The 120,015-nt window shown below is 38.1% G+C and overlaps 4 protein-coding genes across 4 annotated transcripts; 2 read left to right on the top strand and 2 right to left on the bottom strand.

Annotated features, from left to right (window-relative positions):
- The first annotated feature begins 11,589 nt into the window (after window positions 1-11,589).
- On the top strand, window positions 11,590-18,223 carry lysmd2 (LysM, putative peptidoglycan-binding, domain containing 2). Its single transcript, XM_084409612.1, has 3 exons — window positions 11,590-12,067; window positions 13,998-14,332; window positions 17,416-18,223. The coding sequence occupies exons 1-3, from the start codon at window positions 11,813-11,815 to the stop codon at window positions 17,462-17,464; spliced, it is 639 nt and encodes a 212-aa protein (XP_084265738.1). The 5' UTR covers window positions 11,590-11,812; the 3' UTR covers window positions 17,465-18,223.
- A 4,095-nt stretch (window positions 18,224-22,318) lies between these two features.
- Window positions 22,319-47,693, bottom strand: scg3 (secretogranin III). The gene is made up of 13 exons (XM_084410147.1): window positions 47,581-47,693; window positions 46,073-46,596; window positions 44,566-44,618; window positions 44,319-44,349; window positions 44,023-44,241; window positions 40,823-40,965; window positions 40,461-40,607; window positions 39,732-39,987; window positions 38,686-38,802; window positions 33,214-33,297; window positions 32,965-33,075; window positions 32,004-32,093; window positions 22,319-23,140 (listed from the first exon to the last, which is right to left on the bottom strand). The coding sequence occupies exons 2-13, from the start codon at window positions 46,149-46,151 to the stop codon at window positions 23,022-23,024; spliced, it is 1,449 nt and encodes a 482-aa protein (XP_084266273.1). The 5' UTR covers window positions 46,152-46,596; window positions 47,581-47,693; the 3' UTR covers window positions 22,319-23,021.
- An 8,061-nt stretch (window positions 47,694-55,754) lies between these two features.
- On the top strand, window positions 55,755-67,962 carry acadl (acyl-CoA dehydrogenase long chain). The gene is made up of 11 exons (XM_084408740.1): window positions 55,755-55,955; window positions 56,785-56,961; window positions 57,075-57,212; window positions 58,482-58,646; window positions 58,800-58,866; window positions 59,867-60,031; window positions 60,172-60,273; window positions 60,697-60,810; window positions 62,300-62,427; window positions 64,894-64,980; window positions 67,462-67,962. Exons 1-11 carry the CDS (start codon window positions 55,864-55,866, stop codon window positions 67,553-67,555), a joined length of 1,329 nt encoding a protein of 442 aa, XP_084264866.1. The 5' UTR covers window positions 55,755-55,863; the 3' UTR covers window positions 67,556-67,962.
- Window positions 67,963-73,136: 5,174 nt separating this feature from the next.
- On the bottom strand, window positions 73,137-116,126 carry tnfaip8l3 (tumor necrosis factor, alpha-induced protein 8-like 3). The gene is made up of 2 exons (XM_084409777.1): window positions 115,834-116,126; window positions 73,137-74,954 (listed from the first exon to the last, which is right to left on the bottom strand). The coding sequence occupies exons 1-2, from the start codon at window positions 115,877-115,879 to the stop codon at window positions 74,392-74,394; spliced, it is 609 nt and encodes a 202-aa protein (XP_084265903.1). The 5' UTR covers window positions 115,880-116,126; the 3' UTR covers window positions 73,137-74,391.
- Window positions 116,127-120,015: the final 3,889 nt, after the last annotated feature.

Raw genomic sequence — 120,015 nt, 5'->3', positions numbered from 1 at the left:
TCACACAAACCTTGACATTTGTATTCATCATCTGTTTCTCACACAACTCATCCTTATTAATAGTCTTTGCTATAAGCATCACTACCTAATGTAGTGTAGGCCCTAGGTACTGTTTGTCCTATGAACCTGAATTAAAATGTCAAATCATGTTGCTTGTTAAGGAAAGGTGTGCCATTATTATGGTTTTTGTCTTCTGAACAATAAAAAAGAGGGACCCTATGGCAGGAAAGGCACCAGGATGAATTGCCCTAGGGGGCATTCGGAATTTCGAAGGGGGCACCTATAATTTTGAAATAAAATTGTACGACATATTAATAATGATAGACTGTCAAATTAATTTAGTTAAATAGGTATGGAAAAATAATTAGTTAAAATGATTTAACGCATCTGCCCCGCCCCAGACCTTTATAGGTCATTTTAGGCCAACATTTCATAAGGTTGACTGGTGACAAACATGAGGCAACAACTCACTGTGTGATGGAAGGTTACTTTGGAAATGTAACAGGTTACAAGATCACGTTCAGCTGTGCACTCATCAGACAGTCACCATCATTAACACCTGTATATATGTTCAGTTCTGTTTCATTTCAGTGTCTGGTATTGTCTATGTTCAGTGTGTTGCTATTCGTTTGCCTTCATGTTAGATCTTTAGAGAATAAACCTTTTGAATTGAATCGTATACGTCTTCCTCATCTGTCTGCCAGCAACCACCTGTGACAGAATACCGGACCAAACAAGTGAACGCGTTTGTAAGATTTTTTCTTTTCCATTTTTCGTGTTCAGTGTTTTTTTTTTCCGTTTTCACCCCTGCTTGCACCATGGACTTTCCGGCAGTTAAACTCATGTGCCTTGAGCAGGGAGAATGCTCTCTCGAGGAACATTAGAAACATTTCTGGATCTCGCCCATCAGACCACTTTCCCGGATAACTGTCTGTTATGGAGGTTCCACAAGGGAGCTTCGCAACATATGTAGCCGAGAGTCGAGGATGCCGCCAGCCTCACTCCCAATCCAGTGCGCAGCCAGATCCACCCAGACAGCGAGGATTGTCAACCTGAACCCACCGCAGGTAGCGCGACGGAGACCGCTGCGATGAATGAGCCCGTGCCCACAAGAGTGCCCGAGGACCACATTGCCATGGAGCCCAAGCAGCGCGTGCCTGACCAGGTGGGTGAGCCGGCTGTGCCATCCATCACCGAGGGAGTGCTGGTCCGGAGATCCGGAGATCTAGCCCCTGTTTTGTTGCCCGAACCTGTCAATCCTGAACCTGTCAGTCATCTGCCTGTCTTGTTAGCCCCGCCCAGCCTCCCTCTCCCACCATCTCTCCAAACTATCCCCAACACTTTTTTTTTTTGGGTTTCTGCATTGGACTTCAGTCTCTCCCCCAGTCTCCAACGATCTGTGCCACCCAGTCATCTCTGTCACCCTTCAGTCCCTCGGAACCACCTCTGCCTCTCAGTAGCGTGGTACCACCTCGGACCTGTCGGGAGCCATCTTCTCCTGGGCATGAGGAGCCGAGGCTCCACCTGCAGTCTCAGTGTGCTATACTCTGCCTCGACCTGTCACCCTGACTCCCAAACCTGCGCTCCTTCCACCCTTGACCTCAGCGTGGACCATCGGCCATTCGGTCTTGCCGGACTCCATCGGCACGTCGACTCCACCGAGGTCAGACATCGCTTCACCTCTGCTGCGGACTTGCAGACCGTCCACTGATCTCTGGTCCTCCACCCCTTCTGCTACGGCTTGCTCCGCCCTACCTTAGGCTCCACCTCCTTCCCCAGTCGCTCCAACTCGCCCTCAGACCTCTGGATCCCCAGCTCGCTCTTGTGAGGTTGTCGCTGCGGCTCCGTCACGGCCTCCAAGATCTTCACCAGCTCTCCACTACCTCGGCTCATCGGCTGCGCGGTGGGCTCCATCCTCGCCGTCGTCTCCGGTCAGCCCCATGGCTCTTCTCCTCATCAACGCACCACCACTCTGGATGTGGCCTGGATGAACAGCCATCATCCCCTGCTCAAGGCCACCCCTTGGCTCACTCCACCTTCATAACCACCCTGGACTTTGTTGTTCGTCCTCCTCCCGGTCGTCTGACCAACCCCAGAACCATCATCTGCCTGTCTTTGCCATCCCTTTGCCAGCCCCTTTAACCATCCCTTAGCCATCCCCTCATCCCCTCTGCCACCATTCAGCTCTGTTCTTTTAGAGAATATGAGTGCATGTGTGTGTGAATATAAGTATAAGTTCCTTATAAGGTCTGGAATCTGGATTCTCGCATTGACATTAAGTCATATAAATTATTATCATATGATTATTAAATCAGGCTGCACTACCAGAAACAAAAATATATTACAGCAGTAAATGGATCTGGGAAGTTCACATCCGTCCATCCATCCATTCATTCATCTATCTATCGTTAACCAGTAGTACAATTTAAAATGACTGCTTTACATTTTAATATATTTTGAAATGTTTTTTTTTTATGTGACAGCAAAGCTGAGTAGCCATTAATCCAGTATTCAGTGTCACATGACCCCTCAGAAATCTAAAATGCTGATTTGGTGTTCAAGAAACATTCATTATCAGTATTGAAAATGGTTGTGCTGCTTAACATTTTTGTGGAAACTGTGATACATTTTTTAGGATTCTTTGATAAATTGATCAAAATAACATTTATTTGAAATAGAAGTATTTGGTTACAGTGTAAAAGTCTTTACTGTAAATTTTGATCAATTTAATGCATTCTTGCTCAATTATTTATTTATTTTCTTAAAACTTATTGGCTCCAAACTGTGGTGTATGAATTTAACTAAACACACTTTTAATGCTTGTATCATGTTCTGGTAGTTGAGCTACAGGAACTTTTCATCACTTTAAACATCACTTAGATGGTATTATAGATGTAACATTATCAGTTTAACATGAGGTACACAGGTTCCCTTTCGAGAGGTCTCTCATATTGCATAAGTAGCTTACGCTATGGGAAAACTCCTTTTCTCGAGAATATTGAAGCCAAATTTTTAAGATGCAGTGCAGCTGCACAGAAGACAGACACATAGCTGAGCGTCTAGTGCGGTCATTGGCTGTGCTGCGGCAACTGCACGAACCTATGGCGAGGTGGCTCAGGCGCACGAACCAATCAGGCAGCTTCGCGCCCAGGCGAGTCAGAGCCTGCCAGAATGGGAGCGGCTTATAGCTATATAAGCCCCCATTTTCGCCATAGAATCAGATTTAATCTCCTTCAGCAAGTTTCACTTCGCTGACCTCCGGTGAGAAGCCTTCTTCGCCGTTGTCAAAAAGCCTTCAGCGGAACAAGCCACCTGCCAAGCAGCTCTGTGGACGCCGGCTTCCTGGTTTCAACTGGACGCTGTCTTCAGCCCGCTGTTCTGCTGTGCCATCCAGTGCGCTATATCCTTTTAAAGCTAGTGTGTTCGCCACTGCGACTCACTTTTTAAAAGAGCAAATTCTAGGCGTTGTTTCAAATGCCTCGGGTCACCTGCACATGCAGAGGCCCTCTCTTTGACGGAGATTGTCACATCCTTTGCGCTTCCTGTTTGGCCCATGACCACGCGGAAGCTGCACTCTCTAAGGGCGGCTGCCCAGAGTACGATGAGATGGCGCTCTCCACCCAACGGGCTCGAATGGCCAGCTTCGCCAACGATGACCCTGCGCCTCCCGCTCCCCCTTTTCCTTTGCTCAAGCCGCGCAAGAAAAAGTGCTGCACACAGAGGAGGCCAGAGCGGACGAATACGAGCGAGCACATGCCGGCCCAGTCCCCGCGTGTCTCACTCTCTCCCAGAGAAACCCCCTCGCCGGTCCTGTTCACTTTCGGGGGATCAGACGAGGAAGACAAGAAGGATGACAGCCTTTGAATGCAATGGATTCCTCCCTCAGCGGTGACAGAAAGGAAAACAGTGTTTGAGTCCCTCTGCGGCCGGACCAACCTCCAAGAAACCTTGTACACATCTCCCAGTCCCCTCTTTTCAGGCGGCTGGAAATGGCAATTTTGCATTAAACGAGTCTGTTTTAAAACATATAAAGCACTTTTCTGTCTGTTCGCCCTGGCTCCTTGGAAAGCAGCCAGCTGGTACCAAACCGGCGTGAGTATGGCGTGATTTCAAAGAGGAAAGATATCTCGACAGACGCCTCAAACCTAGGTTGGGGGGCCCTATACGAGGGCAGGCCCATCTTCGGCCTATAGTCGAGCCTGGAGAGGCGCCTACACATAAACTGTCTAGAGATGAGAACGGTCACTCTATCACTGAAAGCTTTTCTCCCATACCTAAAAGGACACCACGTCTTGGTCCGGATGGACAACATGTCAGTGGTAATCCTATAAATTGCCAAGGTGGACTTAGGTCGAGCAACCTGCACACCATGGCCAAAAACCTCATTGTATGGGCTCAGCACAACCTGCGCTCGCTGAGAGCAGCGCACATGCCAGGCATTCTGAACCAGGGTGCGGATATGCTATCCAGAGACAAAAGTTCCCCCAGGGGAATGGTCGCTTCACCCTCGAACGGTTCAGCTGATATGGAGCATCTTCGGCGAGGCAGAGGTCGTCCTCTTCGCCTCCGAAGACAACGCTCGTTGGCAAACATTTTTCTCCTAGACAGGGATGCACTAGCCCATGACTGGCCAAGATGCCCGCTGTATGCAATCCCTCCAATCACGATGCTACCTCAGGTCATCGAACGGATCAGGGACAGCAAGTGTGCAGTGCTCTTGATAGCTCCTCTCTGGAAGAACCAGCTATGGTTCTCCGAGTTGACTCAGCTGCTGGAAACAGCCCCATGCTGTGAGCGCTTTTTGCCTTGAATTCGGGCCCAACGACTCCAGAGTCGTCCTTAAGCCAACTTTACTCTTCTATGGGCCTCGGGCGCTCTGCCCTAGGCTATAGTACGGGGCAAAGTTTTAAGCACGCACAGCGTTTTGAAAGGGGTTCCCATAGCGTAAGCTACTTACGCAATACAAGAGACCTCTCGAAAGGGAACGTCTCGGTTACTAACGTAACCTCAGTTCCCTGAGAGAAGGGAACGAGAATTGTGTAACCCGCCGTGCTACTGTGCTTAGATCAGGGGATCGCTTCAGTCGATTTAAACCTGATTCTATGGCGAAAATGGGGGCTTATATAGCTATAAGCCGCGCCCATTCTGGCGGGTTCTGAAGCGCCTGGGTGCGAAGCGGCCTGATTGGTTTGTGCGCCTGAGCCGCCTCGCCATAGGTTCATGCAATTGCCGCAGCACAGCCAATGACCGCGCTAGACGCTCAGCTATGTGTCTGTCTGCTGTGCAGCTGCACTGCATTTTAAAAATTTTGCTTCAGTATTCTCTAGAAAAGGAGTTTTCCCATTGCGTAATCTACTTATGCAATACTCGTTCCCTTCTCTCAGGGAACTGAGGTTACGTAAGGAACCGAGACGTTCTATACTGTCAATCAAACTTTTCATATACATACATTTTTTATTTTATTTAAGAAATATCATGACGGAAAGGGTTATACCACTTGTACTTCTTTTGGAATCACAAAGATTGCACAAAACTGGCCAGTGTATTAGGCCTATTGTCAATTTGTGAGAACTGACTAATACACACAAACATAAACTGAGTTACATTGTGAAAAAAAAAAAAATGTTACAACAGCCCGGATTCCCCTGTCTAAGTTTCAGTTCACAGGAACAATAGAAAATGACTGGGAATCATAAAAACACAGAACTGTGTAAGAGAGCACTGCACTGTAAAATATTTATTGTCAAATTAACTTACTGGCTTACAATTATCCAGTAGTTGCTGGATTTCATAGTAAAATTACCGTAAAAATAACTTCAGAAGTATGAAGCATACTTTAAAATAAAGTACAGCGTAACTTTTTTATTTTACTGTTATATATTCAATAACACAATGTATTGCTTCACATCAACAGCTTTATTCAGGTTTCATCTTTTACATTTCATTGCTGAACTTCAGGAGAATATACAGATTTTCCAGCATATGAACCATATTTCATCAATGAACAAAATAAATTAAACTGTGCCAGTGTAAAATTAATGTTGAAAATACAAAAATAAACGTTTGAAGAGTTTAAGTACTTAATTAGTAGCAGTATACAACAATGACTTAAAACGTTTAAAACCACATGCTACAAAGAAGACCACTCTTCCCACCTGTCTCGCGATGGTCCAGCCGGTCTGCCAGAGCTGCTGCGGTCATTTACTACTGTATTTTGATTTACAGTATAGGCTAATATTTTCCCAGAATGCATTGAAAATCTAGAGTAATGTACACAGCTTATATAGTATGAAACTGTTAAGAAAACAGTAATAATGCTGTGAAAACGACAAAATCTGCAGTAACAGCCTGTACTCAGATTCTACAGTATAGGGAATTGTTGAGAATACAGTAATATTACTGTGAAAACAACAGAAATCATTAAGTGTGTCAAAAGTAATTAAAGATGTAGGCTATGGTCTTGCTCTGCCGGTTGAATCTCCTCTCTAATTGTTTGCTTACAAGTGAACCTGTGCAACCACAATCCAGGGATGAAAGATATAACAGATTCAGGGTGTATAAGAAGAGTTTCTGTCATCATCTGCCTGTCTTTGCCATCCCTTTGCCAGCCCCTTTAACCATCCCTTATCCTCTTCATCTTCTCTTGACGGCGCGAGGTCGCGCCTACCGGGAGGGGGCGTTCTGTCACATTCACGTTAGTTTGGACTCGTTTTTGTCATCACCTGCCTACGTCTCTCATTTGTTGTCACGGACACTAATCACGTTCAGCTGTGCACTCATCAGTCACCATCATTAACACCTGTATGTTCAGTTCGGTTTCAGTTCATTGTCCGGTGTTGTATGTTTAGTGTGTGTTGCTATCCGTTTGCCTTCCTGTTAGATCTTTAGAGAATAAACCTTTTGAATTGAATCGTACACGTCTTCCTCATCTGTCTGCCAGCAACCACCCGGGACAAAGTGTTTATATTCGGACTATTTTACACCGTTTAAACAGAGAGAAGTAGCTCCGGCTACGATGTTCTTCCGCAACATGCAGTTCTGTTTCTAAACCGCCAGAGTGCCAAAAGTAGGCTACAGCTCTAAGATTATAATAATTTAATTTTAAAGCACATGTAGCCACCAAAAAATCCGACTCTTTTACTTCGAGATCGTTCTGAGGTTAAAAACATATTTCTGGATGAAATGATTTTTAAATTTCCAGCTCTGGAACGCATTATCACTCGTGAGTCAACTCTCAGTCAAGTTGTAGCCTAAAGCTTTCAGACAGACGTGATGCTGCAAATTTAAACAAGAGAACCATTCAGAAGTATCAGAATAGCATCACTTTACAAATGGCCTTGAAATGGCAGGCATCATGCACATCAAAAACAGGCAAAGCAACAAATATTATTCAACATATCCTAGTTTTTACAGAAAATATTCAGATGAAACCTTTGTAATCGTTAACATTTTCATAAGTAGGCTAACTGTGATTTAATTACACATTTTTTTCTCAGTAACTGTAACGGATTAGTTACATTTATTTTGTAATTGAATTACGTGGCACTGTTACATGTAGGCAAATTACTCCCCAACACTGGTAATGAAGCAGTTAGTTTGCCCCTAAAATTCAAGATATCAGGACAAAAATGCCCCTGTATAAGATTTTGTCTCATATTTATATCATATGATTGGCCTATAGTTAAGCAATTTCACATCACAAGTGCAGAATATCGCACGAGTGCTGTTTTTGTAGCTGAATAGCACGAGTGCAAATGTGATATCGATTTTATAAAGCAGTTCAGTATTGTTGTATTTTAGACACAATATTGTTTGTTTTTACTCATTTTTTGCCAACGAAAATATGACCTATAAAGCCAGAGCAGAACTGATGTGCAACACACAGCAGCAGTGTTTCGTTACTGAATGAATCCGTGTCTTGAGCGAATCAATCGGGTGACCGTGAACCAATGATTCAATGACCAATTCATAAAGAGAGCCATTTAGCTACTTCATTCCAGAATTAATCAGCTGTTTTAACGAACGAATCGGCTCAAAGACTGTGTCTGAAATCTTAACCCTTAATCGAAGGAGACATATAGGCGTGTTATCCACGCATTAATGGTAGCCTAAGGAAAGCCCCTTATACTTGTGAGCGGCACATGAGGTGTTTCTCCCTCCTTTCTGCTTCAAGCTCTTATTATGGCATTTCTTTGAGGTTTAGAACCCAGTATTCCTTTAATTATTTTGTCTTTTATGAATTTAATGAAGAACTCTCTTGTCTTCTGTCCAAAACATACCACGCCATCTACGTCAGGTGACCTGTAAATGCGCAAAAACGGTTTCCATTACAGTTTTGCGAAATATTCCTTTATCGAATTGCCTGAAAAACCAACTCATGCAAGCGTAAAAACTTTTTTTTACGATAAATGGAAGTTTTTTTTTTTTTAATGTAGGCCTACGTGTTTCCATTGGGCATATTTTCAATTCGCTATTTCAATTTGCGCAATTTGAAGGGTAATGGAAACGCGGTTACTGTAGCATCTGTATAGCAGCATTGCAATATTAATTTGCCATTCAATGCAGAAGTCATTAAGAAGTCTTCCAGCATGATTAGAAGACGTGCTCCTGTAGAACATCTGTCTTTTCACCTGCACCAGGTGCATTGAATATCATGTGACGCACTCAAGTCATCTGTTAAAATATGCATGACCCCGTAACCCCTCTGCCACCATTCAGCTCTGTTCTATTAGAGAATATAAGTGCATGTGTGTATGAAGTTGTATACACTAATGACATTATGCAAACATTATTCAAGTGGTTCTAAATAAACAAAAAATGATGCATTAATTCATTCCTTTCAGTAATGAGCTTTACTTAGGAAGACTGAAGGACTTTTAGAGCTGCAGGTCTATTGTCTACTGAGGGTGTAACACTTACAGCACCTGCTGTTCCTAATAAGGTCCGGAACCTCGGTTCTCGCATTGACATTAAGTCATATAAATTATTATCATATGATTATTAAATCAGGCCGAACCACCAGAAACAAAAGCAAAATATATTACAGCAGTAAATGGATCTGGGAAGTTCACATCTATCTATCTATCTATCTATCTATCTATCTATCTATCTATCTATCTATCTATCTATCTATCTATCTATCTATCCATCCATCCATCCATCCATCCATCCATCCATCCATCCATCCATCCATCCATCCATCCATCCATCCATCCATCCATCCATCCATCCATCCATCCATCCATCCATCCATCCATCCATCCATCCATCCATCCATCCATCCATCCATCCATCCATCCATCCATCCATCCATCCATCCATCCATCCATCCATCCATCCATCCATCCATCTATTGTTAACCACTATTACAATTTAAAATAACTGCTTTACATTTTAATATATTTTAATATTTTTAATGTATTTTTTTTAATGTGACAGCAAAGCTGAGCAGCCATTATTCTAGTATTCAGTGTCACATGACCCCTCAGAAATCTAAAATGCTGATGGTATTATAGATGTAACATTATCAGTTTAACATGAGGTACACAGGTTCTATACTGTCAATTAAACTTTTCATGTAGGCCTACATACTTTTTTTTCTTTCTTTCTTTCTTTTTTTTTTTTTTTTTTTAAATATCATGACGGAAAGGGTTACCACTTGTTCTTCTTTTGGAATCACAAAGATTGCACAAAACTGGTCAGTGTATTAGGCCTATTGTCAAATTTGTGAGAACTGACTAATACACACAAACATACACTGAGTTACATTGTGAAAAAAAAAAAATTGTTACAACAGCCCGGATTCCCCTGTCTAAGTTTCAGTTCACAGGAACAATAGAAAATGACTGGGAATCATAAAAACACAGAACTGTGTAAGAGAGCACTGCACTGTAAAATATTTATTGTCAAATTAACTTACTGGCTTACAATTATCCAGTAGTTGCTGGATTTCATATAGTAAAATAACCGTAAAAATAAGTACAGTAGTATGAAGCATAGCCTACTTTAAAATAAAGTACAGCATTATACTGTTATTTTAATTATTACTTTTTTATTTTACTGTTATATATTCAATAACACAATTTATTGCTTCACATCAACAGCTTTATTCAGGTTTCATCTTTTACATTTCATTGCTGAACTTCAGGAGAATATACAGATTTTCCAGCATATGAACCATATTTCATCAATGAACAAAATACAATTATAGCCATACCAGTAAAATCACAGTAACACACGGTGCCAGTGTAAAATAAATGTTGGAAATACAAAAATAAAAGTTTGAAGAGTTAAAGTACTTAATTAGTAGCAGTATACAACTATAACTTAAAACGTTTAAAACCACATGCTACAAAGAAGACCACTTTTCCTGCCTGTCTCACGATGGTCCAGCCGGTCTGCCAGAGCTGCTGCGGTCATTTACTATATATATTTAGATTTACAGTAGGCTAATATTTTCCCAGAATTTCCCAAAATCTACAGTAATGTACACAGCTTATATAGTATGAAACTGTTAAGAATACAGTAATAATGCCGTGAAAACGACCAAATCTGCAGTAAAAGCCGGTACTCTGATTCTACAGTATTGAGAATACAGTAATATCACTGTGAAAACAACAGAAATCATTCAGTGTCTCAAAAGTAAAAAGATGTAGGCTATGGTCGTGCTCTGACGGTTGAATCTGTTTCCTCTCTAATTGTTTTCTTACAAGTGAACCTGTGCAACCACAATCCAGCAACATGTAGACACCTGTTTCCTCTTTCTCTCTTAAAACCAGGTCATGTGTGGTTTAAAAAAATCAAGAAACATCTCAGGGAAAGATATAACAGATTCAGGGTGCATAAGAAGAGTTTCTGTCATCAAGAGATAATGTTTTTTCTTGCAATAATCACATCCTCTGTATTTAAAAGCACACCAAGATATTGTATTATTAAATACTACAATTATACAAATCCATTAAGGTGTGTAATTTTAGAAGTAGGCTTTTCATTTGGGTTTTATTATGTTAAGTGATAATCTGCACAGACTAGTATCTTAATCGGGTTGGATTATATTTTGTGACCTTGTTGTCCATGTTTAAGATTAGATACATAGCCTAGAAGAAAGAAATTCGTTCACATTTCAGGCAATGCTGTCTGCATGTAGGCTACATCTACTTAAATCACTATCACGATAAGTTTAGTTCATCTTAACAGTGTTGTGTCGTTTGTTTGGTGACATTAGAGTGTCACTTTTCTCCAGTGTGTGCAAATGAAGTTGCGTTTTCTAAGCAAATAACTTACAATTACATTCTAGAAAACAAAGCTTTAAAACGGGGAAAACGTGCTTTGAATGTGTAGCCCTGTTTTGAAGAAAGGCCTGTTGTGCTTGTGATTATTATAGTGAAATGTGTATTAAACAATAACCAAATAAAATATACCCCATTTCCTTTGTAAATGGATGTTTACAATTATACACTCGTCGAATTTAAATTAAAAAAAATATATATTATTATTATTATTATTATTAAGATGCAGAGGTCCTCAGAGAGTCTACACTGAACTCGACGCGACGCTTGAACAAATTGGTTGATTGGTCGACTGGCTGCTGACGTCACATTCTATTTGTAACCTTGAAAAACGCGACGCGCAGGCCTGCAGTATCGACAATGGCGACTGGAAAAATCACACACATCTACTGCTTCCTCTGAATATCACCGCTAAAAATGCGCTGCTCGAGGTGTGACGGTGGAAACATGAGTGATAATATCTTGTGAGTTGGCTAATATTAGTCTTTGCGCGTCACGGCAGCTCTAACAATAAGGGATTGAAGATGGCGGAGTTTTCTCCGGTGCTTCCTCCGTTGCGGGATGATGGAGGAGGCGGACGGTACGGACAGCCGCTGTTCCCCAGATCCCTGTCCGGTTCGGAGTCGGACAGTGAATTGTCGCAGAGTTTGGCCCGCACAAAGACGCGCTCGTACGGCAGCACCGCGAGCGTCACGGCGCCGTTAGGAGAAACATACATAGAGCACCGGGTAACGGACGGGGACACACTGCAGGGTATAGCACTCAAATATGGTGTTACGGTGAGTCTCGCATCAATAAAGTCACACACATTTGCAAGAAACCATTTCCTAGTCATCTCCATAATTTACTTATTCAACGTTGTTGTGCATCCTTTTGGAGCATCATGTACAACATGGAGTGTGTCCCAAAAACTAGTGTGCTGCCTATCTAGACAACATTTTTGGGACAAAAATTTTTGGGCCCATGCCGTTACGAACATATTTCAAAACCTAGTTAGCTCCTTACTTAGGCAACGTTTTTGTACATCATAAAAGCGTTTATTTATTTATTTTGACCATCACAGACGCGATGGGGCACCTGAAAGTTTGAGCTCAACCAGCTAACAATAAAATCCTTGTAAATTAATGTGAGCGTCCACGGTCAAAACGTCCTGGTTTTAAAAATTGTTTAAAAATAAAACACCTTTTCTAGGCTAGGGTTATAATAACATTGCTGCGGGAACATTCCATTATGGGAACGTAACGTTACTTTTGAATGTTCTCTGAACCTTCTGCAACAAGTAGTAACATTTAAACAACTTTAGATAAACGTCCAACTAAACTTTCCATGAACGATGTATAAATGTTTTTGTGCTGGCGTTTTCATAAAAATGTAAAGACCAGATAACTTTAAAACAAATCTTCTACAGTATCCTTTGAAAAGCATTTGTTCATAACTTTGAGAGAGCATGCTGTTTTATAGACTGTGGCTGAATCCGAAATCGCCCCCTAAACCCTCAATCACTAGTCCCTATGTTAGTCCACTAATACAGTTCACTTGAAGGAGTGAATGAAAACGAGTGAGTTTGGACAGCCGCTGAGTGTACATCGGCTGTATACTTATTATTGCGGTCGGTGCAATGTGGGATAGAATGAGTGCACTCACTATGGTTTCGGACACCACTACAAATGCCTGTACCCCCAAATAATGCCCTATTTGAGGGTATAGGGGGCGATTTCGGATTCAGACGTGCCTTAAAACTTAGTAAACTCCCTTAAAGGGATAGTTCACCCAAAAATTTACTTATTTACTCACCCTCAAGTTGTTCCAGGCCTGTATGGATTTCTTTCTTCTGCTGAACACAAAAGAAGATATTTTGAAGAATATGGATAACAAAACATTTGATGTACCCCATTGACTTCCATAGTATGGAAAAAAAAACAATGGGGCCCATCACCTGTTTGGTTACAGATATTCTTCAAAATATATTATTTTGTGTTGTTCAGCAGAAGAAAGAAATTCATACAGGCCTGGAGTAAATGATGACAGAATTTTCATTTTGTCTAACAGTGTTTTTTTTTTTTTTTAAAAAGGATGTTATCTACCGACAGCATTTAGGGCATCATAATTGTGAAGTTTGAGTATCATTAACTATGTCATATATTCAAAAACTGCTGTGTGTTCTAAACTGAGCAGTCTAAGCAGAATTTTAGGGAATTGTTAGTCATTTTAGAATATAATTGGCTTGTTCTGCATGACGAAAATGTCCTATGATGCCATAAAAATGCTGTGAATCAAAATCCAGACGGTATTTTTGAACGGTCTAGATTGGCTCAAAACCTATTAAGTTGTCTAAGTACATAGAACTTTATGTGATGTGCAAAACTCAAAGTTATAATTGCGTACAATGGCCATGCAGACATAATGAAGCTCAAGATAATTGTGAGAAAATTAACTTGATCATAAACCACAAGTCCAGCCATTACGGAGTGTGTTGAGAGAGATTTGGAGATGTGTAAACTGATTGCATGAAAGCGGGAATTGTCAGGAGTCGCCTAAGGAAATCAAGCAAATCTCGAAGCAAATATTTACTCATGTAGTTTGATTAAATACATAAGACACATGCTGGTAATGTGGAAGAAGCAAACATTACATAAGTTTATGTTTAGGACTGTTTCTTGAAAATAGAAGTTAATGTGATACTTTCATGTTTGTTCTTGATTTCCACAGATGGAGCAAATTAAACGAGTCAATAAGCTATTCAGCAATGACTGTATATTCCTGCGAAACACACTCAATATTCCTGTGAAGTCCAAAAAACGCTCCCTCTTTAACGGACTGTCTCTGGAGTCGCCTGACAGCGAGGGAAGCACGCTGCAGGAGTCGCTGTGCTCGAGTCAGGACATGGACGTCCCGTCCCCCCCTCCAGAACCGGCCGTCCCGGAGCCCAACACCCGACCCGTGCAGGCGGAAGAGCTGTCTGCTAAAGACTTCTTGCACCGACTGGACTTGCAGATCAAACAGTCCAAACAAGCCGCCCGCAAACTGAATGAGGATGGTGAGAGGTAAAAGAACCTTTGACCTGCATGAGAGTCTCTCCACCTTAATAAACCTACTGACCTCTTAATTAAGATGAACAGAAGCACTGTAGGAAGTTGCCTTGCTGTCTGTTGCCTATATAGGCAGTGGCCTTATATGGTAGCATCCTAACTTAACACTCTCTATGGCCCTGTTTACTCATGGAATTAAGATGTTTTTGTCGATCGGATCAGAAGTAGGCGAGGGAGACGCATACCCATTGACACCTGGTGTTTTAATCCGCCTCTTTTATCCACTTTCAACCACTTCTGTCCTGATTTCTTTGAGGTGAGAGTCTATGGGCAGGTAAAAATGTTTTTTTAGGTCAGTAGGCGGAGAGTAGTCGGTCTTTTGTGGTTGTTCCAATGCATTTGACCCCATGAGCCTCCGGAAGTGGTTGTAAGTGGACCAGCTCAAAAAGTTTTTGATACCTGTATTTAGCGTCGTCTACTTGTGATCTGATCAAACAAAACGCGTCTTAATACCAGGTTTAAACAGGGCCGTATGCACTTGACAGTCATGGACACACAGGACATGTTCTTCTTGTAAAAGCTAAATAGACTGAATGTAACCGAAAGCAGGGGTCCTGAGACAACTCTTGAATATCACTTTAAACATTGATAATAAGCCATCACAGGAATAAATGACATTTTAAAATATATTAAAATAGAAAAGCTGTTTTAAGTAATAATAATTTACAATATTACTGATTTTTACTGTATTTTTGATCAAATAAATGCAGCATTGATGAGTCTTACCAACCTAAAACTTTCAATGTAGCCATCAGAACTCAGAAGATTTCAATAGTTTGATGTTAGCATGTTGCTAAGCAAAATATACCACAATCTTATAGATGCAACATAGTCAAATTTACATAATGATATAAAGTATTGAATGAATTGTATTTGTAGTCACCGTTACTCTCAACTTTGCCCAGCATCTTATTTTTTTAAATTGCAATTCATTGTGACAATTCATTTACATTATCTGTAAAGGTTACATGCAGAAATTGGCCAAAATGAGGAAGCATAATGTGTACATTTTGAAAGAAGCACACTTTTTTTTTCATGTTGCTGATCATAGCACTCTTTTGCTGCTCACTGGAGCAGAGGACGACTGAGAACATTTGCTGACCTCTTGTAAGAAATTGAAATCTGTCCATCAGTTCCTTCCACGGTGCAGGTTTATTTGAGCTGCATCAGTCAGCCAGACTTGTGTCTGCATCTTTTAGTGGATAAGGCAGCAGTTGTTGTCTTCCCTCCATTTTAACCTGACACATTTCTTAAAGTGGAACTAGTCAAGTCAGTCCTGAAAGGTCATATCACTGACATACCTATAGGCGTGAGCTTGATCATGTTTATTCACTCAAGAAGTGCTGCAGGTTGTAACCTGTTGGAGTGTTAAACTCTGATGATATCATCGTCGCTCAAACTGGAAGGATGAAAATGGTGAACTTCATGCCAAAATAATTCTCATAATTTATTCACCTTCGTGTCATTGCAAATCTGTATGACTGTATACTTCTATAGAACAGAAAAGGAGATGTTTTGATGTGACCTTACAGCTTGATGACTATAGCCTGTCAAGGTCCAAAAATGATACAAAAGCACCATGCAAGTAGTCCATACGAGTCATGAGCTGTATTCCGAGTCTTCTGAACCCATGCAATAGCTTTTCAAGAGGACTGTCTGAAATGTCAGGATTCCTCTTGAGTTTCCTTGGGCAGCTTGAACATTCTGGGCAGTTGAGTCAGTGTTCAGTGCTTCTCGATCTGCCATGAGACACACAGGCAGCAATTGTGTTTGTCGTCACTGATGTCAGAATACACTAGGGGTGGCAAATGATGACCGAATTTTGTTTATTGGGTGAACTATTCCTGTAATTAACTTCCTGTGTAATACATTCTCGGTTAATCATTTGATAACTGATATATATATAAAAAACATTGAATTGGAAAGCGATTCATGTACACGTTCTCTCTGCCGGTGTAAGAGATATGAGTCCAGTGGCAGAAAATTGCTCAATTAATCATGAAGCTCTGGAAAGGAAGTAACGAACCCTCAGTACACATGCGCTCAACCATGTCCTCTACATGTAACGATCAAACAGAAGTGACATTTTGATCGGATCAATGTTGCGACTGAGTCATGGAAATGATCAATGATCATCAGTCGCTTTCTCCACATGCAGGAACTGCCAATCCAAAACCTCTAATCTGGAAATATTTATTGACTGGCAAACATGCTCGTTTCAATTAAAACAAATTTCCGCTGTTTAAACAGTCTGTTCGGGGAATACAGGGCATAAAACAGGGCCAGATCAGAGTCTGATACAGGCGTTTCCACAGACGTCTCATTGAACTAGGAAATGACTGAATCTGTGAGGGGGCCTTAAAGAGATAGTCCACCCTAAATTCATTCACTCACCCTCATGTCGTTCCAAACCTGTATGACCTGCTTTCTTTACTGGAACGTAGACAATATTTTGAAGCATGCTTGTAACTAAACAGTTTTGGTTTTCATTGACTTCAATTGTATGAGGAAAGAAAGACAATGGAAGTTGCTCACACAATTGAAGTTGGGTGTCCATACAATCAGTGTTGGGTAAGTAATTAATTAATAGCTACTATTTACATCGCCAGCGGTGTAATTAGATTACATTACTACTTACTCTAAAAATAATTTAGAAATAACTTTCTAAATCCCATATCAACCTTGACCGTTGGCACAATTAAGGATAGACATGAAACTGCTCTTAATTATTTCAGATGATGTAAAATTATTCTTGAACTGACAAAAACTATTTAAAGGGAGAAAGTTACATTAAAAACACACATTTTAACATTAGACATTACTTCTTTTTTTTTCTATGTATTTAATGCAATTACATCAGAATTAACTAATTAAATTGCAGAAAATTAAGTGTAATCCCTTACTTGACCTTTTCAAAGAAAAAGTGATTAAACTACAGTAATTAATTACTTAGTGACACATTACACCCAGCACTGACTCTATTCTTCTATTAGTGTTACAGCTGATTTTTTAAATATTGTTTGTCTGTTTAATTTCAGAGAGGAAGATGACCCAACCAACTCAACATCATCATATCAGGAGATCTGATGGATTCTTCTTCATCTGTTTACCTGCAGCACTGACAATGACTCATCATCATCATCATCATTCCATCCCTCTTTTGCCTACTTTTTTTAAACTCTTTACCCAAACTGCAACACAGGACCACAGGTCCATCATTGCCTTCTTCAGCAGTATTATAGTGATTTTATTTCTGATTTTTATCATCACGCGTAACAGTAAAGATTCTACAGCCGAGTTTGTCTTCTTTAGGAAGAGCAATAGCCATCCACATGCAGATCACAAACTTATGATAACCGCAGTCTATGCTCATATGAAACTGTATCTGCAGTCTATCCCATATATCGTATAACAGATAGAAGTGTCCGGACTCTCTGTGGCTGCCTGCTGATTTTAATTTATTGTTTTTGTTTTGGTTACCTATAAAAGCTTTATGTGTGGGGTTGAAAGGGATAAATAATGCTGTTTTGGTGTGAATGTTGTGTTTATGTGTGTTGGGGTTTAATAAAAATGTTTTACTGTGCTGTTTGATTTGGGTTATGCTGAATAAATGCTTCTGTAAGCGGATCATAAGAGCTTCCTGTTTCATAGATCTGCAACAAAGTGTTGGGGTTTTTATAGGACGCATCTCACCCTTCATCATCGCCACATAAGCATCTATGAGTTTCCTACGTAGTTTGGAAAGGTATGGAGTTTTATTTGAGTAATTTTCAGGCCTGGACAAGTATGGATAAATATTGCCCTATTCAGTTTTCTAAAATATAAAAATAAATGTATACAAGCAGAGTGTTTTCATGGCAGAAGTTTAGTGATTCTTTGGTGATTGTCGAGCACAATTGACCCAGACAGCAACATAGTGTTGGCCCAGATCCGGCCCACATCTGGTTCACATGGATTCCACACGTACCAGATGTGGGCCGGATCTGGGCCGACACTATGTTGCTGTCTGGGGAATAAATTAAAGTCGCACATTGTCATTACGTAAAGCTCTGTCTTTAGCAAGCCTCTTTTGAACAACGCTAAGCGAATGTAAGTGTGCCACTTAAACAAAGAGCAAATGATTAACTAAATCATACTGTACTTTGCTGTTTGTTAAACATTCAACATCAAATCACGATAACAGTTATTTATGCAGGTTATAAAGATTTTTAGTTGTCATCATCATGTAAGTGCATGTTATCACTTCGAGGAAATACAATAAAAAAACGGAGAAAAAAATATTTACAGTTGACCGTTCTATCAAATGCAATGCTGAAAATAATGCTGTATGAACCATTATGTTAAATATGATCTGAAAAATCTACAGAGAGGTTTGGAGATTTGAGTCTGATGAAAGAATGTTATTTTGAAATGGAAAATGTGTAGGAACCCTGCCTCTAACAAACACACAGGCAGTCGAGATTTTAACAGTCCCCAGAGAAGTCAATTCTTGGCAGTTTTTCTACTGAACGAAAGTTCAGTTAGTTGAAGTTAGTTGCAACATTTGTCTATTCACAGGCCTAATCAGTTTTTGACACAACATTTGATTGCACTTGTAATGCAACATTTTTTATGCTCGGGGGTGCTGATCTCAAGGTGAATACATTAACAATGTCTGATGTATGGGTTTTAAATATCTCGGATGTGTTAATTAATTGTGCTCACTTTGAAGTGTGAGCGATGGCAGTAATGTTTGGTTCATGACAGGGGCCATAATGGGTTCAGAAGTGAAAAAATGACTTTTTGAGGGGAATGTGCTATTATGATGACACTACAATTGAGCAGTGGAATATAAATACACATTTATTATACATGTTCTTAAGTGGAGGGATGAAAAGTCCACTCATGTCAGCCCGCCAGATGCAAAGCTTACACTGTGGCCATGACAGGAATTGTTTGCTGATGTTCTTCATGTCTTTCTCCATGACCTGAAACAAAAACCTAAATTAGCGTTATTTGTTTGAATGCCCTACTTTTAGAGCTAATTTGACTTGGCAACAGGTTTATGATGATATGACTATATCAAACTAAACCAAAAACATCAAAATGGAAAAATCAGGCGACAGTGGCAAGGAACCCAATATTCATTAGAGGACAGAATGAAGAAAAACACCTTGGGAGAAACCAGGTTCAGTCGGGGGGCAGTCCTCCTCTGGTTGTGATTATGATTCACGCTACATCACAAGTCAGAATTCAGAGGTGGACAGTAACAAAGTACATTTACTTGAGTACTGTACTTAAGTACACTTTTTGAGTATCTGTACTTTACTTGAGTATTATATTTTCTGGAAACATTTGACTTTAACTTCACTACATTTGAAAGACAAATATCGTACTTTTTACTCCACTACATTTCTGTCAAGGTCCTTAAGTAGAAAGTTGTAACGTCAGTCAGGGGATGATTTTGGTTGGAAATGAAAGTCGGGTTGACGTCAGAACCCGACATCGGATTGACGTCAGAACCCGACTGATGTTGGTTTCTGACGTCAACCCGATTTTCATTTTCAACCACAATACAACGTCTGTCCAACGTTGGAGATTAACGTCAACCTGATTTTCACTTTCAACGTTGGGGTTGGTCTTCTAAATGTGAATTTTGTCATTTTTTTGGAGCACACTAACTTATAGATAACAGTAAGGCTAACATATTCATACTAAAAGCAAAAAACACTTTAAATAGGGCACTATTTGAGGGAACAGCCATTTCTGAAACCATTGTGCACTTTATTCAATCTCACATTCAATCCCATACTGGAACTGTGTTCTAGAAATAAATTTGATATTGATATGAGGGTAGCCAGGCATAGATTCAGAGGCATAAGGTACTGTAAGTATTACATACAACAATGCAACAATAATAAAACAATGCATTGACGTTTACTTTTTACTTCTGATACTTAAGTACGTTTAAAAACGAGTATTCTGTACTTTTAAAAATGAGTATTTTGCACTTTTACTTAAGTAAAAATCGGTCTTTATAGCTTTTATTTGTAATGGAGTAATATTTGACCAGTAGTATCTGTACTTCCACTCAAGTAAGGAAATTGTGTACTTTAGTACCTTTAGTACCTTGTGATCGGTATAGCATTCAGATATTCATCCAGTTCCTTTTGCTTGAAGATTGGATTCAACATGCCGGTATGGAGATGAAGCTGGCCATATGGTCTTTGTTGAGGATCTGTGCCGATGGCTGTCAGTTAGGAACCTGGGGTGTGCTCTTTCATGCCAATCTTTCATTTGAAGCCACATTTCTAGCATCTGTAAAGCCACATTTTTCCATCCCTCTGGTGCTCTTCGGTCATATTTGATTGGAAAATTTGACTAGAAACTTCATCGGAATGGTACGAAACTTGGTGACTTTTATGACATTTTGAATGTGAAAAAAAACAAAACAAATGAGGGAATGCTTCAAGCTGGTAGTAAAAAAAAAAAAAAAAAAAAAAAATCACACTTGTGCTCTTCGGTCAAAAATGACCGACCATAGGAAATGAATGGGAAATTGACAAAAATAAAAAAAATCTCTTCAAATCGGCCACGATGCACAAAAAAAAAAAGTGCTCAGCAATGAAGGGGTGACACTCTAAAACATCAATAGTGAAAAACAGACCCAACCTCTCTCTCTCTCTCTCTCTCACTCACACACACACACACATCTTTGTGGGAACTCTCCATAGACTTAATGGTTTTTATACTGTACAAACTGTATATTCTATCTCCTTACACTAACCCTACCCCTAAACCTACCAATCACAGAAAACTTTCTGCATTTTTACATTTCCAAAAAAACTCATTCTGTAAGATTTATAAGCTTGTTTACCCATGGGGACCTCAATTTAGGTCCCCATGAGTCTGTGTGCATTCAGGTTTGAAGTCCCCACCGGGATAAGAGGTTGAAATGAGATCAGATCCCGGTGGATTAAGCTGTGATAAAGTTATCCAGGCCATATCCAGATCAGATGGTGGACCAGCACCTATAGACACGACCACAACGCAGTCCTGAATGCCAGCAGATACCGTGTCTACTAACTAGACAGTCCCCTGGATATCTTAAAACTATAGACAATTGCTTATGGCAGATAAGCAAAAAGTGCAAAAAGACGAGAAAGACATCTGATTATTAGCTTAAACTTTAGACCTGCTCTTTTTGAAGCTATTGGTCTCTTTTTGAAGCTATTGATCTCATGATCCTTAATCATGCTCTTTTTTTGCATGATTAAGGATTCTAATTGTGCCACCTTATGACAGGACAGGACTGGTTTTGATGGTTATGGTTATGAATGATGAATAATAATTTATAACTTAATGGGAATGTTAGCAAAGTGTTTTTAGAATACATTTTTGTTTGCTGGGTAAATAAATGTGACTTAATTTGGAGGACAGAATTCACAAACATTATTTAGGGCGTTTGGCATTTGGAACTAGATGTTTGAAACCAACATATTAAACACTGCTGGAAGAATCAATTTATAGACATTTGACTGAGAACTCAGATATAGCCTTTATGTCAGTTAGTCCCAATCTCCAACAACACACACAGCAAGCTATTTATAATGGACTATATAGTATACACAGTGGCAGGGCCGTCCCATGTACGGGGTGGAGCCCAGTGCGAGGTAGTGGAAACGGGGTTGCCACGAGTACGTGGCCTGTAGCGGTCGCACTGGTTGCACCGCCCTAAGGACGGCCCTGCACAGCGGACTATACGACCTGATGTTAACTGCACAGACAATATTATATGAACCATAAAACTAATATGTTGCCCTCTCCAGGATGCTGTGTTGATGCTGTCGATGTATCCTGATCAGTTAAAAGCTAAATCAAAATCTCCCATCAGAACTGTTATCGATTTTTTTGTCATTTGTCCAACAGGATCGAAACCTAAAGAAATGACAACCACATAAGTTACGTATTTAAAGAAAAGCAATGTTTAATAGAGTTTTGGAAAAAATCACAATATGTACATTTAAAAATACTCGATTTTTGTGAATCTATAGCATGTGGAATATACAGAGTCGAATAGTGGAGAAACAAAACCAAGAAAACCAAACTTAAGATAGAGAAGGGAGATATACAGATATAAAGACCGCCCCCTATAGACTGGGAGAGAAAACAACAAAAGAGGAAAAGCAATTCACTGACAGCCAAAGCTGATTTTTTGGTTGATTGAGAAACAATAATACAGGTTGATTTCCTTCATCAAATCAGATCAAAAGAGGAAAGAATGCTATACACCATACATTTATGAATGTTATATGTTTATGATACTGTAAAAGTCTATTGCAAAAGAGGTGCAAAAGCTTCTATGCAAGTCATACAAAAAAGTCCACTAAATGTCATTCTTCTAGGTAGCCAATGCTGTTATTCTGTCCTAATGTGTAAAAACGCTAACAACTCAAATGTGATTTGTGGCTTGTCTAGAACTAGATTGCGTCCTATTGCTGACTTCACTGAGAGAGGATATTGCCTTCAGGAGGAAATACTGTCTGAGCTGCAGACTAAATCTTATTTATTACGAGTTATAGCATTAGGATCTGTGTTAGTATGCCCGGTCGAAGTATTTAGTAGACTCGCTGTTACACTATAACATGTGAAGCTGGGCTGGCTCCTACAGGCTTCCGTAGATTCTCTTGATGACATCACCTTCCTCCTTCTCAAGAATGCCTTTATCGATGTACGTGTCCACCTGCTGGTCCATGAAGTCCCTCAGCTTAGAGAGGTCGTAATCTTAGAAACGCGAACAGAGAGAAGAACACAGAAACGCGTCAGTACAGACAAAATGATTTTCCTGTAAATAAGACAATGATTATTGTAGTACTTTTTATGAGAAAATATTATTTTAGTCTTTGTACTTCAAAATGTAATGTATAAGTAAACTCAATGTGTTACTTGCCGTTTCTTTGTAATTAATTGTGAAATTTACTAGCAATTACAGAGTACAATTTTTTCCATTGATGTTACATAGTATTTAAAAAATGCTACAACTTTACTGCAAAGTAACTTAAATTAATTAAAACAATATATATTAATTAAATATTTTAATAATACTAAATAAATAAATGTGATATTTTGTTCCCTTAAAAATAATGGTTTGATCTTTCAGACATCATATTGACCTGAGAGGCATCATAAAAAAATATGTAACAGTTTTTAACTGGTATTTCATTATATTTAAACGTATATTGGCCTCATTGAGCTCAAACATTCTAATTCTTTGGACTCAAAAAATCCTCGTGATACTTTTTTTGAATGTGAATAATGTGGTGTGGTGCATTAGTTATATATACGCTCCAAAAAAAGTATTCATTTCATGAACTTAAATGAAAAAATAAAAATATGTTTAAATTTATTAAAGGTGCTCTAAGTGATGTCACGCGTTTTTTTGGCCGAAACATTTTTTGTCACATTCAGCAAACATCTCCTCACTGTCCGCTAGCTGCCTGTCCCGTGAACACACTGTAAAAAAACGCGGTCTCTGTAGACACCACAGGCTCCACAAACGGCAAGAAAAACACTGGCCCAGCCTGGACCACGAAACATAACAAACAGTGTTCCAGCCAATAACTGACAAGAATGATTTGGAGGTGGGGGTTGGGGGGTTAGTGCGCGTGCACATGAAGGGGGGTGTGGAAAGTGGAGGAGAGAGAAGCATGAAGAGGGAAGTTAGCTAGAGGAGAGAAACGACAACGACTAACGTTAATTATATTCTCTTAAATTTTGATATGGCCGACACACGACCAAAAAGACGACGTTCCGATGAACAAACAGCAAAGAAGAGGGAAATGGAGAAGGAACGCGCAAAGTCCCGAATTTACATCGGAAAAGCCTGTTTCAGGAAGCACGGAAGGGAGGGGGAGGGGACGGGATGAGGAGTCCGTCTAGCCTCCGTTTTGTTTGACAATACTTTGAACGTCAACAAGAAGTGACGTCACCCAACATCGCTTAGAGCACCTTTAATACAAAGCACATAAACTAAATGGTCAAATCCATTGTTTTGTTAAGATTTATACAAAATGTTTTATTAAGCTATAGTTTTTTTTACTCATTCAAAATTCTTAATTCATAATATGAATAATACGTAAGGATTATTCAATTCAAATTTTTTTTTTTGTAGTAATTTTTTTGTTACAGTAGTTTGTTAGTAATGTTTTAGTCAAGGCTGCATTTTTGCACTGAACTTCAGTTTTGTTAGCATTTTAGATCTATTGAGGGTGGCAACATGTTTCAGAAGAGAATTATTATGGGTTATATCAATTTCTGAGTAGGCTGAAATAACGTAGTGTTCCATGCTGTACTTTGGAAGGCTAAGCCTTGAAAAAGACAAATACTTGAAATGTGTGATTGTATGTTTTCTGTATGTTGTTATAAACTCTGGATGTCAAAGGTCACAGTAATGCCTGAGAGTAAACAAGCATAAATCATATTCTAAATTCACAGTTTTTGGCAGAGCATGTGTGTGCGAGTGTGTTTGAGTACATTGTGTGGGCTGAAAATGCTGGCTACCAGCAGAGCGTGTTTCTGCATGTTTGTGTGGGTGGGCTCTGGCAAAATTTATAGACCAGTGGATTCTTCCTACACTGACCATTACAACTGAATAAGACTGGACAGAGTCCTCACAGAGCAGTGGAGTTTCCTCCAGACCTCACATGCTTCCTGACTATGTCAGGGCCATCTCAGAATTTTACATTTCGCAATTCTTTTTTCTCGACTCATCAATATCCATGAATTGCGATGAAAAACTCGCAATTCTGACTTTTTGTTTAAGAATTGTGTGATATAAACTTGCAATTGCGAGTTATAAAGTCAATATTGCGAGATATTAAGTTGCAATTGTGTTATAAAGTCAGAATTGTGAGATATAAACTAAAAAGTCATTCCTCCAAATTTGACTTCTCGCAATTATGAGTTTATCTCACAATTATGATGTTTTTTCCTAGAAATTCTGACCTTTTTTATCTCACATATCTCCAGTTTATATCTTACGGAGCTCCGCACATGACATGCAAGAAAAAAAAAGTAAATCATGCGAGTTACTAATTAGTTCCCTCGATTTATAAATCGTGCGCGCGATTTAGCCCATTTTTTCTGCATGTCATGTGTGGGACTTAGTAACATATCGCAATTCTGTATGGAATGAAGTATGGATGCTTGTTTCCACAATGGAATTAAAAAAATGAAAAGATAATTGTGACTTTATAAGTGTAAATATTAAAAAAAGTCAGAAATGCGAGGGAAAAGAGTCAGAATTGTGAGATATAAACTAAAAAGTCAAATAAAAAAGTTAGTCTTTTTTCCTCAAAATTTGACTTCTCGCAATTATGAGTTTAATTCACAATTATGACGTTTTTTCCTAGAAATTCTGACCTTTTTTATCTCACATATCTCCAGTTTATATCTTACGGAGCTCCGCACATGACATGCAAGAAAAAAAAAGTAAATCATGCGAGTTACTAGTTAGTTCCCTCGATTTATAAATCGTGCGCGCGATTTAGCCCATTTTTTCTGCATGTCATGTGTGGGACTCAGTAACATATCGCAATTCTGTATGGAATAAAGTATTGTTTCCACAACGGAATTAAAAAAATTAAAAGATAATTGTGACTTTATAAGTGTAAATATAAAAAAAAAGTCAGAAATGCGATGGAAAAGAGTCAGAATTGCGAGATATAAATCTTATAATTTTTTGAAATTAGCGGTGGAAATAAGCTTCCGGTCCGACAAATATGTGAATGGGCCATATTTGTTTTTCAAGCTGAGGACACTTTGTGTCAAATCATCGCCCCCTTTTGTTACTTAATACTTCGTATTCATATTTCGTTCTTCAGTGCTCCGCTGGCGCCGACTCTGGTATGATAGTAGAAATGTTTTAATGTGGCATGAACATGGCTGGGTGATCTGCACTTGATCTATTTATTCATTTATTTTAAAAGAAATTAAAACTTATATTCAGCAAAAATGTATGATATTGATCAAAGGTGACAGTAAATACATTTACATTGTTACAAAAAAATTTGATTTCAAATAAATTCTATTCTTTGAACTTTTCTATTCATCAAAGAATCCTGAAAAAAAGCATCACGGTTTCTAGAAGTTATAAGCGGCACAACTGTTATCAACATTGATAATAAGAAATGTTTTTTGACCAGCAAATTAGCATATTAGAATGATTTCTGAAGGATCATGTGACACTGAAGTAATTACACATTAAACTGAGTAAATTTGCCATCAAAGTGTAATGGTCATGTTCTGTACTGTTTAGCTAAAAAGTGTTCTCTATCACTGTTTGTCTGAGTTCTCGTTCATTATTTGTTGCTATGGTTTCTGATTGAGTTTCGCACCTGTTTCTCGTTTCATTGATTACCTTCCCTCTGTATATAAGCCCTCAGTTTCTCTCAGTTCTATTTGGCGTCATCTGAGTTATTGCTTATGTTTAATGTGGAGTGGCTTTTTGATTTCTCTGTGTTTATTAAAGTTTCTCATATCCCCTTCATTCTGCGTCTCACTCTTTTGTGGATTACACTACACAGTGCAGCGTCACACACAGGATGATACTTTTTAAAATATATTAAAAGAGAAAACAGTTCTTTTAAATTGCAATAATATTACTGTTTTTACTGTATTTTTGATCAAATAAATACAGCCTTTTAGAGCATAAGAGACTTCTTACTGACCCCAAACATTTGGACAGTAGAGCAAAATAATCAGAACAAGCACCAAAACTGTATTTGTTCAAATAAAAACTGAAAACTTTTTATGCACTTTGGCCATTCATGCATCCACTTACACTACAACAGCGTTATGGGCCTGAAAAGCTTTTGAAATTGGGTTTGAAAGTAAAAGTTTATGAAAAAGAGACAACAAAAAACGTGAATTTGTGAAAACGGTGATGTCATGCGCATGCATATTACATGTTCAGTCTATTGGCGCTTAGTGTTTCTTTACAAAGTGACATCGCCAACTACTGGCCTGGCAGCACAATACAGTGTTTTGTCATCTGAACACGAAAAAAATCAGGAAACAAAAGTGAGGAAACAAAGGAAAAACTTTTCAGTTTTTAGTACATTGTTGTCATGTAAACATACCCTAATTAAGGATGATATTTTTATTTTAGTTGTAAAGTTTAATGTAAGATCTGTTTGCGTTCTGGGTTTAAAATGGATTCATTAGAAAACTTTACAACTCAAATAACTGAAAGAAAGTAGCAACCCACATTCTTTACAAGCAAAACATTCTTCCTCTATTTTTTTTCACCTCTGTCTTTGTCACACATGCCTATCTTACAATCATTCTCCAGATTCCCATGCAATGCATGCCACTGTTAATTTAATTTCCCTTCGAATCAATGGACAAAGACTTGCACACACATTAGCAAAGCCTTTCAGACTGTCTGTTTGAGAGAGAGAGAGAGAGAGAGAGAGAGAGAGAGAGAGGAGTGAAGGTGTGCACCTGAGAAATCAGTGTGTATAGTGTTTGTATGAATATTGTCTGTTTAATTTGCATATTTTACAACTTTTGTACATTGCATTTTTTGTGGCTGCTATTTTTCAGTGACCAAACTAAGTCTCATCTCCAACAGAGAAAAAAAAAACAATTATGCAAAAGCTTTTCTCAGAACTAGCTTCACTTTTTCGAGCCTTTCTTTTTGAAAACATATTTTGTAAAATGTTTTTGCTAAATGTGCTTTTTCTATTCTATTTCTAGGTCTAAGTAAATCACACTTGGTTTAATATTTTGTTATTTAGAAAACTGACGTTCACTGTCATACATGTGTGACAAATGTCAAAATACAATATTTTGCGATGCTGCTATAAAAAAAAAACGTATTTATTTATTTTTGTAAAAATCCATTCAAATTATTTTGAAACTGTTTTTCCTGTGTTTGGTCAATAATATCTATTATGCTATCCATATTTCACCCCAAAATCACATGAATGAAATAAAAATGAAATAGTGTGCTGAAAGAAAGTGAAGTCAATTTTAGGATTATTACATGTATTTGCATTGTAACATTAATTTCATAACAATTAAATAGGCCATATTAAGCTCTTTTACAAAGTCTTGATTTTCATTAATGCATTTAAATTAAGGTAAATTGTTTTATGTTCTTTCATTTATTCTGATCTAAATAAAAACATAAAAGAAATACAGCAATGTGAATGAGAGACACAATTTAGCTTTGTTTGCTTTATGCAGAATAATATTCCTCTTTTTGTGTGTGTGTGAATATGACCTGGATTCACCCGCCTATGGTAACAGGCTGCTTCTAATGAATCTATTTGGAAAATGAACAATAGAACAACAGTTCTCATCTCAAAACACACTCTCATTTTCTGAGCAGATGATGCCTGAAGAACACAGATAGTCACTCAGTCTCATGCTGGCAGGTATAAAGAGAGGAATACACAGATCTTTTGTCCAAAACACAGCAGACTTACAACGCCGTAACAGAGCCAAGCTCATCAAACCGACGCATATTCATGAGCGCTCTCACCCACGCTTATTTTAATTGCAAATTAAGGGGAAAAAAGAGTCTTTAATTTGACTGTTCTTCTCCATGTTTCCATGTAACCTTGGGTTAGGGGTCATACAGCTCAATTACAAGAAAATGTAATCATCAAACATAAAATAACATTGCATAATCTTCACGTATGAATTAAATATATATTAATCCTTGGTAAAGCTACAAAAGTTTTTTCTTTCGTTCTTTCTTTAACATTAATGTCACAGAACAGAGGGCTATTTTAGGCTGCTGTCACTTTAAGACCGTTTGCAATATAGGCGTATTGCATCCAACAGGCTATAGATGGGTTTCCGTTTCTCGAATTACCCATTATCCTCTGCGGCGCGCCGCCATGTTGTGTGTCAAAGCTGTCAGTAAGCCACTGGGAGACACGGCTCATTCACTGTGCTGCATTAATAGAAAGCCAGTTAATATAAAGTGTTTTTGACTCTTTTGTGTTGAGATACGATGACAAATTCCTCCAAACCTGGCGACAAGGTGAAGGTTATTTACAGGGACACATTAGACGATGTTTGCAAGGCAAGATATGATGAGAAATTGAGTTATATCGATGGAAAGGATCCTTACACAATGTCGAAAGAGGACTGGTTATGTAGGCTAATCCTGCGGCATACCCCGATATTCAGGAAATGGACATTGCCAAGTATCTCATCCACACCGTTAGTGCGTACACTTTTGACGAATTAAGAGGAAATAAGTCTCTGGAAGCATACAATTATTTTGTTAGAATGTGCGAGTAAAAATTGTATGTGGTCGCATTTGTGCGAGTGCATGGTCATGTACTACTCAGTTAAATTCACGCATGAATTCTCCTGCATTGAACTTGTTTTAGCGCCCGCCAAAGTCTTATTTGATCGGTGAGTAATGTAGATGAACTGGGCGCATGTTTAACTGAAAGAACGAGCAGAGGGAGAGAGAGCCGGTCGCGCGCGCGCGCGCACTCCCTCTCTCTTCGGAGCCAGGCGAAAGTGTAAACAAGACTTCACCGTCTCCAAACTAAGCGCTGTCTTGCTCTCTCTCCCTTGTGGAAAAGTTAGTCTGGAGCCCTGCATTGACGGTTCACATCGCTGTAGCCAGGCGGCTGATATCGGCACAGCCCTTATTATACGGTACATTTAGACTCAGTGTCAAGACAGCAATTTGACAGCCGATGAGAGCTAGCGCATTTAGCTAGCCCATCTTGGAAATGATTAGATAAAGTACGTGTCACATCTCCAGAGCACAAAACCTCTAAATGTTCACAAGAGCTGCACTGAACATTGACTCCAGCCAAACGGAGAATAATTGTATGATTTTCATGTTCAGAATAATGCCGATTCAGGATTTTATCATGCTCCGTAATGCAAACGCTTGACCCACTTGACACACAAGATGGCGCCGTAAGGAGTTGCGGGAGAAATCGTAAATCTATCTATATGAACACACAATGGCTTTCTTTCTTAATTGTTTACATTCAGTTAAGACATAACCGACTGTGTTTACTATTATACTATTTTGCCTTAGTTTTATGTGTATTTGTCTGTTCAAGCACTCTAAAAAATAATAGTAATAGTTTAGTAATAGCTTAGCAAATATCACAGTAATAATTAACTTTATTAACTTAATAAAATCTCTGAATATCATTTACTTGATGGTTTGAGTTGAACATACCAAAATAACTGACTAAAAATCCAACAGTTAATGTTGTCTAAAATCTACAGTTATATTTAAGTTTTTTTTCAATAAAAGCATTTAGTATTTGACTAACCAATTATTTATTTAAAATACACTTAATATATTTGAGAAATTTCTGTCAAAATATTTGAGAATGGAGAATTAAACTGATCTGTTTCAAGAACCACAAATACTGCTTAATTCAAATCAATATTATTAATGTAACACACTCTTAAGTAATTGAGTAAGTTTACTCAATTACAACAATATAAACAGTATAAAATATGCTGTACGCATGAATAAAAACAGTTAATATTACTCATAAATATTGTTTTTTAAATGTTTTCCCCCAATTATTTCAGCTCAATTTTATTTGTTAATGTACCAAATGCAGTTATCTCAGAACTACTTATTTTTTCTACTTACATTTAATCAGTTCACAGTGTATGTAATTGATTTCACTGCTTTAAAATGTAATCAATATTTTTAAGTGTGAAAATGTTTCACCGAAAGAATCATAGTAAAAGTTTTTAGAGTGAGTGCAAGACGTGCCCTCTCCTCTGTCTGTGCGCTGGATGAAGCGCCATGTGCTTCACACCAGACAAGTCGCGTTCTTAAGTTCAAAACAGTGAATCTAATCACCATACAGACAAAAAGTTCACTTCAAGAATGAAAAAAATTGGCTTCGATGTGTTTTGCTGTAAAAACTGTGCACGTGGAAAAGTCTCTTCAAAAGCACAGACTTTACTAAACAGGTACACAGAAATAAAAAATATTGAAAAATGTCTATACACACTCTTCCAGCCTAGGGTGAACGATTAACAATGATTTGAGACAAATTATGCTTATGTCATTTAAAGGAAAACTATGTGAGAGGCGCTCCGTGACACGGCAGGATTTTGAACAGCTCTGCGCTTGTTAGTTGCAAAACGTTTAAGAGTAAAGAGGGTCGCCCTTTATTCTTAATCGTCAGTGTTTCGCAAATAACATTAATATTCTCTTAATATTCAAATGTTAACACATTAACAATGTGCAGCGCTACCGCACCTCAAAATAAATGCTTCTTTCAAGTGGAGGTGAAGCGGAAGTAGCTAATTAAATTTTGGGGTGGCACCAGCGGTGGCCAGATGCCATCAGATGCCACCCTGAACACCCCTGTGGCTCCGCCTCTGCCAAAATCTAGCAACAGTCTGACATCTTCAAATTGCATTGTGCATAGGCTGCTGACCTATATTACACTAATCTGACCACTGTCTAATTAGAATGTAGAAATTGATTTATCTGCATGCAGTATGTGCATTAAAACAATAAAACAAAAGGCATTGGCTGGCTTGAATCATGATTAACTTAAGAGCAAATACAGCACATGCTCCATTTCAGCAGCTGTAAAATATGTCATATTTGATGAACATTTACCTTCTTTGTTGCCTTCCTTGTTGTGTTTTTTCAGCCATTCAATGTTCTTCCTGATTGCATCCAGATAACTCTCAGACTTCCCAGGATGACCTGACAGACAGAAATTATTATTATACCCCTGAATCACCAGAAACACCACCACAAAGAGATGATTCCTATCTTGCTCTGAGCCAGATTACAGCTATTTGTTCAATTATCGGATGATTTTCTCATGTATAACATTATTTTATGACTAATCCTGTTTTCAAGGTTGGAATTTTGTCCAGTGACAGAAGAAAATGAAAACTTTCTTCTTGTTTGTTTAACTCTTCAATATTTTGCAAGAGAATACAGAGATGAATAAATTGTGCTTTTAGAATAAATGTATTTTTACAATCATCAAGTACACATTTGTACACAGATCACTTTGGCGTTATGAGTTTCCATAGCAACAAATAATTTCCGTAAGTGCATAAATTCTGAACCCATCATCTCATAATTGTGGTAATTCTGACATAAAAGCAGCAATAATGTATAATGGGTGTGCTCTAAATGGTTCTTAGGTAATAAACCATTGTGATTATCACAGCCTTTTAAGAATAATGCACAGTACATTTCAAAGAATCAATAAAAGTCTCCCTTAACAGGGTCACATAATTTCATTCATTAGTGTCAGTTCACTCCGAGCATTACGGCGATGCTCTCAATCTGTTGGGCTGCTGCAGAGTCTCCCTATGGGACTGACTCTCTCTCTGTATCTCTATAACACACATACTGCAGTCTGGCTGTATGTTTCCAGTGGAACTGCAGGCTAGTTTCATTTCTAATGCAGGCTTATCAGTGTATCTGCCTCAGTGCTTCTGCTAGCATGCTAAACAGCTCAATTACACCAGCAGAACTTGAGAGGCTTTTAATATGACCCAAAACCATAAACATGCTGGTGAAAATGTGAATATGATACAGGATCCTTGCATATACTCACTGATCTCTGCAGCAGCCTGGACGTCTTTGGTTGAGTCTTTCAAGGACTCATATTCCTTCTGCATCTTGGCAGCTTCTGTTTTGGTGTTGTCATCATCATCTGCTGCTTTTCCTGGAACGAGGTGGGGAAACAGTATAGTGATGCCAAAGTGTTCCTGCAGAATCTGCAGTGAATGACTTGCAGTTTGCAGTGTTGTGACCTGGGCTGGTTTGAGGTGTGGTGGTGGGTCTGATTTGGGCGATGATTTACCTGTAGGTGGCGTGATGCTGAGAGGAACCAGAGATTTGCCCAGCTTGTTCTTGGTCTGCAGGGCAATCATTGCATCCAGATTTTCTGTGGGAAAACCGGAATATTTATAAATACAGTGATGATTATTTAAGCAATTTGGAGACATACACCAGGCGCGACGCAAGTGTTTTTTTCTAGTTTCAGCCTGACACAGTTATCATTTTCACGTCCTGTGCCACGTTGATAAAATAGCAAATGCATTTTTGCGCCCATCTGTTCGGCCATGGACTGCTGGTCTGAAAACGGTGTGTTCAGGTGCATTGTTGGCGCCATTGCTATTTTGAGGCAACTGAAATACACTGCGCCAACTGAAACCTGGTCTTAAGTCAATGGCGCAATATTTTTTTTGTTATTTAAAGAGCGTGTTAGTAATGTGCACCTATAGGTGGGTCCACAACGCACGTACACTTTGTCCTGAAGATGGTCTGCTTGCGCGATTTAACCTTGCGCACGAGCAGATCCATTTCTTTGCTAGAGAAGTGTTCAATTTTTTTCGCTACGCCATGTAAATAGCGAATCTGCCATGGCGCGAGCGCAACTGGCTTTTAAAGGGAATGGGAGATGAGACTCTGATTGGTTTATTGCACATAAAGCCCAAAACACACCCATTACTCATTAAGAGAATAGGGACAACCCTTTTAGACCATGCGCCGGACACGCCGACCATTTTTCCCGTTGTTAAACTAGCTAAAGTGGATTCGGACATGCCCTATGTGTGCTTGCGCTGTGCGCTTTAGATTATTCGCTTAGAACGTTAAAATAGGGCCCTGTATTTTTCCGGTAACACTCTACAATAAGGTCCCATTAGTTAACATTAACTAGTTCATGCATTAACTAACATTAACTAACAATGATCAATACATTTTCAACAGTATTTATTAATATTTATTAATGATAGTTAATAAAAATACAACTTTACATTGTTAGTTGATGTTAGGTCAATTAAATAATATTAACAGATACAACTTGATTTGAGTAATGTATTAGTAAATGTTGAAATTAACATTAACTAAGATTTATAAATGCTTTAAAAGTATTTCTCATGTTTAGTTCATGTTAAGTAATGTAGTTAACAAATGTTAACAAATTAAACCTTTTTGTAAAGAGTAACCAATTTTTAAAACTGTATAATATTAATGGTAACACTTTATTATGATGTTCCACTTTCGACATTCTATTAACTATAAGTTACTTTGCAACTTTTTTCATTAGAGTTTTAGGAGACTATTAGTTCTATTAGGGTTAGTAGAATAATTTGACATGTAGGGGCCATTTACACGACAGTTAACTAAACACGGAAAACTTTTCATGCATTTTGGTCGTTCATTTTGCACGGCAACAGCGTTTTGGGGGCCTGAAAACACAAACTTTTGAAAACGGGATTCAAAGTGCAAGTTTTTGAAAACATACCATTATCGTCTCTGTGTAAACTACAAAAACGTGAATTTGTAAAAGCAGTGACGTCATGCACATGTGTATTACGTGTTCAGTCGATAGGTGCGTAATGTTTCTTTACAAAGTGACATCACCAACTACTGGCCTGGCAAACATATATAAATACAAGTACATATATAAATACAAATACAGAGTTTTTAATCCTTTTCATTGATCTGTGTGAATGGGGAAAAAAGCTAAAGTTAGAGTAATGTTCTTTCTCAGAGGTAAAAGAGCATATGTTTTTTAACTAATCAGAATTATATTTAACAACAGAGAGCTGCTTCCAACAGTCCATATGCAGATGTACCCTGCTCATTATGTGTTGTGTACACACTTTTGTGTCTTGGAGCTGTTTGCCATAGACAAACACACACACAATTAGGGCACAATGATCATCTCATGTTTAAACCACAGCAGATCAATAACCAGCCGTATCCTGGCAACACACCCTGCCATTCCATTTGATCTTTACAGCGTGTGTCATCCTGTGGCGCAGGTTGCCAGAGTAACCCCATTATTACGCAATGGAGAATTCCAAATGGCTATCTGTGTTTTATCAGAACGGCCGCGACCATCTCGTTAGAAAAACACACAGAATTAATTACACGGAATGAAAGACAGAGAGAACAAAAGAGAGAAACAGGAAGCTGTTTGCTTGAACATATAAGGGCATGAGATGTTCTGCACATTGCTTATGTCTCCTCAAAACACTGATCAGTGATGATTAATGACACAAAGTTAATGAAATGCAAATACAAATTCATTAAAATTACATTCTGTAATCCTGAATCCAGTTTAACCAGACACTAATCTGAAGTATTTTTTTTTAACCTTTTGCTGTTGGAGTAAATAGAAAATGCAAAAAAAAAAAATGATGTGGTCTCTCATTTATCTTTATAGAACTTGACCTTGCTATTTTTTTTTTCTGTTCAATTAGGACTTACAAATCTCAGAAAATAATGTTGAAGGTAGCAGTATATTCTGTGATTTTCTGTCTTTAGTCACAGATATGCATACAGACACACACTGACGTCAAACTATTAACATCAGCATGTGAAATTTAATTCATCTGCAGTCATTATTGATGTGCGTGCAACATGACCCACAGGCAACACAACCGAATCAATCCATCCATGCTAGTCAAACAAACGCATATGAGTCATATTAATGACAGGGAACATTTTCCCATACAATTAGTTATTACAAATCTGCCATTAAAAACAGAATGTGCATTTGCTGTAGGTATACTTCAAATCTCGCAGATGATATCATTTTAAATAAATAAAAGGCCAATCAAGTGTACTTAAAGAGAGTTCACTTTTTATGACTACAGGGCTTAACCCCGCGTTCTAAACCCCACGTGGCTCATATTTGCTTTGGACAGTTAATGAAGCACGTTTCAGCATTTGAGGGGACAAATGTTAAATGGTGACAAAATGCGTGACAATTAGGGTAAAGAAGGGGTTTAAGTCTTCAGTATGAACTTGATAGTAGCGTCGGCAATATATAATACGTGGATGCTGTTGTGGCAATTTTCTCATTAAACAATTATCTCTGCGTAAAAGACAGTCTGAAATCAAATGATCTTTAAAAAGTAATTTATTCTTCCCTTGCAAAGGAACAAGGCCCAGTTGACACACACAGAGGTAGACAGTATAGTCTGTGGTTTCAAGTGAGACAGAAGGGAGGGGTGGATCACTCTACTTATACTGTTATTCTCTCAAGGTCTCCGTACCCATAGATGGATAAGAACCTTGCACTACTCTCTCATTTAGGGCCAGGCTTCAGGTTTAGCTCTCCTAGGCCCAACTTGGATCCCCTCTGACCTTAGGGGTCAAGGGTCCCTTCCAAAACCATGTCTCCCCCTCTCTCTTGTCCCACAGCAGTTCACATCAATCATTATATTGTAACATCAACAGGACATTAGCAGCACACTTTAAGAATTAACCCTGTGTATCACGGAAAATCAAAAATTCCCATTACAATGCGCAATGCAAGAGCTTTTATGTAAACAGGTTGCAAACTGCGTTCGTCCAATCAATGACACTGACCCTGCAAATATGCAAATAACAACGTTAACCCGGGGTTTAGGAATGCACAGTGTGAAACTACAGTTAATGAATAATTGTTAACCCCGGGTAAATTATAATTAATGTGAAAAGTGAAGCAAGATAACCCAGGATTCAGTTTACCTGGGGTTTAGAATGACCCTGGGTTAACTATAAAAAGCCCTTATGTTTCTCAACACACTTTGGTACACTTTTAGAAAGCACACGTTGTAATAATATCAACTTAAAAAGTTTTACTTTAAGGTGCATTTTAAATTTTAAGCGCATTATCTTTTAATAATCTTTTGTCATACTTTAAAGTAGTACACTTATTTTGATGTGCTGACTTTCATACTAAAGCATATAAAGTACTCGATTATATTATAAATGTGTTATTCAATATTACATTTTATGGTAATATATTTAAATGTGCTAAATTGCAACTTCATCATTACAATTGTGTAATTACAAATAGAAATAGAAATAATAATGTTTTAGTTTACCATAAATGCTTGTCAGTACATTCGGTAGTCTACTTTAACCATATTTCAAAGACAATAGAAGTATGAAATAACAAATTACTTAAGCGGGTACTAACTAACTGCATTCAGTATAAATTTAAACTATAATACATTTTTATTTAATTCCAATTAACAAGAAATTAAGTGTCCAAAACATTACATTCAGTTCACTCAGTATATTCTTTTAAAATGTATTATTTACAGTACGTCAACAATACACTTTTAGTATGCTAAAGTGTATTTATTTTTCACAAGGGTTGACATCATTTTCGAGTAGGAATCACTTTTATCAGTGCTTAAGATATTTGGTTAGTACCGGTAAGTATTACAATGAAGCGATCTGGTGCTAAACTGTACTTGTATACAGTCAATGTTTGTTGAGTGGTTATTGTGTTTCTCATCATGGAGGAAGCAAAAGTAGCAATATTCACGAGCTAAGCTTTCATCTTTTCATCACGACATAAATGATCCACTTTTCCGATAAAACTGTCCCCACCATTTTTTTAAAGAAAGTGACGTCCAGTCTGTTGTATGATTGTAAACACAGCAAACGCTTAAAGTGCATCTGCAAAAATCTGCTTCAACTATCTATTCTATACTTGATTTGATTGAGGATAAACCTTCCACATTACTGTAGAAGCGAGTCAAAATACAGCTGTTCTCTCTCTGTCTCTCTTTCAGGCTGGACAAAGCTTTATTTCAAGATGCAAATGCAGTCACATTAAGCTTATCTCAGGGATTCCTTACAGCCCACACACACAACATGCCCTAACTAGGCATGACTAACAAGTATTTACTGCTATCCTCACTGAAAGAGAAAATACTGTGTAATATGCCACAATAACAGCCAGTCAGAACATATTTGTTGTTTAACACAGCTTGAGTGAAGCAGATAAAATATTCTATGGTTTCTATTGAAGAGACAGCTTATATGACTTTAGGACATGAGGGTACCTCACTTACAAAAAATGAGAGAGAAATCGCAACTCTCAGTATGGAGGCTTTAAAAAAGCCTTATTCTTGTGCACATGCGCATTAGATCAACATGAAATGTTTTAGTCTGATTTGAACTTGAACTAATAACATGAAGCTTTTTTCAGAGGGACTACCAAGATGGCCGCCAATTGGACTTCTTTATTTACCTTATTTTTCAACGTGAAAGTAAGCTATTTCCTTTGAATGTGCGAGACTTCCGATTCATTAGCTTGGTAAATGACAAGAAGTGCAGTAAATGGTAAAACTATCTGCGCTACAAACCTGTGTGTTTATGATTACGATAATAAATAATAATATGATAACAAATACTAGTTTGCAGTATCAAGCTGTTTTTTTTTTTTTTATACCTATAGCCTTGCACATTGAAATAAAAAATGTAAAATAATTGAAAATACATCATAAATAAGATGGAGAGAGTATTTTGGTCTTACCCAGATAAGACACTCCTTCTTCAGGTGTGATGGTTCCATATTTGACCATCATCTTCACAAAGTCAATCAAGGTCTTCATGATGGTGATCAGGGTTTCTCTCTCCTCTTTATCTTGCTCTGTAAAGTGAGAGGAGAAGGATGTGATAGATTAAGTGATGAAACGACTTTAATCTGGATTAATGTGGTGTTTGGTGAAGAAGGGGACAGCTGAGGCCACAGGGAATGTGTTTGGCCAGATGGTGATGTTTCTATACAGACCCTTATGGCTGTTGATTTACTCAATGAGCTGTGTTGTGTTGTGAGGTGTGTGTTTCATATGCTTTTGTGTGTGCTGTGTTGTGCTATACTCTGGTGTGTTGTATTGATGAAGTTGCAATTTAGCCTACATTTAAAATTGAATAACACACTACAATTAAAATGATAATAAAGTACTTTACATGTTTTAGTATGTTAGTCAACATATCCAAATACGTAGGTGTACGTCTTTAAAGAATGACGAGAGATTATTAAAACATAATGATTTAAAATGTAACTTTAAATTTGGACATTTATTATAATAGTCAATTCAATCATATTATATGATCTGCAACTATATATACATTTTTTTAACTATATATATATATATATAGTAGCTGCCCAGCTCTCCTGCGGGGGCGACTGTGATGTCACCAAGTGCATCATGTTCCTGGATCAACATCTTTGTTGATCCTGGAACAACATTACAATCAATCAATCAGATTTGAGGGACAAGTTTACAGTTTATGTCAAATTCAGGCTTAAAACCAGGCTTAGGTGCTTCTACAACAGTGTTATTCACCATCATTCCCTCTAGGGATAAGTTATGGGTAGAGTTAGGTTCGGGGTTTTGTTGTTCCAGGATCAACAAAATATGTTGATTCAGGAACATGTCTTACTCGGCAAGATCTCAGTGACCCTCTACTGTGGTGTGTTGACCTCTGTTTTATTATTTTATATTGTATGTTGTATTTTGTTGTGGTGTATACCTGTGTTATATTTTGTGTTGTATTGTTTGTTGTGTTGTCTACCTGAGTCAAGGCTCTTTAGGAGTCTGTAGAAGTTGGGGAAGAACTGAAGGTCCTGCAGTCCGTCTTCAGGGTTCAGTTCGTTTCTGTCATTCCCGTCGCTCACGGCGTCCCATGAATCATCTGCCCTCACTGTGTCGTCTCTACTCTCCTCCTCCGGTTCTTCATCACCATTATCATCATCGCCACCATCATTATCACCTTCATCCTCTTCCTCGTATCGCCGGCTGGGCCTGTCTTCCTCGTCCTTAAAATCGCCCTGTGGTGAAAATCAAGTTTTTAATGTTGTTTATATTGGTGGTGTTTTTAAAATGGTTTAAGACAAACCATGTGCAAATTCATAAGTCAACACCCTTGCTGATTATTTTCTCCTTAAAACTGCAGTGAACTAAAGGCTCAAAAACGCATTTCTGATGTCACAAACTACCTTGTAACCAATCACGTCAATGTGCGATCATCAACGAGTGGATCTCTGAGCTGGTGTGAGTGAGTGGAGGCGGGGGTAATTTGCATATTCATAGAACCGCATACTAAATGAGGCAAAGGATGTAGTCACATTCAAAATTTCGCTTAAATATGTCATATTGGTGATCAAAGATGAATTTTAAGGGATAAAATGATTGACTACAGGGGGACTTATAAAAGAATCCAAGCAAACAGCATTTTTTCTATATATATATATACATATATAAATTCTCGATCAACACATAGTTGGTAGAAACACACTTGTACCATATTGTTCTGTGTGTCTTTAGCTGCGTTTACGGGGTAGTCCATACTGAGGTCTCCAATCATGTTCTCTTTGGCGTTTTTAGTGATCAGATCCTGCAGGGCTTCAGCAACTTCATACTCCAGCGTCTCTGCCTGACTGTCTGTGATCTGAAGGGCAAACAAAAGAACACAACATCTGCTAGAACAATCAATTCACAGAGGGATTATTGTATGACAATCTATTTTCCATGCAGTTCAAGCTGGTTAAACTGAAATTTGTTTCCCTAGAGCAATTAATACATAATATATGATGTTTATTGCATGGTTCATCAACATGGTAGTTATCAGAATCACTGCTCATGCCACGATTTCAAATTTCTTACTAGGCCCAGCTTGAGCAGTTTAGACACAATTCTGTCAAACACTCCTCTGTCATCCTCTTCGTAGATTTTGTTGGCGATTTTCTGGACGATGTCCTGAGCTGTTAGCGGAGTCCCGTCCAGCTGCCGAAAGCTTTCAGGATCATCTGAAACCGACCACATGAAAATATTTCACATCTCTCCATTTAAACAAAATGATCAAAACTGAATATGAAAAGCTGTTCACACTAAGGATGAAAACTAAGGACTACTATGACAATAAAGTTTTAATAACAGTTCTAATCGTATGAAATTAGAGACCATAATTATGTCAACACAGAGGAACGATATTGTTGGAATCACTTTCAGAACGATTTTTTCTCCAGTTTATGAAGTTTATGCCTATCAGAATCCACCCGACTTTAAATAACTCAAGCATTTGAAGAATGAGACAACATAACTGCAGCTCATGCTATTATAAACAGGGCCCGGTTCCCCAAAACATTCTTATCGCTAAGTAGGTCTTAACCTTAACCTCTCTCTTAACGTTATGGCACGATTCCCGACACGTTCGTACGCTAAGTGTATCTTCTGTAAGTCACACTTTCGTAAAGGTTGGTCTGGACCACTCTTAGCTTTACCTTATCACTGTTGCAGGTCTATACGAATATAATTCAGAAGTTTTAATACACCCAGACAGTGTTCAATTAGGCTAATTCAAGTGTTTTCATGCAAAGAATAAAATTGTCATTACACTGATTGTTGTTAGATTTTTTATTATATTATTATACAATATTATTAATTTAATTAAAAAGCGCTTTTAAAGGCCAGTGAAAGCATAGGCTACTGTCAGTTAAGTCCTATTCGGACGCTAATATTGTTTCTCATGGGCTTGTATGGTATTTTAAACATTTATAGGGGTGAGTCAGTGATTTTAGTGCCGTCCGAATCCATAATATCAGTGTTTTTCTCACCCAACCCGCGTAAAAATCCCTGGCCAAATTAGTACCTTCTGTTTTTTGTGGTAATTTAATTGCCATCTGAATCCACATCTCTGAGTTTACAAGAAGAGATTCAAAATCCACCGTTTAAACCCTTTTTGATCACTGCCGAGCACCGAGATGTAGGCCTACACTTTTATTACTGAAATGCTGGAAAGTATTTCCAAGAACAATATTTCATCGCAGCTCCACCTCAGCGAACAAAAATGGGAAAGAGAAGAAAGCATGGACAAATTTGAAATGGTTATTATGGCAGCAATATATGACACAATTTAAAAATATGTAGGCTAGGCTATTATAGGCTATTATAGTTTGGATTATTTTTTATAATATCCCATGAGTCCTAATAAATTTCAACTATTTCTGAAGTGCTTCTTTTATAAAGAACAACGCTTTCTCACATAAACAGCCCCTGCACGAGAGAATAATTGATTCTCGAGCCATCGATATCAACCAATTCAGCACCATCGCCACGGACAGCGCCGGGTAACGTCGCACGTAAGAAGGTATATCTTAAGCAGCTTCCTAAGGTATGGTTCGGGGAACACACTTAGGAACATAAACAACTTTGGTAAGATATATCTTTCAAGTCTTCTTAGCGCGCTAAGAGTGAGCGTTATCGGGGAACCGGGCCCAGAATATTATCATTCTTGGTGTAGGAAATACTTCTTAGCAAACTTTGAGTCACAATGATTTCAACTTCATTTACATATAGTACTGATATTTTAACAATAAAACTTGGTTTGAAAATCACACTTTAAAGACCCCATGATAATGTTGGACACACACAACGAAAGGTGCATGGTCCATAGGTTTATTTTTCAGTGCGCTGCATTTGAAACTAAATTTGTTTTCTCAAAAGCCTACAAGCTCAAAGCTCTTAAAAAGCAAGACTAAGTAGGAGGAGAATGTGTGAAACAGAGATCTGAACGTTGGAGCTGGAATCTGCCAGCAATTCTTGTCTGTCTGTTGTAATTCCTGTAACCCACTGAAATCACACAAAAAACACCTCCCACTCTGTTATCTGCCATTATCTACCACAGAGATCGACTTACACTGCCATATTCGCTTCCAGTAAACTCACCATCTGCCTGAAACGTGAAACTGATCAAAAGTCTGATGCTAATTCTAAAAGAGAGTCAGCATAAAAGTCAGCATAAAGCACAGTTTGTCAAATCTTCTGCCGTGTGTAGCACCTACAACTCTGCAGAGTGCAGACCCTTCCGAAGGATACCAATAATGGAAACGAGTTTATTTTTAACGACATCCTCAATCATTTCAGTGTGATCTTAACGGTTTGAACAGTACAATTTAGTTTTGATTTTTTTATGAATAACAAATCACAATGTAACAATCACAGTAAGTCACAATATAATTGCGGCTTTGCAAAGAGATTGTTATTGAAGGATGAGTATAAAGTAAAAATCGATTTTGGTACAAGAAACTTTGAGTAACGTTATAGGGTAGGGGAAAATGTTACAATGTATGACATGACCTCTTTGAGCTGTTACGCTATTACTAGGTTAGAAGGCTTGTAATGTGTGAGTAGGTTTAGTCTGACTGCCCTGCTGTAGGAGACTGTGAGGTTTAATGCTAAAAAACACCCAGTACAGCAGCCTGTGAAAGGATAATCCCCTGCCTCTCTCTCTCTCTCTCTCTCTCTCTATCTCTCTACAAAATACCAACTGATTGACCTATGGTGTCTGCCACCTGTTCCTGTATTTAGGATCACATACAATCACAGGGTTTATTAGGGTTGATTAGCATTTTCAAAGTGGGAGATAATTTGGCTTTTGACAGGTCAAAACAACAACAATTAACCTCTCACATAAAAGTTACGACTAGAAGACAAAAGGGATGATCAAAATGGAATATTAACATAAACACTGCATACTGCCTATTGTTTTTGTTTTTGAAAAATGTTTTCCCACATATGATACTATATGTGGACATAAATGTGGTTACATTTTTTAATAATGTTGAATTATTTTTTGATTAAATAATCAAAATGGGTATAAATACAATTCTGGTGCATTCGTTACACTGGAAAGAGCAAGCACATCGCATTGTGGGATACACTGTTCCACACATAGTGTGCTCTTTGGCAAATATAGTAGGTCATCCGTCTAACCCATGCATGTGTGTGCAATCAGCATATTGTGCACTGTACACATACCGCATAGTATGCTATGCTGAATAAACTTTGTTAATTGTAGTTCTTACCTTGGTATTTGTAGTCATTTTTAGTAGAGTCATAGTCATCAGCTAGTCGTCTGTTCTTAGTAGAGTCGGCCTCATCAGAACCGTACCGCTCATCCTCAGAATCTGAGATGGGAGTCTCGTTGTTTGACTCTTTGGACTTCTCGGCCAGAGACTTGAGGAAAGTGATGTCATCGTCCTCTGAGACTGATTCTGCCTCAGCGGGTGGTGTTGGCTTGGGTTCTGCATGGATGAACAGCAAGAGATTGTGAGCTATTGATCACTATGAAGCACTTTGTCCTCATAAGACAATATCTCACCTGTCTTCCTGATGCTGTCAGCTTCTGCAATCTGTTGAAAAAAATAAAAACAAAATCTCGACTCGTGCTCATTTTTATTTCTTTTTATGTATTTTTTAGTTTGAACTTGCATAAAACGTCTTCTATTGTCATGTTTTCTAGCAAACAGTAGTTTAGCCTGATGCTTAATGTAGGTACAAAGTATATTCATCTGTGTCTTTCAAATAACATGGTAATTAACAATAAGTTAGTATTTCTGAAATCACACCTGCTGTTCTAATGGCTTCTCTTCAGTCAGCTCTCGATTGTACATGCTCTTATCTGGATCAGGAAAGAAACACACGCATTCAAAAAAGGCAAAGATCAACGATCCCAGATCAGTCTTTTCTCACCTTAAAGATATAAAACTGAAAACTGAAAATGCATTTTTGTGTTCCGCAGAAGAAAGAAAGTCATACAGGCTTGGAATGATATGAGAGTGAGTATTACAGATTTTGATAGCACTTTACTTATAGCATTTATATATAATGCATTATAAAAGTATTTTAATCCATTAATTATGCCTTGTAATGCACCTTATAATGCATATGATCTCATCAATAATTGTAACCACAGTTATAATACGTTATACTTATCTGTAAAGGGTCACACCTTTAGAAACACGCCAAACATCCAATTTCAAATGTAACAATCTGCGAATGCTATAATGCATTTTGACTTTGGTTACAATTTATTTATGATAAGATGTAATGCATTATAATGTACATTATGAATACCTTTATAATGCATTATACATAAAGTGTTAGCCTGATTTTTTCTTTTCTTTTTTTTCTTGTTGGTGAACTATCCTTTCTAAACTGACCAGGAGGAACGATGAGAAGAGAAGATCTGCAGTATCGCCACTACAGTATCAATCTCAGATTACTGTTGATTGGTTATTGTCAATGTAAAGATATTGTAACAACATAATTTTAAAGAATCTGTGCACCTCTCCCCTATGTGAATCGAGTATGATTTTGATGGAATCAAGACACTCTACATTAGAGAAGATTGTTTTTACCCTAAAGATATCATTATTACGCTTTTTTTTTTAAACTTTCAATGGTTGTTGAGATCTTTGATGCATTCAGTTGCAGTCCAAACTGTTCGAGAGAAGCTGCCACCAAATAATCGGATTACAGGACAAAAGATTAAAAGCCTTTGAAAACACCAGAGCCCAGAGCTTTATACGATAAATGGTGAAAACATCAAAAACAAAATAAACAATCCAATTCATTCACCATCTTTCCACATTTATATGGAGTTAATAGGCTAGTCAACTAATATGAGTTTTTCACTGGCTAATATCTAGAGTATAATTGTTAATAATAGTGTAATAGAGTATACACTATTTATACTCTATTATAAATGTATAATAGAGTATAAAGCCAATAATTGTTGGCTACCTGTATTTAAAATACAATTTAATACGAAATGTGACTGTTGAAATTGAATGAATTTCTTTTACTCAATATTTACTCAAAATTCCCTTTGAAAACAGAGCATCTGCAAGTCCAGATAACTCTGAACTGGTCACGTGGATACTGTCCTTAATACTATAAAACTGGCAAAATATTGACTGATTAACTGCCCGAGCCTATTCTATATTTGGAGCATTTTATTAGGCTATATATGTTATGTTATGTTTCATTTAATCAGAATAATCGTCTAAATCAAATATTCCCTATTTTATAATATATTGGACTATATGTTTTTTTGGAAATGCAATAACTCACCGTCGGCAGGTGTGGGAAACGCGCTGATCTGCGATATCACAACAAGGACAACCACAAACCCTACGCGTGTTGACGCCATCCTGTAAGCTGGTTTCCGAATTGTCGTATAGTTTTGAAATGTTTTCTTCTGTGTTGTCCTCTGTGAAGATGTACGGCACCGTTGGTTTGGTTTTGTGGCGCGCGCTGGTGTTGGCTGGATGCCGCGCGCTCTCAGCGCCTCTCCTCTATAAGCGTAAAGACTTGAGTTCTGCGGGAGCTGTTGAGTCCCTGCAGTGCTGAAACCAGGTCGCTGGCTATAATTAACAGCGGATAAGCTGATGGGAGCTCTTCGTGTATAACGGGCCCTGATTCCAGCAGCTCATGGATGGAGGAGGAGGAGGAGAACGGCACGGTCACATCCGCCCATGTGCGTCAGTCTGAAGCACCTGCGTCACGCGCATCTCGCAGTCATTCATGCTGCGGGGCAGTAAACGACCGATGAGCGCCATGAAGAGCAGATAAGAGATAACACAGCAGTCTGATGTCTAAATAAAAAAAGGGAAAAAAAGAGAGATTTATGACGATGCAGATTCAAATGCAAATTAAAGATTTGACCTGCTTTATTTAATCCACCATTAAATCTCTGCTTTGAGATGTAGCCTAGCCTACACACTGAAAAAAATGTTTAGTCAGTTCAGCTTAGAAAATGTACTTCGTGTAGTAACATCTACGATAACTGGTTTTGCAGAAATGAAATAAATGATTTAAGATTACTGAGTATAACTGAATTCAACCAACCTGAAAAACAAGGTTTTGCTGAAGTATAACTGTAGATATAACCTGATTTCTCCAGCTAAAATGACTTAATAGGTTTGATATAATCTGTAACACTTTACAATAAGGTTCATTAGTTAACATTATTTAATGTATTAACTAACATGAACTAACAATGATACAATACATTTGTTACTGTATTTGTTAATCTTTGTTAACGTTGGTTAATAAAAATACAGCTGTTCATTGTTTGTTCATGTTAGTTCACAGTGCCTTAACTAATGTTAACATGATTTTAATATTAGTCAATGTTGAAATTAACTTGAACAAAGATTAACAAATGCTTTATAAATCCAGTTTATTAACTAATGTAGTTAACTAATGAATCTTATTGTAAAGTGTTATATGATCTTTTTTGTTTTTTCCATCTTAGGCTACACTCAAAACGAAGTCATTACACTTAAAACTAAATGAAGACATTTACACACAGTTTAATTTAGTTTATTCAAATTAATTTAGGTTAATTGGGTCAACAGTGTTGTTCATCATTATGCACAATGTATATAATGAACCAGTAAGTTAAGACAGGTGTTAGTACTGAGCATTGAACATTGAGTGCCAGCAGCCTGAGCACAAGCTCTACTCTTCAGCACAATGGTAACCACAACATTCAAAAACAGAATCTCCTCGGAATGTCCAACATAACTGAACATTAAACATTAACATAAACTACCAACATCTTTTGCTAAATTTACTTGCATATCCCATGCTGGGAACTAAAGATCCACTGCCCAGGGCTGCGTTTCCCATAATCATTGTGAGCTAAGAGCCTTTGCCACCAATGGTCTCTCCGGTCAACTCCGAAAACACACCCCTGGGCAGTGGATCTGTAGTTCCCAGCATGCTTTGCAAGGGACTGCATTAGGAGAGTAAATTTAGGGATTAAGTGTTATTTTATGTGTTTTACAGTAAAGGGAAAGATGTTTATGTTAATGTTTAATGTTCAGTTATGTTGAACATTTAGGAGTTTCTGTTATTGAATGTTGTGGTTACCATTGTGGTGAAGAGTAAAGTGCTGTCAATTGCGATGTTCACTTTGATGCACTTTGAACTTATTGTGTATAATAAAGCCTATAATCACAATTTCTCATTGAAGCAAAATTCGCCAATCAGCAAGGATGAGGTGCGCATGTGTCTGATGTGTCAATTTATGTTACATAAAACTGATTGAAGTAGCTTACAAAAAGAAAATTAGAATTTGTAGGTAGAATCTGGTAGAAATACCTCCTTAAAGAAGCAACTGCACATGTTCACTTTTTACATTGTAAGCTATAATAATATATAAATGAAACTTTTGTAGGCAGACTTTCTACTTCACTGAATATCTCGTATATTTTGAATGTTGATTTCTGTATGGATGCAAGCTTTAAAGTTACAGTTCAGAAAGAAAGATACACTTCATTGAACACACTGACCTTTCATGACACTAAATGCCAAATGGTCTAAGATGTCACCATGGGAACCGGCTAAAAATAGCCTATGTTAGGCTTTTCAGCAAACATTAAACAATTAAGAAACACAAAATAATTCATGAAATACCAAGATTGTACAAAAATATTAAACTTAATAAGTTTAATAAGTTTGGAGTTTTAGAAAGAATTTGTAATTATACATTTTTATAAAATAACAGTATATAAATACATTATAGTATTTAATAATAATAATAATAATAAAAAAACTTAACAGTATCCCCTAACCTCACATTTATGGAGGGCATAATTCACTTAAATGATTCTAAATTAAGATGGTAAACATATTATACCAATGCTAAACAAATCAAGCATTTGTTTGATTAGATCTTTGATTGAAAACCTTATTGAAATATAGACCTTGTGACAATTTCCCATTACAATGATATTGTTATAGGATTGAAATCATGCAAAGAGAAAAGATTAAACAAGCAATTTCATTTTCCATTTCACTTCAACTCATATTTCTTTTATTAAACAGATGACACGTATTATGCTTACAAACATTGGGTCTATATAATCATATATCAAACATATGATGCTCTGTTAAGCATTCTATACGATAATCTTTGTTACAGAAAGTGTTATTTGACATCAGTTACGGTAGATTTGAGAGGTTGTGAGATGCTCAAGGCAGCAGGAGTGTGTTAAACAGCTCATGATTCCCTCTGCAGGACACATGTGTGAGCTGCCTGTGTCAACACATACAGACTGTCAGGTGACATGTGACCTCAAACAGCTTCATCAAATGCACACTTAACCCTTTACAGGTTGTATGTGTCATGCTGAGAGCAATGAACTTCCTATAATTAATAAATCATTGTCATTTTGTCAGATTCATGTGAGATTCATTATTGTTCCCAAATTATGTAAAACATCCTTGAACATAAATTGAAATATATTTTTTACTTCATTATTTAATTTTTATTTCTTTGTTTTTTAGTAGATATTGTCACAAACTGTGTGTTTAATTTTAGCCTACTCTCCTGGACTTTTACTTTGTTATAGTTAGTTTCCTGTTTCCTTTGTTCCCCGCCAGTCATCAGTTCTCATTCAGTCAATCAACTCGGTACAACACATGAATATGAGATATCGTGCTCTTGCGCCATCTGCTGAAGACACCTTTATTCAGGCCTGAAAGGCCAATGACACATGATGACGTGGGAGGGGTCACCTGCCCACAGCATATAGCTGCAGTCGTATGCGTCATTCCCTTTGTTCTTCAGCTCTTCACCATGCTGCTAGAACGCCATCATGCCACAGTTTTCGTGAGGAAAGCCCACTGTGGTGATTCCTGTCGAAAGGCACAAGCAGAGAAAAGTTTTAAAAGCACAAGTTTAGCATTGCTAACAAAAAACTAAATATTCTCGGGCAAAATGGCTCAAAACAAGGGTTCTCGCCCCGTCCAATGACATGTGTGTTTGGGGATTGTCCACACCAAGCTGGCTCTCTCCAACCCCGGAGCATACACTGCCGACAGCTTCGTTGCTCGACACTCGAGCAGTGTGTAGCGTTTGTTGAGCGGGAGCTCGATTGTGCAGTGGACAGGCACGGTACGCTTCTGTCTTCAGGTGCTGTTCCGGATGTGGCTCTAGCCATTTTGAGGAAGCCACAGGGATTTGGGGCGATCGTATGGAAGCCGAGGAGGTTGTGGGTGATTTCAACAATGTTCCTCTGATTTTGAGTGTTGGGAGAAAGATTCGCTTGAGGAATTCTCCGACGACAATTTTCAGGCGGGGCAGATCACGGCTTCCCCCTCACCCTCTGAGGCGACGGGTGGAAGTGAGATGATGGAGGACCCCTTCATTGAGCTATATCGGAGAGCGGCAGCAAAGCTGTCGAAGGAGTGGCCTGACCCTTCCCCGATTCAGAAAAGCTTGTGCTTTGGCGGGTTCTATTTGTCTCCTCTATTTGGCCTGCACAGCTAGAGCTTTGAGCAATATGTCCTTGCTGTAGACTTATCAGGCCATTTGTTTGGGCAAGCTGAGCGAGGCCGTGTCAGGGGGAAGATTGTGTGACGAGCTCATGGGGGAAGTACGATCCATGGCTGACTACATACTGTCTGCAACACATTGTGCGTCGGTATCTTTAGGTCATGCAATGACAAGTACAGTGTTGGCTCAGCGCCATCTATGGTTGACTTTGGCAAACTTGCCTGAACGAGATCGGAACCGCACCAATCTCCCCGAATCTCTGAGGGGTTCAGTGCGTAGAAAAGTTTGCATACCAGCACAGTCGGCTGCACAACCAGGGTTTAAGTCGTCTTCTTGACCGCCACCAGCTAAAAGCTGGCTGCAGCAACAGCACCGAGACCCAGCGCTGGGAGGCTGTGCGGGCGCACACACAGCCTATACAGCAGGCAGGGTCGGGAAAGAAGGGCCTTCCCCCGGTGAAGGGAAAATTTTTCTCTGCATGAAAGAAGGGGCGTTCAAATTCCTAGCTCGCAGACTAGGGAGGAACATCTGTCCAGAGCCAGCCGCTTTCTTCGGTGATGCCGGGGATCCTCACTGTCAGCCTCAAGCGATGGCACACATGCGCACCAACACTGTGGGTTCTTCGCACAATTCAGTGCGGCTATCGGCTGCAGTTCCTTTCGTGCCCTGTTTCAGTGGGGTAATTATGACATCAGTATCGGAAGACGTTTCCTCAGCTTTAAGAGAAGAAATTTGTTTTCTTCTCAGCAAAGGGGCAGGTGGTTCCACAAGGGAAGGTGGAGGAAGGGTTTTACAGCCGTTACTTCCTACTCCCAAAGAAGTGGGGGCTTGTGCCCGATTCTGGATTTACGGCAGTTTATCAAGCAACTCAGACGTTAGAAGTTCAAAATGCTGACAGTACGTCATCTGGTTTAGAGATAGATTTCTCTTTAGTGTGCGTTCCAGAGATGGGCACTGAGCACTGGTCTGAATGCCACACGGCATTTATACAGACAAGTGATGATAACGCCAGTGTGTGTTCGAGCTCTGGTTCCCTGGGGATCTCGGGTCTGTTGACAGAGGGAATTTCCCTAGCCAGAGTTACGTCATGTATAGTGGTGACGACAGATGCGTCACTACATGGACTCTGTGCCAGGGTAGATCTGTAAGGAGAGAATGGTGGACAGCACTGAAAGAGCATCATATAATACGTCTGAACGCGATGTGTACAACAAAAATCATGTCAGGGGTATAAAGTGCACTCTCATTCGAGCTGCCCGCTCTGTCAAACCTCATGACTGACTCGCAGGAAGACAGGAGACGCAGACTGTGCGTTCGTCTGACCAACTTTTTGTGTGTTTACCCAACCCAGTTCGCGGGAAAACCGCTGTCTAAACAGCGTCTTTCGCATTGGATCGTGGAGGCGATATCAATTGCATACAAAAGTAGAGAGTTAGTTCTGCCGGCAGGGGTACGGGCGCATTCCACAAGAGGCATGGCAATGTCATTGAATGTCAATGTCATGAAAGTTGTGCTATGCATATAACTACTGTGTCCAGAAGGAGGGAAACGAGGTACAACACCTCTGGGCCCCATGCAGTTGGAGGCTCGGTGAAGAGCTGGACTGAACAAAGGGAATGACACATACGACTGCAGCTATATGCTGTGGGCAGGTGACCCCGCCCATGTCGTCATGCGTCAATTAGTGATGGGAAGTTCAGATCATTTTACTGACTCTCTCGTTCGATCTCGTTCATCAAAATGAATGAATATTTATTTGAGTCATTTTGTTAATTTAAGTGGCTTTAAATGTTATACTTTTAACAGCCAAATTCCCTGAAAACATCCACCTACGCAATCTCGATCATATTTTGAATTAAGAAATCATTATTATGCAGCCAAAGATTATTTACAGGGAACATAAATATTTAATTTACCTTCCGAGTCTTTGGTTCATTAGGAAGTATACAAGGATATACTTCCTTATAAACCCCACTAGGTGGGGCGGAGTTACGCTATGCAAATTCCGCCGACCCAAGGCATTTCATTGCCATTGGCTCGTTTTCTAATTCTCGAAGGTGATAGGCTTTCTAAGCGAAACCCCATTCGTCGTCACGACGTAACTCGTAGTGACCACGAAAGGGAATGTTTGTTACCAGATCTTGGGCCCCATTGACTACCATAGAATTTTCCTACTATTCCTACATCAACTGTTTGGTTACCCCTATTCTTCAAAATATTTTCTTTTGTGTTCAGCAAAAGAAAGAAATTCATACAGGTTTGGAACAAATTGATGGTGTGTAAATGATGACGGAATTCTCATTTTTGGGTGAACTATCCCTTTAAATACCTTTGTTTTGTACCCTTCTGAAACTACATCTTTATCATCCAGACCTTAACGTTACAAATATGCCAGGGTAGGTTTATTTCAGGATATCTAAGCTGTATGCGAAATCGCGTACTGTCTGAGTAGGTACTACATTTTAATTTGAACTTACTTTGTGACCGTTAAAAAAGTGTGTAGTTGTATGAATGTAATCCGGACGTACTACATGTTGTCATTATCATGTGACCTACCAGAGTCAGTTGCGTCCCTTTCACCTCCATTCATAAATTCTCTCCTGTCGCCTCATGGGATGGACGCTTTACTTTCCCATGAGGCCACAGGGATGAGCTTTTGTGACACATTCTCTAAGTCATCACAATGGGAACATGCCATTTACCTATAACCTATAGACAGTGTTTCAGATTTCACAGAATGAAAACATCCTGTAAAAAAAAATCCATATCTTAACCATTTTTTTTCTTCTTTTTTCATTTTTTTTTTCCTCTCATATTTAGGTTAATATAATATTAATTTGACTTTTTACAACATAATTCCAACATAAAACTATATTAGCTATAATGTGAAAGTAGAATGTTCACTTTAGTTTGCTTACTATAAATAAAGAAAACTACAAAAAGACCTTAATGGTTGTAGTGCTATGTCCAGTGTTACTTTTAAAAGTTATGCATTACAATATTGCGTTACTCCCTAAGAAAGTAACTAATTGCGTTACTTAGTTACTTTTATCGAAAGTAATGCGTTAAGTTACTTTTGTGCTACTTTTTTCTCACCTGAGCTGGGCTTGCCTGCTTGTTTTTAAATAACAACAACAAAACAAGTTCTATTTTTGGAAAATGTAAAGGCCAAAAGTGAAATGAATAAGCCTCATGCTGAAGGAAATGCAAATTCTGTACAGTAGAGGGCGCAGCTCAAACAAACATGACAGCTGTGCTGACATTCTGGATTACAGAAGAATAAGACACAGGAGAAGAAAGACTCTTAATTCAGCAGAGAAAGAGACACAAATGTGATGTTTGTCTAAAGTCATTTTAGCTGGTTGAATTGGATCGTCAAAGCTTATCAGCAAATACATTGGTTAATAAAGTGAGATTAATAAACTCACCTGCAGGAGTGCGATGGTGATTGCCAAGTGACTATAATATTTTCAAAATAAAGAATTAGCAGATATTAAGCAGACACTCTACTAATACTCTAATGAGAGTGAGTTGACACAGGTGCAACGTCACATAGTCAACAGAATGTTCAAAGTGGACCATCAAAATAAAGTGTTACCTATTTCATTATTGTAGGTTTGCGTAATATTCTAATAGTCTAGAACTATGATAACTCACGTTAATACGTTACCCTCAACACTGGTTATGTCTTTTTCAAATACAGGAAATGCTATGCATGTATGCATCGTATTTTCTGTTATGAACTAAGACAGCAGGAAAAATGGATTAAAACCCACAATAGTATCTGCAGTCAGTAAAGCTTGCTGACTCTGGTCTCAAGCAAAAATACTACTATTTTACCTAAATGGTTTCTTTTAATTGTTTTTTTTCTGGGAAGGGTTATTTACTGTAAGAAAATTTTTGAAAAAAAACAAAACCATGATTTTTTTATTAGATCAATATAAAAATGCACTTTAAATGAATGGTACAGTCGTTTCAAGTCTGTCAGTGTAGTCTCAATGTCTTTCTACCATATAGGATACTTTTTTATTTCACCTCTGTGAAACAGTGTGTAGGTATTACACCAGGTTTGTGGGTACTGTGTCTAATTCACAAGAGAGGTTCTGTTTTCACCCACCATAATCATGTCAATATCTTATTTTCACACACTAAAGCAGATTTTCAGTTCTCAGAGCAGTAATGTTTTGTTTATGTGTCTTTAAGATGCTTTCAGTTGTCATTGGCACATTTATAATATTTATTTACTGATCAAGGCATGACCTCAGATTGATTTCACTTTGTATGTCTTGATATGGCACTGTGCCTATTTGTGAAAGTGGGACAGAGTTCAGTCGACTCTTCTCTGTGAGTCGGAAAACAACAGGCTCTTTGTTCTGATTCTTCATTAGCGCTGCTCCACATGTTCTGCACTACATCCGTCTCTCAGCCTGTGACACTCAGTATCCGCATCATTAGGAAGATGAGGCTTTTCTTGTTGAAGTAATGCAGGTTCTAATTATTATCATTACATTCAAGCTGAGAACTCGATGCAACGTTGATAAAACAAAACAAAGTCTTTTCTTTCTTCATTCAGTATTTTAGGATAAAAGATGACACACAGATTCACAAAGAGGACTGTGTTCTACACAATTATTTTTTAGAAATAAATATATTATATAAATGATTTACAAGAAAAGACTGGACATAATGATTTACACTGGAAAAGACAGATATATGTGTTTAAATAAAGATTTTTGGTTGTGTTTATTTTTAGTGTCCTGTAGAGGTCACTGATGTCTTCTCTCTAGAAGGGTGGACAGAGATTTGAGAGAAATTGATTATGTTCGTCGTTTTACAAGACACATCATACTGAATTAAAAAGAAATGCTTTCATGTGCAAGTCATTTTTACATCTATCAAACCTGCAAGTGTTGGTGAGCAAGCTTCAAGTTGATGGAAAAAGGGGGAAATTTACCTCAAATGTCAGATTTGTATTAGCAAATATCTTGGTGTCAGTTATTCCAATGACAAAATATTCAAAATACATCTGTAAAAAGGCTGTACTTATACCACGCAACTTGTTATAACTGCCTTAATGAGATCATTGTTTCTGCTATATGAATACATGAAGTTAGCTAACTGCTTTTTTTTTTTTATTATTATTATCTTAGAACTGTACATTTCTGACATACTGACATTAGCCTACTTGGACATAGTCACCTCTCATAACAAATTACTCTAAAATGTAATGTAGACACATGCATTTTCTGTAAAGGCTGCTTTAAAACGATGCATTGTGAAAAGTGCTATACAAATAAATGTGAATTTAATTTAATTTAATTTTACTTTTTAGAACATTTTAATTTAACACGTGTTTTTCCATTATCCATCATGAAATACAGTCATGCCATTAGTGCAGCTTCAAATGTAATGTTACCAGCACAATTAATGTAATGAGACTCTTATTTTGACATGTTGTCTTTATGTATTCTTTTAGACGGAAGTGTTTTTCAGTAACTAGAGTAAAGTTCACGGACAGTATTCGACCTGTCAAAAATTTATCTACAGCGTTTTAGTCGATCACCTGCACTTCAGTATGTTTGCACTTAAGACATTACGGAGTTTTTCTCCTGCGACTAAAAATGTTTATCTGCAAGGTAAACAGGCTTTTGCCGTGACTATGTCTAGGTGAGTAATTTTCTTTATGGTTTTCACCAACAGTTTTTTTTTTTTTTTTACTTCTAAACAAAACCGTAATAATTCATTATTATTAAAATAGGTGTTGTAACTATAACTTTATTGTAAAAATAAATAAAAATAAGCTTAAATCAGTAAAGTACCTCTAAACCAATAAATCTATTGTCTTGTAAAATATAGTATAATCTTTATTTTATATGGTAAGTCAACATAGTTGACCAAGTAACAGGTTTTAACTCTAGCAATTTTATATTTTTTTCTCCCCTGTTAAAATTACTAATCTTCTACAGTTCAGAAAATAATCTTTACCGATCCATTTTCCCCTAAATTATGTATTTGCAGTAGCAGATACTTTTCAATATTACTTGGGGCACCATTTACATCAGACATGTTGAGTTTATGTTATCATAACGAAATATAAAGTGGATAGCTTTCAATAAAATGATGGAAAGGTGTCAAAAGTAAACACCTCATGGTGGTTTGGTTGTAACGTCACATCCTGAGTTGTTAGAAATAGCTTTTTGTCAAACAAAACGGGTTAATCAGAGTGTTAATATGTGCATTTTCAAATGGCACTGGTGTTTGCTATGCGTTTTTCACAGTGAAATTAGAATGCAAATTAATAGAACGTTTTGAGGAATATTACACTCACAAAAAAGTACCAAAAGTAGTAGCCTATTATCATGCTTTTCTGTATATGGACCGTTGTTTTTGTTAAAATACCTTGGAGTGCCACATAAATGCAGTGGTATGCGAATATATTTCTAATATTAAAAGAACTATAGCCAAGTCTATTTTAAGGTGTTAATTCGATTCCCAGAATGCAGCATGCGGAGCTCCAGCATGGGGAAACAGCAGCACCTTTTCGACCTGAAACATCCATGGCCAAGACCCTGATGGACATCGGCACCAGACGGATCTTCTCTGAGGAACACGACCTGTTCCGTCAGAATGTGCGGCGCTTCTTTCAAGAGGAAGTTGTTCCATATCACGCTCAGTAAGTCACCAGTTTGTCTTTCTCGAACCATCTCATCCTGATTGTGAGATGTAATAGATACAGGATGAAAATGTGGTACAGTCTTAAATGTATGTGCATGTGCTTGCTTATAGGTGGGAGAAGGCTGGTGAGGTCAGCAGAGAGGTTTGGGAAAAGGCTGGAGAACACGGATTGCTGGGAATATATACACCTGAGGAGCATGGAGGAATCGGAGGAGACCTCCTGTCGGCTAATATCGTGTGGGAGGAGCAGTGAGTAACCCTGCCCTCACCTGTCTGTCACAGTAACTCCTCCCCTACCTCTCTGACCCTATTGAGGAAATTTCTTAATTTTAAAATGTGTAAACAGTCGTTATATGGACCCTAATAATCTGTTTATAATCAGACTAGTAGCCCAGTCCGAATAAAACAAGTCACATTTAACCACGTCAGTCGGAATGAACTGGCCAAATCCGATTTGAATTTCATTAGGGTTGTAAGGTGTTTAAACCTTTTCAATAGGACATGTAAACACTTGATTGGATTGAAAACCAAAACTGGAAAGTTCTGCACGTGTGCAATGACATAGAAATGATATAATGATGTATGAAACACAGAACGAGCTCGCATGCTGGAGCTCCGCATGCTGCATTCTGGGAATCGAATGAACACCTTAAAATAGACTTGGCTATAGTTCTTTAAATTTTTGAATATAGTGTCATAAATGTCTTTCTAAAATGATCATCTGTGAAGTGGTGCAGGACAACGTTCTCTCATCCACAGATGCCTTGTTTTGGGCGCGGGAAGGGGCATTTTTACTGCTTGATAATAAATATAAGATTCATGTCTCTTTGTCTTCAAATTAGCACACAAAATAAATATTAAGTCTGTTTTTTGTTTTGTTTTTAACAAAGAAAAGTCCAAATAATTACCACAGTCATCAATACAAATTTTAATTTTGCCACCACAAAACAAAACAAACGCCACAAAATGTTCTACATATTATATTCCGGAAACTTAAAATAGTAATGCAAGGAAATGTAATAGTTATAGGAATATGGACATATGGGAATAGGAATATTGAATAATAGATAGATGCTGACATAAATTAAAGTTAATTTATTAAATATCATTCTTTTAAATCTATATTAAAATATTTGTACAGGTGACATTTCCAAGCATTGATTATTGATATGAATATCATCTAATGTTTCTTGAAATGCACGTATTTAAAAATAGGCCTACACTTAAAGAAATTAGATGATTTATGCTTACAGCAGTCATATGTTATGTTTTTTTTATGATTCCATTGTAATTCTACTTCCTTTAAAGTAAAACTTGAATTGCAATTCTGTGTCCTTCATGCTGCCTCAATTCAAATTCAGGACTGGAATTTTTAAAAATTAAAAAAAATATATATTTTTAATTCGCTTCTGAATGGTGCACCACCCTGATTGTATTGAGTTCAGTTTTCCCCTTGGCTTTGTGTGTGTCTGTGTGTGTTGTAATGTAGCAGGTGTTCTGGCTCTGTTTGTGTTGTAGAATGTACTGTAACTGCAGTGGTCCTGGGTTCTCTCTCCACTCTGAGATTGTAATGCCTTATATCAGTCACTATGGCACTAAGGCTCAGATCGAGCGCTATATTCCACAGATGACTGCTGGGAAATGCATCGGGGCCATCGCTATGACAGAACCTGGAGCCGGCAGGTGGGATTCAGTGCAGGCATGACATTAAAGAATAAATGGCACTTTAGTTCCTCGGATGGGTGAACAAATGAACTTGACTTTTAAAGATACAAAGTCATATTGTGATATATTCTTTAGTCGTCCCGGTTCACGTCTTCTATTTTCTCTATGAAGTGACCTTCAAGGAGTGAAGACGTTTGCAAAAAAAGATGGAACCGACTGGATTCTTAACGGAAGCAAGGTATGAACAATCGCAAGTGATGCAAAGATTTTATCAATCAATCAATCAATCTTAATTTATATAGCACCTTTCAAACTAATCCAATGCAAGTGATTGACAAAAAAAAAAAAAAAGCAATTAAAATAATACAACAATAGTTTATAATAAAACATTTAAATGTTAGAATAGAATTTAAAAAATAATGATCAACAATCAAATGTTTATAAAGCAAACAAGAATAGAAATACATTACCTGTCAAAAGTTTGGAAACATTCATTTTTTTAAGTTTTAAAAACTTATGCTCGCCAATGCTGCATTTATTTGAACAAAAATAAAGTAAAAACAGTAATATTAGATAGATGTTGAGAACTGTTGTGCTGCTTAAAGGAGAACTCCGGTCAATTTTAACATTGAGCTCATGTTTTTGTAAATTTGGAGTGCTGTCAGCACAGCGAACAACGACAAAAATCGGTGTTGCCTACACCGTGTTATCCTCTTTTTAAAATTTGCACCCTGTTGACTTCAATGGGGCAAGTTTTAAACCTGCTTTTAGGCTCTTAACATCCTTGATGTGTCATTACAAGTGCCCAGCCATGTGAGTGATTCCTTCAGAGTGAACACGGTGAATCTGACTGCAGTAGATGTGAAAGATATGAATAAAAGTGATGTTAATTGAGCCAGCGCACATACCTGTATTTACTTCCTGTTTTCGGTCGAAGTCCACAGTAGTTGACAGGCTTCTGCCGGTGTTTTCATCTCTGTTACATAAGAAAGAAGAGGAATTACAAAACAAGTTGTTTTGGCAGTTTGATTTCAATAAAAACTGTTCATAGACTTCGCAAAAGTTTTGAGTTCTATTTACATTTTTAGGTGAACTACTGCTTTTTTATATTTTATTAAATATTATATTAAGTTGAGAGGGTGCAGAGTGACTATTTTACAGTTTAGTTGGTAGGCTGTTATGAATATTCTTGAATTTTCCATCAGGTTTGGTCTTCTATTTCTGTCACTTTTTTTCAGGTGTTCATCACAAATGGCTGGATGAGTGATGTGGTGATTGTAGTTGCCGTGACTAACCGTGAAGCGAAGACAGCAGCTCATGGAATCAGTCTGTTCCTGGTTGATGGTGGCACTAAGGGCTTCCAAAAGGGCCGCAAGCTGGAGAAGCTCGGGCTCAAAGCTCAGGTGCCTCCTGAATCCTTTTTATATAAATAACAACTGTTTAAAATGCATATGATTTGCTATCTTGTTTAAGAGTGAATAGAATTTATTGAAACATTATAGAGGTCTGGTTATAAATATATTGGGTCTTTGTTTCTGTGCAGGATACAGCCGAGCTGTTTTTTGAGGATGTGCGTTTGCCCGCTGAAGCTTTGTTGGGTCAGGTCAATAAAGGATTTTACTATCTGATGAATGAGCTGCCACAGGTATAACAGTGAGAGCACAAATCTTCTACTGTCTATCTCTGAAGGAAACTGACTGCCTTCAGAAGTTTAAATGATATTTTTGTTTCTTCTGACCTCTGTATAATGCATAATACTGTAAGTAGTGTTTATAAGCTCTGTGTGCTTTTGTATAAGAATATAAATAGTATTGAGTATTATTTGCATTATTAGAGTTGATCTCCTCCCTTCTTTTAACTTCAACACCCAGCCAATTCCCCCTCACATATTGCATCCATCTGTGATGATCTTTTGTACATGGATTGCATTGTCAGTAGAATATATCAAAATATGAAGGGAATAAGATACTGCAAATTTGAACAGTTCTACAAATAGGCTGACACACCATTATGTAATAGGAATAGGGGGAGATTTCAGGCATTTTTTCCTTCGCTGTCATTTTTGCAGGAACGCCTTCTTATAGCAGCCATGGGCCTTGCCAGCTGTGAATTCATGTTTGAAGAGACAAGGAACTACGTAATGCAGCGGAAGGCATTTGGCAAGACCATCGCTGACCTGCAGGTAAATATTAAAAGTGTCTTTTTTTTTTTTTTTTTTTAAGGGGTCATACAATTGTTTAAATTCGTGTATTTAATTTTTTTCAATTACTGTATTCGAGGGAAGGGGAACAGACAAGAAATGTCCATGTTATTAGTATTTAAACAATCATTATAATACTGTTTTATCTATTAGAAACAAAGAGGCTTTTCTGTTAGTTGAGCATGAAGAGTATTTGTTTGGAAGTCTTTCTATTACACAGTTTGCCCAATTTTGTGTTAGCCTTTCATCAAATACTGAAAATCTTTCTGTCAGCTATAAATAAGTAATATAAATAATAGATTTTATTTATATATATATATATATATATAGCATGAAATATGAGCAGAAACCAAATCTGATGCTCTCTGTATGTTTTTACGTCGTCTCAGGCACTTAATGTAAATGGCGTGAAAGATCGAAAGATCTGGAAAAAAAAAACATCAATTTACCTGCCCATAGACCCTTCCCTTTGAAGAAATCAGGACAGAAGTGTTTAAAAGTGGACAAAAGAGATGGATTAAAACACCAGATGTAAACGTGAATGTGTCTCCCTCGTCTGCTTGTAATCCGATCAACCAAAACGCATCTTAATACCAGGTGTAAACAGGGCCCATTTACCTACTCCACATGTGAACTGAGATACAGCACTCTCGAGTCTAATATAGTTTTGACCTGTTCCATTCTTTTATATTAGCCTCATTGACAGATTCAAAAACAATCTGCTATGAAATATGCTGCATAAGCTATTAAGATTACACTGAAATGACCAGGGAAGAAACTTCAGATGGATCTGCAGAGTTGCAGGTGCTACACTTCACCAGCAAGAGCAAAGATCTGGTGAACTTTAACCTACATTACTCTTATCATTAGTTCTTCTGGTGATTAGTGTCTGCCCCACTTCCAATTTATTATCTCATCGTCTTTGGGCAGACCAAGATTAAAAACACTAAAACACTTTATAGGCCTTATTGAAATGTAAATGTGTATGGTTATAGGGTTTGATGACAGAAATCCAGCCATTTCAGTATGAGAGAATTTTTATTTTAGTTAGTTTCAATTAATGATTTGTTAGACTCTAGGCAATGTTTGGATAGTACGATTGGGCTATTTTCATAGTATTATCAGCTCTCTTATCTCAAAGGAAAATTTGATTCTTCATGGTATGACCCCTTTAAAAAAACCTCTCAGTTGTATTGAGTTTCTGTGCCAGATCCTCGTAATTAGTTTCCTCATTTGTTTACTCTGCTTTTAACCTCACGTAAGGTCACAAGCCACACTCTCACTTTGTAACTGTATCCCTCCATCCTGCCGGCAGTTTTAGACAGATGGTCAGAGAAATTAAATAAGCTCCATTATGTTGTTCATTTGTGCATATGGATGAGTAGAATCAGTGAGGTCTAAATCAGGTTTGCACTAATAACAGCTCATCATCATCTTCAAAACTATATGTGATTGTCTATCTGTCTTTCAGGTGGTGCAGCACAAACTGGCTGAGTTGAAGACGGACATCTGTGTTGGTCGAGCTTTCGTTGACAGCTGCCTTCAGCTCCACAGTGAGAAGAAGCTGGACTCTGGCACAGCATCCATGGCCAAATACTGGTGAGTCTTTTATTGAGTAAACCTACTGAACACTTTTGTTTGGCACTTTTGAAACACTGCTTAACGAAGCTTCGAAAACTTTTGTACTCCCCAAGTAACGTTATTGCAGCAAATGAGGCTTCGTCACGTCATACTGTTTCATAATGTTTCAAATGTTTTGCATTAGGGCGAAAGGGCAAAATTTCACAACGGCTTCAAGTTACTGATGCAAAATCGCAGCATTGACCTTTAGAAAGCTGCCTGATTTGAAAGTGACTTCTGTGTCACAAAATAAACACAACAGTGAGAAAACAGCAGTTAAGAAAGCATCTGATCTTAGCCATGTTGATATGTTTGCACCAGCTCTGCAATTTAACACACAGTGTCTCTTTCAATTAGAATTACAACTTTAATTTCTACTATTAAGCAGCTCTCCAGTGTGTTTCATATTTTCATTCGCATCTGACCGCGACGGCCTGAACACAAGTAAGCTAAGAAGGCACTCAACCACACCCATTTATCACGGAAATGGTACTTTCATGAAAACATTTGCAATAGTTTTTTGAACGGTGCCAGTATGCATATGGTGTTTCAAGCAGTTTGAAACGGTGAATCATTTTGTAAAGAAATTGGGAGTTTCTTCTCCCATCACTACTGAACACTATAGTACTGTCAAAAGCTGATGTCTTATGATGGGCTGCACGATATTGGGGGAAAAAATTACATTGCAATAGTTTGTTTGTCTGCAATATATATTGCGATTATGAAAACAATTTCAACAGATGACTTGAATAGCTCTATTTGGAAAGAATTAATAATTCTTGATTGTGATTACGAGGATACTTGCTGAGATGGCCATTTTGACAATTTTGCGTGTGTGTCCTTTCAAGCACAAAACCACAGGAAAAAGAACTAAATTTGGTGTGTGCGCACAGTAAACAGTGTGTGAGTTCTCTTTCGTGTGTTCTTACACTAAACTCGCTTGAATGTTTAAACTAACTGGACTTAAAAATGTGAAAATGATAAACTTCCACTCTCGCTTTTTCTTAAAGGGGTCCTATTATGCTTTTTCACGTTTTCAACTTGTTAGTCTGTAATGTTGCTGTTTGAGCATAAAACAGATCTGCAAGGTTACAAAGCTCAAAGTCCACTCCAAAGGGAGATATTTTTATATTTTAAAAAGAGTCCACTTTTTAAGAACTACAACAAAACGGCTCGTTTGGACTACAATGCATTCTTTCCAGATTTTATGAAGTCATAATGTTACTCATTTAAATAATCCCCGCCCAAGGAATACCCAGATGAGGCCTGGTTGAGCTGCGCAAGGGAAGATAAAGAGTGTCGTTGCTGTTTTTTAAACCCTGGAAAATGTCTGACGAACTTAGAGTGGTTAATTTATTTTGAACACTGTTCCTAAACATTATAACCCATTGTTCGTCTGTGCGCTGCACATTTTACGGAGAACAGCAGACAGACAGAGTAGAATGCAGGCTACCCTCAAAAGCTCATTCAGAAAGACGTAGCTTGTTCCCATTTTGTCAGGACAATCTGTTGTTTATGGATCACAACTTGTAAGTATGTCTTATTATTTGTAGTTGTGTTTTCTATTAATAGTTCCAGTTATAAGCTTTATGTAACTGCTAGCTATGATGTAAACGAAGGGCAAAGTTTTGCCTCAGCTAACCTCATAACTGACATTACAGTATTGATGTAGTGTTTACTGTAGCTTTTGTAAGCTCTTGCTTTTGTAAGACTGTTCACCGCCCCGTAGGAAAATGATCCATGATTTTGTAATTGATTACGGTTTGTATTACCATTGTTTTCCGACAAATATGATTAAATGGTGGTGGATAGTATCTATAAGAAAATGACAAAAAAACATACCACTCTTGTTCGCTAACATTGTCGGGGTCTGAATCGGGCTCGAATTGGTTTGAAATAGACGCCATCCTTAATATTTACACTAGAGAAGAACTTGCGGTTATGAAAGGGTGGGACATTTCCCAAACACGTGCTAAGTGGTGTCAATCACAACACACTGGGCCAGCTAACCAATCACAATACATTTCGTATTTCGGAAGAAGGGGCTTCATCGAAAACGACGTGTTCGAGACAGACTGGGGAGAGAGGAGCTGTAATAATGTAAAATATGTAAAAAAAATAAAATAAAATTAACAATCAAGCATGAAAACAAATTCTAGTACAGCCCAAAAACAAAATCAGGACTTCATAAAAAGGCATAATAGGACCCCTATTACATTGCAATTAATATGCAAATCGCATGTATTCTGAACCGTGGGACCTGGTCCGTATTGATAACTGATCAACTACAATCCCTACTTACACTGTATTTGACATTGCACATCCATGATAGTCACATTGCAGGATGTGCAATCGCGATACCGATGCTGAAACGATATATTGTATAATGTTAAGATTGACTTCATGTTAAATACTAATTATGAATGTGTCTTTTTCCCTCCTCAGGGCTACAGATTTGCAGAATAGAGTTGCCACTCAATGCCTGCAGCTTCACGGAGGATGGGGCTACATGTGGGAGTATCCAATAGCCAAGTGAGTAACAGTCACTGAGTAACATCAACAGCGTCTACTTTGCCCTTGTAACCAGAATGCAATGTTTGTTCGATGAGAGTGATTGCAAACAGTGGTTGAAAGGATAGTTTACCCACAAATGAAAATTCTGTCACCATGCATCCTCTTGTCGTTCCTATTAAACACAAAAGAAAAAAAATTAGAATGGCCAAGCAGCAGGGACGCGAGTTTTACTTATTTATACAGATTTTAGTATTTTCCAACCTGAAGGATGAATAATGTAAATTGCATTAATCCGAGGCCGAAAAAATGCTGCATTTTCAAATACATTACATGTGAGCAGATCATGATAAAAACAAGAGAAGTTATTGTAATTTAACTGTTCTGCAGTACAATAATATTATTGTAATTGTAATTTTAATTTTATAATTGAAATCATAAAATACAATTATTTTGAGTACTACAACCATTAGTACTACTACTACTACTAATAAAAATAAAAATTGTAGTTGTAGTCATATTAAATGGTGAAAAATAGGTTTTCCTTTCATTCCTTTTTTTGTCATTAGCTGATCATATGCCTAAAACTGCTCTTGTCCATTCATGGGGACTGGTGCTGTCAGTGACAAAAAAAGAATAATAAAAGTGGTTTATTCTTGTATATAACATGCGCACTATATTCTTACTCTTCAGCGGTCATATGATAGCTTTGTGTAAAAAAAGGTTTCAAATTTAAGTAGTTATTCACTGAAAATAATAAAATAAAATTAGCAGCTTGATTACAGAGCCCCCAAAGGGGACATGGTGATGGGAAAAATACGAGATGGGAGAATCAAAAGTTTGCATTACCCCCGAGATTCTGTGGGGAACGCAAACATTGTGCGAACGAACGCAAAGTTTCTTGGGGAACGCAAAACATTTGCGAGAGAACACAAAAGCATCGACTTCTTATTTTTCCTACCATCCTATATTTGTCCCATCACCATGTCTTTTCAGGGGCTCCGTAGCTTGACAGCCCAAGTAGGGCTCACTGCATTCTGCGGTCCCCGCCCCAACCCCGCCCACATACAGGTGTGATGTCAGAAGCCACGCCCATGTCCAAATACACCACCGTGTGACTCACCATCCCGTTCCACCCCATTTGTTGTATGTAGGTTTCCAATTGAAAGGGTTTTTAGGCGTAAGGGTAGGTTTGCGGTCTGTCATAAAAAAGAGAAATATAAGTAAATGAAAAAGAACTAGGTGTGAGGGTTACATCTTCTCGATGATTCTTCCTGTTTCAAAGTTAATGAGGAAGCGTGATTTTTATTTAATTTTTTATCCCCCAAACCAGAAATCCCGCCCTGCTGCTGATTTCATTGGTTAAGGTTACAGTGACGGGTAGGTTTAGGGATCAGTGTTTGGTGTAGGCAATCAGTAATGTGATTTGGGGGGGGGAATCAAGCTAATGAGAAGGTGATTTATTTGGATACGGGCGTGGCTTCTGATGTCACACTTGGATGTGGCCCGAGACGCTTCTCTGACAGCTTGAAATAGCATGTTCAGTTGTTTTTCTAATATCCAGCAGAGGGCGTGTTTCTCTCAGCTCTGCACCGTCACACCATCTCACACTCTTTAAACGGGTTCATTTGAACTGTCAAAAAATACTTTTGTGCATTGTGGAAACACTTTTAAATAGCCTTTCCATGGAAGCTACAGTTTGACTATGTAGTTATCAAGAGTGACTAATCAGAAATCAGACTAGTGGATATTTGTATATTTTGCTGGCAGCAGTTGTAGTTGTGAAATGCCCTTTCAGAACCTCCCGGGATATTCATATATATATTTAAAAACCTGCTAGTGTTTAATAAAGGCTCAATTTTGAATATTCAATATAAATAGTTTTTAGATATTTAAATTACATATCTCTCCCTAAGATGAAATGAAAAAATTGGATCATTAAGAGTTTTTGCTTTTACTTTCATGACAATTAGGCATATTTTCTTATTTTTGTTAGTGTAAATTTCTATTGTTTGTTAGTTTAATGTAAGATAAATTATATATTATTTATATTGTGAAGTATTTGTAGTAATGTGCAGTATTCCTTATGTTGATTTACATTTTAGAAAGCATTGTATTATAGTTTTTTTATTGTAATGCATGTGTATTCAGGGTTATTGGGACACTTTTTGCTATTGAGAAAAAGTGTCCCAATCAACCTGTATTCACCATACATGAGAATCATAATTAATAATTGCAATAAATTGAATTTCCCCATTATAATAATGAAAGTTTGAGGGGGAAATGTGCTTGCCATGAAAATGTCACAATGTGAAATATCTTGGTCTTAAAAATCTTAAAAATAAGCTTCAATTAAAATAGTGAATTAATTTTTTCCTTTGTTCTTGAGGTGAAATATGACCTGGAAATTCTTGAGATTCACCCAGCCAGACTTTGTCTCTTGACCCATACATAAAAGGCAGCAGAAAAGTTTTAATGACTGTCTCATGTTCTCTCTTTCAGGGCTTTTGCAGACTCCAGAGTTCAACCCATCTATGGAGGAACCAACGAGATCATGAAAGAACTCATCTCACGCAACATTGTTAGCAAAAAATAAATATAGGAAAAATGAACAAGGTGAGAGTTTGATTTGGTGCCTCTAATGTCTCCTATGTCTGAAGCAGGAGCTTCATAGATTGTTGATTATATATAAAAAAAAAAAAAAGATATCATATGAGTGATTTAACACAGTGTTATGTAAATGTTAATGTCATGTGACAGACTGTTGATATCATATGGTGTCCCCAGAGAGAATGTCTCTTCTGTTTGTGACTCTATGCTGTATGTAAAGATCATTTTAAGATACATTTGCCTTCCAGGTGAACAATTTGCACCACTTGCAGAACAGTAAAACTGTTTTTTTAGTTGTAAAGTTCAGATATTTTGAAGAGATTTGATTGTTCGATATGTGAATACCATCTCTTTTGTACTACTTAATCTTTATAAAGACATTTCTAAAGATGACTCTTCTGTTCTTTTATCCCACAATGTGATACTCTTTTTTTTTTTTTTTTTTTTTTTTTTTTTTTTAAGGACACCTTCAGGAAACTAAAAACAGTACATTTTAATCATGCACTGTTATGATTCGTGTAAACAAAGAGAGTCTGTGTAAGTGTGTGTGTTTTATGAGTCTCTGGCTGGCTGGCGTGTTCATAGTGAGTCATGGAGCAGAGGTGGGTGGTCTGTGAGAGTTAGTTGGTGGGTGTTATAAAGAGATTTAAAACCGGAGTGTTCAACTCTTTCTCCATCCCGCCCTCTTTCTGTCATGGGTATAATTATAGATCAGTTTTCCTTTTATTCAAAGATATTCAAATATAGAGACATGCTATGGAAGTTCAGAGCAACTATAGATTAGACAGAGGAGAGAAAATCGACTTTCAAAAGCAAGTTTGACTGCCGGTCAGAATACCAAAGTCATGATTCTCTAACAAATCGTTCTATTGAAGCGATCATTTTTAATGATTCGATTGAACTCCTTGGTAAAGCATTTGAAAATCTCAGGATTATCTATCTACCCTATTTTCTGTGAATGTGCGAGACTTCCGATTCATTAGCTGCTATCGGTAAATGACTAAGAATAACAAAATGCTGTAAACAGTAAAACTATTTGCTCTACAAACTAGTGTGATTATGATTTTACGATAATAAATTAAAATAATATGATATCAAATAGGCCTTCCAGTTTGCAATATCAAGCAGCATTGACAAAATCAAGTCCCGCCTTAGGCTATATTTCTTCTTGTTCTAAAAGCCTCGGCTATATATGGAAGCTTGTTGTCCGCCACGGAATGAACAATACAAAAGGTAATTGTGTCTTTTAATCTCACAATTCTGACTTTTTTCACAATTACGAGTTTACATCCCGCAATTCTGAGAATTGCAAGTAAAAAAAACAAAAAAAACAATTGCAAGATATAAACTCGCAATTGCGAGAGAAAAGTCAGAATTGCAGACTCAAAATTCAGACTTTTATTAGAGAAAGAAGTCACCTCACAATTTTCTCGCAATTGTGAGTTTGTATCTCGCAGTTCAGACTTTATTACGTGCAACTGCGAGTTTATATCTTGGAAGTTTACATTTCGCAATTTGAATCTTTATAACTCGTAATTGCAACTTTATATGTCACAATTACCTACCAGTTACTTAAAAATTACTTTTAATTTTTTTATTCAGTGGCAGAAACAAGCTTCTATAGCCATACTGTAGGCCTACGTCATTATGTAGGGAAGAAAAAAACTATTGCAACTTACGTTTCATGACGAGTTGGATAAGGGAGATCTATCTTATTCGAAAAAAAAGTTAAAAGGTTGGTACTCAAACTATAACCAAAGCAACATTTAAGACAATATTTTGTTCAAGCATGCTGTAAAATCTTCTTAGCAAAATTAAAGTGACAGACTAACACAAACTAACACATTTGTGCAAGAAAATATAAAATCATTAAGCAATTATTTATTTCACAAATGTACAGATTTAAGACACTTAAAGGGATAGTTCGTATCCCTCATTACCCTGAGGGTAATCCGTGCGGTTTTGTCGTAAAAATATACATATTTAAAACTTTATAAACGAAAATAACTGGCTTCCGGTAGCGGTCGACGCGCGTTCACAGACGTAGCGTAGGAAGCGTCGTGACGTAGAACAAACGTGACAGCGGCAAAACAAAACTCTACGTTCGTTCTACGTCACGACGCTTCCTACACTACGTCCTACGTCATATGCCAGCATCCATCTCCGTGAACGCGCGTCGACCGCTACCGGAAGCCAGTTATTTTCGTTTATAAAGTTTTAAATATGTATATTTTTACGACAAAACCGCACGGATTACCTTCAGAAGGCCTTCGTTTATCCCCCTGGAGCCGGATGGATTACTTTTGTGAAGGATGCGTGCACATTTTGGGACTTGAAGGAGGTGGACCCCATAGCTTCACATAATAACCACTGAAAGATCTAAGACATTTTCTAAAATAACTGAAAATGTGTTCGTCTGAAAAAAGATTGACATATGGATCTCGAACGGCTTGAGGGTGAGTAAATCATGGGTTAAATATCATTTTTGGCCGAACTATCCCTTTAATCTTGCAGCGAAAACATCTTTGAGTGACGAATCAAACCATCAGTTTGTTGTATTACAGATTTATTAAATGTTTAATTTAGGTTCCACTACAATAGTATATAAACTGAGAAAGTTTAGTAGACTGATTGTAGCATTTGAGGTATAAATGATGATTATTGAGTTTCCAGCAAGAGATTCCTGCCAGACCTGTTTTTTCTATTGTAAGTTAAATGAGTCAGACTCCCCAGTCGTTGAATAGTTAGGCTGATTGGATTAGCCTCTATGCGTTTGAATAGTTATGCTGATTGGATTAGTATTGGTAACACTCTGGAGTCTAGGGCGGGTTCCTAAACCTGTATACTTCATTTACATGCTTTGTTCAGCCTCAATGTAAATGCCTCCCCCTAAATGTATATAAATTGCAAGGCAACGTTCCTTAGTCAGACTAGTTGAATGACTACAGCAACGCACAGCGAAGTCCTCAATAAAGAATAACTTCGGCTTGAAAGATATCCCAACGTCTCCTGGTCTCTGCTTTGACGAAGGAAAAGTTTCCAACAAGTTTAATCGATTTGAACTGTTCGAGTGCTATTTAAAAAAAACACTTCGCCTCCCCTGAAGGCAGCAAAACCCCTGCTTTGATCAGCGCTCTGTCATTCATCTTACTTAGGTTCCCCAGTTAGTGCACACTGTGTGTTTTTTTTTTTTTTTTGAGTGTGTGTTTTGATTTGCAGCCTGTTGTTGCCTAACAGCCTGTCATGTCTTTATTTTCTTTAATAACCCAATTATTTAATCTCTGAGCAACCCGACTCATGCTGTCTGCTGCTGCTGCAGCTAAATTTGGACTCTCAGTCGCACATTCTCGATCTGTGAAGCCACTGGAAGATCATGAGCTGTTCAAAAAATGAGTGTCATTCCTCATTAGCAAGCCCAGACAGAATCTGCTTATGTATCTCACTTTTTCTGTGATGTTTAGGGGCAAAATATGCCCCTGAAAAAAATGCCCCTACAATAAAAGTCAATGGGGTTCAAAACAACACTGTACCCCACTGACTTTCATTATATGAACATAAAACAGCATTTTTTGTTTGTGTGTGTTTCACAGAAGAAAGAAAGTCAGACAGGTATGGAAGGACATGTGAGTGAAATGATGGACAGAATTTTCATTTTTGGGTGAACTATCCCTTTAAGCAATTAGTTTAAGAATCCTCAAGAAACTAGCTACTGGCAAAACATCTGCTTTTATACAGAGTGCAGAGTTTCTGAAGTAAAAACATAAATGTTTCTATGAGGACATTTTTAACCGATAACTAATAAACCTATAAAGATGGATCTACTGTTCCAGGGTTGCTAATCGATGGTATCCATTTGCATTATTTCAACTTATTTTTACAGTTGAATTTGTGGTGAAAAAACCTTATTGGTTCTTGCACGTCAAGCGAACATGCTTGAGCTTCTGTTCATAATATCTGACGTGTCCATTAATGAATGTTAATATGTGAATAAATGCCTAAATTCAGTCTGTTCATCATATAAAGCAATCTTGTCTCTTCAGAAAATTTTGGACTAAGCCGCTCAATTCATATGGATTAGTTTTACGATCTCTTTGTGAACTTTTTGAAGCGCCAAAGTGTCAGTTGCTTAGCTGTCAATAGAGAGACAGAAATTCCTCAGATTTCACTAAAAAGATCTTCATTTGTGTTCGAAGATGAACGAAAGTTTTAAGGGTTTGTTTGGAATGGCTGAGTAATTAAAGTCTGAGTAAAGTCTCCTTTTAAATGGCTGTTAATGGAGAAATAACCTTTTTGTCCCACATAATTGTGTAGTTACAAAATGGGAATGAAATGGACCATGCCGACCCCTTGGCTCACAGAGCTATGAGAGGGAATCTGAGTGCTAGTCACTTTTAAAAGTGAATGAATCAAGTAATACAGAACATTTTCGCCAGGTGTTTGTCGTTAAAGCTTCTTTGTCTTGCATTAATTTCTGTCTTAATGCTTTTCAAACCCGGTCTTTCAAATATGTAGAAATGCCAGTCTGTTCTCTTTATGTGTTCTGAAAAGAGGAATTACAACTTTATGTTAACAGAAAAGGAAGTTTTAAACCTCGGACATACATGGTGTCTTCTCTAATTTTAAAGGATCTGCTCCATATTTTCAAGAACTTCTTTGTGTTGTATGAAATATGTCTTTAGTTGTGGTAGAATAGAGTTATTTTAACTGTACTCCCATTAGACATTATCCAATGCTGCATTCAAGTCCTGTCAGAATGATGATTTTTACAAGGTGAGTGCACATGAAGTCATAATTATCAGTGGGAAACAGGGCTTGTCAATTAGAGAATTATGGTGGAAGCATATTGTTATTGTTGTCCTTACTGTATGAATGTTGATGATACAATTTCGTTTGTACACGTTTTGTAAAAAGGTCAAAATGTATTTAGAAGTATTTATATATATTGTCTGTGGAAGGCATAGGGCCATAAAATGTTCGTCCAATTATTGGATTCATTATACGTTTTACTCAGAACGGTTCGTGACTCGAATTCTCTTTAAGTTGTTCATTATTATTGTAATGTTTTGTGCTTTGAGACATGAGGTAGTTTAATGCCATCTCTCATCTCGTGACGCTTTTGAAATCTTTGTGTGCGTTCATGTGTTTTGAAGGAGGTGTGGCTTTGGAGACGCTCTGAAGGGAGGGTGAGATCTCATGCTTTCAAAGCTATTACCTGAGATCCCACAGTGTTACATGATTTACAGCGGAGATAATGTTTATACAGACTGACAAGCAACAGTCATAAAATATTACTATTATAAATCGTGTGCACTTGGCTTAACTGAACAAATTTCTTGGGTAGAATAATGCTGAGCTCCATTCAACTCGTCCGTCCAAATTCCTACTTGGAGAATTACAATAAACCAGTTTCTAAATGGCACCAGAATGGTTGGGGGAAAGATATTGAAGTAGAAATATCCCATATCTGACTTTGTATGGAATGCAGCAGACATTCTAACTGGCTAAATAGTATGAACTAATTAAACACAGAGCAATCACAGTAGTTGAAAAGACAAAAGGACACTACAGGAAGTTCATATGGATCGTTTAATGACAGCTAATAGTGCTACACTCTGGGGTTATTGAACAGGCTTATGGAATAGTCACATTTCTCTCCCGCATGTTTACACATATTAACATGCTCTGAAACATCAGGATCTGGAAAAACCAAGCACAGGATCATGGGAGCTGCTGTGAGTCATTACAAAGGCAAAAGAGAAAAGACCATAACCCCAAAGTTTATTTACAATCTTTCTGCTGCACTTCAGTTATATATTCTCTGTTCAACAAAGGTCTGCACCATATTTTTTTATTAAACTCTCAATGCTTTTGCTATCTTAAAGGGATAGTTCATCCAAAAATATATAAATTCCATCATCATTTTCTTGCCCTATCTTGTTTCAAGCCTGTATTACTTAGAGGTGATGTTTTCCGTACAAGAAAGTGAATGGCGTTGGACTTCAAAATGAAGTAATGATATATTTAAGTCATTCATATCCACATTCAAATACGCTGTGAGAACAAACCGGGTCAGGTTTGCCATCAATAATACCAAATGACATTATTTTGTGCATCTTTCATAACTGATTGTTTCACCCAATTTTGGTATAATGAAAAAAGTTGTCAGAAGGGGAAATTATCAGTGATTATGAACAAATTTCAGAGGATTGGTACATTTATTGTTGATTTTTGTTCCCGTTGATTTCATTTTACGGAAAAGGAGACCTTGAAAGATTATGCTAAACATCTCCTTTGTGTTCCTCAGTAAAAATAAAGCCATACCGGTTTGGAACATCAAGAGGATGAGTAAATGACGACAGACTGTTCGTTTCGGGGTGAACTATATCCCTTTAACTTTCGAGTAGATTAACTGGACATCTTAACTGGTTCTTGTAGACATACTGAAGAGAGCTAGGGTTGCATTGATAGGCCATTCTTAAAGCATAGGTAGGTCAGATTTCATACAGTGCATATAAAGGAGCTCGTAATTTAAAACATTCCTGCAATTTCACACAAAGGGCAGGTTTTAGGGACACCGATTCATTCAGGTTTTCCACTTAAACAGATTTTCCCCAAACAATCATTCGGAACATTGACAAAACAGACCAGGATTTGACTTTAATCTGCGTCTGGGTGACCATCCCTACAGGTTGGGTTACAATCCCATCATCAAGTTATCATGACAGCCTATATTTCAAACAAAAAACACAAGTTGTGTAAAATCACTCAGTTCGAATCCCAGCGGCCTGATGGAGTCTCATCTGACGGACTGTGAACTGGAGGTTAAAGTGTGCCTTCATCTAGGAGTTTGTTTATCCCGTCGCAGATCTTCCTCAGGTTAAATCTGTATTCTTCAGAGGGGCCGTACAGCTCGGTCAGGAAATCCACGTCTGCGAAATGGTTGAAAACGTGGTCGATTCGCCCGTGGGAGCGCATGGTCAAGTGGTGCTCCACCAGCTCGTGAAGAAGGTCCCTACATTCCATCAGCAGCTCGGAAAGAATGCCGCGGTCGAACGTGTACTCCACCTCGTAAAAGCTCACCACCGTCATGGCTGCCTGGTTCATCTTCTTTTTGAAGCGCTCAACGGTCTCCATCTCATCATGACTGAACTGGTGGTTCCGGTAGAGAATGCCAATTTTCAGCGCGATCTTGATGACATCTTTGATGATCTTGTGGGCTTCCTTTTTGCTCTTGGTGTATTCACGACTGGCCTTGTAGAGTTCGTCCAGAATCTCGCTGCTGGTGTCGTCCGTGAGGAGGTTTGCCACGGCCATGGTGGCCATTTTACTCAAGATCTTCTTTTGGGCCTGAAGGGCCAAACTCTTGGAGTTGAAGCTCTCTTGCCCTATAAAAAGAAAAACAGACAAAGAAAAAAAAAGCAAAGTTAGCCACTCAAGAATGTTTTTCTCTTTCCCATGTAAATCATTTTGAATGTCAAAAATGTTCTAGAGAAAAAAAATGTCCGTAAATGGGCTGCAGTGTTTTGAGCACCCAGGTCAAGAACGGCCTATACAGACATCAATATGAAAAATAATACTGCTGAAAGGCATAAAACATGAAACATTCAAAACATTCATCTGTCTTTCAACATATTTTGCTCAAAAAGAAGAGTGAATGGTTTTCTGAACCCTGATTTTTTATGTAACCTCCATTCAGTTGACGTCAAATGAAATGTTCTAGCATTGTTCTGATACATTCCTTCGCTGCTGAATTCTATATCTCATTCCATTTTCACTCTTTTAATTTCAACTTTGAATGAATTTTTTTTAACACATTGATATCTTATATTTATTTGTGCTGATTTACTACAGCAAAGGACAGTATTAGGATGCACCAGTTTCTTATAAACATTGTTCAATATTTGGACACTTACAGTAATCCACACTTAAAGTCAATAGGAAATGGCGTGCTGTCTTCACAACCCATTCTACTCCAATAATGTTTTGCATTTCCAAGTAAGACAGGTTGTTCAACAAGAAAAATAAATATATCTATCAAGAACTGGCTGGATTGTGAAAAATGGGAAGGAAGAAAAAGTGGAATAAATAAGAGTGCTTGCTCAGTGACAACAAAAAGGAAAACCATTTATGAAGTTGAGTAAGTTAAGTTTTGATGAAATATAACAAAGACAAACATTTTATTTGTTTGTGCATCTATAAAAGCTAATTAGTAGAGGCATAGCATCATTGGCTGATGTCACTGATTTTATGTAACACAATGACAATGCAAAATTTAAGAGGGACTTTATTGAGCCACTGTAGGTGTGTCACTAAACTAGATTGTTTGCAAATGGATGGCAGCAAAGCTGTTGATTTACTAATGATTTATACAGCGTCTAATGGACTGTGATAATATTAGAACAAGCTTCCAGGTCAGACTGTACTGTTTGACACTGAGTTCCTCTGGGTGTGTGAGAGCTCTCAGCATGTTCATTCTGCTGAGGTTTGCTGTCTGTCTGATCTGCTGTTGTAGAGGTGGAAACTGTACGTTCAATAACTCAATAATAAGATTTAGTCCAAAAATAGGAGAATGAAAAAAAGGACTGAGGGTTAATGGTCCTGGCAATGAATCTCATGCGGGATTCTGTGATCGGAGAAAAAGACTGATCAAATTTCGCCTCTGAATGTTTATATTTAATGAAATGCATTTCTGTCATGACAACTCTCAGAGTGTTTGGCATGGGAATGGGTATGACAATGTTGATATATTTGGTCTTGTTGGAATAGATCTGCTACGCTGTTCCTGCTGTTATTGCTGCTGCAGAGCAAGTACGGGACTTGCTACTGCCAATACAATACATACACGACACACTGCTGTGAGCAAGTAAGACATGCTGCTGCTGTACAATATAGCAATAGATTAGATTAGATTAGATTCAACTTTATTGTCATTACACAAGTACAGGTACAAGGCAACGAAATGCAGTTTAGGTCTAACCAGAAGTGCAATAGCAGCAAGTGCAGGATATACAGTGGTTCATAAGTGCAGAACATGGATATGTACTGAATAAATATAGAGTTGAATACTATTATAAACAAAAATTTACAGATAGATTGTCCTATGAATATAATATACAGATAACTCTTACTGTGAACAGAATTTACAGCTAGAAATGTACTGAATATAATAATATACAGATGGCTATTACTATAAACAGAATGTTTACAGATAGATATGTACTGAATATAATATACAGATGGCTGTTACTATAAACATAATTTTACAGATAGATATGTACTATGAATATATATACAGATGGCTGTTACTATAAACAGAATGTGAGCATAATATACAGATGGATATTACTATAAACAGAATTTTACAAATAGATATATGTATAAGTTAGGCTAATGAGCAGTATAACAATGGATTTAAAGTAGTGCAAATAAAGTTTGGACAGAAGCTATCCGAGTGAGTGCAGTGGAAAGTAATTGCATATTACAGTTAAGGTACGATATTGCAATGTATATATAACAGTCGGTACTGTAAATAAACAGTCGGCAGTGCAAATGAGCATATTCCAGTCAAGGTAGTAGTGCAAGATGCATATGTAAACAGTTGTTACTGTAATAACAGTCAGCAGTGCAAATGAACATTATAGTATTGCAAATAACAAAATGGAGGCAGGTGTGAGGAGGGAGAGGAGAGTCAATCAGTATATAAGGGGAGTGGGATCAATGAGGGTTAGAGTTTAATAAAGAGACAGCTCTGGGGAAAAAACTGTTCTTTAGTCTGCTGGTCCTGGTCCGGAGGCACCTGAAACGCCTGCCGGAAGGCAGGAGAGAAAACAGTCTGTGGGCTGGGTGAGAGGAGTCCTTAAGGATGCTGCGAGCTCGATGCAGACAGCGTTTCCTCTGGATGTGCTCGATGGCAGGTAGTGGAGTCCCAGTGATGCGCTGGGCGGTTTTCACCACCCGCTGCAGTGCCTTGCGCTCTGCAACAGAACAGCTCCCATACCACACTGTAGCACAGTTGGTCAGGATGCTTTCTATTGCACAGCGATAGAAGTTCACCAGGATAGTGGAGGAAAGCTGATTCTTCCTCAGTGTCCTCAGGAAGAAGAGGCGCTGGTGAGCCTTCTTGACCAGGCTGGAGGTGTTGGTTGTCCAGGTCATGTCCGCCGAGATGTGGGTCCCCAGGAACTTGAAACTGGAGACACGCTCAACAGCCATTCCATTGATGTAGATGGTGTCGTGTGTGCCTCTTGACACTTTCCTGAAGTCCACGATGAGCTCCTTCGTTTTGGTGGTGTTGAGGAGCTGGTTATTTTCGGTGCACCATGTGGCCAGGTGCTTGATCTCCTCCCTATAGGCAGTCTCATCGTTGTTGCTGATGAGACCAATCACCGTAGTGTCGTCCGCAAACTTGACGATGGAATTAGATCCGTACACAGGCTTGCAGTCGGAGGTGAAGAGGGAGTAGAGGAACGGGCTTAGCACACAGCCCTGTGGTACACCAGTGTTGAGTGTGATGGATGTGGAGCAGTTGGAGCCTGATCGAACATTCTGGGGTCTGTTGGTCAAGAAGTCCAAAATCCAGTTGCACATGGAGGTGTTGAAGCCCAGGTCTCCTAGTTTGGCTATTAACTTAGTTGGGATGACAGTGTTGAATGCTGAGCTGAAGTCAACAAACAGCATGCGTGCATAAGTGTTCTTATTGTCCAGATGTGTGAGCACAGAGTGCAGTGCCATGGAGACTGCATCCTCTGTGCTCCTATTGCTACGGTAGGCAAACTGGTGTGAGTCCAATGTGGATGGTAGAGAGTCTTTTAGGTGTGCCAGGACCAGCCGCTCAAAGCACTTCATTACGATGGGTGTGAGTGCTACAGGGCGGTAGTCATTAAGGCACTTCGGGCTGGAGTGTTTTGGCACTGGCACAATGGAAGTGCATTTAAAGCATGTTGGTACAGTTGCTTGGGCAAGAGACAGGTTGAAAATGTCTGTAAAAACCCCAGCGAGCTGCTCCGCACATGCCCTGAGTACGCGTCCAGGGATGTTGTCTGGTCCAGCAGCCTTGTGCGCGCTGATCCTGCTCAGTGCATTGCAGACATCTGTGGAGGAGAGTGTGATCGGTGGGTGGTCAGCTGAGGATTTGAGCTTGGTGGCAGTTTCTCTGTTGTCTCTTTCAAAGCGAGCATAAAAGTCATTTAGCTCGTTCAGGAAGTTGACATCAGTGGCTGCGGGGGTGGAGTGAGAGGGTTTGTAGTCACTGATGGCCTGAATGCCCTGCCACATGCGCCGAGGGTCAGCGTTGGAAAAGTGTCCCTCTATCTTAAGCTTGTAGCAGTGCTTGGCCTCTTTGATGCCCCTTTTCAGATTTGCTCTGGATGTGCTATAGGCTTGTGCATCTCCTGATCTGAAGGCAGTATTGCGTGTCTTCAATAGGAGTCGCACTTCCCTGTTCATCCATGGCTTCTGATTTGGGTATGTGGTGATCTGCTTCTGGGTTGTAACACTGTCAATGGTGGTATTAATATAATCCAGTACAGAGGAGGTGTAGCAGTCAATGTCCGTGTGAGAGCCACTGGTGGCTTGAGAAGCAAACATACTCCAGTCTGTGTGTAGAAACCTTTCCTGGAGTGAGAAATCTGCCCCCGCAGGCCACACCTTGATGGTCTTCACTGATGGCTTCACGCGATTGATCAGAGGTGCATATTTGGGGGTGAGGAACAAAGAAAGGTGATCTGACTGTCCCAAGTGGGGGAGGGGTGTCGCGACGTAAGCTTCAGCCATGTTTGTGTAAACATGGTCTAAGGTTTTGTTTCCTCTGGTGTGACAGGAAACATGCTGGTGAAATTTCGGTAGCACTGACTTTAAGTTTGAATGATTAAAATCACCCGCAACAATAAACGCAGCTTCCGGGTGAACGGTCTGTTGTTTACTGATGGCTGCGTGAAGTTCTTTCATAGCAAACTTGGCATCAGCATCCGGGGGAATATAGGCTGCAGTTATAATAGTGGAAGTGAACTCCCGCGGTAGATAAAACGGTCTACATTTAACCATGAGAAACTCAAGGTTAGCTGAACAATGTCTCCCAACAATAGCAGAGTTTGTGCACCAAGCTTTGTTAATGTAAATGCACAATCCACCACCTCTGGTCTTACCGGAGCCATGTAATGTTCTATCCGCCCGGAATGTATGGCGTCCCGCTAGCTCAATAGCGTTGTCCGGTATTCCGCTGTTTAACCATGTTTCCGTGAAAATTAGAACATTACAGTTCAAAAGTCTCTTGCTGTATGTGATGTTGAGTCGAATCTCCTCCATTTTGTTCAACAGCGACCGTACATTGGCAAGGAAAATGCTGGGTAAAGAGAGCCGGTGTGGTGTTAGCTTTAGCTTAGCTCTTAGTCCTCCGCGCTTCCCCCGCCTTTGTTTACGATCTCGCCGGCGCCTGCGAGCACTTCCGCCCGGCCGGGCAGAGTGCATAGCCTCGGGTGATCTGGCGATCTCAGGAAGGAGTCGAAGGTTGTCCATAAAACTGTCGGAAATTCGCAAACCAATATCCAAAAGCTCACCTTGGGTGTACGATGTTAAGGCACAACTGTTCTGGACGAATACATGAATTACCCATTGCAGATGGTGGAGCTGGGGAAGGTGGAGGGTTTCTGAAAGCGTGCTGCACTTCAAAGGCAAATGCTAACCAAGTATTTGAAAGCTGAGCATGCAAGCTCATTGGCTACTGATACAGCAGGAACCAATCAGCTGAGCCCTATAGAGAATGATGTGATTGCAAGCAGTCTGAGTTAAGGACCTATAATTAGCCCGCGCGATCTAGAGTTTCATAACCGAACTTTGTATGTCACAGCACATTGGTGGTAAACTGACTGAAACACTAAACAACTGATCACAAGTCAGTGTTTCATACAGATCTTGGTCACCCTTCACCATGTGTTAATGCATACATTTTGTAACACCAATATTTATTCATTTTCATTTACGATTACTAATTCTGTTTTGAGTATAAAAAACAATAAAACAATGTATTTATACATTTAAATATAATTAATTACGAAAGAATTGTCGTTTTAACAACTTCAAGTAGGCTTCACAAAATAGTTCACGCTTCACTTTGATTCAGACATCACTGAAAGGGATCCTGTTATTCAGTATGATTCAGATAACTGCTCAGATAGAATCAGAACCCATGTGTCCCAATGCACATACTATCCATCCAAATTAAATGTGAGATTAGAATAAGTGCAGAAAGTGTTCCAAAGCATAGTGTGCTGAAAAGCGTACTATTCCCAATAGATTTTCTAAGTGTGGATGTGTGCACACTTGATTGGCTAATATTGCTACTTGTTTTCTCTCCAAGGTAGGAAGAATAAAATAAATGTAATTAAATAAAATGTGGAGTGTGTACATGACGATGTTAGGTGTGACCGAATCCAATGAACCATGCATCATCATAATTTTATGATGAGGTACTGTATGTCCTAAAATTTGCCTACTCTTCTGCTACTTTTCTGACTGACTCAAACCACAAATTCTTGAGTTTGTGAGTCTTTTTGAACAATTAATTAAAATAACCAGCTAATGATATTTTTTTGTTGGTGAATCAGACTATAATGTTCGAGCTAGAAGCAAAACATAAACACGTGCACATTCATGAGGACAGCTCAATGGAATGATGTGTTTTCTTGCCATTATTTAGCCTTTGTTTAAATTCACATTCATTTAGACTACTGCCTCTGTAGATTCAGCAGGGATGAAAAGCGGTACAGGAAACACGTGTACTGTACACTCATTTCTGAGGAAGTACACACTTAAATGTCTCATAGAAGTGCATTTTAAAAGCACACATTAAAATGGTTTCTTTTTCTAGCCTTGTTCCTCTTTTTGTACATATTTGTGCTGCATTTTTGCATCATCTCTAATGGACTTCTGAGTATGAGTTACAAGTCTTTCAGGAACTTTAAACCACATGCTTTCTGGAAAGGAAAGCGTGTTATTAGTTTAGTTCAGAATGTGTTTGTCTATAATTGTGATTTAGACAACATTTTATGGGAGTCATTCATGCAGAACTGTAAATTAATTTCAATATTTCAGTTAGGATGCTGTAGGCCCTTTTTAAATCTGGTTTTAAGATGCATTTTCGTCAATGTTAAAGAGGTGTAAACAGGGTTGAGCAGTGCACTGCTTCCAGAAGCAGTCAAAACGCATATGGATTGCTTTTGTAGTGTAGACGCTCATGTGGTCGAATGTGATTGAACAGCCACAAAAAAAAAAAGCCTACGTGTTTTAAGAATGCGCACCAAAACTTCACTATGATGCGCCAAAACACACGGATAACGATTCAAATAGCCATTTCCAGTTGTTTCTTTTCCATCTGCGTCCTTCCCCGCTCGCTCATAAGCAGCGTAATGGCTTCATTCATTACAATAACCATATTTGTGCGTCACACTCTGCGCTCCCTTACAAGTGATGTAGAGTGTGACAAAATAATCCCTGCTACAGACTGTGTGACTTCGGCAATCCTATAAGATCATTATAATTCTCACTGTACAACATGTATGTAGACTGTACAATAATGACACCTATTAAATCGTAGGCTACGACACAAGTATAGAAGAATAAAATGTTATCAGCAAGCGCTAGTGGTAAACAAATAGAGCAAGATAAATTGCACTTCGGCAATTGTGGTTTTTATGTGCGCTGAAAAAAGAGAAGATGGAATAGGGAAAAGAGGTCAACTTGGCATGCTAATTTTGCAAATGGAGCTTGAGGTGAGCACCCAGACAGCAACATAGTGTTGGCCCAGATCTGGCCCACATCTGGTACGCGTTGAATCCTCATGTACCAGATGTGGGCCGACATTAAGTTGCTGTCTGGGTAGTTTTAAGTTTTAGCGCCATGTCGCGTTGATCAATATGCCATTTCATGTTGCGTTTTTATTGGCTAGTCAGTAGACGTAGGTCGTAGAAGCAAACACACTGTGAGATGATCATGCTAAATATCTGACACTGTCGCAGGCTAGGACAGCCCAATAACGTACACTGTGTACCGGCCATAAGAGGGGAGGGTCTAGACCAGGGGTGCTCCTGGAGGTACAATGTCCTGCATAGTTTAGCTACACAACCCCAATAAAACAAACCTTAAGCAGCTAATCAAGGTTTACAAGGCAAACGTTCCAGGCAGGTTTGAGCTAAACTGTGTTGGACAGTGGCCCTCCAGGAGCATGTTTGGACTCCCCTGGTCTATACAAAATCTGAACATGCATGTTAAGACCAGACGAAAACGGTACTGCGTCTCAGCTGACCACTTGTGATCAGATCACTGAAAATGCCGGGTGTAAACAGGGCCTTAGAAGGTAGCTGCAGATTTAGGCAGTAGACGACAAGGCAGCTCGCTAGGTTTGGGAACAGAGCTAAGGTGACCGTATAAGGCCATCGTTTTATCTCAGAGTGTGTGGGTTTATCTTGAGCTGAGCTGGTGAGATGGCACAGGGAGGAGGGTATTGTTTTGTCGTGTTTATCTGTAGGAGGCGTGAGCAATCTGAGAGCAAATTTTATTTAGATACCTCCCAGTTCAAATTACACACTACAGACCTGATTAACATTACAGAACCAAACACAGAGAAGCTGTTCAGTCCTGAACTCCTCTGCCAAGAACCCGTCACTCTCGTTTACTTCCTCACACTGTTATTGGGATGGTCTGGAAAATATGTCATTTGAGAATGCCACGGAATGGCACGTGAATGCCACACAAATGCCCAACCGGAGCTCCAGTCGCACCATTTTTATAAAAAGAAAGCCAGAGTAAAGTTCACTTCTATGCACGCATGCACGTCTGGCTGCCAGGTGAGATGACCAAGGCATGACCTTCAGTAAGTGTCTCTGACAGGAATAATGATGTTCACTCTGAATGACAAACTGGTTCATACAATTGTTGCTCCTGTAGCTCAGCTGGTGGTGCTTGACACTAGCAGCACAGAGGTCCCTTGTGACCACACTTTTGCACTTTTAAACTTTCAAAAAGAGTGCTTGATATGGGAAAAAATACTTTAAAATAATATGCTTGTGTGGAAACTGAATGTAATGTTTTCAAACACTTAACTGCATGTAAATTGCAATTAAATGAATATGTACTATAGATTCTATTTATATTAAATGCAACAACTTAAGGCCACTTTTTGACTCACTTAAGTAGGACTTAATAAGTATATCTTTATATGTAATTTCATATTTACTTCTATTGTCTTTGAAATACGGTTGTACTGTTGAATGTACTGGCAAGATTTATGGTAAACTAAAATATACTTTAATGTTTAATACCTTACTGTTATAAGATTTGAAGTAGACTTTTTCACAAGGGGTCATGGGTTTGATTCTCTCATGTACTGGTAAAATGTACATTAGTTGCTCTGCAAGTGGCTTTCAATATGTCTGCCAAGTTTAAACAGTCAGAATGACAGTATTAAAAAAAAACAGACTATAATAAGCAGAATGGGGATCGTTTTGGCAATGGTGTCGTCTGTTCGTGGAAAACTCAAACTCAAAACTCAAAAGTTTTAAGCATATCGTTGTCATGTAAACGTACCCTAAGACCGTGTCCTAACCAGGCACGAGTAATTTGAGTTCCACACTGTGCGACCTGAATCACAGCTGATCATCAGAGCATGTTTGATGTCTCATGAGTTCACCCTTACATATAATTTGGACATAGAAAAAGTATGCATATTTGGCGTGCTGTCTGTGATCCCAAAGCTCGGAATTTGGCCCGAACCCAGATTACTCCTCCATCCCTGGTTGGGAAATGTTTAAGAGTGAGGAGTTGGGGTGGTGGAGGAATGCTGGAAAACTGTCTTGGGATAGAGGTAGGTCGGCTATATATATCTATATATATATACCTCCTCTCTTGCTAATTACATTGATTATCTGAACATGCTCCTCCCAAATTAAATAAAACATAATTTGGCAAGGCTACCAGACGCAACAGATATAGAAAGCACACCAAATGTTGTGTTGCTTGTAAGGTTTGCTTCAATTTACATGGAAGAGATTGCTTAAATCACTTAGCTTAATCAAATGTTATTTCAGCAGCCATTTTATGCTAATGAGTTTGACTGTGACTCATATGTGAGTTTTTTTTTTTTTTTATGATTCATTAAAAGAACCAGCTCATGTAAATCATTTGTTCGTAATTCAAACTACACTTGCACTTTTTTGTGCAATTATTTAGTGGTGCCAGAATTTTCAGATTAACCAACATGGGGTTTTCAAACGCCAATTCTGAAACTACTAAGAATTGGCTCTGACACTACTGGCAGTTGGTTTTGCAGTGCACAGGCGTTTGACTGTGTCTGCATCTGTGTCAGAGCTGTCGTTTGTTGTTGATGTGAATCGAGGCTTTGTTTAGCATCACTCTCTGTGATGATGTAAAGTCAGTGAGTGACAGACACGACCTGAGGCATCAACACACACCAGACCAACCTGACACTGACCAGCTACACAGGCGTTTCTGCTCTTTTTGGCATTGGTCCATGCTGTGGTCAGGGGACGTAGAGTCTCATAAACCCGGCTATCTGAGAGAGCAAGTGGAGTTTACTAATAATGAATTACATTTGCAATATGCAAATCAGGTAAATGCATAAACAAATCCAAAGAAATGTGTGCTGTAGACTGTCAGCGCGCGCAGTTCCCCATCTCGCACGTCAGTCCTGAATGAATGCTAAATTGGGGAGGATGCCACAGACTATCAAGATATGGCATGTGATGCTCTTCTCCATTATATAATGAATAACTGCTCATTAATTATTGATCACTAAGAAATGTGCACAAACATTCCTTTTTAAAAATGTTCAGTTTGCCATTGCTTTACATTGGCTGTCAAAATTAATTGCACCATGAATTATCGCTGACTTGAATTTTTGAAATAATGTGATTTGTTTAAAAAAAGCAAACATGAAGCTGCACCTACTAACCCTCAGTAGGTATGTTTACATGCACATCCAATTCGATTCAATATTCTGGAAGTTATGCGTACATGAACCCTAAACTTCACAACCAAATTCACTTTTCCCCCATTACATATGCATTTAAGGTATTCTGAACAATCATAACAAATTAAGATTTAACGTAAAGTGTTACCAGTGTTTTTGCCTAAGATTCGCCTAAACATTAGTAAACGACAAAAGGCTTAGTCAACCACATTTTATTTAGTTGGTTATGCTGCCTTCACATGCTATTGGAGATTTCATACTTCCTACATTTGAAGTTGACGTTTGAAGTAATTACAAGCTCGTCGCATTCAAGTGCTTTGTTGTCAAAAAGAACAGGAATCATGGAGGACACCAGGTTTATTATTGCCTATTTATTGGAATCTTTTTAAAGCCAAAATGATATTTAGCGTCCCATTCATTGACAACCATATAAACATTCTTCACTGGCCACTCACTCTAACTTTAACGTTAACCTAGACAAATGTGTGCTTTTATTAGGCGCATATCCAAGTGTTCGTGTGGAGTGTGGAAGCTGCAATGTAGCTGCAATTCTTTCTCAGCCCAGAAATCATTTTCCAATGCCACTCCCAAAGTATATATTTAACTAGTTAAATTAATATCATAAACATATGATGACTAATGGCTAAAATGAGTGACTACTAATCAATTAGAAAAATACGTAGTCGGAGGAATCCCAGGAAAGCTATGTGTCATGTACTGCTCTGAGACAAGAAGGTTGAGGATCCAAAAAGGTAATCCACAATCGTAGTCGAAAACAGGCAAGAGGTCAGAGCACAGTAAATCAGTCCAATCAAACAAACAAATCCAGAGAGCTAGACAGGAACGGGAACAGGAAAACCAGGACACAGGCAGATATCAAGAACCAGGAACATAGTAAACAGTAGAATTGCTCAGAAATGGAGTGTAAACAACTAACAAGACTTTGCAGGGAAGGAATGTGAAAATCAGGCTTATATGGGGTGAGCTAAACAAGGTAATGACATACAGGTGAATGTGATCATGGCTGATTAGTCTGGGCAAAGGATTATGGGAAATGTAGTTGTTTGGATGTGTGGTGATTGTCCGGGTTGGAGTGCCCTCTGATCGTTATCCCGGGCACTCTCACTAGTGATCGTTACACTATGGAACCCCTAAGGGGACATGGTGGTGGAAAAAAATATGAGATGGGAGAAAAAAGAATAAGTCAATAAGTCAAACACAAATGTTTTGCGATCACTTACCAAACCTTTTGCGTTCCCCCGAGTCATTTTGCGTTTGCTCACAAACCGTTTTTTTAAGCAATTATCAGTCTCGTCCACTGACCAGTTCATAAGACGGTTAGTAAACATATTGGCATGTTCATAAGAAATCAAGCGTATAACATTGGTTATATCGCTGCACTCCCTGCTCGTATCCATGCAAGACTACGTGGATGGGCTGGGAGTTTTTGCCCAGAACAACCATACCGCTAATCCAAATTGTATGCTAATTGTTATCGTATATAAACATATATGCATCACGACACTGTGCGCAAGGTATTTTCGAATCCGACTGAGCGTTTACATGGTTAGGTCTACAAATTAAACATAATAGGTCCAAATTTGTTTGTTTGATGTTTTGGAATAAAGTGCAAATATAACCTAATTTAGCCTAATTTACTAAAAAAATCACTAATTTGAATATGCATGATGCAGTGCTATACCAGCGCATTGGGCCAAGTTAAACTGGACTGTGGGTGGGTGGTGAAAAAGAACGTATTATGCCGAAATACTCCATGCAAAAGTGGCACAAGTGTTTAGTGAATTTAAAAAAAGAAACACAAGATATGGGGATGTGTAGAACTTATTGAATGAAAATTCTAAAGGTGGTAAAGTTGGTTTTTGTAGACTACTGGCTGGTGGATCAGTTTGAAAACAGTCTGCACTGGGTTTTCCAGCAGGTAAAGATATTGTCTCTTAACAAGTAGCCTGTGTATTTTGCTGTCATAATAGTGTGCTGGTGTCCTGCTAACCTTATCTTGTGTTTGGAACAGAAGACCACAACTAAAGATGGAGAATGATGAATGCTCTTGATGCTTGCATGCCCTCTACATACAAAACAAGCTAAACCCACCTAAGTATATGACTGATTTGTATTTGTATTTGAAAAATAAAAATAAAATAAATAATCAGTCAGAATTCAACATCAATTAAAACTCTTTCTGACTCTCTGTCCCTTTCTTATTTTCATCTGACCGTCTGTGTCTGCTTGCAATGTTCAGGCTGTTATTGTGGTGTGCAGAGACCAGATGCAGCACTATATGCTGGATGACATTAGTGAAGTCACTGATTCTGTGCTTGGTTTGAGCTGATTTTGTCTTGTATTTTATTTAGTTATTAAACTATAGCAATTGCTTTAGCATTTCAAACCTAGAAAACTTCTTTTGGTGAAACATTCTGTTTGAAAAGTGCATAGGGAGAGCCAATGGATCCTTTGTGTTCGTGTGTTTGCATATTCACCTGTTTCAATCAACCATCTGTAGGAAAATGAGGTGGGATGATTTTAAATACATGACACACCTTTCTTTGCAGGATAGACAGGTTTATGTTTCACAAAGTGATTTATCTCTGTAATACTTTTTAAATATACAGTACTTGAGCCAAATGGCTAAACAAACTGCTAGACAAAAAGAAATATAATAATATTTTTATTTTCACCTCATGATTTTCCGCTCTGTGCATTGTCAAATACTTTCATGAAGGGTTTCCCAGTCCCAGAGGAAGATTTCATTTCTCATAGAATGTTACTGCAAAGGTCAGGAAACTTACTTCATTTGAGTTATAGGTTTCATTGAAGTATCAACTCTTTGATTGCAGACTTTGATTTGGTATTTTGGTAGTTACTTATTGAACCAGACTTGCGTATAGTGTTTAGGCCTTAAAGACTCTGCTTAATAATATGGTATCAGATAGTAATACAATGATTTATACCATGGTATATCATATAGTATAAACATGGTACTTCAAATAAATACCTTTCTAAAAATGTGTGTGCATAGTTGTGTTGAATGTGCACTTATAGTGCTATTAAAAGTATACATTTTAAACACTGTACTTGCAGCTAGTGAAATATAAGGGCACTTAAGTATGATTAGAGTACACTTTCATGACTGTTTCTTAACACACTTAAGTAAACTTTTAAAAAGTGCACTTCATAATAATGTTACATTAAAAGTTTTACTTTAAAGCGCATTTTAAACCATGTTTCAATAATATTTTTGTCATGCTTTAAAGAAGTACACTAATTTTACTGTGTTGACTAACATACTAAAGCACATTATAATTTTAAAATAAATGCTTGACAGTACATTCAGCAGTACACTATTTCAAAGACAATAAATTACATATAAAGATGTATTTAAGTGGTACTTAAATTAATTGATTTAATATACATTTAAACTATAATACATTTTCAGTTTCCAAAAACATTGCATTCATTTTGCACATATTCTTTTAAATTGCATTATTTCCATAATAAGATTTCTTTTTCATAAGAGGTAAAACCATACCTGTCTAAAAACATTGTTGTACTATACCATGTAGAAACCCTAATACTACAGTACATTAGTTTTTGTGTCATATTTGCAGCGGGTGCGAGTTCTGGCTGATATTCTGGATAATAATGACTGCAATGTGTCTCAGTGTGGGAGCAATGAGCCTGAGGCATTCCACTATCCCTAATCCTCCTGTCATACCAGCCATTTATGATGGAGTCACAGAGAGAGAACTGCTAATGACTACTGTGGTGTCACAACATCACACTTAAATTCACCTGACAAGCTCGCAGCTCCAGATTCGAGAAGTGGTACAAGCACCCGCGGGGGTAACGAGTGTGTGTGTTTGTGATTAACACAAGCTTGTCACAGTGTGTGTGCGCCACAAATAGACATTATTAGAGGTTATTTTTGGTCCTCCAGCGGTGTGTGAGTGTGTGGGTGTATTTGTGTCTCCTCAGGGCTTGCTTTAGAATCACTGTAAATTTAATCAGCATTGTCAGCGTGGCCAGATTATAATGATAAACGAAACAGGCAAACAAATAAACAAATAAATAAATAAAATAACCCCATCATATTGTAAATGAAATTCAGTTAACCTCACTGGTATTATTAGAAAACAAACCTTAATGAGAAAGTGTGTTAAAGTATGTGTGTGTACAGTTTTAGTTATATTAGTTATATATGCAACGGCCTATGTTTTGCTTTAAAGGGATAGTTCAACCAAAAATGAAAATTCTGTCATAATTTACTCGGCCTCATGTAATTTCTGTTCTGTCATTAATGAATAACTATACAGGAACAAATGAGTAATGCAATATTAACATTCTAGTAACTACTATTAACTAACAAGAAACTCAGATTAACAAATTAGTATGTAGTAGCGCTCAGTTGAATGAGATAGTTCACTATTTGCTAATCAGTAATTACTTCTTTTTTTTCATAACTCCCAGAGGACTAATAAGAACTACTTTATACAGTTTCATAATTAATGTGAATAATGCACAATGTTTAATTAATTCTAAAGTAAAGATCATAATTTCAAACTTCTTGTATGGCTTTCTTTCTTCTGTGGAAACTAAGAAGATATTTTGAGAAATGTCCGATTTCTTGTCTCTCCATACAATGGAAGTCAATCCTCACCAAAACAAACTGGTTACAAAATAAGGTTTGGAATGACATGAGTGTGAAAAAATTATGACAAAAGTTTCCTTTTTGGGTGAACTATCCTTTTAAATCAACTGATATCAACAGGTTTGTGAGAGAGGGTTATTATTAGGGGAAGGGTTAAGTTTAGGATTTACCAAATTATCAACATTAAAAAAAAGAGAGAGAAATCTATGCGGTGAGATGCCAAAGCTTATATTTTCTAAACCAAAAGCACAACCCCACCAAAGAAGGAAAAAAAGAACAAACTCAAGCATACAAATAGACAGCACACAAGTCAAATCTAACAAGATATGTGGAAAACAACACAACAAAAAAAAGAAAACATCACAAAATTGTGTTATGTGTATATGAACTGTTTCATATGGAGTTTCAAACACTGTAGTGTAAGTATTTTACAGAATCTTTTGTGATGCTTTTTGGGGATGTCCTCATTTATACAAACAGTATAAAAATAAAAATAATAATTTTTCTTATTGTACAAATGCATAAAGTTATCTGTTAGGGTGTAGGTTAGGTGAACAGTATTTATAACTAGCTATATATAAAAACAATAGAAGTCTGTGTAAATATCCCCATTTAGATTAAGTAAACACGCTTGTACGTGTTTGTTAGTATGCTTTTGTGCAGGGGGAGGGGATGTTCAACAGATGCACATCTTGCTCTGTTTAATCTTGGTGTGGAAAGCATAATCTGCCAATGATTAAGTTTATTACGTGTTTATATCCTCACCCACTCCTGCTGAATTCAGTAATAAATAAGGACTCAAATATACTTAACATTATGTTTTACAGCTGTTGACACACTTAAAATTGGAATAAAGAGAGGTTCACTCAAAAATGACAGTTCTGTCATCATTCACTCACCCCCATGATTGATTTAGTTGATTGAAACCTGGGGTTTGTTTCCCAAACAACGACGTAACTCGCTGCTTAACTACCATAGTACGATGCATCGTTGAAGAAATCAACTAGCTATTCACGACTGTTTCCCGAAACCGTATTGTCGCAAGGTGGTCGTTCAACCACATTGGTTACGTGGTGGAGTAATAACTTCTTTTAATGAATCTGTTTGAGATTTAATTAACGCTAGATGTTTTGCTATAAATTACAGACATGGCATCTGTGGACTATTTCTCATGTTTCGCAGTTATTTCGCTTTATTTCTAGATTCAATCATAGGCTCGTTCTTACATAGTAAAGCACGTTAGTACATGCGCACTCTTCAGAAACGGTGCTTTAACTCTCTTGACAAATTAAAAGACGTAAATTACATTTGTATGTATTCTAAATAAAAGACACAGGTTGTACTGAATGTCAGCTTGCTTATTTTGCTCAAGATTTATTAAGTGCACATGTCATGCAAACTAGAAACTATGCTTCTAACCACAGGTCAAGAGCTGTCGTTCCAACTACACAATGTTGCAATGCTGTTTGTGAATGTTCGTTAGAACTCGTTGAACTATGCTGATAACGACGGAACTTGCGAACATAGTTGGCTAACAATGCTTTTGGGAAACGCACCGAATCCGAGTAAGGTTTAATTTGGATGGTAATGGATTGAATCTCAGGAAAAGGAACATCTTTTCTACAATTGTACATTTGTTAAGTGGGGCAGACTTTTGGGACAGATTGTGGGACAGACTGATTGATAAGAAAAAAAGAAATGCCTACTTTGATGATCACATTGTTAAATTTGGTGTCTTTAAATTTTTATTTCAATCCTTAAAGCAATTTAAGGAATTAAATAAAACATCCTTCCAGCCTTACGCCACCCCTCGGTAGTGACCTGGTCTGTTCTGATGGCTCACAGATCATGTCCTCAAGTTTTAAGCCTCCGTCGAATTCTGTCAGTCATCCTTCTCGACTCGATACTAGAGCTACAGCATCTGCGCCATGAGCATGCACATCTAATGCAGACCAATCAGGCTTTCCAGGCAGACTTCAGGGAGTTGAGAGAAGTCTGTGCAGAGGTCAGGGAATTAGTTCAAGTGGCTCAGTCCATTCGAGCCACATAAACATTGGCGTCACAGTCATCCAATCCCCCTGTGATGGAAAATTTGCTGAGCTCCCCCCACCACCATGGCCTGAGCCTGACGTTGACCTGAGGACACAGGTGGGTGCCCTTGAACTGTCCGATTTGGGTGCAACTACTTACCAACCTGTCATGCCAGGGACTAGAAAGTATTTGTTTTCCCGGCTACTCAATCACGCCCTCCTCAGCCATATGCTCCTGATGCTTGCAGACTTCCTTCCCCTCCTATCCCTAAAGAGTTTCAAGAGTTTCTAACACCTGCAGACATGCCCTTACCTACGCCCTCCCTAAGTTCATTCGGCCTGATCCGGGTGAGTTTGCTCAACTTAGGATAGCTTTGGTGAACTAAATTTTTCAAATACCAGATCTTAGTGGATCACCATAAGCTTGAGGAGGCTAGAATGATAGCGGATGCTTATTTGAACTCACCTACCCTATTCAAAGATAAAATGGCCTTAAGCCTTAAGGATGATTGCTATTGTCCTTGAGAGTTTTGACTTCAAGTGAGGTGATATCTCCACCTTCCAGAGGTTTGCTCTTCATGTGTAGTCACTAGTGGGCCTACTGAAGACCCTGGAACGTGATGGTGAACTGGAACTGAGTTGAGGGTCCCATGTTACGCACTTCTGAGTTACAAGCTTCCTCCTGAGCAGTGAGCTGAGTTTTACCGTCATATGTACCTCCAACCTGACATGACCCCTAGTCTGGCTGACTTATAGAACTGTCTCCTTTACGAAACCTAGTGCCACAGCTATGTTGCCAAGCCAATGCCTTTGGGCTTGCACACTCAGTCAGACTCTGGGAAGAGAACTGTGACCATCCTGCATGGGGTTGGAGAATCAGTAGTTGAGACTCCCTTCCCTCGGAAAGATCCTGTTTCACAAACCAAGCCTGCTAAAGTGAAACAGTATTGCCCTTTCTGATAAGACTGAGCATTACTTGAGCAAGTGTGCATTATTTGCCAATCATACCTCAGATCAGGTCAGGACATGGGTTCGTAGTAACAACCGTTGTTGGATTTGCGCCAGGGCACACCATGCTGCTCAATGTGACCTAAAGAAGCCTTGCATCCTGGAAGGATTCAGCTAACATGGAGAAGAGCCTGACGAATTCTTCTCCGGATAGGTTCATTCTAGATAAACCCTCAGTCGGATGACAAGTTATGTTAAAAGTGTTTCCTGTGAATCTGCATTATGAAGATCACACCTTCGCTCTTCTTGTTGATAGCTCTGAGAGGACTATTATGCTCTCCACTGTGGTTTGGGCATCCTGGGTGTACCTGAAGACCTTCTATTGAGGATGGTGAGAGATGATATTTAGGTGCTTGATGGTTCCTCCTTATCCTTTCATATCTCTCCCCTCTGTAAACCCCAGACCAGTTATAAGATTGACAATGCCTTTATTGCAGGAAGTCTTAATTAAAGTCTTGCTGGAAGTAGAGGCAATTCTGAACTCAAAACCCTTGGGGTATGTCTCATCAGACTTGGCAGATGCTGACCCGGTGAAGCCAAATAGTCTCCTCATGGGGCAGCCCGATGAGTTTCTGCCTCAAGTCGTTTACCCAGAATCTGAGATGTTGGGTCTCCACAACTGGAGACATTCCCAGGTCCTTGGGGAATGATTCTGGTCCAGGTTCATAAGGGATTATTTTCCTAGCCTCCAAACTCAGCAGAAATGGCAAGCCTGTCCTCCTGAGTTGAAGGAGAAAACATTTGTTTTGATCGTAGACCCTCAACTACCTTGGAACTTATGGCCTGTGAGACAAGTCATCAACACCCGCCTTAGCCCGGATGGTCATATCAGTTCAGCTGATGTGGAGATAAAGGGCCAAGTTGATACTTGACCGATAGCATGGAAGCAAAGATGCTCTTTGCCAGTCTGAGGACACGCAATACAAACAAGCACAATTGACAATGAAAGCCAAGGAGACTTACGAGTTGATGAGTTGATGTAATATGCTCTCGTTCATAGAGATTTTTAGAGGAATACCGAGGCTTTTTAGGTTGCGTAGAAATCTGCAATCTCTGACCCAGTTTGTTTGCTGGCTGCAATACGCTGTATTTCCTGCCAACTGGCATCCCGGGGTGTCGAAATACTATTGGGTGAACTGACAGTGGGCGAGATCACACAGGCCAAAACAAAAACAGACATTCCAACACGGAACACACATTTCAAAGCAAAATAACTGGCTGTAGAAGTGTTTTTCATAGAAACGAGTATGTGAACTCAGCATGTTTCCTAAATATCTGCAAACATTTATGGTATTTTTATGCTTTATTTTTATGCTTTAGTTATGAAAAAGTTACATACATCACCTTTAATGATGTGATGTTAATCTGTATTCTGTTATAATACAGAACGTGTGATTAGCATTATGTTTTGTTAAATGCTGCTCATTTATGCCACCCATATTTGGGCACTGTATGTTATTAATGGCAATTTATCGCTTATGCCATGTATTTTCTGGTAGATACCTCATTTATGTATATTAGTCAAGTCAAGTCACCTTCATTTATATAGCGCTTTTAACAATATAGATTGTTTCAAAGCAGCTTTACAGTGATAATACGAAATTAAAGTAACAGAGATTGTTTTGGCTTTACAGCAGCTCTAAAATAAAGTTATTGTCCAGCTAAAGTTAGTTTTGATTGATTCACTTCCGTCGCAACGATCATTAGTTATTAACTTAGGGGCCGCTAACACGACACCGTTCTAACAGAAAACCCTTAATGCGATCCGGCCGCTCATTTGCACAAAACAGTGCCTGGTGGCTCGAGAACGCAAACCATGAAATAGGTTCCAAGGTGCAAGCCTTGAAAAAATTATAATACAGAATTTTTTATTGCTTCCGTGTAGCCACGTGAACCGGAATTATCCTGACAACGTTTTATCTGTACAGAGGTAAAGGGAAGGGAAGGAGGCCTTCACAGGGGAGACTAGTTCAGGCTTCAGGACTGCGTTGTCATTGTGTCCAGACGCAGGTCCTTCATCAGATCTGGATACGGCCTGGATCCAGTGGACTGCGTTAAACCTCGGGATAAACAGAGAGACTAATATTAGCGTAGACGCCATCCTTCTTATGATGTAACAAGTACATCAGGATTCATGGGAAGTGTTCCCGGTTCCGGCTGACCTAATCTATGCAGCCTAACATTGAATTACAGAAGTCTATAATGTGTTATGTGTATGCTAGGTCAAAGAGATGTGTTTTTAGTCTAGATTTGAACTGACAGAGTGTGTCTGCTTCCCGGACAATGTTAGGAAGACTGTTCCAAAGTTTTGGTGCTAAATAGGAGAAGGATCTACCGCCAGCAGTCGATTTTGATATTCTAGATATTATCTACTGGCCGGTTTTGAGATTGCAATAGACGTGACGGACTATAATGCGTTAAGAGCTCGCTCAAGTACTGCGGAGCTAAACCATTTAGTGCTTTGTAAGTTATCAGCAATATTTTAATATTACACTATGTTTATGTATAGAAACCTCACTGATGTGAATTGGGGATAATTATGTTGTATAACAGAGAATGGTTATTATTTTTATATATATTTAGTTTATTCATTATCTTTATTGTAATACATTTTTCTTCAGACTATTTACATCTTTGAATATACATTTGTGGCCCATCCCTCTACCTCCAGCTGTCCATTACCTGTCCATTACCAAATGTCCAGTACCATTACCTGTCGCCTAATTTCTTGTCCTCTGACAAGCTCCCAGGGTGGTTTACTCGCCCATTACCTAATTAGAACCTAACAGTCCAAAAGCCTCTCCAACAGGAATATTCTACAAAATTTATCTTTTTTTCTGTTCCACAGAAGAAAGTCAATCATACAGGATTTGAATAACATGAGGGTACGTGAATGATAAAATTTTCATTTTTGGATGAGCTATTATTGTAAGTTTGGTTACTCTTTATTTTAAGGTGTCATTGTTACAGTGTAATTATATATTTAAGTACTGAGTAATATTAAGCAACTACATGTAGGGTTAGGGTAGAATTAGGATTTGGTTGAGGGTTAGTTGCTTGTAATTATGCATAATTTACTGTTATTACTATGATAAGTACATGTAACAAGGACACTGTAAAAAAAAGTGTTACCGTAAGTTTTACTGCTTCCTGTTCCATAACACAAAAAGTCGCAGTCAGAGTCACTGAACTGTTCTACTATGATCAGAGAATAACTTCACCAGGATCTGACAGCAGGTGTGTCGTTCAGTTGTGGTCGGCTCTGATCATAGGGAGGACAGTGCATGTTCTGATTGGACGCAGCAGTTGGAAAGAACTTGTCACATATTATCAATATATAGTGTGGGACTTTTTTACATTCCCCTTTTTTCACATCAGTGTTTACAGATCACTGAAAACTAAGTGAATTGTTTTGTCAGCTCAAAGCAACAAACAGAGACGACGCACCATCAGCACAGTCTCCTGCTTGCTTGTGTGGGTTATGTATGTGTGTTTAATCGGATCCATCATTTAATGTCATGCATCACGCATCCTGATAGTTCTCATTCATAAAAATACATTAATCTCTAACCATATCAAAAGGTCAGTGCCAAAGTTCAAAGTGTAACAATCAATTACTGAATGTGCCTGATGTTTATTGCCCATACTAAACGAGCAATTGACAAGGAGAAAAAATAGATTTAGTTTACCAAGGTTGGAAAATGAGTCCTTATAAGGTATTAAAGAGAAGGATATTATTAGCTGCGTTTCCTAAATCAAGCATCCCTAATATTGCTCATATGCAGGGGGACCTTAAGTATTAGGTCAAGCATGATGCCTCAAGTTGTGTAGCTTGTTGAGGAATAATCAACTTTTTTAGGTGATCAGATTTATTTTGATTGTTGTTATGACTAGATGGATGATAATGGATAAAAAAAATCCCTTAGACATACTAAAGGAGGGATACGAGTCATATCTAGAGCTCAGAATATTTTAGAGCAGTGGTTCTTAAATGTTTCATGCCAAGTACCACCTCTGACAGGTTGATTAAATCCAGAGATGTCATAGTTTGATTAAGTTGGAACATTTCTGTACAGTTTCATTAACAATAAAAAAAAAAATGTAGTGCAGCGTTTCTGATTGAGAAGCAATATCTTGCCTTTCGTAGATCAGCTTAGTTTCTTGATGCTTTCTTTTTAAGTACAGAAATAAAAATTGTATGCACACTCTGATCATTTCTGCAACAACTGGAGGACATTGGTCAGTGTTTAACCTATTTACATCTCACAACTATTAGCCTTTGCAAAGCAGTATTATAATTTTACGTAGATTCGAAAAAATATTTTAATTGTGTGTGTTGTGTGTGTAAGGTGTGTGTGAGAGTCTCCTAGTGCAAGAACATAGAACACTGTTTTAATAATCTCTTGTCATGCTTTAAAAAATACACTCATTTTGATGCGTTGACTATAGCAGACTATGATTCATGATTATGAATGTACATGTACTGTGTCATTTGATAATATATTTTATAGTTTATAGTTTGATATAGTAACTATATTTTAAATGTACTGACTTAAATATATTTACTTCCATAATAAGTAATCTATTAAAAAGCATCACTGCCAGTAAGTGTTTGATTTTCACACGCTGTCTTGTTGTATAAAATGCAGCACAGATATATTAATGTGTGTGATTTCTTCAGCTCTATTTTTTCCTTCCTCTCTGTTGTGTGAGCGTGTGTGCGTGTACGCATGTGTGTGTGTGTTTGTGTATCAGTGAATGTGTGAAGCTGTCAGCTGGGATTTTTTTCAAACACTGAAGAATTAATTAAAAAGGTGTTGAAAACACATGACTCTAGACAACACAGACCCTTGCTCTCCTCTGACACCCCCTCCGCACTCGCTTCTCTGTAACTCTCTCTCTCTCTCTTGGCTATACCAGGATAAAAAAAAAAAAATGTTATTTTACATAAACAAATAATGGCGAGAGTGGTGATTTGTTAGGAAAACACTGTATTATAAATATGAATGTAGAATGTACTGTTAGCAGCTCCCTTTCTAGGAATCAGAAATGACGATGACACGTGTCCCATAAGACCCTTGGGGTCACTGCTGGTTTTTTTTACCATTATTTCTATGAAAGGCATCTGTGTTGGTTAAACAATAATTTTGACTTTCTGCACTGGGTATGAACAGTATATTTGCAGTAATGGAAACAGGAGGGGCTAATTTAGCAACAATTTAAAAATCAAGCAGTTAAAGGGTAAGTTAATAAATATAGAAAATTCTGTCATTAATGACTCACCCTCATGCCGTTCCAAACCCATAAGGATTTGTATTTCAATAACATATTTTAAATCAACATTAAAGTCTGACAATAATAGATGCTGTTTTTATCCTCAAATATCGCTTAAAAAACATTATATTTCAGGTCAGTCCATTCAATGGGCAGGTGTAAAGCAAAGGCTGAGCTCAAGTTTCAAGACACCAATTACTTTATGGCTGTTTCTATGGTATATGGAGCTTCCAACAGCAGCTGCAGTGATGCTGTCATCAAAAAGCAAGTAGCCTACCGTAAAGATCAAGTGAAGACTTTAAATGGATATTTGTCATCATACACTGAATTTTTTTTTTTTTTTTGATTACCAGTTAAACTAAGAGAATTTGCTATTGTTCCAAAGGGTGTGATGTTAGTTTTAAGAAGCTCAGTGAAAATCAACACTGATGATTTTTGTGGAAATATTTATATCGATAATGATGATGTTTCGAAACACCAATGTAGCAATAAGGTTATAAGCAATATTCTTTGTTCTGTCTCTTTTTCTGCAGCAAGATTTTTTTTGGTCTTCTTTATTTGATATTATCTATTGAAACAAAGCATGGATAGTGCAAAACAAGTTTTGTATCAGTAAGAAAACTAGAGTAGAAATACGTGTATTTTATATGCTTTTTATTTTCAGAATGACTTTGTTTAAAGTAAAGGACAATATATTATACAATTATTTATTTTATTAGGAGTATACCAAATACATAAAAAGATGTGGGCTCTTTCCTCATTTTATAAATGAGATGAAACTATACATACAGTAAACCTTTTGGAGCAAATAAATTTAAAAAAGCGCTGAAAACATGTAATGTTGTAAAAGCCAAAAAAAAAAAAAAAAAAAAAATCTGGCAGCTAATGTTAAAATGTGACTGTGATATTTAATGTTTTTGTGGCATTAAATAAAAAAATATGACTTTACATAATTGCCTTTTATCCACCATACTGTAATAAAAGCAGAAGCTTCATAAAAATCTATTTTCTGTATAAATTGTTCTTTCTGACGTGGAATTGTTTTTCTAGGAGGAGGAACTTGTTATGCTTGAAAAACAGAGTAGGCAGTGCTTTACAGTAAGTTACATCACATCCTTTCCTGGTATCTTCACACAGATACTGTATTAAAAAAGTAGTTCAGTTTTACTTTTCTAGCTGGCAAAGAGCAGTGGCGACTAGTGTATTATAAAATAGAGGAGGCACAATAATTGTAGTGGTCTGCGGACCCTCTCCAGAGGACTTTTTTATTTTTTATCATTATCTAAAAAGAAAATGACATATATACAGCAAGAAAATATAAATACAGTTCCACTCACCTAGACTGTCAGTTGAAGAAACATATCCATCCTTCTAACCTTTTAATTTAAATGTCTGTGTTAAAAGAACATGTTCAGCCATTTAGTGAAGGTGATTGATGTAGTCTATATCCAAATTTGGCGTGCGTACGTGCGGTCTTCCTTCATTTTTAATTTATAGAATAAATTTGTTGGCGATCAAATCTTTAATATCTCTACTCTCCATAATTAAGGTAGTTGCTAGCAGAAGCAGTTTAAACTAATATCACATCATTTATGTCTTTGCACTGATTGGTTGATACCAAGGGAGGCTAGTCTAGTTTTTTCTCAACACTCTAACTGCTAAAAGTGAAATACTCAATGGTGATTGGCTAATCTTACCAGCAGAGGGAAAAGTCTCTGGCTATGAATTTGCCTCCCCCCTCCCTTTCTCTTTCCCCTCAGACTCGTCTTAGCACAGATTCCCTTCACGACACTTGCGTTGGAGGAGCAGCGGTGGTTTTGAGTTCAGTGATATTTTATGGTGTTACAATGGTGAAACCTGCTAACTCTTTATTGTGATGGTCCTCTAACAGACATTCTACTGACTATATGTAACTTTGCACATCAACTAGGTTCTAACCCTACCAGTCTACTAAAATACTCTACTAACACTCTAATGAGAGTAGGCCTAGGTGCAATGTTGCTTATAGTCAACAGAATGTGTTAAAGGGACCATCAAAATAAAGTGAAACCTAAGTTATTATCTTTAATTGACAGCGGGCCAACATTTCTTTAAATTCTAATCTGAGTATATGTTTCTCCACGTTGGGTGCACAGCAGCATCTCTTTATAAGCCTCATACACTAATAATTTAATAAGCACTAATAGAGACATGTTCAGAACACATGAAAGCTCTCTGCACTTCTGAGAAAAGATTTGTACTGAGGGAATTCTTGTTTCTGAGGAAGAGAAGACACACACATATTTACTTTCCTATCTCAAACCTAATGTTGCCATAGGCTACTTCTCTCCTTCCCACTCGTTTTGCGCTCTTTGTCTCTTTACTTCTTCTGTCTTCCTCTGAGGAGAACACTATGATTTCTGAAAGCTTCTCCAGTGAGGTCCCTGAGGGACAGACTCGACATGAAAACAGCTTCTTCTGCTCTCATATCTCTCCTACTCTGAACCAACCATCACGACATGTACGGTAAACGCTTTAAACAGAGACAGCGAGCGATGATCTGACTTTGGCAGCTGGAAATATTTGGCAGCTGTGTAGAATTTGAGAGTTATAATTTGGAAGTCAGATTGCATTTGCAAGGAAATACAGTAGCAGTCCTTGCAGGGAGGAAAATAATACTGTTCAAGTTCAATTCAGTTTGGAAATCATACTGTTCAGAAGTTTGGGGTCAGTTACAATTATTATTTTTTTTGTGTGTGAAGAAATTAATACTTTTATTCAGCAAGGATGCATTAAATTGGTCAAAAGTGACAGTAAAGACTTTTACAAACATTTCTGTTTCAACTAAATGCTGTTCTCATGAACTTCTATTTATCAAAAATCCTGAAAAAAATGCTCCACAGTATCCACAAAAATAAAACAACACAGCTCTTTTCAACTGTGATAATAATAAGACATTTTCTTGATCACCTAATAAGCATTTTATGGCCCGTTCTGGTTGGCTGTCAATGTTTCTTTATCATTCATCAGCTGGACAAAAATCGTTCTTAAATTGATCCCAACGATTGTTATTGTTCCTCTGTGCCGTTATCGCTATAGTTGTGTCTTTAGAAGGATATCTGAAGGAGCATGTGACATTGAATACTGGAGTAATGGCTGATGAAAATTCAGCTTTGCCATCACAGGAATAAATTACATTCTAAAATATATTAAATTGAAAGCAGTTTATTTGAATTGTAATAATATTTAACAATATTACTGTTTTTACAGTATTTCTGAGCAAATGAATGCAGCCTTGGTGAGCAGAAGAGACTTTTACATTTAAAAATCTTACCGATCTCAAACTTTTGAACAGTGGTGTGCAGTTACGTGTTCATCTCATTCCAAACCTGTGCCGGTATGAATTCCTTTCTTCCATGTAACAAAAAAGAATATATTTAGAAGAATTTCTGAACTGTTATATGAATGAAAGTTATTAACCACTGACTTTACTTTTTTTATATATATATATCTTCTTTTGTGTTTTGCAGAACAAAATGAGTTAATATTTAGTTTGAATCATCCCTTTAAGGCTGAATGAACAACAAAAGTTTGAAGTTTGAGTGTAAACGTTAAGCAGTCTAAAAAGTTTAAAAAGCAAGGTTAGGGCATACGAACAAACCCAAAGCAGAATGTTCGAGGAGTATCAATGCATTGCGGTCTTGCAAGCACTGTAATAACGTTTGTGGTGTGATTAGTCGTGTGTGGTGGCGGCAAAGCCGTGGGCCTCCTCGTCTGGGATCGGCACCAACTCTGTAGTGACGTTTACTCCTGTGAGGAGCTGTCAACATTTAAAAGACGCACAGCAGAGATGGTTCACTGTGAGTGAATGCTTGGCACAACATTGGGAGCCTTCACTCTTTCCGTACTGGAAAAAGACAGAGGAAACGCGGATGGAACAAAAATGGGCAAAATGTGAAAAGAAAAGAGACAGAGAGGGAAAGTGTGAGCAATGATGGAGAGTAAAACTCATTGGAAAGACTGTGTGTGCTTGTTTTTTTTTTTTCAGTTTGATGGTCACGGCTTCTTACACAATACTGAAGAAAAACAGAAATCACAACAGAAAAATGCATAGATTAGAAGAGGGAAAGTCAGGCAAGAAAGTAAAAATGAAGATCTCTTTTGTTCTCAGCTGATTGTTTTCAATACTGTTAACATCATTTTTGCAACCCAAGTCGTCTCAACACCGTCATACTCGTTAATCATGAGGAAGGAGTGAAACTAGTGGAGTTAAGTGTCTGAAAACATTACATTCAGTGTGTATATTTGTTTTGAAAAGAACATTATTGCCGTAATAGGTACTCTTTGTAAAAGTATGTTAAAGGGTACTGCTTTTTCACAAGGGCAACCACTAAGCAATAAAAGATTGCTCTAGATAATATGTAACTAGATTGTTTTCCTTATGTGAAATCTCTAACAGAGATTGGCCTTCTTGGAGAAGCCAATCTCAGAATTCACTGCATCGAGGTCAGTGAAAAAAAATACTCCAAAATGGCTGATCCAAGAAGCTGAGGAAATTTCGTTGTTTAGGAAATAAGGCATACAGTTGTGAAATAGTTGAGTCTCTTGTTTACTTCTCAAGTCAGTCACATAAAGTTTCATTTTGGTTAGGACAAGGACAAGTTCTCGTTTTCCATTTGCGCTGTCATTTAATGATTGTTTTGTGTACAAATGCATCAGACTTTTTTTTTTCTTTTTTTTTTAAGAAACATCCTGATCCCAACATTCCGTTCCATTCCATCGCGCTCCGCCAAGCTGTTTTTGACCTCAAGAACATGTTCTATGTGAACTTTCCAATGGCTGCCTAAGTAGTAGCCAATGAGGTGACTCACTAGGATTTGGAAGAGAGCCAGTATCACCACACATGTCTATGTGACCTGATGTGATATCAGTCCAGTCAGACTCATACTGACCTTTGTCTAAAAGTGCAGAAGGTAAATGGGTTATTCTCGGTGTGTGTGTCTCTAATGTGTGATTCAACATAAAGGTCAGTTGTCAACTCTGAGAGATGTTAGATTTTGCCCTGTGGAGATTTTTTTAAATCAATGTATTGCTTGATAATATGATTGACTGACTAAATGTAGGTCATGTGATAACACTGGTACGTTAAAGGGTTTGACGTCAGGCTTGTTAAATGCGTTTTGTTTGAGAGAGATGGATATCCTTTGCCCTCTGAGGGTGTTTATTTGGTTCAAGGTATTTAATTGTACACAGACTGTTGCCCTGCATTATGCTTTTATGAGATTTGTTTTGGTAAAGTATTGACTGAGAGTCGTGCTATGTTTTATGAAGTGTTCTCCAGACCCCCTCAGCCTCAGACGCCCACGGACCGCTGGCTGAACGTCTGATGCATATGGCACACTTAACTGGAAACACTTCAGGATTTTCTAAGTCGTCATCTGACTGGTTGAATTCTACAGGATGGTGACGTGTGTGTCGTGTTCTTTAGCGGTCCGCCTGGAAACAAAGATGCCATGAGGCCAAACCCCCTCATGGAAAAGAACATTGTTGTGTTTACAACTGTGACAATGAGCACTTATCAGGATCTACTAAACACTGGATTTTTAAAATGTATGTGAAGAATGTAAAGTTTGCGGCATAAACTCCTAGAGTTTTGCACACCGGCCTGTTATTGTAGGGACACTGACGTTACGTCTTCATGCCCCTGAACATGACATGAACAAAACTAACTGTGATTAGTTGCTTTACATGTTATTCAGACGGCCTTTGGCAAGTCCTTGGCCAATGAAAGCTGCTATGGAGTCCAGACCTTCTGCCATCAGTCTGAAAGCCTGACTACGCGAGACTAACCTATAGAAGGCTTCAGGATAGAGTCATTAAACCTGGAAATGAGTAAGCATTTCTGCACTTCCAGTTCCACTGTCCCAAAGTCAACGGGTTTTATGAATGGGTTTTTAATTAATTGCCTGAAATAAGGTCTGTGGTTAATACAAGCTCAATACATTTTCAGTTAATTCTATGACATAAGAATCTACTACTTGTGATATTCATAAGGTTGTATTGTTATATAATTGTTGGCACTGGCACTTATAAACACTAAATGGGTAAAAAGTACAATAAATAGGCTTAGTTTTGGAGCCAAATGTTGGAGTTGGAATAAATAGCTCTGTTTTTTTTTTTGTTTTTTTGAGAAATAAAAGCCAAATGCTTGATTATTTTACAGCCACATCATTTTCATTATGCATTATTTGTTTTGGTTGTTTAAAAACACACTAATTTTTTTATCCGATTACTCGATTAATCGATCGATAAAGTGCTAGATTAATCGATTACAAAAAGAATCGATAGCTGCAGCCCTAGTTGTATGTGTCTCAGGTTTTCGGTGACATTAAACGTCATCACTCCAAATAGGAAAACTCATCTACTCACTTGTGTTTATAATCAGGCTCATGCAAACTCTTCTAAGTCAAACTTTCCAACAGGATTTTAAATAAAGATTAAAAGAGTTGTCTGAAGCTTTGCGGTGGTAACGTTAAGGCCACTTAACTCGTGTAGTCGTTTTATAGCTTACGTTTAACTTTTTTACTTCTGCTGATTGCATAGAGGCTTCAAAATTCATAGAAGTTGTGTTAATTTGTGAAGATTATCATGATGAACAAAGTGTGAAAGAATCATAAACTTTTGTTGGTCACAGAGCTTATTTTCTGCAATTATCCAAAAATCACATTTTGTTGAGGAAACCAGGGTGATGCTATCACTCATTATCATTCGTCATCACTCTAGTCTATTGACTTTCCGATCTAAATAATGATTTACAGCAAACTTGTGGCCAAATATATTGTGTTTTTCAGACAAAATGACACAACTGTGTTGTGTAAATGCACTCTGAAAGTGCTCTTATACAATGATGACTAAAATACTAGAGAAAGCTTTGACCGAGTATTTGACAGATAGGAATGAGTATTATGTGTTCTGAGGGTGTGAAAAGAGCTGTCAATTTGACCCCAATTATTTTAAATGGGTTTATATGCATCATTTTATTCCAACAACTATTTCAAAACAGAAGCTCAATTTAATATTGACAGTATTCTGTTCTGAAGACAGCCCTGGCTTGAAGAAAAAAACTAGCTTACCTTTAAATTAACTAGTGTGTGATTTTGGTCAGTTTGCCTCCATCTAGAAGTAATAAACACTGAATATTTCAGAGAAATAACTCTGATAGAAAACCAATATATTGCGAAAACCAAAAGATCCGACCATATGCGTATTTTGCAAAGCACTTCTATTAAAGGGATAGTTCACCCAAAAATGAACATTCTGTCATTAATTACTCTCGTTCCAAACCCGTAAGACTTTCAGCTAAAATTCTTTGCAATCACATACCTTTTTAGTAGTGACTGAATAACAGTGACTCCTCACTGTTTAAATATTTATTTTAATGTGTGTTACAGTGTATTATACTACAATAATTCATCAAAGGATGGCACCATACGCCTCCACAGATGTCTGGACTGAGCCCAGAATATCAACTGACCCTATAAAGTCCCACTGTGGTGTGCTCAATGTCATATTTGATATCACAATGAGTTTCTAAAATTACATTTACAGTTCCTAACTTTAATATCTTGCATATACTTGTCTGTTGACTGACAAAGAGGAGCCAATCAGACGATTAGCATGAAATCAGATCTAATTACGGCTCCGAATATACTCAACTCCACACATAATGAGAGATTTAAAGAGTTAAATATTCATCTGCTGTTTGTTATATCACTGTGAGCAGATGCTCTATGATTATTTAGACGTTGGTGAGTCTAAAAAAGACAACAAAGGAAAGAAAACCATGAGTAGAAAGATGACTGGCCAACCAATGTCAAATATAAGTGTCCTCCTCCAGAAGTGAAGCCAGAACAGCCCGGGGTGATTATGTGGATTTAAGGAAGTCTTTGAGGGCAGAGTTACGCTCCCTCTTGTCTGGCACGCACGTGCGTTTTCCAGACTCGGCAGAAACCACAGGAGGTTTGCACCCGGCTGCTGATTTTTAAATGGAAGCTAACAGTTTTTGCGTCCCTTCCAGCAGATCTTGAAATGTCAGACGAACCCAAATATAATGCGAAAGATGCTTAGATAAGTAAAGCAAGTCTGTCATAATCTGATCTGCCCACACTTCCCTATTAAGATGTATCAACCATTTAGGGTCAACAAAGTATTAAACTTAAAGGGACATTTTCGTTCATTTATTTCTTCTTTGGAACACAGCAGAAGATGTTTAAAAAAATGTTTCAACAGTTTTTGTCCATAAATGGAAGTCAATAGTGCCCAATAGTGACATTTTTCAAAATATATTATGTTGTGCTTCACAGAAGAAAGAAAGTCATACAGATATGGAGATGTGAAAAAGAAGTGCATTTAATTGTATTGAATGTGCACTTGTAGTGAACTTTAAATCTTAAAAATATATATTTTTATATAAATGGTAGGCCTTCTTGCAGATAATATAATATTAATGAAATAAAAGGACACTAATGTGTAGGCTATATAAAGAGTTTCTTCTTATTTTCATTACTTTTTATTCATCAATTTTAACTTTTTAAATTTATTAATACACTTAAGAACACTTTTAAAAAGCAAACTTTGTAATAATGCCAAATTAATGTTTTAATTAAAAGTAAAATTAAAAGTAAACATTTTAGATATTACATTTAAATTTAATATATTTTTTCAGAACAAATCAGAAAGATTTCTGAAGGATCATGTGACACTGAAGACTGGAGTAAAGATGCTGAAAATTCAGCTGTCATCAGAGGAATGTAATAATATTTGGCAAAATGACTGTTTTTACTGTATTTCTTATTAAATAAATGCAGGCTTGGTGAGCATAAGAGACTTCTTTCAAAATGTTTTCCAACTTTTGACAGCTACTGTCTGTACGTGCACATCTCATTCTGTACCCTGTATGCTACGAACATGAATGATACCTCAAAATGCAGCTGGTTGGTGTGCTATTACTTATGTAATCGTATAAAAACAACATAGGTCAATGGAAAGTATCCACCATGATCGACAACCAAATGTGTACTGTATGTTTGCACACATTCCACAGGCTCAAATTCAAGCAAATTTTTGGATGCACAAGCAATACCAATGTTTACTGTCTGCATCTCTGAACAAACCCCTAACCTCAAGTATTAAACTTTGGCTTGTTACTCATTCAGCACATTTAGGCCGGGTTTCACAGACAGGGCTTTGACTAAACCAGGATTAGGCCTTAGTTAAATTAGGACTTTTAAGTAGCTTTTATAAACATGCCTAAAAAAATAAAAATTTAGTGTGCATCTTGAGACAAAACAATTCCACTGACATATTTTAAGATATGTCAGTGTAAGTTGCTTTCAGTTAAAACCGCTCAAACATGCATTTTAGTCTGGGACTAGGCTTAAAGGGATAGTTCACTTTGAAATTAAATTTTGGTATGTTTTAGCTTACCTGAAGGGCATCCAAGATGTAGGTGTCTTTTTTTCCTCAGTAGTTTCAATTTTGATATTTTAGGTCAAACCGTTCTTGTCTGTCAGTCATATAATGCAGGTCTGCGGTCACTGTCTCAAAACAGCATGCACAAGTCCAAATTAAAACAATTCCCCATCGTCCAAATGAAACAATTCCCCATCGTAAGTACACTTTGATGGCCTAAGACACGAAACGAGCGGTTTGTGTGAGAAAACGAACAGTATTTATATAGTTTTTGCCTCTTGAACAAAGCCGCGTCCAACTGATCTGACGGCGCGGGCAGGTATAGATATATACACTGATGTCGCCTTGGCTAATGAACTGCAATAGCGAAGGCGACATCTAGTGTTTCTATATCTATATCCGCCCGCGTGCGGGTATAGAAACACTAGCACTAGATGTGTCAGTGTATATATCTATACCCGCCCGCGCCGTCAGATCAGTTGGACGCGGCTTTGTTCAAGAGGCAAAAACTATATAAATACGGTTCGTTTTCTCACACAAACCGCTCGTTTCGTGTCTTAGGCCATCAATGTGTACTTACGATGGGGAATTGTTTCATTTGGACGATGGGGAATTGTTTTAATTTGGACTTGTTCATGCTCTTTGAGACAGTGACCATAGACCTGCATTATTTGACTGACAGACAAGAACGGTTTGACCTAAAAATATCAAAATTGAAACTACTGCGGAAACAAAGACACCTACATCTTGGATGCCCTTCAGGTAAGCTAAAACATACCAAAATTTAATTTCAAAGTGAACTATCCCTTTAAGCCTTGTCTGTGAAACAGGGGGTTTATGCTACAGACATGAATGATACTTCAATTGGTGCAGCTTGTTGAGGAGAGTGTTACTATAACTTTTTTAACCAATCCTAGGAATTATGAAATGGACGACAAAAGCACATAGAATTATAATTCTTCTACAGACAAAAAGTAAGTTATACAGGTTTGGAACGACATGACAGAATTTTCATTTTTGGGTTAACTATTCTAGGTGAGCTCTTATGACCTGGACAACTAAGACTGCGTTCACACTGCAGGGCTTAATGCTCAATTCCGATTTTTTGAAAAAAATGGATTTTTTTGCAAGGCCGTTCACATTTCCAATTAAATGCGACCTTTTGTGATCTCCTGTGTGAACGTGAAATGACCCAGAAGTGACCCGCATGCGCAAAAGAGTACTCAACGGTCAACGACGTCACTTGTTGTTTGCGGAAGTAGCTAAACTTCAACTAACTGTGATTCACTCACACACACACACACACAACACACGAGCGCGCGCAGCGACCGTTACACAAGAGCCAGACAGCAGCCGCTGACCTATCTAATATCAGCACAAATAAGTTAACATAACGTTAGTCTACTCTTATTCACATTGGATATATAATGATGGTGGCCGTGGGCTTTTATTTATTTTTTTAATTAACGGGCTCGTCGAGGTCGACCCGTTCGGCAGATTTACCTCAGTTTTCAAACTGACGACTACTTCAACGCAGACTTATGCCGTTTGTCGCGTATCAATGACGTGCGGGTCGGATACATGCGACCTGGCCGTTCAGACTGAAGTCGCATTTCAAAAGATCGGATATGTATCGGATTTGGACCACATACCCAAGTGGCCTGGGTCGCATTTGAAAAGATCAGATACAGGTCGCATAGAAACAAAAAAATCGGAATTGGGTCGTTTCAGCCTGCAGTGTGAACGTAGCCTAAGTAACCGCCTAACAGCTACCCAGAACACAGTAACAACCCAGAAAAGTGTGCTAAAAACACTTAGGCATCACTCTAGCAACAGCATAGCAACATCCAGGCAACCATCCATGCATGACACCCTAGCATCATAAGCCCTAAGCCAAAACCTAAAAACCTTTAGCATTAAAAAAAAAAAAAAGAATAAACATTATTCAGTCTCTCGTAACACTTTATTTTTCTCTTCCTTTTGAAGATGTCAAAAAAGTAGGTTTTTACCAGAGTTGGCTTCTGGGGGCTATTTTGTACATAAAGAAGAATAGCTGGGTCAGAAGGAAACAAAACAAACGTCTAGGTACAGACGACCCATGCCACTAAAGCTGCCCCCCCCCTGACCACAGTCTCAGTGGGGGACTTCCTGTCCAGAAAAGCTCTCAGCCTGAGTCAGTCCTGCCAGATTCCCCATAACCCTGATGTGTTTGTGTGAGGGTTACTGGCTCACTCTTGGCTCACACACTCTCACATCTCTCCAAATGGATGCTTTATAATTACAGAAGCCATTTATTTTTAAGAGTTATGCATATTCATTTTGAAAATGGAGCCATGGAGAACAATTCTGTCAGTCACATCAAGACAGAGAGTTCGTCTGCAATATTTTGGATACATAAAACATCAATCTCAGGAGTTAAAGGGCAGACCTACTCCAATATACCATAATAGACCCACAACACAAATAAATGAAAGAAAGAGGATATGATCCCAAAGGACTAATACTGCCTAATACTAATACTGTGCTGTACTGTGTACTGTAACAGTAGGCATTATGCAGCAATTTGCAATAGTACATGTTAGCATCATGTAATACATAGCAGAGACATGCCACTCATATAAAAATGAATAAGAGAAATTGGAACACCCAATATGGCAGCTCTATCTGAGGGATACTCCACCCAAAAATGAAAACTCTCTCATTATTTACCTATGAATATATAAGGCTGTCACGTCACGTGAAATGAAAGATACTCAGGAGGTGAACTGATCATTTCAATCAAACAGAGAGCCCGACTGTCACATGACAAAGAAGGCACAACTCGGACCAGAAGACTCGGAAGCTGAACTAATCAATTCTGTTTCCTGATCATATCTGTAAAAAAAAAAAAAAAAAAAAAATACGTACAATCAACCTGGATGTTTAAGTAATTTCAACTTAAATTACATTAAACTGACTCAAAGTTAGACTTAGCCTACATTAAACTCAAAAAATGAGTTGAATCTTGTATAACTTTTATAATTTTAATAACTTATTTTGATGAGTTAAAGCAGTGTAAAAACATGTCATAATTTATAATCATATAATTAGCAACAAACGAAAGGTTGTTGCGCAAATGCTAATGCTTGGCCAACACAAAATGAACAAATCGCTCTCTGAGACAACTCCTTATTCCAGAGTCATACAAAAGAATCGTTCAAAATGAACGAATTGTTCATGATCGACCCATCATTAAAATGTTGGTCATTCATGTATACGGAAAATTCACATTTTGTCCTCAGTACATATTCTGCATACTACAGAAACATAGTATGAATAGTATGGTTACATGCTGTCCGCTATTAAGACCACAATCAAACTTTGTTATAATGTCTTAGGTGCTATCCATCTTTGTAACCTTCTATCATACATTCTAAAAAACATAAGCATTTAAAACGTAACCATGGTAACATACCTATGATGGTATTTGCATACGCGCTTGCATAGATCATGTCAAATTATCTAAAGCTTAAACACGTCTTTTACGGCCTTTTGATCACAATGATTTCCCTCTGGAAATGCTAATGTCATTATTATTATTGCCATTATCTGAATACTCTGGCCACACTGTAAACACAGAGGCTAATAAAACCCTGTCAGACACCATGCAGTTCAATTAACAGAGCTTTACTATAGCATTCCTCTCTTTAATGGGAAAGAGCAGTGGAAATGGCTGTGGTACGCCTCAGGGAGAGTTTATAGTCACTCATACTTTTGTCTGTTTTCACTTGTTAAATGTGGATGAAAAATATTCCCCTAATTCAGCACAATTTCTCTCTCTCTCTCTCTGCCCCCACCCCTTTTCTGTCTTTGAGCTAAAATTATGACTTGTGGAATTAAATATAGAGTGCCAGAGAGCTCAGGAGAGTGTTTAAATGGTTATTTTTCTCATTTACACACACATTCTTCATACGGAGGGAGGAAAAACTCTCTTTCATTCTCTCTCTCACTCTCTCGGTTTCCTTTTATCTTTTTGGTGGGGCTGATTTTCCTCTGGCAGGACACAGCAGAAAAAAAAAAAGAAGAGAGCGAGAGAGATGCCTGCCTTTATTCTGGTCCACACGTGGCTTCACCGTCTCTCTGTGCAGTGTGTTAGTTGTGCTGGTTAGTCTTGTGGTCAGATATCAGTGTAAAGAGATCAAAATGAAGCTTGTTATTGTTTCATGGATTAAGGTGATAAATCTAGCACAGCTGGATCTCAAGAGGATAAAACCTGGATTTAACTCAGTTAAAAGTGAAGCGTATAATTACACTTATACATGTGGTGGCATCGCTGTAAAAAGCCCCTTTTGGAACCTTTTTTTTTAAGAGTGTATCCTATATTTCCAGCTAAGCCATTTAAAGGTGATTTTCAGTAAATGACGTTGCAGCTTTACACAGAATTTTAGTGCTAACATGTGAATGGTTGAAATGCGTTATGCAATCATTACATGTGTAAATGACAAACGTGGTACATTTACCACGAAAGGTAATTTTACCTCAGTTTAAGAAGAACAACTGCTTTTGTTCAGAGATAAAGGCTAAAGCCTGCTGACACAACAAACACACACCCACGCTTACCCATCACATTTCTTGAGAATCTAATGGACACATGTCCCAGGAAGCAGATCAAAGCCTTTGATTACTAAAACACACACCCTGACCCAATGCAAAACATTTCAGCAGTATCCACCCAAAAACTGCTGGGTTTTGGAAAAACAGACATTCCAAACAGTGTTTGCAGTTTCAAATTCCCTACTGACTTATATTGACACACACAGACCAAGTCAACGCGAACAATCTGAGAAAATCTGTTCCTCTATACCTGATGCCCACAGTCAGACTTTAGTCAGCCATCTTTAGTCAACCCTTTTGAAAAAGAAATACACAGATACTGTATATATATAGAATGCTGTAATTTTATAATTACTATTATTGTCTAGTTAAAGTATGGATAAAGTGTAATGTCAAATGTACTGATCAGCATTTATGGAAAACTAAAATATATTTTAATGAGATTTCTATTGAAACGTGTATGTCATGTAAGGTAAAAGCTGTTTGTAAGGATGAAGTTTCAATTTAGTCTATTTAAAACATATTAACTTTAAATAATAATATTGCATAACACACATTTAACCTACAGTTTAAATTATAATCAAGTACTCATGCAACAAGTTGGTTTATCTCAGCTGATCTAAAGAAATACAACCCAGCCATAGGAAATAAAATCATGAAAGAGATCTCTTTGATGCACATGTAAGCAGTGTGTAAGTGAAGCAGCAGCATAACTGTAATAGCAGGCTCGCATTGTGCTTTTAGACAACAACTTCAACTCAACAAATCTGAGCTCTCCTTTAAAAGCCTGGAAATATCCTCTGAGCTGTAGAAGTTGAGTTGCAGAGTCACATGTGGCTTTGCGTTGTAGTGTTTCTAATCAGCTCTGCAGTTACTCATCATGAGGAGAACATGTGTATGTAGGGTGGAACGGAAACGGCTGGCCGCAATTGCACTGCTCAGCGTGATCCTTTTCCCTTGATGAATCTAAGGCAAACTAATCTACAGCAGAGTATGGCTACTGTATCTGGCATACTTTACTGGGACTGCACAAACTCTCCAGCATTTCTCCACCACTGTAGTCTACCCAGACAGCACCATAGTGTCGGCCCAGATACGGGCCACATCTGGTACATGTGGATTCAACGCGTACCAGATGTAGGCCGGATCTGGGTCAACACTATTTTGCTGTCTGGGCAGGCACGTTTAGGCAAATTTACACTGCACCGACAGACGCCGACCAACAGCAACACACACTTCGTTGGGTTTTGACAGATCAGTGTTTTGCCCGTCACCGTCTGTTGGCATTGGTTGGTGCTTGTTTTTACCGATTGAACAGCGACGTACTGTAATCTGGTTATTGTCCCAGATGGTCAGTGTCTGTCGGTGCAATGTGAATTGGTCTTTTAATTAAATTAATTAAGTTTCTAAACACATTCCGGAAGAGTAGACACTCCCATCTAATCTTCTAATTGACCACCAGAGCATTCAAGCAGCCACTTACATTACTCTGGTGTCAGTTGTTCCGGCAACCCGCTACCTCCCCAACACCACATCTATACTTTAGGTGTCTTGCCTGTAATCATCTCCATGCATAGTAGTCCCATAGGAGGTATATTAGAGCTTGAGTTGACCCTCCTCCATCGCAGCCAGCGAGATAAACTTGTTTAACCATCCATCTATTCTTCGCTGTCCTATGTAGGGATTGCAGGGATGCTAGACCCTATCACAGCATCTTGGGCCTTAGGCAGGGAAACACCTTGGATGAATGGCCAGTCCATCACAAGGATACAAACGTGTTTAACCTTTACAGTTAAATGATTAAATGGGAGTCGGGACTCATGAAACTGCAATTTAAAATGCCAAAAGTACACTCAACTACACTCTACATCCAGTTATAACAATCTTCTCCATTATATGACAAATTACTGCTGTAGGTTTCCAGTCCAGGTAGGCATAAGAAATAAACCTGCATGTCCATGTTCCCCAAAGTTGTGTAGACCTAATCAGACTGAAACCATCCGATCATTTCTGCCAGAACTTGACATTTTTTTGCCAATGGTTTTGGGTGGTCCATGGCCATGCCGTCTGATCGAGGCAAACTGGTAACTTATTCAGCCTAGATAATGAAAAATAAATAAACAGCAGAAGTTGACCAGCCAATGGATGAGCAGAAACATGAAAGAGAATCTCCCTCTCCAGTCCACAACTCTCTGAGTGAGACCTTCAGCCAAACCTCACAGTACCCGAGGACCTCAAGCTGTCCACGAATGTAATGACTTACACATACAACTGACGTTACCACATTTACGCCTCATCAGCAATGGATAGAGAGAGTCCTGCAGGAATAGTTCTGCCAAATGTGACAATTTGGTCATCATTTATTTACTTAAATATCTAGTGGTCAGGTTCTTCAGTAAATTCGTTCAACTCAGGAAGTTTGTGGGATTTTTTGTGAGAACTTGTTGCTAAAATTTTGTATTTAAGTAACAATACTTGCATGTCATTCAGAAGTTCTTAGTTATGAATATATTTGAAGTATCTGCCTGATTATCTAACCATACGTTGGCATAGAGTAAGTGAATAGAGTTATAAAATGAATGTTCAGTTCAGATCATTTGCTCTAGGAAGATTTTGATTAAAAAAAAAATTTGAGTTCAAATGAGATCTCTGACTTTTGATCTTAGCCTTTGGGATCTTGGCAATTCTGAGCACAGTTTGTTGAAATCTCATCTGGAACTCTAGAAGAGACACATTACTAGGTTATTTTTCTCAGGAAACAAAGCAGGATAATCTGTCTAGAATAAACAACTGAAATATTAAAGAGACCTCCTTTTCATTGTGTCTTTGCATTTGATTCTTTCACAACTCTTTCAGTGAGATTATGCTTATTCTTTATCACAATCACGAGGTTGTTTTAGGTTAGTCTGCCAGCTTGTATCATAATAAGTAGAGTCTGTGAACCTTGCCAGCCATAAACCAAAGTGCTGCTGTTCATTTTTCCAGCACCCTTGCATTCAGCCATCTCAAATTTCCAAGATTAACTTTTCCTCCGAAGGCAAAAACACAGGTAAAAAAGCTCTGAAGAGATTAAACATGAGCACTTGGCGGAGGAATGCCCTGTCAAAGGCTGTCAAGCCGGGCAAGGAAGATGAGTACTATGATGAATGTTAAATGTGTTAATGAGAAAAGTAGCAGCACGTGCCTGTGCTCGCCTGCGCTGCCAGAAGCTGCAAACCAAGTTTGAGAAACAGAAGACGAGAAAGAAAGGACCTATCCCTTACCTGGAGAGATCTCTCCTTCACTCTGATCCCCAGAATCTGAGTCCATCTCTCCACAAAGAACCTCTCCTCTCCTCTTTTCACTCCACTTCCTCTGTTTCTGTCTGTCTCTGTCCTGTCCCTCCTCACTGAAAACTGTTTTCTTGAGCTCAAATGCACCAGCCCTCCGTGTTCAGAATTTAACTGACTCAATGAGTGCGCGCTGTTTGCCGAGCGCCTTTTTTGTGCAGTCAGACTGCCTTCTTTCACTGATACTCTCTTGCTTCCACTTTCTCCTCTCGTTTGCTTCCTTCTCCACCCTCTCTCTCTCTCTCTCTCTCTCCCTCTGTCCCTCCTCCCCCTTCTCCCCTCGGCTCGACATTGTGATGCCTACAAAAACATCAAGAGGAGGAAAACTCTGTCTCTCTCTGAGTTGATCTCTTGCCTGTGAGGAATGTTTTGTATGTTGGGGAGGTTTTTTCATTCAGGCATTTTAGTGTGCTATTTAAGGGGCAAGTTTAGTTTTTAATGTTAGAAAATGCTTTTTGGATGGACAAGTGAATGGCAAATGACAGCAGTGCTGAAGGTGCTGCTTTAGAGTGTCTTTGCCACACCATCCAGCTCAAAAATTAATAGAGTAACAGAGGGAATAGGTGCCATCAACAGGTCAGAGTTTTGGCTGGCTAGTGTGGTTCAGTTAGCCCCTGCTGGTAGATGACGTAACTACACCATTATGGGGCAAAAAGCATCTTTCTTCTTTGATGGTCATTTGAAGTAGCTTTTTATTATGATGAAAGAATTTCTTTTTCATTGTATAAAGCAGAGGCTGTATAGTTTTCTGAATTTCCCCCGTCTCCTGCCTTTGACATACAGCTCTGTATCATCGCTGGGTACGGGTTTGGAACTGTGTGCGTTCTCATTGTGCCATCAGTCAGATTGTGCCATGATTTAATTTTCCGGCACCTTTAGATTTATTAGTCATAAATATAAAGCTTGAATTCAGATTGATTTCTGTCCCTCCAAAAGTAATAACTACATATTATTTTATAGATATATCTAAAGACTTCGTGCCACATTCATAATGTCCCATGCAGGGCAGCTATGCAAGTACAGGTCATATCTTCTTGAATGGAAAGATGAATATCATTTGTCGGAATTAAGGCGAGACACTACAGGTGAATAGGGTACAATTTTTAACTAGCAGATATCACCATGAAACTCAGTTGATTACCTACATTAAGATGAGAAAAAAATGTATTACAAGTTTTCTGTAATTTAATGTTTAAATATGCAAATTAGGCCATATCTAATTAAATATGCGCTAATTTGCATATATTTTAAAAAACGAAATCTGAGTATTGGATAAAGCCAGGTTAAAATGTATTTTTTCATTGTGTTCACATATTAGATGGGAAAAAAATTACAGAGGGATTTATGGATATCTACTTTTGTTATCCTGTAAATCAGAAAATACTGTCAATAGCCTTAAAAAAATGATTTTCGCCATGTTTTTTGGAATAAAATGTTATATAAATCAGCCTAGGAATAATATATTTACAAATCCCTCTGTAAATGTCTTCATAACATAACTAGGTACAAGACTGGAAAGTTTGGTGTATATAGGTGCTACTGAAGTGGAGATATCGGACTTGGAGTATGAGAGAAAAGTCATTTTGAGAAAATGGGCTTTAAAGATTTATCATCAGCCAATGAGATCGCGCATTCAGCCCTTTTACTTTCACGATTGGTTGCTGCTAAAAAGGAAATGACCATATTTGGATCCGACGGGATTGTACAGAAGAGAGAGAGCTTCCTAACGGTGCATGTGATGACAGGCTGACGGCAGAGATCGTGGAGCAGCATGTTGATTAAGAACGCAAACTTTTGTTGAATTTATGAGAAATCTACAGACGCAAACAGACAAAGTGTAATAAAATAAAAACCTAAATGTGTATTTCGGACTTTTTTTCACCACAAGTCTGAAAGAAGACATGTTATCGAAGACAAATATCCAAAAATCTCAAAATTGACCAGTAAAAAAACAATGTTTTTGCCTGCCGTGTCTCTGTCTTAAGTTTCTATAACATTTAAAATCCTGTTGTCCCGTACTTGTGACGAGCTGAAAGCAGATAAGCTTCCCAAACATATGTTGTTGGCCTAAAAAACACAGGGGGGACCGAACACACACACACACACACACACACACACACACACACACACACATATATATATAAATCTGGGTATCATCAACATAAAAATGGAAAGACACTTGCTTATATGGAATCCAACAGTAGCATGTACAAGGAAAAGTGAGTTGGCCCCAGAATCGAGCCCTGAGGGAGACACAGATGAGATGAGCAACAAAGGAGAAGTGATTACCAAACCTGACCAAACACTTTCTGTCTGATAAATTACAATTGAAACCACTCAAGGACCATTCCTTTTAACCCCGCCCATGACTCTAATACATATATCAATGTAGAGTGGTCAACAGTATCAAACACGGCAGATAAATCTAAAATAACTAGGATCATACAAAATATTATTTAACACTCTTAAAAGAGTAGATTCCGTGCTATGCGCAAAACCAGATTGAAAGATTTCAGAAAAACAGATACAGTTAAGACTGGAGCTGCACAAACAAAAACATTTTTTCCAATAGAGTACTTATTACTGAAAACAGTATAGTACAGTAATAGTATACTGAATGGCATGTTTTCATGGCCCTTGATTGTATGTTGGTAACAATTAAATAAAAATGCATTATAGTTTACATAAAATTCTAAAAATCTTCGAAATACTGTATGATTAAAGTGTACTGCTGAATGTACTGACAAATATTTATGGTAAACTAAAATATACTTTAAAGTCATGTATTGGAAGTTTTATTTAGGCCTATCGTATGTATTTAAATATATTTGTAATTAGGGCTACTTTCTGAGAAAACAAAGAAAATTTACATTTGAACTCTCTTGCTATATTACCGTCCCCATTCGAGACATGATCACACTTGAGTTGATCACCTCACAATTTACATATCATTCCGTTCGCCCATCTCTACCTGAATTCACCCAGAAATCTGTTTGGTTTAATGTGAACAATTATCATACAGTATTATGTTTGGGATCATTTGAAATGTCTCAGTGCGACTGGTACAAAGGTTTAGTTCCCACAGAAGTAAATCAAAAAGGTAATAAGGTGTGGAGAGTTTAGAGATATCTTGTTAACTGCTGTGGGTGTGATCAACTTCTGTCCCCAATAAGTCTGGGACGGTGATTAATACAAATTCCCAATGTGAACATACAGGGAGATGCTGAAGAGGGTTCAGGGCGCGATTTGTAGTTCAAATCAGCCGGTGATGCTGAGTGTGCTCAAAACACTGAGCATCATGTATTTTCTAATGTCAGGTTCACATCTTTTCTCTTTATTCCAGAGCATTTGATGTTTTGTATTTATTATCTTTGAACTGATTATGTAATTGGCATGATACATTTACCTGACATAATAAATTGTAACATTTGGATTACGTTGTATCCATTGTTACCGCAAAGCTGCGTCAGATTAGTAACGGACGAACGTCCAGTTTTGAGTGGAGCATAGGGCACACCAACTACGATTTTAGAGTTCTGGCTAATATTTGGCACTAATTTAAGTGTACTCGGGATGTAAAGACAAAAAGGGAATTTTCCGTTTAGGACAGCAAAATGTTGAGTCTTACTTCTGCTTAATGTAATGTTACTCTAGTGTACATGGGAAACCAAAGCTACAATCAGAGAAGTAATATTGGTCGGATATAAATCTGTAGTAGTGGCCATGACCTCTGACTGAAGTAAACGTTACTTTAATTCAAGTATATACAACCAAGGGGGCTATACAAAATATCTTAGATAGAGTAAGCGTGAACGTGACCGTCTAAGATATTAGCCAATTACCTCTGTTTAGTAACCGAAAACTGATGAGTTTGTGATTGTGGGCCCACATAATATGAACAGCTGGTGTGAGGACCCTGTGTGACTTTGGCACCCGAATGAATGAGAATAAGAGTAAAGAGTTAAACAGAATAATCAAATGTGCTGCTAAACTATTATATAAATGACCAATAACTAATTGGCATTCTAACCTAAATTCAAGGTTGTGATAAAATGGAGTCAGATAAAAGTTGAATTGGAATCAAATTACTTTGCCACGCGGAAAAGACAGTAACAT

This window comes from Rutilus rutilus (genome assembly GCF_951802725.1).
Source record: "Rutilus rutilus genome assembly, chromosome: 5".
In the NCBI taxonomy this organism is placed as follows: domain Eukaryota; kingdom Metazoa; phylum Chordata; class Actinopteri; order Cypriniformes; family Leuciscidae; genus Rutilus; species Rutilus rutilus.
The sequence above is the reverse complement of the archived record's forward strand: the minus strand, read 5'-3'. Positions and strand labels throughout refer to the sequence as shown.

Bases quoted from the DNA above. Each gene is read 5' to 3' on its own strand.
- lysmd2 (XM_084409612.1), top strand. From the start codon at position 11,813: ATGGCGGAGTTTTCTCCGGTGCTTCCTCCGTTGCGGGATGATGGAGGA. The intron at 12,068-13,997 runs GTGAGTCTCGCA...TGATTTCCACAG, and splicing joins CACTCAAATATGGTGTTACG to ATGGAGCAAATTAAACGAGT. The intron at 14,333-17,415 runs GTAAAAGAACCT...GTTTAATTTCAG, and splicing joins CTGAATGAGGATGGTGAGAG to AGAGGAAGATGACCCAACCA.
- scg3 (XM_084410147.1), bottom strand. From the start codon at position 46,151: ATGGCGTCAACACGCGTAGGGTTTGTGGTTGTCCTTGTTGTGATATCG. The intron at 40,966-44,022 runs GTAAGAACTACA...GGTCGGTTTCAG, and splicing joins AAATGACTACAAATACCAAG to ATGATCCTGAAAGCTTTCGG. The intron at 33,298-38,685 runs GTAAGACCAAAA...GTTTTCCCACAG, and splicing joins AGAAGGAGTGTCTTATCTGG to AAAATCTGGATGCAATGATT.
- acadl (XM_084408740.1), top strand. From the start codon at position 55,864: ATGTTTGCACTTAAGACATTACGGAGTTTTTCTCCTGCGACTAAAAAT. The intron at 57,213-58,481 runs GTGAGTAACCCT...TTTGTGTTGTAG, and splicing joins AATATCGTGTGGGAGGAGCA to AATGTACTGTAACTGCAGTG. The intron at 60,274-60,696 runs GTATAACAGTGA...TCATTTTTGCAG, and splicing joins TGATGAATGAGCTGCCACAG to GAACGCCTTCTTATAGCAGC.
- tnfaip8l3 (XM_084409777.1), bottom strand. From the start codon at position 115,879: ATGGACTCAGATTCTGGGGATCAGAGTGAAGGAGAGATCTCTCCAG. The intron at 74,955-115,833 runs GTAAGGGATAGG...TTCTTTTTATAG, and splicing joins TGAAGGAGAGATCTCTCCAG to GGCAAGAGAGCTTCAACTCC.